We start from the raw sequence: 144,179 nt of genomic DNA on the forward strand, positions 1-144,179 counted from the left end.
AACGAGCCTCTTTCTGGGCACCTTCCAGCTCTGCCTGACCTTCCTCATATTTCTGCTTCCATTCTGCCAGGACCTTTGGTCGAGATATTTCAAGGTCAGGTTTCATATGTAACACGCTGAACAAAGCCCATTCTGGCCACACTTTTAAAAAGAGAAAATGATTGTACCTTGTCAAAGTTTCTCTGCTTCTTGTCAAGGTTAGCAGCCAAACCATTGGCTCTCTCCACATCAATCATGAGGTCCTCCACCTCACCCTGGAGTCTCTGTTTGGTCTTCTCCAGAGATGCACATTTAGAGTTCACTGCCTCAACTTGTTCCTCTGCCTCTTGCAGACGCTGAGCCAGCTTCTTTCTGTTATATATTTTGTAACATTTAGTCAGAAGATGCATGCAATTGCACAAATTATTAACACATATCACTTCTTTTGATGTTCATACTTGGACTCTTCAAGCTCCTCCGTGCGCTGGATGGCATCAGTTTCATATTTGGTTCTCCACTGAGCAACCTCACTGTTGGCCTTTGACATTCCCCGCTGCAGCTCAGCCTTTGCCTCCTGCTCTTCCTCAAACTGCTCACGGAGCAGGTCACAGTCATGACGAGCTGATTGCACAGCATGGGCCAGTGCGTTCTTAGCCTAAAGGACAAAGTCACATCATATTTACATTCATTTAGCAGACACTTTTATCCAAAACGACTTACTAATGAGGAATGCAAAATATGATATTAGCTTTTGTATTACATTAGCTTTGTTGTATAGTGTTGTATTAAGTTGTTTGCATTATATTAGCTTTGTTGTGTAGTAATTGAAAATTATTTGTTTGTTTTCATTATGCTATACCTTAACCTCCTCTTCAATAAGCCTCTTTAGCTCCTCAATTTGCTGAGTGAAAGCTTGTTTGCCTCTGGTGAGCTGAGAAACCAGAGCCTCCTTCTCCTCCAGCTGACGGCCAAACTCTCCTGTATAGATTTAAATTCACTGTGTCAGATTGTGCTGTCTCTATCAGTTACTATTAAAACAAACTCTTTGAAAGCACAATGTAAATAAGTGTTTTCTTCTGATAAGACTGTCAGAAATTCACTGCTATATAATCTTAATACACCACACTCAGTTACTGTCGGAATACTATTAATTTCTTCATGAGTGTCATTCTCTAAATGTGCATTAGTTACCATTTTCAGTTTGAAGTCTTGATCTTTGAGCACTAAGGTCATTTAACTGGCGAATGTTCTCATCATTCTTGGATTTTATTTCACTAAGTTGGTCCTCAAGTGTGCGGCACATCTTCTCAAGATTAGCCTGTAAACACATTTGACTCGTTTAGAAGAATCTTAACCACATTTGATATATTTCCTTAAAAATATTTTAGGAACAGTTCTCAAACCTTTGCTTTGGCAACAGCCTCCATGTTGCTGGAAAGATCATCAATCTCCATTTTGTATTCACTCTTCTCTTTCTCAAGCTTCTGCTTGACACGCTGCAGGTTGTCGATTTGCTCTCCCAGCTCGGCCACACTGTCTGCCTGCTTCTTGCGGAGGGCAGCAGCAGTAGCTTCATGCTGGAGGGTGGACTCTTCAAGATCACGACGCAGCTTCTGGAATTCAGCTTCACGCTTCTTATTCATCTCGATCTGAGCAGAAGTGGCTCCTCCAGCCTCCTCAAGCCTCTCACTGATCTCCTCAAGTTCCCTGGAGAGATCAGCTCTCTGCTTCTCAACCTTGGCACGAGCAGCGCGCTCAGCCTCGATCTCTTCCTCCAGTTCCTCAATGCGAGCCTATGGTGGAAGTAGTCAATTAAAGTTTTAGTGATCTGTATTTGATCATAATACTCTTAATTTTTGAAAACAAAAAACCTGAAGCTCCTTGATCTTCTTTTGGAGTTGAGCACCCAGAGATTGTTCATCGTCTATCTTGCCAAGCAGCTGACTTGTTTCAAAGTCTTTTCTGTGGGTGTTCAACAATAAGTGGTTTGCAAAACAAAAACAAAACTTAACAGTCATGTTTTCAAATATTTTAGGCTTTAATTACTTTTTTATTTTCTCCTCTGATTGCTGTTTGTCATTCTCCAGGTCCATGATGGACTCTTGAGCTAATTTCAGGTCTCCTTCAAGCTTTCTCTTGGCTCTCTCCAGGTCCATGCGGAGCTTCTTCTCTTGTTCAAGGGAACCCTCAAGCTACAGGACAATGATAAATAAAATATGTTCACAGGACAAAACAAAACTAATTTGATGATTTAATAACATCTTTACATAATCAACTCACATCATCAACTTGCTGCTCAAGCTTTGTCTTGGATTTGGTCAGGGTGTTGACTTTGTCCTCCTCGGCCTGAAGATCATCCAGTGTCTGCTGATGTGACTCTTGGAGGGCTTTCTTCTCCTTCGTAAGTTTGGCAATGCTCTCATCCTGAGCTGCCATTTCCTCAGTCAAGTTCTTGACCTGTATGAGTTTTGTTCCAAATAAGATTATATTTACACTTCATTTTCTATATCAACACATAAAACAGAGATTAAATCTAAACTTAAACCAACTCAATCTCCAACCTTATTCTCAGTGGCATGTTTCTCTTTCTCTACTTTAGCCAAGGTGAGCTCCAAGTCATCAATGTCTTTCTTCAGCTCAGAGCACTCGTCCTCCAGTTTCCTCTTCTTAGCTGTCAGTTCAGCATTGATTTCTTCCTCATCCTCCAGTCTCTCAGTTGTCTCCTTGAGTTTGGCTTCAAGCTGGATTTTGCTTTTGATCAGACCCTCACACCTCTCCTCAGCATCTGAGAGATTCTCAGATTCCTGTTAAGAAAATAGGTTGGTATATCATTGGAAACCACATTGCTCATTTAATGTCAGACTGCAACTCATACTGTGTGTGAAGAAAATCTCTCTTGTGTTAAATTTAGGGCAAGTTAACGCGACAGTAACGCTTTAATAGTTTAAAAAAATAGTGACGTTAATGTAGGCTTTATTTGACGCTATGAATCACTTGTAGGTCAGGACCCGGGTTGCCAGGTCTACGTTTTTTCCCTAAATCAAACATTATTTGCAGCTCCTCCCGTCCAATAATCACAAAGAGCTTTGTGCTTTGTTACTTCTGATAAGAAACAAAATATCAGCTTTCAAATTCTGTACATTTTCTCACGAAATTCAAACAAATAAATGTGACATGATAGATCTCTGTAACGCCTCAGTTCAAGCAGCAGCACAGAGCGCAGAGTCTATTCTTCCACTTTAATACATCTCGGAAAAACATGCATGAATCTCAGAAGGTATTCTGATTTCATATATATATATGAAAAATACAGTATACAACTTACTGAAATCCGTATCATGACTCATAATCACTCAATCTGTGTTTCAATTACGGAAAGACGTAAATAAAACAGCTTGTGAGCAATATCACAATATCAATATACATTTACCTCAGGAAAGTTATCAAGTTGTCACAGTTTGTAAGTTAATTATTATAAAAACAGAGAATAGCTTATTTACTTTTAATTATATATGTATGCTTGAATAAATTTGCCATGAAGTGTTTATGAAAACTACCTTATAACTGAGTTGTACAAACATTTCAGCTTTTATTTGAGTGTAAATAGCCTATTATATCTGGATATAAATAGCAGTTGAATATAATAGCTCTGTTGTTAATTTAAAATTTTAATATTATAGTGTACCAAATGAGAAGGTTTCCTGTATAGTTTGCAGCATTATATGGGAGAGATTTTATTTCCTTAAGAAAAATCAAACTATTGGTATCAGTATTGGCATCGGCCTATATCATTCTGAATAATCGGCTATAGGTATCAGCAGAGAAATTTAGTATCGGTGCATCTCAAAAAATACTCACAGATGCTACTTGTAGCTGTAGATCATTTTTCTCTTGCAGCAGTGCTACCATCTTCTCTTCAAGTTCCTTCTTTTTGGCTTCAGCCTTGACAAGATCTTCTTTGCATTTTACAAAGTCCTCTTTCAAGGTTGCCATCTCCTTCTCAGTCTCGGCACTCTTCAGCAGAGGCTTAATCTTGTAATAAACCTTCATCCATGGCCAGTGTTTGACATTCATGAATGAGCGGATGTTGTATTGGATGGTGTAAATGGACTCCCTGTGAATAATTCATCATTAAAGACATAACCAGTGTCATTGTTTACAATGTGTATAGTTATTGTTGATATCATCTTTATTCATGCAATACTCACCTCCTTTCCATCATCTTCACAAACTCCCTCCTCATCAGGTAACCACGGCAGAGAGCCTGAGTCATTGTGACCAGAGTAGCCAGTTTCTCATCACGCATCTCCTCAAGAGTACCCAGAAGACCAGCTTTGAAGAATACCTGAATTTATGTAAAAGAGTAAATCAAAAAATATTGATTTAACCTGTATAAGCTAAATGACCATGATCACTGAATCTTTGAAACTTGTAAAGCTAAATATGAACCTTTGTGGTTCCAAATCTGTATTCGTCATGATTAACGTCGATGGATCCCAGGAGTTTCTCACTGGCCTTCTTGTTATCAATAAACTGTCCTTCTGGGATAACACTGGCATTCAGCACCTTGTATCTGTTGAAAATTTATCAAAATACTTCATGTCTTTTAATTAGGAGCCTCCTACAGGAAATGGTGTGTTTGTGTGGTCCAATTTACCTCTGCTTGAAGTCACCATAAAGGATTCTGCTGGGGAAGCCTTTTCTGCAGATTCTGATACCCTCCAGAACACCGTTACACCTCAGCTGGTGGATTACCAGGAAGTTCTCCATGAGACCTATAACAAAGTTTACCATTAACTTGGTAAATTAACTTCATCATATAAATTGAGTGCCAGAATATCTGTAAAACTTTTAATACTTTACCTGGAGTCTTGGACTCATTGGGAATCAGGCAACGCACAAAGTGAGGGTGAGTGCTCCTCAAGTTGGTCATGAGTTTGCCCAAGTTCTCCTGTGAAGAATGGAAAAGGGTTGCCATGATTTGTATTTCTTTTTTTCTTCAAATACAAAAATATTGCTGTGAGGTCATCTCTATACTTACCCTGAACTGGGAGGAAACAGTCTGCATGGAACCACCCTTCTTCTTGCCTCCTTTTTTACCAGTCTCTGTTGAGATAAAGATACAAAAGAGCATGTATAAATACAAAAACAAGAAATAAAGTGCAAAGTTAAATCAATGTATGGTTAAATAGATTTTTTCTTTACCCTCAACAACAGGTGGGTAGAGAGTAGCCAGCAGTTTGACAGAAGACTTCTGGTAGAGCTGCACAGCAGAATCATTTAGTGGATCCTTGTTCTTGTCCAACCAGCCTGTGACATTGTAGTCCACAGTTCCAGCGTAGTGAACCAGGGAGAAGTGGGCTTCAGCCTTGCCTTTGACAGGCTTTGGTTTCTGGAAAGCATTGTTCTTGCCAAGATGCTGATCATATAGCTTGTTCTTGAAGGAAGTATCTGAAGCCTTGGGGAACATGCACTCCTCTTCAAGGATGGAGAAGATACCCATGGGCTGTTTATAAAAGAATGTTGTTTAATTACTAAAAATTTAAGATTTTGAGAATGGACCATGGAAATGAATAAGTTCAAAAAACGGTAAAAACCTTCTCAATAAGCTCAATGCAAGCGGCCAAGTCCATGCCAAAGTCAATGAACTCCCAAACAATGCCCTCCTTCTTGTACTCCTCTTGCTCCAGCACAAACATGTGGTGGTTGAAAAACTGTTGCAGTTTTTCATTGGTGAAGTTGATACACAGCTGCTCCATGCTGTTGTACTGGAGGAAGAAACAGAACCATTTACTGACTTCTGAATATCACTCAAAGTGCCATTAAAAAGAGAGATAAAATAATCATTCTTACATCAAAGATCTCAAAGCCAGCAATATCCAGCACACCAATGAAGAAGTTTCTTTGTTGTTTTGTGTCCAACATCTGGTTGATACGAATGACCATCCACAAGAACATCCTCTCATAGATAGATTTGGCCAAGGCGCTAACAGAGTTGTACACCTGTAAGAAGAATAGAGTGGATATTTTATTCTGCTTCTGCAATAATTAGCCAGAATTTTAGGTTAAACACATGGCATGCTGGAAATGTTACTATACCTGTGGCACGGTCTGGCCTTTGGTCACAAACTCATTTCCGACCTTTACTCTGGGGTAGCACAAAGCCTTCAGCATATCAGCAGAGTTCAAACCCAGAAGGTAGGCGATTTTGTCAGCCTCTGCAATTAGAAAATGCACCAAAATCCATCCCTTTTCTTTTCTTGCATTTAAAACACCCCCCCCCCCCCCTTCTTTGTGAAAATAGAAATAAGGATCTCTCCACTTCATGTTATGACACACATTAGTACAATGCAGTCTCACCCTCTGTGCCATCAGGCTCAGCCTGCTCCTCACGCTGCTTCTGCTTGAACTTCATGTTGCCATGATGAAGCACAGCTCCAGTGAACTTGTAGATCCCCATTTTCTCCTCATTACTAAAGCCCAGAATGTCAATTGCAGTCTGAAAATTACAGAGCAGAATGTGCTCTAGGATCTTTTCAGCCATATATAAACATTCAGTATTCCAATATTCAAATAGCAATGACTCACATCAGTAGCAACCAGCTCCTCTTTATCATCAATGCTGGCCACTGTGATCTGACCCTGACTGCACATGGGGAAGTCATAGGGGTTGGTGGTGATCAGCGTCATTTCTGTAAAATACACAGATTTTTTAAAACGGTATCTTACAATATTATCTGCCATTTAACACTGAATGACATAACACTGAAATGTGTGCACCTACCAATCAGCTCAGGCTTATGGTTGGTCATCATCTGGTAGAAGATGTGGTAACCTCTCTCATCTGGAAGCTGGAATGTCACTCTAGACTTCTCCAGCAGATCTGTTGAGAGAATGTACTTTAGTCACAATCATCTGAAGAGTGACAGATAAAGACAAATGTTCAGGATGGATCACAGGAATCTTGTCCACCTACATGTCTCAATGTCAGCACTAGCCAGTTTTCCAGTTGTGCCGAAGTGAATTCTAATAAATTTACCCTGTTTGAAACAAAATAGCACAATACATAAATAATCTCTTCATATAAAACTCTGTATAGAAACATCCAACACAACTGACTAACTGTATTGTAAATAAAAAGTGGTTCACTTACGAAACGAGAGGAGTTGTCATTTCTCACAGTCTTGGCATTACCATAAGCCTCAAGCAGAGGGTTGGCAGCAATGATTTGGTCCTCAAGAGAGCCCTGTGTTGTTTGAAGGGTTTTCAATTATTCATTTTTATAGTCATTTCATGACTAAACACTGTTTATTGGCATTTCACAAATTCACATATATAGTTTGTGAGATGAATGTAAATCAACATCTTTCAAATAATATATATATATATATATATATATATATATATATATATATATATGTATATGTATATTTATATATATATGACAGTTTTGTATCTCGTACCTTTATTTTACCTTCCTCTTTCTTCTTGTCACCACCTGCCACTGCAACTGTGGCAAAGTACTGGATGACACGTTTGGTGTTCACAGTCTTTCCAGCACCAGATTCTCCCCTGGTTTATGAGAGATTATAGAAAACAGAAGTTTAAAAGACATGTAGACTTTTCAAAGAATATCCAGAAGTTCATTATTAAATTTTATTTTGTAAATATCATATAGATTTACCATTTACCTATACTTTAATTTTTGTCATGGTCTGAGATTAAATGAAAATACTTACGTAATCAGGACAGACTGGTTTTCTCTATCTGTTGATTGTAATGTGTAAAATATCCGATAAACATTTCTTATATTAACAGCATCAACTAATTCACCTTAATGAATTCTATAGAATTATATTCCATAATGTCTTACCAGTCAGCATAAACTGATAGGCGTTGTCAGAGACAGAGAAGATGTGGGGTGGGGCCTCCATACGCTTTTTGCCTCTGTAGGCAGACACCACTTCTGCATCATACACTGGGAGCCACTTGTAGGGGTTCACAGTTGCGCAGAAGAGTCCAGAGTAGGTCTGAAATGAGCAGAGAAGTGGTCAGATTGCAACAACACAGACACAAATAACTTAAATGATTTTGTTTGTTGTTTTCAGAACTTACGTAGATCATCCATGCAGCATAACGCTCTTTGAGGTTATACAGCACAGAGGCTTCATTGAGATGGGTCATCATGGCCATGTCCTCAATCTTGTCATACTTGGGAGGATTCATTGGGTAGACGTCATCCTCCTTTACTGTTCTCTCCTTTAAATTTGATAAATTAGATATTAGATATTAAAAAAACAATGAAACAAGTAATTAGATGAGCATCTACATTAAGTGGAAATTAAAACTCACCTCCTTAGTTTCAAGCAAAATAACGGTGGCTTTGCCACCTTCTTTGCTCTTGATTGTTCCCTTGAGGTACAACTCTTTGGCATCAGCCACATAGCAGGCAGACTTGGCATCAAATGGTTTGTTCTGAGCCTCAATTCTCTCCTTCTCGGGCTTCCGAAGGTAAATGGCAGCCTTGCCATAAACAGCCATCTCCGCGTCTGTACTCATGATGGCAGCTTACTAAAATTTGGAAAAGAAACATTGACATTCTTTTTGAATAAATAAAATAAGTATTGATAATCAAACATACTGTTCATAGAGGGTCTCATGTAGTTAAAGTCTTTATAGAATATTAAAGTGAAAAAGCCTATTCAAATGTAAAAAGTGTGAACAAAATAGTCCTTATTAATTTATGGTGTATCTAATGAAATCTTCTGTCACAATATGCAGGTTTTTTTTATACATTCTAATACATAAAAAAACTGCATAAAAAAATCAAAGTAAACTTTTTTTTTCTACACTTGTTTTTTTTTTTGGTTCAGTTATCAAATAAGTTATATCATTTATATACCAGTGTCCATATTTATAAAAGTGTCAAGAATCCCATTTAAAATCTGCCAATAGACAATTATAAAATTCTTAACTAATTCTTTAAAAAACAGCACATCTACGATAAGCTAGAGTCTACATGCATCTGAAAACATGCTAATATTCAACCACGTCTTTTTTATGCAGTAATGCAGTGTATTGCTACCACCTACCTTCCAACCTTTGAATACCAGATGAAATGTTAACACCCTGTAGGAATTCAGTTAAACAAACTACATTTAGGCATATATGGTAATAATATATTTTTAAAAACTTTTTCTGTCATATCAATTCATTTCATACAAATAACATCAAATGCAAAGTATTTCAGCTTCTTACCACAAGCAGCAACTCCTCTAGGCTCCTATGAGACTGGCTGTGCTCTCCTCAAAACTTATATTAAGGTCAATTTGCACACTAAGCAGAGGCTATAAATGGATAGGCATTAGAGTCCTAATTTATGGTAAGAAGCTACACCTATTCTCAGCCATCAACAGATATTACATCAGTTATAGTTATCACATACATTTGACAATGCAATAGTTGAATAATGTGTCCATATTTTGAATAAATTACACAATAGTCATAATCATATATATTTTAATATTTTTACATTTATACTACATACATATCTCATTTTTAATAGACAAACTAGAAAAAAATCCTTTTACAAAATCTGCATCTATTGATTTTAATTTCTGGGGAATTATTTTCAGTTGCAGATTAAATCGGAATAATATTAAAACAAACATATAAAAGACACATTTGATATCGAATATTTTTTCACAAAGACAAGTACTTATAACAGACATGCACATATAAGTGATTGACTGCATGGAAGATTGCTATCCAAGCTGTCACATAAAAAAAAAATCCATGATAGTTCACTCCCAGTGTAGGAGTACTAGAGTATCTATTTATACCTACTGCTTTTTATGATTGGGATGGGTAGACTATATTACTCGATGAGGGGAATGATTCAGTGATTTTTCCATCTGGTTTGTCATGACCACTGCATAAACCGAAATAAAAATGGAAACACAGCAATGTTTCCATATTTTAATGTTAGATATATTTAAAATTATTTAGAAATGGTACAACAATTTGGCCTTTGGTCAAAGTGTATACTGTAACTTGAATAAGTTAACAGAGAATAAATGACAAAGTATTGTTGCAATTAGTCATCACAACAGTAAATAATGTCTAACCTCAAATGCCAAAGACATCGTCATGTATGAATTAAAGGCATTTAATGATTTTTTTTTAAATCATTGCTAATTTTAAGGTTTTAGAGATTCACTTGTATTTTATTAAATACACGAATTAATCTATTCAATCTTACATTTCCAGTATCACAGCCAAAGACATTGTTTGTAGGGGAAACTCTGGAAACTCTGGAAATTGACGTGCAATGGTGAACTTAGACTCCACCATTTCGGTGTTCGTTAAATCCAGTAGTAGTTGCAGTTTCCGCTCATTCAAAAAGTTCTCACTTCCAGGGTCCAGTGCATCCAAAGCCTCCATGTAGTTGCTATTATGTTCGCTGAAACGCACGGATATTTCTCCCAAAACGGAGTCAATAATGCTAAAAAACAGCCGCTTGCACTCCTGTTCAATGTTCACTTCACACTGACCAACAGTTTCATCCACAATGTAGTCTTCCCGAGTCTTGCTGGCCTGTCGCTGCCGTTTCGGAGGGGCAAGACCCGCATCATCTGCACCTATACTTTCAGCCCACAGCTTCGCAAACTCTGCATCTGATCGTAGACTTTCAGTGCAAGAAGAAGTGATGCCAATGAGCCGAATTGCTGTCATCAGATCTGTTTGTTCAGCTTGCAGCATCCTATTCGGTGGATCCATCAGGCCCAAAACTTACATCACACAGGCAAGAAATTTGAAAGTCGGTTCTATGATGGCCTTGTGAAGTCCAACAGCTTAAATTTTTAGGTCAGCACCTTTTCTTTTGGTTGCGATTCCATTCAGAAAATCCACAAGCGTGTCGTGTGATTTCAGCACCATGGACACCGTCTCAAGGTGTACAGTTCATCGTTGATCCAGCAGCCTTTTACGCTCCTCTCCCTTTTACTACAGTTAAGCGAGCTACAGTTGGCTTTCTAAGAAATTTGTAAAGTACATTGCAAATGGCAAAAAAATCTCCAACAGGGCTCTCGGATGAAACTGCATGTACTATTGATTAAAACAATGCATTTTTCGCACTTCTCTGTTTAATTTGTTTTAAATATGTTTCTACATACCTCCTCCTCTTCCAGACATAACGCCGACCCCATTATAACATTGACTTAGTATTTTATTTGTATCGAGACCAACATTTGACACATTCTTCAAGCATGATGTTTGTGAGTGACAGGGCATCGCATTTGTCTGTGGTCAATACTGACAACAGCCTCACTTTCACTGTGCAGTTCTGGTCAACATATCGAAGAACAATAGCGATATTCTCGTTGCCCGTCGGGTCCTTGTGTAACCAGGTGATGGTTAGGGGACTTAATGCTTTTAATTTGAATGGTTGCTACCACAGAAACCGAAAATTCTCGGGACATCAGCATTTGTCCAAATTTCAATCTTAACCATTCTATTTCATCAGAAACGATCTTAAAACAGGGCTTTAAGTGTAAAAAACCAAACTTGTCCTTTAAGAGGCATCGGGTGACGAACAAACAAATGAGCGTGAACGCGCGACAAGGAAGTCACACAGTTATGCTGCATGTGTGTGTGACTGCTGTTCGAGCGTAATTTGTCATCATTCAGGCACAGATCTATGTATAACGCTGTTATGAAAGTGTAGATTTGCTTTTTACTGCAAGACTGCCTCGAATGTCGATTTGTATCCATAGAGCGTTGGATGTTTACGCAGGATAGCATGAATGTGTGAATTTGGCTGAGCTGTTCAAGTCCTCCTGGTAAGTTCTCTTACGAGAGGTTCTCTCGTATTGCGTAAGTTTAGCTTACGCTACGGGAAAGATTCATCTTCTCGAGATACTGAAGCCAAAAAATGTTCCTTAATTTTGTATACCTTGTCAACGCAGTGCAGCACCTAGCAGACCTAGAGCAGGCCATCTCGCGTGCTCATTGGCTGCCCTGCGGGCAACTGCTGCAGCCTACCAGTGAGCCCGGCGTGACGTCACGCCCAATGGAGGGCGCCCGCGCCTTTATAGCGTCACAGCCCGCCAGATATGCGTGGCTTAGCGTATAAAATAGGGGCTGTAGGCTGAATACTCTGATTTTTTGACTCTTCAGCGAGCTCTTGGCATCGCTCGATTTGAGAGAAGCCACCGCCGCCGTCTAACAGCGAACAGCCAGCCTAGGACAGGGCTGAGGAAGCCGGCCGTCTTCGCCACCTTCAGCCATCCGTGCGAGCTACGCTATCCGGCGACGAATCCTTTTTGCCTTGCATATTATTCTAAAAGAGCAGTGAGCGTCTTTTTAAAGATGCCTCGCACTTCCTGTGGCTCGTGTAAAGCCCGCTCAGCGCCGGAGACCGCCACCTGATCTGCGCTCTCTGCCTGGGCCTGGAACACGCAGAGCTCGCCCTCGCGTCCGGGGGCTGCGAGCTCTGTGAGGAGCTTCCGCTGTCGACCCTGCGGGCTCGACTCGAAGTTTTCAACACCACAGCAGTCACTCCGCCCCCTGTGGGACCGCGCAGAAAGAAGCGCCGTTCCCTGAGACAGCCGGAACCTGTGGCCACAGCGACGCGCTCGCCGGAGAACCTCCCTCGAGCCTCGCTCTCGCCTTCCCCACCTCTCCTCACTGACGCGCAGCTGCCGCTTGCGGTCACGGTCAGCCCTCCCGTCTAAAGCCTGCAGAGCCACTTCCGCCTTGGTCGGCCGCGCTTATGCCGCCTCCGGCCAGGCCGCGTCTGCTCTACACTCGATGGCTGTGCTTCAGATCCTGCAAGCCGACCTCCTCCGTGAATGGGATGAGAAGGGCCGGGACCCAGCTGCGGTTACGGATTTTAGAAGCGCAACGGATCTCTCTCTCCGCGCCACCAAAGCCGCAGCCCAAGCCATCGGACCAGCCATGGCCGCGTTAACCGTGACGGAGAGGCACCTCTGGTTAACGCTTGCGGATATGAGGGAAACTGAGCGAGCCACCTTTCTGAACGCGCCGCTTTCCCCCACTGGTCTCTTTGGCCCAGCGGTGAACGGGATTGTTGACCGCTTCTCTGTGGTGCAAAAGACCACGCAGGCCATGAACCTCTTCCTGCCGCGACGCTCGAGTTCCGCCACAGGCCGCTCTCGCGAGAGACAAAGCCAGCCTCCTGTGCGAACCAGCACCCAGCGTCCAGCACAGCCTCAGCCTCAGCCTTCGCAGCGACGTCAGGGCGGCCGCCCTTGATCGCGCTCAGACAGCCATCACAGACCGCCGCCCCCCAGAGGGCCTCGGCAAAGAATCACGCTGAAGTCCGAGCACGCGAAGCCCTCCTAACAGCGAGAGAGAAAAGACGCGCGTGTCCCGCTGCGGCCGGACCGCCGTCAAAGTTAATTTCCCTGTCAGTCCCCTTCGAACAGGCTACTGCAGTGGTTCAACTAGCAGCCAACGAGCCGGTTTATTCACCCTCTCGCCTGCACACAAACGCCGTTTTCACGGCGACCCAGAGAAATCTCAAAAAGAGTATAATGTCTGGTCCGGCTCCCGCCGTCAGTGTTTTAAGTGTAGTGAATGTGCCCACGCCCCAGTGTTCACCCCTACACATAAGCACTCCAAATCCCGTGTCACTCACAGAGCACACTCTCATAAAGCGCAGAAAAGCCGGTCGAGTGTTGAATGTAAGAAATGTGTCCACAGGTCTGTGCCCACTATCTGCCCGCTCTGTTACACGATCAAAGAAGCAGGTTATGAACGTAAGTCTCGTGCCCACCAGAGAGCGCTCACGCTTGCTAACACAAACCTCCCCCCGGGCCCCGCCTGCGCGTTTAAGTGTTATCACAAAACAGAGGGCGTTAATAAAGCGCTCCCTATCTATTATGATCGAGGCGTCAGATACAATTGTAAGTCTCGTGCCCGCGTGCGCGCGCTCACGCTTACAGAGAGCTCTTCCGCCCAGAGCGCTGCTCGCGCGTCAAAGTGTGGTAAAAGTATGTTCCCCATCCCTTATGATCGGGACATCTCACATAAGTCAGCCGGTTTCGGCTGTCAGCCAGCGGCCATTGCCCAGAACAGAGAGCGCGCGCACCGCGCTCTCGGCTCCGGTTCAGTTTCGCAAGCCCGCAAATGGCGGCGGTCTGAACCCGGAGGCCATTCGCCCCCTAGCGGCTCACATAGCTGCGTGGGAAACTATCCCAGGGATTTCAGAATGGGTGTTGAGCACAATAAAGCAGGGCTATACACTTCAGTTAATTCACCGTCCCCCGCGCTTTCAAGCCCGGATCGCGCCGATAGTGAATGCGGAAGTTGCACACCTACTTCACGCAGAAATAGCAAAGCTGCTGTGCAAAGGGGCTATAGAAAAGGTACCGCCTTCTCTGAGCGAGTCAGGTTTTTACAGCCGATATTTTCTCGTACCCACGAAGGACGGAGCCTTCAGAGCTATCCTAGATCTGAGATATTTGAACAAAGTGCTTGCAAAAAGACCGTTCAAAATGCTTACGACCAGGAAAATCCTCGCGCACGTTCGCCCGAGGGACTGGTTTATTTCTCTAGATCTGAAGGATGCCTATTTTCAGATTCAGATAGTACCCCGTCACAGGCAATTTTTGAGATTCGCCTTCGACGGTCAGGCATATCAATACACCGTCCTGCCGTTCGGCCTGTCCCTGGCACCCCGTACATTTACAAAGTGCATGGACGCGGCACTCGCCCCCCTGAGAAGTCAGGGGCTGCGCATAATGAACTATCTGGACGATTGGCTGATATGGGCACAGTCAGAGACAGAACTACTATCTCACAGAACAGTGCTTCTCAGTCATCTGGAAAGCTTGGGTCTCACGGTCAACTGGACCAAGAGCTCATTACTGCCCAGCCAGTCAATTTCCTTTTTAGGAATAGAACTGGACTCGGTGACCATGACGGCTCGTTTATCGACACAGCGCGTGCGCCGTGTTCGCCACCTAGCCGCATCTTTCCAGAAGGGCAGCTTTCTCCCTTTGAAAACATTTCAAAGGATGTTGGGCTGTATGGCATCAGCTGCAGCGGTGCTCCAGCTGGGCCTACTGCGCATGCGCCCGCTCCAACGCTGGTTGAACGCTCGCCTGGGTGTCTGGCGGCCAGAAAATCAGAGTGACTCAGACCTGCATAACAGCTCTGCAGCCCTGGTTAGTGGCCGACTGGTACCAGCAGGGAGTAATGATGGGAACCATCTCTTATCGGAAGGTCATCTCCACAGACGCGTCCAACTCGGGTTGGGGCGCGCTGTTCGAGGGCAGACCGGCCTTTGGCCAGTGGTCAGACCAGGAGAAGGGTTTTCACATAAACTGTCTGGAAATGATAGCGGTCGAGAACGCGCTGAAGTGCTTCCTCCCGTTCATACAGGACCAGCATGTTCTTGTCCGCTCGGACAACACATCTGTGGTATCCTATGTAAACCGTCAGGGCGGTGTCAGATCCAGAAATCTCTGCAATCTGACGGAACGCCTCCTTATTTGGACACAGATGAACCTGCGCTCGATGAGGGCAGCGCATGTGCCTGGCCATTTGAACGACGGCCCAGACAAACTGTCCAGGGACAATGTTCCCCCAGGGGAATGGTCCCTGCAGACCCAAACGGTCCAGAAACTGTGGCGCCTATTCGGCAGAGCGGAAGTCGACCTGTTTGCGTCAAAAGACAACGCTCAATGCCCGACGTTCTTCTCGAAGGACGAGGACGCGCTGGCCCAGGTTTGGCCCAGCCTCCCGCTATATGCTTTCCCTCCGGTCTCTCTGTTGCCACAGGTGATCAAGAGAATCAGGGAAACGCGCCACTCGGTGCTCCTCATAGCCCCGCGTTGGGAGAATCAGACTTGGTTCCCGGAACTGGCACGGCTGTCACATACAGCTCCATGGCCGATTCCGGTGAGGGCAGATCTCCTCTCTCAGGCTCGCGGCACGATCTGGCATCCCCATCCAGAGCGCTGGTCTCTGCATGCATGGTTGATCAACGGGTACTCGTTGCCCTGCCAGAAGGAGTGATGAACACGATCACGCAGTCTAGAGCCCCTTCCACGAGAAGGCTCTACGCGTCTAAATGGTCGGTGTTCTCTGGATGGTGCACCGACAGAGGTCTGGACCCGCGGACATGCGGGGTGGCGCAGCTGCTCACCTTCCTACAAGAGCTGTTGGATAAGGGAAGGTCCCCATCCACGCTCAAAGTATACGTGGCGGCCGTGGCAGCGTTCGCGGAATCGACGCACGGCCAGTCACTGGGAAGACATGAGTTGGTCATCCGCTTCCTTAGAGGAGCTAGAAGGATGAATCCGCCGCGCCCCCCCGTCGGTTCCCATGTGGGATCTTTCATTGGTCCTTGAGGCCCTGAAAGCTTTTCCATTTGAACGACTAGACTCCGTGGGGTTGAAATATCTATCACTAAAAACCGTTTTTCTGACTGCACTGTCGTCAGTAAAACGTGTAGGGGATCTGCACGCGCTGTCTGCAAGGTTATAATCGTTAACGAAAACGAACGAAAAAACGAAAACTAGGTGGGAAAAAACATTGTCGTTAACTGAAATAAAAATAAAAACGAGGCATTACAAAAAACGATAACTAACTAAAACTATAATGTGTGTTTGGCAAAACTAACTAAAATAAAATAAAATTATAGAGTAAATGTCCTTAGTTTTCGTCTTTGTAAATGTCTTGGGCCGCCGCACAGGCCGCCACATATTGCGTTTCGTTATTCATTTTTAAAAAACGCAGCGTATTCGTTCAGCTGCATTTCCTTTCCCTGCTCTCTCTCTCACATACACGCGCACGCGCGCACGCACGCACGCACACACACACACACACCCTCCCCTCCGTGCACACCGCGTCTCCATGAAAACGAGTGTTCGTTGAAAGTTCGCGAAAGGTTGGTAGGCTATCTCGTGAACACCTTTACACAATCACACATTAAAAAGTAGTATAACAAATATTTTAAATTCTGAATACAGAATAATTTTGTCAGTGTGTTAGTGTCGACCCGAGAAGCGATTGCGGCTTCTTTAGAAAGTTTGAGGTAAAATGCAGTTGGGTTGTCCATGTCAAAACACGATATAAGCTGTGATTCAAATATTAGCTAAAGTTAAATAATGTTATGTCATTTTTTTACTCTAACACTGAATGTTTGCTGCTTCAATCCAGATGAGTATTGTATAGGGTACATTTAGTAGGGGTGTGAAAATTGTACCGCTGTGGGATTTGTATAGGTTGTGCATTTTGTATAGAAGATGTGTAACGTAGATTTTTTGTACGGCGTGTGGATTTTGTAGAGGTAAAGAGATTGAGCTCCTAGCAATGTCTTGTGTGGCTCATAAATGTGTTGATACATGCCGTTCATGTGTGTCTTCTTTAGTCTGTTGGCTATTTAGGTTTTTTCCTGGCACACGTCACTTACACATTTTGCACTTACTGCGGAGTGTTGTGTAGACTATTTACATATTTGTGCTCATATGTGACCCTGGATCACAAAACCAGTCTTAAGTAGCACGGGTATATTTGTGGGAATAGCCAACAATAAATTGTATGGGTCAAAATTATCAATTTTTCTTTTATGCCAAAAATCATTAGGATATTAAGTAAAGATCATGTTCCATGAAGATATTTGGTAAATTTTTTACCGTAAATGTATAAAACATTTATTTTTGTGAGTGAATGCAGCACAATCGCAAACATAAATGGACAACTTTAAAGAGTAACTAAACTCTAAAACAACTTTTTTTAGTTACTTATCTGCAAGAATGGAGCTTCATAAATGCTGTTCATTGATTGGAGTACATTTTTTGACATTTGGGTATAAAGTGTTTTAATTTTCAAATATATGGTGTAAAAACGTCTGAGTGCTGCCCTCTTCAGGTTAAACGGAAAGCTCCTGCAGTAGGGGTACTTTCTGACGTAGAATACTCTCTGACGTCAATCTGTCACGCCCTTGGTGCGAGCTCACCACGCCCTTGGCAGACCCTGGTATAAAAGCATCTGTTTCTGTCAAAACTACTGTAGCGAGTCAGGAGTTGGAATTAGGAGTATTGAAAACGGATATATATATATATATATATATATATATATTAGCATATAGTTAGCGGCGTCATGATGTGAGTGAGCATATATTTTTAATCACAATTTATGTTCCTTCTTATTAGGCTAAAGTTAATTAATCCTCTGGTGTCGACAAACGCGCCGGCGCGATTTGCTGATTATTTTTTTCACATAGCAGCAAAATATAATGTAGAGGTCTGCACTCCCGCGGGAGTACAAATTTTTAAAGGTCATTGCGGGAGCGGGCGGGATGATGAGGTGCACTTGCGGGTGCGGGCGGGAGGGATATGCTGCACTCCCGCAAATGAAATATGAGTATAAAGTAAAATATATAAATGATTAAAGTAGCGTACATAATTTGTAGTTGTGAGGGAGATTCTGATTGGCAGCAATAAAAACGTTTTAAGCAGCCTAAACTTGTGAATGTTGTCGGGTAGGGCGGGGCCTAATCTCACGCACACTTGTTTAGAGACAATTCCTTTCCCGCTGCTCCGTGTTCGAATTCGAAAGCTAGTTCAAGTTCAAAATAGACAGCATGGACGAGGAACAGAGCGCCTCTAGTGCTTCAGATAAAGTACTGTTGTGAATATTATGCTGTTCGTAATATGGGACCAATAAATATGTTACCAAGTATTGGTAAGGAATTTTGTGTGCACGCATTTTTTTCCCCAAGACCTTTCGTCAGACAGAAAGTGCGGGCGGGAGCGGGACATTATATCACAGATGCGGGCGGGAGCGGTACTAAAAATGACAAATCTTTGCGGGAGCGGGCAGGAGCGGAACTGAACACTGCGGGAGCGGGCGGGAGCGGGTCTGAAAATTGTGTCCCGCGCAGACCTCTAATATAATGAACGTAATAGTAATAATAATCCTGGAAAAAATTACCTCAAAATGACTCAATATAAGAATAATCGGATGCCGATCGCGATGCGGGAGTCAAGACCGCAGTTTGAGCTGGTGTCCACAGACAATTCACCCTCCTCCAGTTCAGGTGAAGGTGGGGGAGAAAAGTTCTCGACTTCAAATGACCGCTCTGTTGCAAAGCTAGTTGCGTCACTCCATTTTAGCTAGTTTGACAGCAGCTGTCACTGCGGGTCTCAGGTGCACGCCCCCCCGCTCAGCTCCGCCCTCGGTTCGTCCCCTCTATCTCCGCTGGGCTCTGCCCACTTTTCCAGCATTTTTCAAATATTGCCAGTGGGTGGAGTCAGGCTTTGACCAGGGGAATAGTTACCCTTTAAAGGCGATTTTCTCAATGTTTCGATTTTTTGCAGCCTCAGATTCCAGATTTTCAAATAGTTGCATCTCAGCCAAATATTGTCCTATCCTAACAAACCATACATCAATGGAAAGCTTATTTATTCAGATTTCATGTGATGTATAAATCTCAATTAAAAAAAAAAAGACCCATATGACTGGTTTTATCATCCAGGGTCACATATGTACATTTTATGTAGCTACTGGTGTTATTGTTGAATACATATTTCTAAAATTGTATGATGTTTTTGTTGAGTTATTATTACACAATACTTTTTTCTTGAATCTTGCCCCTGACAAATAACCAAAATTACAAAAAAAGACTAAAACTAACACTAAAACTAATAAAAACTAAACTAAAACTAAGCATTTTCAAAAAATAAAAACTAAACTAAACTAGCAAACCCACTTTAAAAACTAATTAAAACTAAACTGAATTTGAAAACAAAAAGTCAAAACGAAGTAAAAATAAAAAATAATGAAAAATGCAAAACTATAATAACCTTGGCTGTCTGTCAGCGCGTCGTGTCTTGAATTCGGACCAAATGACTCTAAAGTCATCCTCAGACCTAGACATGGTTATGTCCCTAAAGTGATGGGCACTCCATTTAGAGCGCAAGTTATTTCGCTGTCAGCTCTCCCAGCATCTGACAGCGAAAGTGATGTGAATCTCCTCTGCCCTGTCAGAGCGCTGAGATTTTACATTACGCGCTCCGCCTCCTTCAGGCGTTCGGAACAGCTTTTCGTTTCGTTTGGTGGGCGCGCCAAGGGGCTCGCCTCCTCGAAACAGAGCCTGTCCCGATGGATAGTGGACGCTATAGCGGCAGCTTACGCGTCAAAAGGTCTGCAATGCCCTCTGGGCATCAGGGCTCATTCCACGAGAGGCGTGGCCTCGTCGTGGGCATGGTCCAGTGGAATTTCTATCCATGACATATGTGTAGCGGCGGGCTGGAGCTCCCCGTCTACCTTTGTCAGGTTTTATAACCTAGAAGTTCCTGCCTTGCAGGCTAAACTGTTGTCAGTCTGAAAAAGAGGTGTATTCTGCCCAGATCTCCTGCTCAGATCACTTTCATGACTCAGCTCTCCTGGTTGAGCTGCACTAAGTAGGGTATGTGCCATATGACTATACAGACCGGGGCGCTGCTCTGTATTCCCTATGTGTGCTTATGTACAAGTGATGGCCCGCGTGGCTGGCCACCTTATTTTTTCAACTTATGGGGTTCCCCTCAAGCTCGGGGTCTCATGTGGATGCTTGGCGCGCACGGCGTTGACAAAGTGTTCCCGTAGCGTAAGCTAAACTTACGCAATACGAGAGAACCTCTCGTAAGAGAACGATACTCGGTTACTAACGTAACCTTGGTTCGCTCTAGAGAGGGAACGAGTATTGCGTAACCGGCCGTGCTCGCGCCACCAGCGACTTCGCTTCAGTCGTCGAAAAACCAGAGAATTCAGCCTACAGCCCCTATTTTATACGCTAAGCCACGCATATCTGGCGGGCTGTGACGCTATAAAGGCGCGGGCGCCCTTCATTGGGCGTGACGTCACGCCGGGCTCACTGGTAGGCTGCAGCAGTTGCCCGCAGGGCAGCCAATGAGCACGCGAGATGGCCTGCTCTAGGTCTGCTAGCTGCTGCACTGCGTTGACAAGGTATACAAAATTAAGGATAATTTTTTGGCTTCAGTATCTCGAGAAGATGAATCTTTCCCGTAGCGTAAGCTAAACTTACGCAATACTCGTTCCCTCTCTAGAGAGAACCGAGGTTACGTTAGTAACCGAGTATCGTTCGTACGTACCAGGTGGGAAGTCGTGTTTACAACGTGAGGTGCGTACAAGTCAGTTTAGTCGGCGCAAGATGGCGGTGTACCTTCTTTTAATGAATTGCACGAAAATACAGCAAGGTTTGTTAACTCTGCTTATAGAAAATGAAGAATGCGCATCAGGTGTGTTTTTCTTTTTATGTTTTAATTAACTTATGAAGCCAATGTAAACTGTAAGCATTTTTTGTTGTAATTCATTAACTTGTTGCTTTTAACAAGATTAATGATGATCATGATAAATGACAGTTGCTTGGACGAGTAAACATTGAAATTCAATTAAAATTTACCATATACAGATGTTGCATCCATTGATTCCGGCATGTTTTTCACTGACACGCCCCCAACTCGTACAGATCAGGGCCTAAAGAAAATCCTGAGCGCCCCACTGGTATTTATGAGATTGTGGTGGCATTTCAAGTGCATTCAACTCATAATTACGATCTACTGTATACGAGATGATTTGAACGCACAGCATGTATAGACGAGGCCTGTTCGCGTGGAAGTGATTTAGTGTGTAAAGTAAGAAACACGGGAAAAAGTAATATCCACACTATCATTTCAGGTGTTTTTTTGTGAGTGTTATTTCAGTCCAACTGTTCATACAGTTCTAAGATGTTTTCTTTCCAGAAGTACTACTACCGTATTACTGTTATTTCATTATTTGCATTGTTCTTTATTATTGCACACAATAAGAGGTGACAAATTGAACTTTTATTATTTCTTTATTTCGGGGTGAACAATTTGCTGTGTAATCCAAAGATATACTGGCTGTCAGGGTTGCTGTAGGCTGCTGAAGACGAGGACACGGGATCTGCGATATAGGTACTTTATTTACAAACTTCACTTCTATAAACTTACAGGAACAAAGGAAAGGAAACTCCAGGACTTCAAAACACACCACCATACATCGACGATGACCAACAAACACTGAGGGAAAACACAGGGCTTAAATGAACTGGGACTAATGGGATAATTAACAGAACACAGGTGACACAGATGATAATGACGAGAAACAGGTGGCTAATGAGGAAGTGAGTTCAGGTGAGGAGACAAGCGGGATCCTGGGAAGTGTAGTGATGACAAAGACAGACTGGTACAGACTGACATTGTGACACTGGCACTGTATTTTGATTTATTGTGGGTCTTCTCCCCAATGTACCTACAAGAAAAGAAGCAGAAACACCTAACTAATTATAAGGAATAAAATACAAACCCCACTTTATTTGTTGTTCCTTTCCTGCAGCCACACTTGGTTCCATCCACTTTAATTGTAAACCATGACTCCTCGACATCTTTAACAATGTGCTCTGTCGCGATTGTACTCATCAGTTCAATTAAATAATTTTGAACATTGTGTGATATGTATGTAGCATTTTTAGGAATTGTACTGAAGGCCTGCGCTAGCTCTTTGTTTTTTCTCAGCATGTAATCAAATAGATACAGAGGTCCACTGCCCACATGACCTCTGTCATCAACTGAATCAATGGTACCCCTCAGTGGCAGTCCATTTGAAACCAGGAATTCAATAATGTCTAATATTGCAGACACATAAAGGCGGTTTTAAGAAAGCTGATCTGAATTAACTAGGGTTGAAATCTCAGTGTTTTTTCTCTGGTACACGTATAAGGTGAAGGCGTCGGCGAGTCCTTGCTGAGTGACTGGCAGTGGTGTAAGCTGGCCTGCATCGTCAGTGTCCACACTGCTTATTTGGAGCTCAGATGAGCCAGAGGAAGTAGCAGCAGGTGTTGTGGATTCTTTCTTTTTTAATCTATTTTTGAATGTCTATTGTGAAACGATATGATCCAATATGCAACCTTGAAATTATGGAATGTCCGTATTCCAGCCAGTAGCCTTCGTGTGAACTTTCTGTAGTGCAAGAAATTTAACGCAGGGTTAGGGTGGGAGAGCATGCTAAATCAAACGACCAATCAAAATTTAAACAAGTCGACGTGTTTAGTCTATAGGTATGCTCGTTTGAATATATATGTGTGCAGTCGTGTAGTCTTTCTTTACAAATTGACCAACAGATTACTTGTCTGGCCATAAAAATGTAAAATACAGAATTATTTAGTTAGTAGGTAGGTTAAGCCCAAAAAATAGGCCTTTGACTTCAAGTCATGATGCAAAGGTCTCCTTTGGTATGAAAGTACCTGAGGGTCAACAAATCAATTTATCCTAAGACACAAGTGAGATCACACATTATATCAGAAATAAACATGTTTTTTCAAAAATGGCCGCCAATGCGCCGAAAATACTCTAGAGCCCATATCTTTGCTTCTGTTATCGCTATAATGACAAATTTGGTGTCAAAGTGTACATTTTTGGGGTCAAGGATTCCAATAAAATTGGTTTCAAGTTTAAAAAAAAATAATTTTCCCCATACCATGACAATTGGGGGTAAATATGCACATTGTCATCAGAGTGACTTTACTTATCTTTTCGTTCAAAAACTTTATTTTTGTTTTTAAGCAGTGCAGCTACTTCTGTACATTACATTTGTCCTAAGTAGCGTGAGATTTCGACCAGTCAGGAGTAGCCTATAGCATATCAGTTCCTGCAACAACACATCCCATCTGCACCAGGAGCTGTGACTATGGAAAAAAAACCTAAGAGGGAAACCCTCTTTTCTCCAGAATACTGAAGCCAAAAAGTATCCTTATAATTTGTATTAATTTAAAACACACTTGCTGCAGGTAGCAGACCTAGGCGAAGCAGCTTGCGCGCCTATTGGATGCTATGCGGCAACTGTTGCAACCTATCAAGGCACTGCACGTGACGTAAGCACCAATGAGTGGCGTGTGGGCGAATTGGCGTGGCTTATGCCTATATAAGCCAGAACTCGATAAGATGCTCCTTGGTTTTCATCGACTGAAGCGAAACCTAGCACAAGCACGGCAGTGTTACGCAACACTCATTCCCTCTTCTAGAGAGAACCGAGGTTACGTTAGTAACCGTGACGTTCTCTTACGAGAGTACTCTCATGTTGCGTAAGCTTAGTACACAGGAACCGTTCTCCCTTATACGCTTGATTACCTGTGGTAACAGCATGAATGGAGGGAAAGCATAGAGAGGGCGGCTGGGCCAGTGATGGGCCAGCGCATCCTTGTTCTTTGTGAAGCATATTGGACACTGAGCGTTGTCTTGAGACGCAAAGAGGTCGACTTCTGCTGTGCCAAAGGTGTCCCACAACAGCTGAACTGTCTGAGGGTGGAGGGACCATTAAGATGGCCTGGCACATGCGCCGCTCTCAGCGAGAGTAGGTTGCGCTGAACCCATACAAGGATGCGTTCTGCCAGGGCATGAAGGTTCCGTGATCTCAGACTGCCCTGGCGATTTATGTAGGAAACCGTGCGGACAAGGACATGGTGGCCCTTTAGAAGGGGAAGGAAGACCGCCGTCTCGACCGACTTCATCTCTAGACAGTTTACATTTACATTTATTCATTTAGCTGACGCTTTTATCCAAAGCGACTTACAATTGCTATATTTCAGAGGTTGCACGCCTCTGGAGCAACTAGGGGTTAAGGCTGCGTCTCATTTCTCTGTCTTACCCCTTCCCCTTACCCCTCCCCCTCGGTTTTGCGCGTTCATGTGAGGGGAAGTGGTGTCTCAATTCTCATTTTGATTAAGGGCTAGGGCCAAGGCGTAGGGCTACATAGCCCTTGAAAAGAAGTTTGCGGAGGACCACACTTGAAACAGAGGGGTAACAGTTAACAACGTAGGAATTTCTCAAAAGTGCCGGCATCAAGTTTATTTTATGGCTGAACGTCGAACTGTGAAGGAGTCGCACAAATGTAAGTATTTTCAGCAGTTTAATTGATATTATAATTATGACACTCGTGTTTTATGATCCTTTTAATAAAATGTTCAAGTGGTTTTAATTGTAATGTTTTTGTTTTGAATCGGTAGTAAACCGCTAGCTAGCAGCTATGCGCTATTTGTCGAGCTGAGCTATGACAATTCATATTGTAGTTTTTAGGTGAAATCAGTGTGAAGTGAATTTGCTTGACATTACTATTCCTTGACTGATTTTAATATTGGACTTTAATATTGGTAGAGCTAGCTTACTACGAGATTCACCTAGCAAGGTAACGGTAACGTATATTTTCCTTTTCCCTCAGGGACACCTGAGGAGACTCGGCGGCTCATCCGCTTCAGGGCAGAGAATGAAAAAGACTTCATGAAGTCCAAAACAATGGCCAAACAACAATGGGAGTGAGTAATTAATCGTTCAATCATAGTCTTGCGTTCTGTTTTTCTGAATTTTTATTTCTGTGTTGTGCTTAAAATGCTGAAAGTTTGAGCTGTCGGTTGTGATGCAGGAAATTTGTGAAAGAGATTGGCCTAGAGGGCAAGGTGACTGGACAGCAGGCTTCCAAAAAATGGGAGAATTTAAAACAAAAATACAAGGTATATGATTTCAAGTTTAAAATAATTTCCAATTTCCTAATGAATGTATCAACTAGCCAGTTGTTTATTGTGTGTGTGTGTGTGTGTGTCAGGAATTGAGGACTCCAAAAACCGGCTCAGGGACAGACCAGGGTGAGGTCAGTGTTGCTACATGGCAGTACTATGGAGACATGCACGAGGTTTTGGGTGCCCGGCCTGCGATGGACCCCCCTGTGGTGGTGGCATCATTCCAACCAGCAGAGGATCCCATGACAATCCTCATGGTGAGGCTAATCATTTACCATGTAATTCAGTACTTTCGTGAATTCCACTAACATCAGATTCGTAAACTTTCTCTTTAAATTTCATGAGGAGATATTTGCTGAAAATTTCTTAAAAATAACACGATTTGCCTTGTTTCTTTAGGATATTGTGGAGCCCTCTACCTCAGAGCTCTCCACCACAGCAGAATCCTGGACCCCTGACACAGGAACCAGTAGAATGCTAACCAGTACCCCAGCAGCAACAAGTGCCACCACATCTAGGAGGAGGTCCAATCCTATTATGGAGTTCCTGATCGAGGAGGCCCTTCAGGAGCAAAGGCGCCATGAAGAGAGTGAGGCGAAGTCACAGAGGTTTTTAGACCTCTTTGAAAGAATGATTGAAAAGATGTGAAAATAATTACCTGTTCAATTGCACAACTGTTTACATATTTAAGTATATTTGTTTTAAGAGTTTATATTGTTTACATTTGAATATGTATTATTGTTCTAAAAATTACCTGTTCAATTGCACAACTGTTTACATAGGCCTTATTAATTTAATATAATGTTTTAAGAGTTTATATAATTTATATTTGAATATGTATTATTGTTATATTTACATGTTGTAATATTTACTGCTGTGGAGCAATAAATGGGGTTCTTATAAAAAGGCTTTTCGTGGATAAATTTTACGGAAATCCGAAGCATAGTCACCATAATAGTGTGTTTTAAAAGATTTATTGCAAACAATTGTAGAAATCCCATTACACCTCACTCCACTTCTGGAACAAAAAATAATACCAAGGTAAGAACATGCCTACTCATCATTAAAAACTTCCTTTCTTAGTTCTCAGGCTATTGTTTAAAAAAAAAAAAAAGTGCAATAAGAAAATATGTAACAATAACATTTATACAACAATACAAACACATGAATGCCAACAGATTAGAAATTGGGGCAAAACAGAAGAACAATATTAAAATACTATAAAAATTCTTAAATATATTACATATAATTCTCATGAAGGAAAATCAACAGTGCAACATGTCTCTTCATGTGGCCTGCACATCCCCGGAAACTTGGGCAGCCAGTGCGTCACGTGCAGCATTCCCTGAGGCTTCGTTGAGTGCCATTGGTTCATGGGGAGGATGGGGGTCAAGATCATCCCTGGCAATATCCTCGTCAGGATCCAGTGTGTCTCCATTGTCCAAGCACACATTGTGTAAGAATGCACATGAAGCAATAACCTGGGGTGCAAAGGTAGGTTTGACTTCCAGTGCCCGGAACAGAGTTGACCTCCACCTTGTTTTCATTACCCCAAAGGCACGCTCAATTATGCTGCGTGCCTTTGATTGGCGGTAATTGAAGCGTTGTTGCACTCGTCCACGTACTGGCTCTTTGTATGGTGTGAGCAGGCATATTGGGGTCTGGAGGCAGGGGTACCCACCATCACCCAGAATAATGTATCCTGGCGGGGGGTAACGTCCAGATGTGTAAAAGGAGCTGTTTTTCATCACACGCGTGTCATGGACTGACCCAAGGTAACCCACGAAGATGTCCAGGAACCTTCCATCTGCATCACATATGGCCTGCATATTGATGGAGTAAAAGCCTTTGTAGTTAAGGTAGTCTAGACGATGTAGTCCTGGTGGTTTAATCCGAATGTGTGTGCCATCTATCGCCCCTACAACGTTGTGGAATGCAGGGGTCCCCGATAGAGCCACAAATCCTTGACCCACAGCTTGCAGGTCATGTGGGAAGGAAATAGCTGTGTTTAAATTGTTCCAAATATTCTGTGCCACCTTGTGTATTACTCGAAATACTGTTGGCCTGGGGACATTGAAAACTTTTGCCACCACCCGGTAGGAGAGTCCGTGTGCCAACCAATAGGTATATATGAGGACCTCTAGTTGATTTCCCCAGCCATGATCTTGATTCCTGTCTAGAAGCCTCTGCAGGCTGTTCATGGCTGTCCTGGTCAGGCGTAGGTCCTGCTTTATTTCAGCTTCTTCATCAAACCATAAGCGCAAGATGGGCACAGTTGCATCAACTCTGCAGTACATAGGTGGACGATCAGCCTGGTGGAACAAAAAAAACCATGGGTACATGATATTGAAACCACATCACAAAATTAACACATACATGGATAAAAAATAGGGATGCACCGATATGAACATTTTGGTTGATACCGATAATTCTTTACATTTGAAAGCCGATAACCAATATACATTTTTAAGATCCAAAGTTGTTATGTTAACATTAGTTAATGCACTCTGAACTAACATGAACACACATATTTTATTAACTAACAATAACAAAGTCTATTGCTCTCTGTTAGTTCATTCATTAATAAATGAGACCTTATTGTAAAGTGTTATCAAAAAATCTATTGATTTTGTTATTGATCTAACATAAGAATAGAAAACCTAAATAATGCAAACAAATCATTGGATAGCATTGGGCTGAATATAAAAAAAAAATGCATGTGCCATAGATAAATAAAATGGAATCGCCTCCGCACGGACAAAAAATAAATTATTTTAATCAAACCATATCGTTGATAAATAAAAATGCATGCGTTTTCCTCAGATCATAGCTACAACAACATACGTTAGCTAATGTTAGCCGGTTGCTAATGTTTTGCTGAGCTATGGTGTCGCCGCCGGCGCCTCCGTTAAATACAATGAAAACATACGTACCATGACTTGATCCGTAAGCAGTCGTATTCGTCTGAGAAACAATCGTCTTCTTCTATGTCTTTGACTGATGGCACCCAAGCGTGCAAAGATAAAGAGAGCCCAGGCAATCGATATCACGACCTGAGACGACGGCATCTTCGTTTATGTCAACACTTGTTGCCTCTGTTGACGTAGCAGCCAGCTAGCGGCAAGGGATGATGACGCAACCAGTTATCGAGTGGTGTCTCATTTCTTAGAGGAACGTTCTCACCCCTACCCCCTTTCACTCGGTATCGAGGGGCAAGGGGAAGACGCAGACGAAGGGGTAGGGGAAGGGGAAGGGGTAAGACAGAGAAATGAGACGCAGCCTAAGTGTCTTGCTCAGGGACACATTGGTGTCTCACAGTGGATTCGAACCCCGGTCTCTCACACCAAAGGCATGTGTCTTATCCACTGCGCCATCACCACCCTTATGTTAGTTTATGTGCAAGCTGTTTTCTTGGCTTGACCACAGGCCAAAAGTCGGTCTGCCCTCTTAGAGGGCGCCCCAGCCCGAATTGGAGGCGTCTGTCAAAACCACTATCAGTTTAGAGATTACTCCCAGGTTTACACCTGTCTGATACCAGTCGACGGCCTTCCAGGGCTCCAGAGCTGTGACACAGTTCTGAGTTACCTTGAGACGTAAACGACCGGATGCCCATCCTCGACGCAGGATCCGCGTCTTGAGCCAGTGCTGTAAAGGGTGCATGCGAAGCAGACCTAAACGAAGAAATTATTAAGTTGTGAATGGACTGTGTGTTTGGCAAAATTTACCAAATTTGTCATTATAGCTATAAATGAAGCAAAGATATGGGCCTCTCAAGTATGGTCGGTGGCCATCTTTTAAAAATGTGCGTATATAAGACACAAAATGTGACCTCACTTGTGTCTTAGGATAAATTTATTTCTATGGCCCTAAGGTACTTCCATACCAAAGGGGACCTTTGCATCATGACTTGAAGTCAAAAGTCACTTTACCTCCCTACTAAGTGTCCAGGTGCAGGTTCTTTATCAGATCTGGATATGGCCTGGATCCGGCAGACTGCGGTAAACCTCGGGATTAACAGAGAGACTAACATTAGCTTAGACGCCATTCTTCTTATGATGTAATGAGTGCATCAGTATTTATGGGTCTAGATTGGGTCAGAATCAGGTCTTGTGTAAAGTTCCAAACAGCAGTACAAACAAGACAGACTGGAAGTGCAAATAAAAGGGTTATTAGTCAAATAACTGAAAATGGCCATGCTGTTTGACAGCTTACTTTAATGGACATTCAAAGTCTTGTTACAGCAGTGGGTGATTTTGACCCTGATATAATGGACCCTGTAGAGTTCTTGCCAAGGCATTTTTCTTCACAAGGTGCTGCATGTACTTTTTCATTGCTAAGCTGCAGTGTTAATTTCGTTAACGAAAAATATGACAAAAATGTTGGTTGACGACCTGTTTTTCCATGACTAACCCCTAAAATCCACTGGATCCGTCTACGGCGCGGAACGTCAGCGCCACGTTTTTGATGTGTCCCTAGCTCGGCGTCAAAGTCCACTGGAAGCGTCTCAGACGCGTTTCAGCAGCGGAGTGTTGGTGACTACTTCATTTTTCCTCAGAATCGGAGCGTTATTTATTTGTTGTTCATTTGTCCTCTTTTGGCTCAGGAGCGGACAGTTGTGCTACCTTATTGATTTTTTTTTTCAATTTTCCTCTTTGTGCTTCTACAAGGCAAGGCAAGGCAAGGCAAGGCAAGTTTATTTATATAGCACATTTCATACACAATGGTAATTCAAAGTGCTTTACATAGAAGAAATTAAAATAATCAAAAGAAATCAGAATAATTAAAACAGTTTAGAATAAAAGATAAAATACAGAAATAATCAAATGAAATCAGAATAATTAAAACATAAAATAAAATACAGTACAAACAGTCGGACGAACAGTTGCACAGTGCTCATTCAGTAAATGCACAGTTAAACAGATGTGTTTTGAGTCTGGATTTGAATGTGACTACTGTAGGAGCACATCTGATCTCTTCTGGAAGCTGGTTCCAGCTGCGGCTGGCATAGTAGCTAAAAGCGGACTCGCCATGCTTAGAGTTAACCCTTGGTATTTCTAGCCGATGTGATCCTAATGATCTGAGTGATCTGTTGGGTTTGTATTCAGTGAGCATATCTGCAATGTATTGAGGTCCTAGGCCATTGAATGATTTATATACCAGTAATAATACTTTAAAATCAATCCTAAATGTAACTGGCAGCCAGTGTAAAGACCTGAGGACTGGTGTGATGTGTTCATATTTTCTGGTTCTGCTCAGAATCCTAGCAGCAGCGTTCTGTATGAGCTGCAACTGTCTTATGGTCTTTTTGGGAAGGCCAGTGAGAAGTCCATTACAATAATCCACCCTACTGGTGATGAAAGCATGCACAAGTTTTTCTAAGTCTTGACTGGAAACAAAGCATCTAATTCTTGCAATATTTTTCAGGTGATAGTATGCTGATTTAGTTATTGCTTTGACATGACTACTGAAACTAAGGTCTGACTCCAGAGACACACCCAGATTCCTGACTTGATTTTTAGTTGTTTGACCCCTAGACTGAAGGTATGCGTTTACCTTGAGAACTTCATCTTTGTTTCCAAACGCAATGACTTCAGTTTTGTCTTTGTTTAACTGAAGAAAGTTTTGGCACATCCAATTGTTTACTTCATCAATGCATTGGCAAAGGGAGTCAATGGGGCTCTAATCGTTTGGCGATAGGGATAAGTAGAGCTGTGTGTCGTCTGCATAGCTATGGTAAGCGATTTGGTTCTTTCTCATTATTTGGCTCATTGGGAGCATGTACAGGTTGAATAGGAGTGGCGCAAGAATTGAGCCTTGAGGGACTCCGCATGTCATGGATGTCCACTCAGACTTATGGTCTCCTATACTCACATAATAACCTCTGCCTCCTAAGTATGACCTGAACCATTTTAGGACTATCCCAGAAAGCCCGACCCAGTTTTCCAGCCTGTCAAGAAGTATTTTGTGATCGACAGTGTCAAATGCAGCACTGAGGTCGAGTAGTACCAGCACTGATAATTTGCCTGTATCAGTATTAAAGGAATATCATTTATTATCTTTATGAGCGCGGTCTCTGTACTGTGGTGCGGTCGGAAACCAGATTGAAAATGGTCAAAGTATCCATTCGAGCTTAAGAATTTGTTCAGCTGATTGAAGGCAACTTTTTCAATGATCTTGCCTATGAAAGGAAGATTTGAGATCGGTCTATAGTTGTTTATTATGGTCTTATCCAGATTGCTCTTTTTCAGGAGGGGCTTGACAACAGCAGTTTTCAGGGAGGTTGGAAAACTCCCAGAGAGAAGTGAGGCATTTACCACTTCTAGGAGATCTGCTTCTAAGCTGTGTAACACATTTTTGAAAAAAGATGTGGGAAGTGCGTCAACGGCGCAGGTTGATGTTTTTAGGTGCTGTACGGTTTCTTCCAAAATTTTGCCATCAATTTCTTCGAAATCAGACATAGTGGCTACTTTCCCGTGCTGTTGTCTGATCTGCCTGACCCCAGCGCAACTCAAGGATGAGCTGATCACCTTTCTGATATTATTGATTTTCTCAGAGAAGAAGGAAGCAAACTCACTGCACTTTCTCACTGAGAGCATTTCACTGGGAATCTGGCTTGGGGGGTTTGTCAGTCTCTCTACAGTAGCAAAAAGAGTGCGCGTGTTGTTTATATTGCTGTTTATAATATTCGAGAAGAAAGTCTGTCTAGCTTTGCTTAGTTCCTTATTGAAAGCATGGATGCTGTCTTTGTAGATGTTATAATGGACTACAAGTTTTGTCTTCCGCCACATGCGCTCTGCTTTTCTGCATTGTCTTTTCATATTTTGCACTGCTGTTGAGTTTCTCCAAGGTGCTTTTTGTCTGCCACTCTTCTTCCTGACTTTCACAGGAGCAATATCATCAATTACACTCTTAACTTTTGAGTTAAAAGAATCAAGGAGAAAATCAACAGAGTCAGCAGATATGCTTGGTGTTAAAGATATAGCCTTCATAAATAGTACACTAGTGTTCTCATCTCATAAGTAAAATGCGTGGAGCACCTTTTAACACAATACCCAGATATTCGAAAGACGGGCAATTCCCAAGTGATATTTGCTTACATTGATAAACATCTTTATAAAGAGCAGCTAAACCCCCACCTCTTCTGACAGCTCTGCAGACACTCATAAAAGTAAAGTTAGGAGGGGCTGTTTCATTGAGGACTGTTGCACTGCAACTTTCTTCTAGCCAAGTTTCATTTAGCAACATAAAATCCAGGTTGTATGTGGTTATTAAGTCGTTGACTAAAAGTGATTTATTTTTAAGTGAGCGGATGTTTAAAAGTGCTAACTTAACAGTCTTACTTTTTGTCCCCACAGCAATCTTGGTATGTCGTGTAATAGGCACCAGATTAGATGGGTTTGCTGTATGGCTTTTGAAGGCCCTAGACTTTCTATCATGTAATCGAACAGCAATAGAAAAAGATACAGGCACACTGGGTTCCCGCTTGTTCTGTAAACATTTGAGAAAGTTATTGTTATCATAGCGGGGACCCGACGCATATCACTGAGAGCTGGTATCAGTTGTTTTTGGTTCACCTCGAGCCGCTGGAGGAGGGTGTGGGCCCTTGCGCTGTGGCAGAGGCCGAAGAGCTCTCACAGGGGGAGGGGGAGGGCGAGCTGGGCCCGCAGGCTTTGGTGGTTGTGGGGCCTGGCGTTTTTTGGTTGGTATCTGGGGGCTCGCAGCAAAAGAGTGGGATAGTCTAATTCCAGCATGCACCAGTTGTTCCATTTTCTCTGAGAAGCACAGAAGTGGAGATGCTGGAGAGAGTGATAATGTTTCCGGTGAGAAGGATTGTTGCTCTGGTGTTATTGGAGGCTGTAATATGCTGTCCTGGTTTCCCTGGCTGTTTTCCAGAAAGTCATCCTTGGGTGCTGTATCTTGGAGCAGTGCTGGTATGTCACAGTCTGTCTGTGGTGAGCTCTGTGGGCAGGGCTCAGCTGAGATTGTGTCCGTGAGCAGAGGTTGTTGTGGCTGAGTGGTGTTATCACTGTCCTTGTGTGATGTGTCAACCGCATGTCCATTCAGGTGCTGAAGTGAAGTCCTGTGGTCATTCATACTGTATCCAGGTGTGTGTGTGCCATTCAGGTTGAGTGGATTGGCACACATTGCAGAAGGATGACGGAGGGAGAAGTAGATATTGTCCTTTAGCACTCTTGAACCAAATTTGTTTGGGTGGTGGCCATCCTGTTGAAACAGTTGCCTCTGACTCCAGAAAAGATTGAAGTTGTCAATAAAGTTCACTCCTTTTATATTGCAGGTTTTTTGCAGCCATGTATTAAGCCCAAGCAACCGTGAAAGCCTGTTTGTTCCTCTTGCTAGGAGTGGTCCACTGATGAATGTTTGAACTTTCAGTCTTTTAAGTGTTTCAAAAAGTTCATTGAAATCCTTTTTAAGAAGTTCCGACTGCTCTTTATGAATATCATTCTTCCCCACATGAATGATGAGTCGATTTGCAGTCTTATGTTTCATCAGAATGTTCCGAAGTTCCCTGTTTACATCAGATGTTGTTGCTTGTGGAAGGCAGCACGTTGTTGTATCCCTGCTATTAATGTTTCTGATTATAGAGTCGCCCACTATCAGAGTCCTGGGCCCGGCTGCGCTCTGAGCTGAGTGCCGCTGTCTGCTCGACCTTGAGCCCCAGTTAGCATCAGTGTTAACTACTGGCTGATTCAGTCTGTGTGCGATCACATTCATCAAATTTGGGGATTCCTCATTCATTAATACTTCAAATCTGTTCTCAAGATGTATAGGCGGTGGTAGGAGACCAGTGTTTGCAGTCCTTGTCAGAGCCGTATCTGGGGTAGAGGATGCTACTGCAGTAATATGTGATGCTCGTGACAATCTGATGTCTCGAGTGCCTTTGGGTCTCGCACCCTGTTCGTGCCATCGATTAGTAAAACGATCGGCTTGTTTCTCTACACTCAGTATGGCCTGTCGAGAAGCACTAGATTCATGGGACTCACCGGCTGTATGCTGAGGACGTCCATGACGAAGCTCTGTTGTGTATTCCGTCTGGTTTGTTGGTCCCGCAATTAACTTTGTTTCAAGAATTGCAATCCTTTGTAAAAGTCTGTGGCAGCTGGAGCAGCAAGTAGATTCCAGAGGAGGCATTTTCTTATCCTTATGAATGTAGGCAGTTGTGTTTTCTCTTCCCCGGAATGTAAGCTTTCAGTGGGAGGCTGGTCGAATAAAATAATTCTGCTTTTTTTTTTTTTTGTAGTAATCCAAGCGTTTGAGCACTGTGCTGATTTGCTGAAGTTAAAATTAGGTGATAAAAGGAGATAAAATATAGAAATATAAAAGCGATAGAGCAAAGCGCGGAGCAGTAAGCGAGAGCGTCCGAACAGTAGCTGAGCAGGAAGTCAAGTCAATAAAACTACAAGTCAATAAAACTACAAGGTGTTTTATTTTGAAAATCGACCGGATCCTCTATGCCGTTCTGTGTCTGACTTCCTGCCCGGTACGATGTTTGACACGGCAAGCGGCGAAAATAGACCTGCTACCTATTCTCTGTGGAGCGGAGATAAACTTGTAGTTGAGCCACTGTAGGCACATGGAATATTTAAACATTTTCTTTAATGACTTTCTGGGCCGTCAAGTTTCATTCCCTTAGGCAGCCTATGTAGCAGTGATCCACCTCTCAGATTTAATCAAAAATATCTTCATTGGTGTTCCGAAGATGAACGAAGGTCTTACGGGGTTGGTACAGCATGGGGGTGAGTAATTAATGACTTAATTTTCATTTTTGGGTGAACTACCCCTATAAGAGCATTGACTATAATGGGCGTGATTAGCTCCGGCATCCGCGCCGTAGACGGATCCAGTGGATTTTAGGGGTAAGACAAGACGATGAGAGACAACACGCACGTCATTAAACGATAATTGTAACCCAACACATATATCAACACATATCTAATATCAACACATGCAATATCAGTGACGAAAAAAGACGAGACTGAAATGTGTTAAAAAAAATAAAAACTTGAACAAAATCACTTGTTTTTGTCATATAAAGGAGACGACAAAACATTGACTGTTTTTACGAGCTTCATGCTTAGAGTTGCCAGATTTCAATTATTTAAACCCTCAGTCAGAGCTTTTCTTTTAAAAGAACACGTTTTTTACCCAGTCTTTTCAATAGTATCTGGCAACCATGCGTGCGTGCTCTCTCTACACTGCTCAAGAAGCACGGATGATCTGAAAACACAGACAAGATGGTGTTGAAAATCTTCATTTGAGATTTTCTACTTAAATTAAAGTGTCATTCAGTCAGTCTGCGTTCGCTTGCGCTGTTTGTGGGACTAAATCGGCGATCAAAATGCAGGCTGATATCCAGCTGCGTTTTTAATGTTGATCATATTATAAGAGCAAGAATGCAATGTTTCCTGAATATGTTCGACCAGTCGAACCACGAACGCGTGCTATGTGAGCTGAACTGTGGCTATCGACTAGCACGTAGCACGGCGTTCGTGGTTCGACTGTTCGAGACTGTTTTCCAAAGATGGCTCCTGCCTGTATACGAGAAGTGTACTGTCTTTATAAAGTATCTCCTTATTAAACTGTCTGTACACTTACAAAGTTCTCAATGCTTCGGTTTGCAGGTAGGGACCCTAATTATGCTTCTGTGTTAGTGTGGAGCTATTTTGAGGCTTGTTAGTGGTATTAACTAGCGATTTTTATTTTAACTTATTCTATGCCCTATATACTAACGTTAGCGTTATAAGCTAATCTGTGGTAAAAATGAAATTAAAGATAAAACTGGGTACATTTGATTATCATGAAAACGCATCCCAGAGAACGGTCGACTCGGTACCCATGTGTTATTTACCCCTAGGTTCATTTTTGTCCGGAATTGTCCTTTAAATCATAATATAAGTCATTCCACAATGTATAGGATATATTCCTGTGTGTATGTATGTTCCCCACCTCATATTAGCCTAGTTCCCTTTCGAACGGTCACTTCGTATTGCGTAGCTATACGCAGTGGGGAAACTCCCTTTCCTCGATTTACTGAAGCCTTCATCTAAAGCGCATTTGCAGCTACACAGCTAGAACATGAGCGTCAGGCTCGCTCATAGGCTGCGCTGCGGCAACTGCACATCCAATGGCGCGGGCGCCTCTGACGTGCGACCAATGAGATCACTCTGCATCATACACGTCAGAGCCCGCAAAGGGGGCGTGACCTGAGTCTATAATAGTCCCCGAATTCGCCATTATAGCAGATTTTACTCCTTCAGCGACAAACTTCACGTCTCTGACCATTATTGAGCCTTCGCCGTCAAACAAGCCTTCAGCCTTAGTATATTCAAGCATACGAATGTATCTCTACCATGTATCTTCCAGACATATCTTTCTTGGTACCGAATTAAACCTCTCAGTTTGCCTTAGCTAAATATATATAGTAGATTACGATAAAATGTATTATACTATGTTTACCATTCTTTGGAGTAGAAATGACGAATTCTGACTCCATCATAAACCATGCAAATTAGGCTGTCAGAAGGAGACAAAGAAAGTCTCTCCTGCTAAAAGTTTGCTGAGTGTTATTGTTCAGTTCTCCCTGAATAGGTGTGGGTTGAACTTTCCTTAAAGGACGATGACGGTGGCTTATCCTGGTTCTTCTTGTTCGGCTTCTCTCTAATCTCTTTTTCTTAGTTTTTGCCTTAGGCTTCTTGCTTTGTTTTAGTCTTTTGCGCATTCATTTTCTATCTCCGAGTGAATTGGACTTAGCCTGAATTTCCACCAACTTCGCTTTCAAGTAAACTTTTAAACTTCCCGCGAACTTCTCTCTTATCTCTCTCTCTCTCTCTCTCTCTCTCTCTCTCTCTCTGTCTCTCTCTCTCTCTCTCTCTCTCTCTCTCTCTCTCTCTCTACTTTCGTTATTTTGATTATATGTATTCTTTGTTTAAATGTAGTTTAAAACCCATTATACGCTTGATTGTCTCTGTCTCCTGCTCACCTAACAAAGTCTCTTAAATGTGTGATCTTAAGCTACAAGCTTTATATTGTTGAGTACTTTAGTTATGGAACAGAAAAGTTTTTCTTCCTGATCAGAAGAATAACCTTTCTTGAGAGTTTATAAGAAGAATAATCCTTCTTGAGAATTGATAAGAAGATCGTACGGTCGATCTGGTGGACGAACAGATTATTCGATGTGAAATTAATTCTGTTAAGGGTTATTCTGAAAATTTATCTATAGCCTATCTGTATATTTCATAATTAATTTTAATTCGTTGTAATTAATTATCTATATATAGAGCTACAAATACATGGGCTATGTATTTCCTTTTTGGGCAATTTAAAATATGTATGCAATACTCGGTCCTAACCATGATTAATTATTAAATATATATTCCCTTCTTTGAGCTAATTCTCTACATTTTTTAACAAAGGTGCGCAGAGAGACGAATCCTTTCGTTCTTATGCTCTGTATCAGATGTTCTCTGCTTTCTGCAGGAACTATTAGATAAAGGTAGAGCCTTTTCAACAGTAAAAGTTCATCACAGCTTGTCATGTAGGGCTGGATTCAGAAACAATAAGCCAGCACCCCTTAATACAGTATGACGATTTATGAGGGGGCGGGACGGTTACTTCCGGTCACTAAGTTTCTGATCTCATCCTGGGATTTATCTGTGGTTCTGGACGCGCTATTCCGGCCCCCTATTGAACCATTAAAGAGTATTGATTTACAGCGTATTTCTTTAAAGACAGATTTATTGCTTGCTCTCACTAGTCAAGTCAAGTCACCTTCATTTATATAACGCTTTTAACAATATAGATTGTTTCAAAGCAGCTTTACAGTTGTAGCAAGGTGGAATAACTCCACCTATTAGGAGATCGTGCGCATGCGTGTGGCTTATTGGCTGCCCATGTATGGAGTATAAAAGAAGTTGGCTTTGGCGACCGGATATGCGTCTTGGTACTGCGTGATGTCACGTCATCTGTTGCCACCGACGGTTCAAACTGTTCGTGTCTGCGGTGCGCTCGCTGCCTACTTGTCACAGGTATGTTCAGCCATGTCATAAATGAGTGTTGACCCTGTTTAGCTGCTATCCGTTTTATTCACAGTGAAATATTTATAGCATGTCATTTACAGCGATTATGTTTATAATGGAGTGGCTGTATTCCTGCATGGTGTGCGACCATGAATGGTTTGGTTACATTGACCATCCCGCGGTATGTATAATTATAGCTTTGTTGATTTTAGTAATGTTATTCTCTTTAACATATTGCTATGCTCTGCAAGTTTATCTGCAGATCTGAGGGTTCTCCCTGCCTACTTAATGGGATTGAGCGTCAATATTAACTAGTGAAGCGGCTAAGTGTGACTATTTTGCTGTTTTGCCTCTGTCTAGTTTTTATAGTAATGTTGAACTGTGTGCACGTTGGTGCTGTATCGTCATGCGCCTCGGTCGAGGCTGGTGCGGCATTGGTTGGCTGGTCTGTCTTCACCAGCTGCCGCCTGCATGATCTTCTGATTGTGCATTAGTACATGGAGTTTCTTTATGAATTTTTGTTATGGTGCATTATTCACTCTGGGCATTGTAATGTAGGCTATAACGGCTGAGTGAAATGTGTTTTTTTTTTTTTACTGTTCTCCCTTACGAGAATAGTTATTTGTATGTTTCTTTTTGTGGTTTCTTGTTACTGTTGTACATTTACATTGTGTTATTTTCTTTGCAGGAGCTGGAGGTTTCCGGAGAGGGAGGGCTAGCTGGTATCGTGTGTGGTGATTTACACCTAGGCTGTGTTTTCTTGCATCCAATCTTCACGTGTGTGTGTGGGGGGCGCGTGTATGGGGCTCCTGTTAATTTGGCAGCTAGCCTGTACCTCCAGGAACCTCCACTGCTGGTCCATTAGTTAAATTTAGATATAGGTTTGTTGTAATGTGTTTCTGATGCAAACTGTGTGAACGTTACTGTAAAATTGATTCTGAGAATCTTGTGATTTTTTACTATTTATTATGAAGTGCTGATGAGAGAAATAAAAAGTCTATTTTTCTACATGTTGCCCCACGTCTCTTTACCCACGTCCTAGATGACGAACCTGTGCGCCCTTAGGGCGGTTAGTCCCCAGTATTCTGGGGGGCGTAGACGACCGTTGTTGCCATTATAGGAGCTTTTATTTTGCTCTTAGAGGAAACAGTGGCTCCCTCCACTCCCGCTTTGCCACATTTTTGGCGTATAGTCGGCAGGGTGTCTATGTTTGGGCGGAGACGTGGGTGTATTTAAAAGAAAAAAATGTATATAATTATAGGTGTTTCTCATCTGTCCTTTTCTATTTTTTTTTATTCTGAGGCAAAACAGCAGCGTAGGTGGTTTGAACTGGATTTCCTCTGTCGGCTGGCTTCCCTCTACGGTTGGTAAGTTGAGTGTTATGGAGTAAGAATTACAACATTTTAGAGGGAGAGGCACGGGAGGAGATTCGGTATCATTCTACTGTCGTGTAGCCGTCATGGCTGGAGGACTTGTAACAAGTGTCTCCATGTCTTTTTATTGTAGCCGTCATGGCAGGGGTACCTGTAATCAGTATCTCTTTTTTTTTTTTCCGTGTAGCCGTCATGGCTGGAGGACTTGTAACAAGTGACTCCATGGTTCTAGTCGTGTAGCCGTCATGGCTGGAGGACTTGTAACGAGTGACTCCATGGTTCTCGTCGTGTAGCCGTCATGGCTGGAGGACTTGTAACGAGTGACTCCATGGTTCTCGTTATGTAGCCGTCATGGCAGGTGTACCTGTAATCATTATCTCCATGTCTTTTTCGTGTAGCCGTCATGGCTGGAGGACTTGTAACGAGTGACTCCATGTTTCTCGTCGTGTAGCCGTCATGGCTGAAGGACTTGTAACGAGTGACTCCATGGTTCTCGTTGTGTAGCCGTCATGGCAGGGGTACCTGTAATTAGTATCTCCATGCCTTTTTCGTGTAGCCGTCATGGCTGGAGGACTTGTAACAAGTGACTCCATGTTTCTCGTCATGTAGCCGTCATGGCTGGAGGCTTTGCAACAAGTGTCTCTATGTTTCTCGTTGTGTAGCCGTCATGGCAGGGGTACCTGTAATCAGTATCTCCATTTTATGTTTTGTCATGTAGCCATTATGGCTGGAGGCCTTGTAGCAACTGCCTCCCTCATGTTTGTTATGTGTAGCCGTCATGGCTGGGGACTGGCAATGAGTGTCATCTGCTGGTGTATTTTCCAGGATGACTCGGTTTCCTTTTTTTTTTTTAAGTGTGGGATGATTGCTGAGATTTGTCCATCGTCGGGGCGACGATGTGTAATGGGGGGGGTAGATGTAGCAAGGTGGAATAACTCCACCTATTGGGAGATCGTGCGCATGCGTGTGGCTTATTGGCTGCCCTTGTATGGAGTATAAAAGAAGTGGGCTTTGGCGACCGGATATGCGTCTTGTTATTGCCGTGATGTCACGTCATCTGTTGCCAGCGACGGTTCAAACTGTTCGTGTCTGCGGTGCGCTCGCTGCCTACTTGTCACAGGTATGTTCAGCCATGTCATAAATGAGTGTTGACCCTGTTTAGCTGCTATCCGTTTTATTCACAGTGAAATATTTATAGGATGTCATTTACAGTGATTATGTTTATAATGGAGTGGCTGTATTCCTGCATGGTGTGCGACCATGAATGGTTTGGTTACATTGACCATCCCGCGGTATGTATAATTATAGCTTTGTTGATTTTAGTAATGTTATTCTCTTTAACATATTGCTATGCTCTGCAGGTTTATCTGCAGTTCTGAGGGTTCTCCCTGCCTACTTAATGGGATTGAGCGTCAATATTAACTAGTGAAGCGGCTAACTGTGACTATGTTGCTGTTTTGCCTCTGTCTAGTTTTTATAGTAACGTTGAACTGTGTGCACGTTGGTGCTGTATCGTCATGCGCCTCGGTCGAGGCTGGTGCGGCTTTGGTTGGCTGGTCTGTCTTCACCAGCTGCCGCCTGCTTGATATTCTGATTGTGCATTAGTACATGGAGTTTCTTTATGAATGTTTGTTATGGTGCATTATTCACTCTGGGCATTGTAATGTAGGCTATAACGGCTGAGTGAAATGTGTTTTTTTTTAAACTGTTCTCCCTTACGAGAACAGTTATTTGTATGTTTCTTTTTGTGGTTTCTTGTTACTGTTGTACATTTACATTGTGTTATTTTCTTTGCAGGAGCTGGAGGTTTCCGGAGAGGGAGGGCTAGCTGGTATCGTGTGTGGTGATTTACACCTAGGCTGTGTTTTCTTGCATCCAATCTTCACATGTGTGTGTGGGGGGCCGCGTGTATGGGGCTCCTGTTAATTTGGCAGCTAGCCTGTACCTCCTGGAACCTCCACTGCTGGTCCATTAGTTAAATTTAGATATAGGTTTGTTGTAATGTGTTTCTGATGCAAACTGCGTGAACGTTACTGTAAAATTGATTCTGAGAATCTTGTGATTTTTTTTTTTATTATGAAGTACTGATGAGAGAAATAAAAAGTCTATTTTTCTACATGTTGCCCCACGTCTCTTTACCCACGTCCTAGATGACGAACCTGTGCGCCCTTAGGGCGGTTAGTCCCCAGTATTCTGGGGTGGCGTAGTCGACCGTTGTTGCCATTATAGGAGCTTTTATTTTGCTCTTAGAGGAGACAGTTGCTCCCTCCACTCCCGCTTTGCCACACAGTGATAATAGGACATTAAAGTAACAGATATTGTTTTGGCTTTACAGCAGCTCTAGAATAAAGTTATTGTCCAGCTAAAGTTAGTTTTGATTGATTCACTTCCGTTGCAATGATCATAAGTTATTAACTTAGGGGCTGCGAACACAACACCGTTCTAACAGAAAACCCTTAATGCGCTCCGGCCGCTCATTTGCACAATTGCCTTGAAAAATGTATAATGCAGATTTTTTTTTTTTTTTTTTATAGCTTCCACGTAGTCACGTGAACCGGAATTATCCCGACAATGGTTTATCTGTACAGAGGTAAAGGGAAGGAGAAGGAGGCCTTCACAGGGGAGAGACTAGTTGACACTTCAGGACTGCATTGTCATCATTTCCAGGCGCAGGTCCTTCATCATACCTGGATACGGCCTGGATCTGGCGGACTGCGGTAAATCTTGGGATAAACGGAGAGACTAATATTACTGTAGACACCATCCTTCTTATGATGTAACAAGTACATCAGGATTCATGGGAAGTGTTCCCGATTCCGGCTGACCTAATCTATGCAGCCTAACATTGAATTATAGAAGTCTATAAGGTGTTATGTGTATGCTAGGTCAAAGAGATGTGTTTTTAGTCTAAACCATTTAGTGCTTTGTAAGTAATCAACAATATTATAGAATGTATACGATGTTTAATAGGGAGCCAATGCAGTGTTGACAGAACCGGGCTAATGTGGTCATACTTCCTGGTTCTGGTAAGAACTCTAGCTGCTGCGTTTTGGACCAGCTGTTGTTTGTTTATTAGGCATGAAGGGCAACCACCCATAGTAGCATTAGAATAATCTGGCCTTTATGTCATGAACGCCTGAACTAACTGTTCCACATTTGTCATTGAGAGCACATGACGTAATTTAGATATATTTTTAAAATGGAAAAATGTGGTTTTACACATACTAGACACGTGACTTTCAAACAAAAGATTGGTATCAAAGAGCACACCCAGGTTCCTAACCAACGATGAAGACTTGACAGACCAGCCATCAAGTGTTAGACAGTATTCTAGGTTAGTATGTGAGGAAGTTTTTTGTCCAATAATTAGAATCTCTGTTTTTTCAGAATTAAGTAGTAGGAAATTACTAGTCATCCAGTTTTTTATATTAGCTATGCGTTCTGCTAATTTTGTGAATTGGTAAGTTGTGTCAGGGCATGAAGAAATATAGAGCTGAGTATTATCAGCATAACTGTGAAAACTAATGCCATGCTTCCTCCAGATATCTCCTTAGGGTAGCATGTACAGAGTGAACAGCAATGGTCATAGTACTGAGCCTTGTGGTACTCCATACTGAACTTTTGATCGATAAGACATCTCTTCGTTTACTGCTACAAACTGATAATGGTCAGATAAGTATGATTTAAACCATGCTAATGGAATTCCACTAATGCTAACATAGATTTCAAGTTTATTTAAAAGAATTTTATGGTCAATGGTATAGTTTTCAAGTTTATTTGAAAGAATGTTATGGTCAATGGTATCAAATGAAGCACTAAGATCGAGTAACACTAATAGAGAGATACAACCACAATCGGATGATAATAGCAAATAATTTGTGACTCTGATGAGAGCTGTCTCAGTACTATGATACGGTCTAAATCCTAACTGAAAATCCTTGCAGATACCATTTCTTTCTAAAAAGGAACATAGTTGTGAGGATACTGCCTTTTCTAGTATCTTTGACAGAAAAGGTAGATTCAAGATCAGTCTGCAATTCACTAATTCTGTAGGATCGAGTTGCGTTTTTTTAACAAGTGGTTTAATCATAGCCACTTTAAAAGTTTTTGGTACGTATCCTAATGACAAAGATGAAGAGGATCTATGTCCTCTGGAAGCATCTCTTTCAATATCTTAGTAGGTATAGGGTCTAACATACATGTTGTCGATTTAGATGATTTAATGATTAATTTTATTATAATTTTCTCCTTGATATTATCAATCTTGTAAGTAAATTAGTTCATAAAGTCATTACTGCTGTGCTGCTTAGAAACATCTGGGGCTGAAGCTTTATTTTTCTTTAATTTAGCCACTGTTTCAAATAAATACCTAGAGTTTTGCTTATTTTCTTCTAATAGGGTTGAAAAATTAGCACTTCTAGCTGCTTTTAAGCCCTCTCTTTCGATGAAATGCGAAAAAACTCTAGTTCTTATAAGCTGTCTGGGATGCTGAGGAGATGAAACTGATCAGGAATACTATTAATAAAGCGATCTTTAGTGGCAGAAGAGATAGGTCTAACGTATTTGTGACACAGAGTCGACTTTGCAGCCTTGGCTGAATAAAGTATACACAAGACTAGATAATGATCTGAGACGTCATCACTCTGCCGTAGAATTTCAACGGCATCAACATTGATTCCATGCGATAATATTAGATCCACAGTATGATTACGAAAATGAGTAGGTCCTGACACGTGTTGTTTAACTCCAATAGAGTTCAGAATGCCTTTAAATGCCAATCCCAATGCCCTTTTTCATTATTTACATGTATATTAAAATCACCAACAATTAGGAATTTATCTGCAGCCAGTACTAACTCTGATGGAAAATCAGAAAATTCTTTGATAAAGTCTTTATGGTGCCCTGGTGGCCTGTATACAGTAGCCAGCACAAATCTCAAATGTGATTTATCATTTACACTAGATAGTGTTATATTACGCACCAACACTTCAAAAGAATTATATTTAAAACTAGACTTCTCAGTAATTCTGAAGATATTACTATAAATTAAAGCAACACCTCCCCCTTTGCCTTTCAGACAGGGCTCATGTTTATAACATTAATCTTGTGGGGTGGACTCGTTTAAAGTAATTTAATCGTCTGGTTTTAGCCAGGTTTCTGTCAAACACAGCACATCTAGGTTATAATCTGTAATCAAATCATTAACAATAAGTGCTTTTGAAGTAAGGGATCGAATATTCAGCAACCCAAGCTTTATCATTTGTTCGTCCATATTATATCTACTTTTTATTTAAAAAAGCTACACTACATCAAAGAGAGGTGAGTGAATTACACGCTTTGTCTGTACATTCTCACTGTATGCGGTTTTCAATGGGAGGATCGAAAGTTACACTGAAAACTAATCCAGAGTTCTTTCCTAAAGTCAATGAGACATCAGAAGCACACCTTTTTCTACATCAGAAGAAGAGTGGTTAAGCTATCTGTGCCCGCACTTACGTGCAAAGGATGAGTTTGTTATGAAAGAGCAGTCAGCTCTTCGTCTCTTGTGCTGACAATTATAGGGGGAGATCCATTTTGTTGTATCACTCTCTCACTGTGTGGTTGTCACAGTTGTGTTTTGTTTAGTTTGTTTTCTTTGAACTTGTCTGCTTGTCATCACGTCATGTGTCATCTTCACTGTCATGATCACTTCATCTGTTTCACCTGTGTTTAGTTAATCATCATCATCAACATCATCTGTATCACCTGTCTTCTGTTAATCAGTGTCATCTGTGTTTGTATTTAAGTTCCGTCTGTTCAGTCAGTCTTGGTCCAATCGCTGCCTGTTCTGCTGTCATGTGTTATATTACTGTAACGCTGTTCAGATGTTATGGGAAGGAAGAGGTGGGAACCGGCGAACATTCAAAAATTTAATGACACCGAAGAAAACAAATACAAAATGAAGTAAAAGACAGCAGCACCTCACGGATGACTGCTGTCACATATAACAAAACAAACACAACACAAGTTCAGGCCTGTCCTCTCTCCATCTCCACTGTCGTCACTCCTCCTTTTATGCTTCCGCTCCTCCGTGAGAGATACGAGACCAGTGCATCACGCAGGTGGTGCTCATCAGTAATCACGCCACCGGCGTGTGCCGCTCTCTCATGGCCCTCTGCCTTGTCCTGCTCGCCACAGTTACCAATAAACCTTCATTTTGGAATTATATCCTCGCCTCCGTCTGCCTTCCTGCAACCATCCGTGACAGAAGATTGGAACAGCCCAAATGTACAACAGGGCTGTATTTGTCGCCATTTCTCAAGAGTACGGAATTTTTTTCTTTTGCAGAGACCTTTGTTCGATGAGCTGTCACTAGCCCCCTTGACAACAAAACCCTCAAGCTGCTTTTCTGGATCGGGGCCAATTGACGCCTCGCAGGGAGTCTGATTGACATGCGATCTGACCAATCATCATCCGCCATCCGCCATTTTGTCCGACAAAGCAGTCAGGAGAGTTTGTAGGTTAACGTTGGAGGATTTTAACTTGAAAAACAAAGTGTACTGACATCTTTCCACGGTTAAAATAATATGCCTTCTGTTCATTCATGTTTATTTGATGCTATAATTTAACTAGAAGGAAGAGATGATCAGTTCACGAGCACAAGAGGCTCTACAGCGATCTGTCAGACACATTAAAAAGCCACAAAATAGAATTTATTGTTATTAAACTTCATTGTTTAAAATTACCAAATTTGAAAGTTGAGACTTTGGTTCATATCAAAAGTAACCTGTTCTGTCCTGTCTGTCAGCGCGTTGTCAGTGTCCTCTCTGCTCCACATTGTATTTTTCATTGTGTGAGAACATGGTGTGTGGCGTGAGAGCAGCGTGGCTTGTTGGACATAGCAACAGTAACTAAAGGGGGCGGGTCTTTGCGAACGATCAATTTCCACCAGGCTACCGACCTCCCAAACACTGATGGACTGAACTAGAGGGAAGCCATCAGCATGTGTTTGGTGAGTGTCGCGTCCTGATCCAGAGAACAACCACCATCACCAGCTGCCGTCGAGATCACCCTCCCAGTGTCTCGTCCCACCGAGACCATCCTTCCAGAGTCTCGTCCTGCCAAGACCACCCTTCCAGAATCTCGTCCCGTCGAGACTACCCTTCCAGAGTCTCGTTCCGTCGAGACCACCATTCCATAGTCTCGTCCCGCCGAGACCACCCTTCCAGAATCTCGTTCCGTCGAGACTACCCTTCCAGAGTCTCGTCCCGTCGAGACCACAATTCCATAGTCTCGTCGAGACCACAATTCCATAGTCTCGTCGAGACCACCCTTCCAGAGCTTTTTCACGTCATACCTGAGACGCCTGAGCCTTCGTCTCTGGCCAAGATGGTCGCCGCCTCACTTGAGGCTTCGTCTCCGGCCAAGATGGCCACCGCCACGCCTGAGCCCTCGTCACTGGTCAAGATGGCCGTCGCCACGCCTGAGTCTGTTCCTGAGTTCCTACCCAACCTCCCTCTTCTGCCGCATCTCATCATCCAGCCGTCATCCTCATCTCCTCTGCCTCCTGTCAGCCCCATCACTCATCCTCTACACGCCAGTGGAATGATGTGCTCGCTGAGGGCCTTCCAGTCCTCAGCACCATCTTGGACGGTGGATCTCTGGGATCCACCTCCAGCCACTGCGTCCAGGATTCCACATCGGCCCATCAGTCCACTGGCTCACTCTTGGCTCTTGCCTCCTTCATCTCCGCCGTGGCCCATCAGTTATCCAGTTCCACTGGCTTCCTCGTCCCCCCGGATCCGCCTTGGTTGCTCATCGACCTACCCTCACCTTTGGACTGCACACCTCTGGCTATGCCCCGTTCCTTCGTCCCCCCGGCTCCATAAGGACTCCTCACTCCCTTCTGCACCTCCTTGGTCCTCAGTCTACACCTCAGTTGCCTGAGCCAGCGGCTTCCCCGTGTCCCTCTGGAACTTCTGCTTCACCATGGCCCGGGAAAATTTCGTCTCCTCTCTGTCATCCTGCCCCATCAGTTCCGCCTCTGTCCGTCATTGCCCTAAAACCTCCTGCCCTTCAGCCTCCATGGCTCCTCCCTCCATCGGCTCCACCATGGATCTTCATCCTTCCCTCTGGACCTATCTCCCCTCAACCAAGCCCTTGTTCTCCTGATATTCTGCCTGCCTTCTCCAGCCCTTCCCCCACTCCTGTTGCCAGCCCCCAGCCTGCTCCTCTTCCTCCTCCCAAACTCCCACATCCCCACCTTCATCTCTCTCGTTACGGCGCGAGGACGCACCTTGCCGGGAGGGGCGTTATGTCACAGTTGTGTTTTGTTTAGTTTGTTTTCTTTGGACTTGTCTGCCTGTCATCACGTCAAATGTCGTCTTCACTGTTATGATCAGTTACTCTGTTTCACCTGTGTTTAGTTAATCATCATCATCATCATCTGTATCATCTGTGTTTGTATTTAAGTTCCGTCTGTTCAGTCAGTCTTGGTCAGATCTCTGTTATATTTAGTGTGTGTTGCTGCATGTTCTGCTGTCCTGTTATATTGCCATTAAAACTTTGTTTTGGATATCCTCATCTCCGTCTGCCTTCCTGCAACCACCCGTGACAGTGTTAAACGCAATTGTAATGCGTTACAAAGACGCAAAAATTTACAATCTTCATCAGGGCTTCAAGCTCACTCCAGGAATGGTTACATCTTGTTCAGGGATGTTTCTATTTAGGACATTTGTGCTGTGGCGAGCTGGGCATCACCGCAAACATTTGCGAGATATTATTGACTGGATTTGACTGAGCCATCTCTGGTTCATTCTGTTCTTGGTGTGGGAGCGGTGTGTGATACATCATAGTACTCCACACGTGTGGAGCACATATTTTTGTATTTCAGAAAAACACCTTGTTGCTTGCTCATTATAGGGTATTATATTATAAATGCATGCATTATATTATAAATTAACTATATTATATTAAATATACATAATATAATTTAATGATAATGATAAATGTTATAGGTAACAGATAGCTTTTTCCAGATATATTTACTTTTTAGATCTCTGGATCATCTGTAGAGGCTTAATTGTGCTGACTAAAAGGCTAATTCACAGAATATTGCAATAGTCAATAACATCCATCCAGGGTGGAAACTTTATAGCAAAAATGTTTGAGTGAATGCATTCAGTATGAGAATTCAATTTTATGAAACCTTTGAGAATTCATGAGAATGAGAATTCAATTTTATGAGAATTCAATTTTATGAAACCTTTAATAGTTCAAATTTATGAACTTTTTTTATCACTCTTGATACTCAGAACTCTAATGATGTAAATAATATTTAATGTAATCATATAGATCAGATATTAGTATTGTAATAGTGTATCTTGTTGAAAAATCACAAAGGCTAATTATTGGCTGAAATAAACAAGTTTATTAAGAAAGGTACTTATACAATAAACATTCATATTATATGACTTCAGTAAATGCTCCTTTCAAGTGTTAAAGATTAATTCTTCTTTAGCCTGGGAAAGAAAGAAGAGGCAAACAGTTTATTAACAAAAATATACTTCACTTTACATAATGAAGAGATTACAGATGTGCAAATGTCATACAGGATATGTAACATCAGCAGAATGCAATTATTATAGTTCCATTACATCTACTGAAAGGTAGTTCATGCATTTGGATAAACAAGTTGAATAAATAATGGGGGGGGGGGGGGGGGGGGGATCATCTACTTAGTCTAACCTTCCCAGAATCACGGCTCTTAACTCTGAGCTTGTTGACTTGAGACTCGGAAATGTCAGAACGCTCCTCAGCCTCCTCAAGCTCATGTTGCACCTTCCTCAACTTGGACAGGTGACCATTGGCTTGCTTCTCCTAAACTTTTTTTTTTTTAAATGGTTCATGTATCACCTTTCATCAAATTAGCATTCCAATATAAATAATTACATTGTCAAAATGTTCAATTCGATTTTACATACCGCCTCTTCAGACTGCATCTTGTAGACTTTGACCTTCAGCTGCAGTTTGTCCACCAGATCCTGGAGTCTGTTGATGTTCTTCTTGTCCTCGTCAGTCTTCAAAAAATAGACATTTAAGCGATTTAGCATTGATCCTTCACTAAAAATAGGCATTTTCAGGGTCTTTTGTCCGAACAAACTTCTGAGGAATATTGTCATACCTGATAAGTGAGCTCTTTCACTCTCCTCTCATATTTGCCGACACCTTTAACAGCATCAGCTCCATGTCTCTGCTCAGCTTCAACTTCAGCCTCAAGCTCACGGACCTAAAGAAAGTATTATTTTTATTCAAACATATCATAATATAACATACTTCACTTTGCCCATATCATAACAATAAAGAGACTTACTCTGGACTCCAACTTCTGGAGTTGTTTCTTTCTTCCTTTCATGGCCAGATTCTCAGCCTCATCCAGACGGTGCTGCAAGTACGTAAGCATCTTTTGAAACATTTGGCAGCTAATATTGCTCATATCAGTGATGGCCTTCTTGGCTTTCTCCTCTGCATTTCTGGCTTCCTGTACAGAGTCATCAACTTCAACCTGGACATGAACAAGGTGCTTGTTCAAGCTTCTTCTTGGTGTTTAGGAGACTTGTGTTTTACAAAATGGAAAGTAACAGTTTGAGCATTTTGAATGAAGCTATCAATTCCCTTAATTTCAAGGAAATAATGTGCGCTTACCTGAGAGTGCAGCAGCCCAACACGCTCAATGATATCCACCAGCTCTTGTTCAGCCACTTTGCGGCCTCTCTCTGTCTGCTCCAGAGCAGCTCTCAGCTCGTCAATCTCAGACTGCATTAGAGTGTTTCTGCGCTCCACCATGGCCACCTGCTCCTTCGTGTCTTCCTGTCCTCTCTGGGCATCATCAAGGTGCAGTTGGGCATCCTGAACATAACAATAGCTTTAGAATGAGCTTTTGATGTGGTTTCTGCTAGGCTGTACTTACCATATGTTAGATTATTAAAATAAATATATGAATACATCCCAAAGTCAAAAAGAAGAATTCCTATGCATACCTTGAGTTGTCCCTGAACGTTCCTGAGCTTTTTCTGGGCCTCAACAGCCTGGCGATTGGAGTGGCTCAGCTGAATCTCCATCTCATTAAGGTCTCCCTCCATCTTCTTCTTGATTCTCAGGGCATCATTCCTGCTCCTGACTTCAGAGTCCAGGGTGCCCTGCATGGATTAAATGACTCTCTGGCTGTTCCTCTTGATCTGCTCCCATCTCCTCATCTTTCTCTGCAAGTTTCCTGTCAACCTCTCCCTTGATCTGGTTTAGCTCAAGCTGGACACAAAGAATCTTGGACTCCTCATGCTCCAGTGTACCCTATGAAAAATAAAACCACATTTAAATATAAGAATGAAAATACACTTATTGATGAATACAACAACACAGTATGATGCTTCTAGCAAGATTTCCATATTGATCTTCGGATACTCACTTCAGCCTCCTCCAGGGCAATCTGAATCTCAGACTTTTCAGTCTCCACTGTCTTCTTGGCCTTTTCCAGCTCATGGATGCTCTTACCAGTCTCACCTAACTGCCCTGTCAGATCTGAAATTTCCTCTATAGAGAGAAAAACATGTAGTATTTATCATAATGCACATTCATTAATCATATGTGCTTATTTTTTACTGCTCACTGAGCATTAGAACATTTAAAGGGAAAGTTCACCCCAAAATGAAAATGTTATCATTAAATAATTACTCACCCTCATGTCATTACAAACCCATCAGACTTTCGTGCATCTTTGGAACACAAATGAAGATATTTTTTTATTGTTTATTGACACAACAATCAACCCACATATTCACACAACAACACAGCCAACAACACGACAGCACAACATGTATACAGACATACATTGTGCTTTTACATTGTATAAAGAAAAGAAAAAGAATAAATATATATATATGATAAAAAGAAAGAATAACATCAGTAGATCATAGGCAAAACCTGACGACAGCAATAATTCGTCCAGTTACAGTTATAATTGTTTTTGGAGATATGTTATAAAAGGACGCCACATGACAGCGAACTTAGGCCCGGAGCCCCTTAAGTTAAGTCTTATTTTTTCCAAACTCAGGAATTGTAACACATCTCTGGCCCACTGTTTAAAAGAAGGGGGGAGGGTTGCTTTCAATTTATCAAAATTAAACACCTTGCCAGCAAAGTAAATGCTATATGGTCCAATTCACTTTTTGAAAAAGTGTTTTTTTTCACACACAATACCAAAGATGGCAGTTATAGTATTTGCACAAACATCTTTACTGAATATTCTAGAATAAGATACAAAAATCTGCGACCAGAAAACAAACAGTCTAGGACATAACCAGAACATATGAGCTAAGGTAACAGGGGACTGCTTACATCTTGCACAGATAGGGTCAACAGAGGAATACATCCTTGCCAGCTTGGCCTTGAATAAATGAAGTCTATGGACCACTTTGAATTGAATAAGGCTATGTCTAGCACAGATAGAAGAGCCGTGGATTCTATATATAGCCTCATTCCATTCCTCATCTGTCAGACAAATATTGAGGTCCAGTTGCCAGGAATGTCTTTGTGCATTAACAGAAGTGGATAATGATGATATAAGTTTTATATAGAAGCTAGAAATAGCACCTTTTTGCTCTGGGTCATCAGGAAAGAGTGTGTCAATAGGGTTTGGATCGGGAAGGGAAGAAAAATATATAAAATTCTTGTGTGTGAAGTCGCGTGCCTGTAGATATCTAAAAAAATGGGTTTTGGGGGATTCTAATTGCACAAAAGATGAGAAGGAACCCTCAGTGAAAAGATCTTTGAATGTTAAGATTCCTTTTTCTTGCCATAGCAAGAATGCCTGGTCATTTAGAGGTTGAGTGAACCGATGGTTTCTGGCAACTGGGGCACAAATTGAACCTCTCTGCTATCCAAAAAATTTATGAATTTGGGCCCAAATCTGGACGGAGTTCCAAACCATAGGGTGCAACAAGCGAGAATCTAGACCAAGTGGTGAGGGTGAAAAGAGGAGGGCTGGAAGTGAGGAAGGAAGGCAGGCTGAGGATTCTATCCGGGCCCAGTCTGGTAAGTGGTTTACGGGATGTGACCCTTGCCAGTAAGTCAGAGCTCTTAGGTTACAAGCCAAATAATATAGTTGAAAATGTGGGAGAGCCATCCCCCCCTGCTCCTTAGGGTTTTGCAGAAAACACAAACGTATTATATGAGGTTTCTTGTTCCAAAGAAAAGAAGAGATTATCTTATTTAAATGAGTAAAAAAGATTTCTTAATATAAACAGGAATAGTTTGGAACAAATATAGGAATTTAGGGAGTGTGTTCATTTTAATTGCGTTGATCCTACCAATCAGAGAGATGGGAAGCTTAGACCATTTCTCAAGGGATATCCTAGTTAGTTCCAGGAGGGGAGTAAAGTTGAGCTTAAACAGCTCAGAAATATTCCTCGAAACAACCACACCTAAATATGTAAATTTATCAGGAGCTACTGTAAATGGATAAGCAGAAAAATTAAAAAAAAATTCGCTGCACAATTTATAGGGAATTTTTAGTTTGGTGCTTTCAAAAGTGAACCGTAAGTCTGCCGGATGATGGATGCCGTAGGAAATCCCAACCTGTTTAAGCTTGAGTTTCACAGAGTTAAATGCCGCTCTTCTACGACTCAGCTCGGCACTCATATCTGGGAAGATATGGATACGCACGCCGCGAAATGTAAGCTCACCGTGCTTCCTGGAGGCCTCGATTGGCCTTGTCGGAGAAATAGTGCAGACGAACGATCATTGCTCTGGGTCTGCCGCCGGAGCTGGGCTTCGGAGCGAGGGCACGATGAGCGCGATCCAACACCACTGAGTCTGACTGAAGACCGGATAGATCCTCACCCAGCACTTCTGAGAAAAAGCCAAACATGAAATCAGTAGGCCGGCCATTCTCCACTTCTTCAGGTATGCCAATTATACGCAGGTTTTGGTGACGACTCCTATTCTCGAGATCTTGTTGTTGCTCTTGTAGCTTCTGTATTTGATCTTTCAAAATTGAAACTGTGGTTTCCATAGTGTCTAGCGAGTAGTGGTGGGAATTGAGCGCCGTTTCTATATTCTCAATGGAATCAGACATAATGGTTTGCTTAGTCTGAATGAAATGAACTTGTCCCGTTACCTCCAGTTGTAGAGCATCCATTTTGTTTTAGACCTCCGATCAAAAGGATTCGACAATCAGTCCAATCTCTGAACGAAAGCTCGCCAACTCTGTTTTGATGGTTTCTGCCATCTGATTGCGGGAGGATATCAGTTCAGTTTTAACCAACTGAAGAAGTGTATTGTCCTCTGGTGTCAAAGATTGCGCCGCACGGCTGAGACTTATGGTGCTGCTAGCGGCGGCCTCCATGTTAGCTTGCTTTAAGTTGGGACTGTCGAGGCGTGTCTGTCTTGTCGTCGTTTTTTTCACGTTTTTGCTTGTCATTTTGGAATACATCGGTTGACCGTAGATGCAGGTTGTTATTAGAAAGAAATGTATCCCTTTCCAGAGTATATTTAAACTTATCTTAGTGCAAATAAAATGAAATTATGTGAGAGCGCAAGCGGAAAGCGACTACCACCTCATCTTGCCGCCGGAAGTCCCTCAAATGAAGATATTTTTGATGAAATTTTAAAGCTTTCTGTCCCTCCATAGACAGCTACACAATTGATTATTTGACGCTTCAAAAAGGTTATAAAGAGATCATAAAACTAATCCATATGAATTGAGCTCTCAGATTTCATCAAAAAGATCTTAATTTGTGTTTCGAAGATGGACAAAAGTCTCACGAGTTTGGAACGGCATGAGGGTCAGTAATTAGTAAAATAATTTTAATTTTGGGTGAACAATCCCTTTAAGTTTTTTCTAATTTAACGTTTCATTCTTACGCCACAGATTCTTGTTCTCTCTCTTGAGGGTCTCCAGCAGATCCAGACTCTCCTCATAGGAGTTCTTCATCTTGAACAGTTCAGTGCTGAGTGAATGAGCCTCTTTTTGGGCACCTTCCAGCTCTGCCTGACCTTCCTCATATTTCTGCTTCCATTCTGCCAGGACCTTTGGTGGAGCTATTTTAGGATTGGTTTGTTTAAAACATGTTTAATAAAGCCCATTCCAGCAATATTTTACAAAGAGGAACTTTGACAAGGCAAACTATCTGAGTCATTATATGATATTCTCTGTTTCTTGTCAAGGTTAGCAGCCAAACCATTGGCTCTCTCCACATCAATAATGAGGTCCTCCACCTCACCCTGGAGTCTCTGTTTGGTCTTCTCCAGAGATGCACATTTGGAGTTCACTGCCTCAACTTCTGCCTGTTGCAGACGCTGACCCAGCTTCTTCCTGTTAAGTAATACACACTATTTTGAATTCTAATCTATAAAATAGCTGTAAGAATTGGGAATATTATACAATAATATACATATTGGACTCTTCAAGTTCCTCAGTGCGCTGGATGGCATCAGTTTCATATCTGGTTCTCCACTGAGCAACCTCACTGTTGGCCTTTGACATTCCCCGCTGCAGCTCAGCCTTTGCCTCCTGCTCTTCCTCAAACTGCTCACGGAGCAGGTCACAGTCATGACGGGCTGATTGCACCGCATGGGCCAGTGCGCTTTTAGCCTAGTAGACAAAGTCACATAATATTAGCTTTTCTCTAATTGTAATTGACAAGTATGTGCATGAACTGATTATGCTGTGTTACCTTAACCCCCTCTTCAATAAACCTCTTTAGCTCCTCAATTTGCTGAGTGTAAGCTTGTTTGCCTCTAGTGAGCTGAGAAACCAGAGCCTCCTTCTCCTCCAGCTGACGGCCAAACTCACCTGTATAGATTTAGATTAACTGTTTCAGACTTTTCTTTCTCATTCAGTTTATTTAAAAACAATTGGATTAATTATTGTTGATGATTATTGACATTAATTACATTTGATATAATATTAATTTGTTCATGAGTTACCATTTTCAGCTTGAAATCTTGCAACTCTCAGAATGTTTTCTTCATTCTTGGACTTAATTTCACTAAGTTGGTCCTCAAGATATTCTCAAGATTGCCCTGCAAATACAAAAGTCATTCGATATTTGAAACTTCAAGACTATGTGATCTGTGCAGGCAAAATGATTCACAATGAGCACATTTTCAAAAATGAGTTATTTTTATTTACTTTTATTGTTATTAAAAAAAACTTCAAGTATGATGATATATGATTTGTTGGAATCAGACAAAAAAGGACTGTGCTACACCTATTTAAAAACAATAGAGTCAGCAACATAAATTGAGAAATCTAGTTTTCTGAAGGATCCTAAACAAATTCACCTAGAAACCATACCTTAAAATCCCTGGTAATACCACAAATTTGGCACACACCAAATCAAAACCAAATATCTATGGATTTTTTTTTCCCATGATACCACAATTGTTTGATTAACATTAATGAGACAGCAGCCTGTATATTGAGACCTACTGTAATGCACGCATCTAATATAATGTTACAAAGATGTTCTTCCCCAACAGTTAACCAAACATTCACTTAAGGCATAACAGATAATGTTTGCATGAATATTTGCCAAGAAAGATATTTTGAAATACTGCAATTCTGTGTACATGTGTATATGGGGATTGCGTGCTATCTGAGAGGCGTCTTTGTGCACACTTTGTGGTTTGTGTTGATCTGTCAGTCAGAGTGCGAGTAAGATCGTTTTGTTTACATCAGCATGAGTTTAAAAATCATATTTCATTGGTTTAGACTTATGCCATCGAGAATTTGCTGAGAATATTAAAGCTGAGGGGAAACACCAGTGGTTGAGAAGTAAGCAAAGAAAAATGGCAATTTTTCATAGATTATTAAAACAAAGGAAAGATTTAGGAAGGGACACCTTTCAGAAAATGTAAAAATAAAGATCATTTTAGATGTTTAAACACTATTTGGAGCATTGGGATCACTAGAAGAGGCCTTAATGAAAAAAAATTTGTGAATGAAAATGAAATTCGACCAAAATTGTCATTTGCCTATAGCTCGTAATTAGCCCATGCGTATTCCAACTCATTTAGCTAGTTATGGGTCACATATATTCTTTAGAATATTTCCCAACCTTTGCTTTGGCAACAGCTTCCATGTTGCTGGAAAGATCATCAATCTCCATTTTGAATTCGCTCTTCTTTTTCTCAAGCTTCTGCTTGACACGCTGCAGCTTGTCGATTTGCTGTCCCAGCTCGGCCACACTGTCTGCCTGCTTCTTGCGGAGGGCAGCAGCATTAGCTTCATGCTGGAGGGTGGACTCTTCAAGATCACGACGCAGCTTCTGGAATTCAGCTTCACGCTTCTTATTCATCTCGATTTGAGCAGAAGTGGATCCTCCAGCCTCCTCAAGCCTCTTACCGATCTCCTCAAGTTCCCTGGAGAGATCAGCTCTCTTGTAGGAATTGAGGGTGAACCAAACATATGAATCTTCCAGGTGATTCGTTCCATAATTCCACACAAAATTCAACATTCTAGAACCTTAAATATCCCGGCTCCATCTAGTCTACAAAACGACTTTATGGCCCTACAAGCTTCAAAGAGATAAGCCTAAATAGAGGAAGAACTGGTCAAAGCTAGATAGTTTGGTTCAGTGATGGCACGGCTCAGAACCCAGCAAGATAACAGCAGAGGTTGTTTGATCCCAAGACAAAGGATTTAAAACAGACCACCTCCTTTTTAAGGACCTTTTGACGACCCCAGGGTGGGAATCTCTTAAAACCAGAGACTAAGATTTTACATAAAAAAATACATAAAATCATCCCAAAACAATTATTGATGGACTTCTAATCAAACATTGTTCAACTACATAATCGTATATTGTATCTACCACCTCTGTATGTGTCTATTATGCTTAGATCACATACAAGTCATGTAATTGTTATAACTATTAGATGTTTGAATGAAAGTGTGTCTTGTTTCCTATCAGTACGATCATATGTTCTTAATTCATAAGATGGCTTGATTGAAATCTGTGTAAAATGTTTTGTGTTCTTAAAATGGGAATCATGTCTAAACTGTACACTTTTGTACTCTGCTAGAGCCAGAGAGTAAAGAGATCACAGATAACGCATGATTTACGATGAGAGGTGAAGAGAACGCCACCTCCCAAATAAAGACAGTGCCTAATTGGTCATCTTAGAGGCTGGACAACAGCGGAGTTTAAAATCTTAGTACCCAGAAAAATAGGGTTTTTTTTTAGTAGAGATTTTAAGTTGGGTTGAGGTTTGGTTTGTGAATTTGTTCGCTAGAGCAGATTTACAGAAGTCATGGAGAAGCAATGACTGGTAACCGGACAAACGAGTAACCATGTAGACCAGCAAACAAAAGAACCCAAACAAGATCAGAAGGACATCCATGGTAGTGGTCGACCGATATGGGTTTTTTGATGGCCGATGCCGATGCCGATATCTTAGAGAGCAGGGTGGCCGATGGCCGATATATATATATATATATATACATATACATACACATATACACACACACACTTTATATTTATATAAATCAATATTTAATAAATTTGATAAATTTAATACATATTTAAAAATCTTTAAAATAAACATGCCCTATACTTTAGATGGCAACTTCTTGAATCTGCAATCCTATTACAGAATTTTTCACAAATAAAGTAATGGTTTAAAAATATATGAATATGTGAATAAAAAGGAAGTAAACACTGTAACAGGGCACTCAGTAATCTGGTAATTAATCAGTAATCACTGATAATCGTATTTTTTCAAATAAAGACTTTTTTTAACTTTGACTTTTGACAAGGTAACGCTAATTTTACATACAGCACACAGTGAAAACGACATGAATATGACTCAGTGGGCCACTGGATATAGCACAGCATATTTTAAAATGAAGGATTTAAAGTGTTTCGATCGTCTCCTGTGAAGCTGATCTTCTGTTCGCATTCACTCACTTCGCACGGACCGTCACTCGCAGTAACCCGTTTATGCAGGCTACAAATGCACACTTCACAAGATATCACAGCTGGATTCAATTAAATCTGCAAGGTTTGTGAAATTAAATGTTTATTAGATATTCAGAGATTTGTTTAAATTATGTAGATGCGCATTTGCTGAATGTTGACGGTAAATGAGAAAGTATTTTAGGCTGATTGTTTGCCTTTTCGGTAACAAATAATATAAAAGCAAACGTATTACTTTTTCGCATACCATTTACTTTCTTTGACCAGTTCTGTAGCCACCGGTTCTGTCTAACAAAGTATTAGATCTGACTGACAGAGATCGTAAACTAATGAAGACGGAGAATGTAGCCGTTTCTCAATGTCAAGGATACTTCCTTGGCAGGATGATCCTTCCAAGTCATTTCCTTCAGAGGCTAGACGAGGCTCCTCTTTAGCATTCGGAGAACACGTAAATGGAACAGGCTAGCAAGTGCACGTCATTGCGTCATTACGTCAGTGAAAAGGTCCGCTTTTGGCGCTGCAAAAATTCAAAAAGATCAAAAAGTTGTGATGTACACTACCGTTCAAAAGTTTGGGGCCAGTACGATTTTAAATGTTTTTAAAATAATTTTCTTCTGCTAATCATGTTAAATTACTTTGTACAACTTAACTAGTTATTTATAAAATAAATGCCTGTGATGGCAACCAAGCTAAATGACAGGTCCGGTTCAGTTAGCCATCAATAACGTAATTTGTATATATATGTATAATTTGTAATATCAATACGGTAGTAATTTGTACTGGCATTTAAACGTTAAACTTTACTTATATGTACAACGGTTATAACAAATGTATGGTAACTTACATGTACAAGCATATTGCCCAGTTATTGCTCCTACTCCGCTAACGTCTGACATTTTTTATTTTTTGAACAAGATAGCAAAGCTGGCGGATAGGATTGTGGGTGATTTGAGAGCGCGTAGGCTACACATATGCATCCTTACCTGTGTATGGGATATTTTTCGAATGAAGGACTCAGTCCTTGGTTGAAATTCTGAGGATCCTCGACATTGGAACAGTCCTTCGACGAATGTCGATGACGTAGCATCCTCGAAATAACGGCTTCCGAGGATCCTTCCTTGACATTGAGAAACACCTTGTGAGTGAGCACTGTTACCCCTTTTCCACCAAAAAAGAACTGGTTCGGAACTGGTGCTGGTTCAAAGTTAGTTCGGAGTTGGTTCAACTTGCGAACCTTCTCAGAACCGGTTTGTTTTCCCACTGACTAGAGCGCCCAGCGAACGACGTCGTTACGTCACTGTGTACGTCGCCATACAGAAACGCTAGCAAGTACATTATTTTGGGATTATCTCTAACTTGTGTACCATGAAGGCTTTAAAAACAAATGAAATAAGTAAGTCTTTTAATCTTTTCCTTTGATATGTAATCATTTCGGATTAGTTATGTACCTCTGTCTTGTGTCTTTTTTTCTTTCCGTTTATTTGTTCTATAATTTGACTGTTTTCTTCTTTGCTTACATAATGTTTTCAATAAAAAAATAAAATTTAAAAAAAGCTAGAAACGCTTGCGCCAACTTCAAGCATAATAATTACAATGGTGGACTACATCGTGTTTCTGCAAATGTTTCTCCTGGCTTTGCGGTCATAAAATATGTTTAGGACACATCTAAACCCGCCTCCAGCCCCGCCGTAAGCATGACACGGTGGTAAAAGAACGGTTCTCTGGTTCTAGTCCAGCAAAGAGTTGGTGCCGCTTTGGAACCAGTTTTCCTGGCCGAGAACCGGTTCTTTGGCTGTCGAAACACAAAGAACCGGTTCGCGAGTAGGCACCGGCTCCGAACCGGCTCTCAAAATGCTTTGGTGGAAAAGGGGTATGTGTGATCAAGCGCTGCCGTTCTCTTCTGGTGCTGGTGTTCTCAGCGCCGCCCGTCAAAATAAAGGTCTGCAGCGCCGTCAAAATAAAAGTCCCGCTTCCAATACATCGGCCAATCAGAAAAACTTATCCGCCGTTGCCGATAGTTTAAAAAAGCCAAATATCGGCCGATATATCAGCCGTGGCGATATATCGGTCGACGACTAATCCATGGGTTTAACAGCTTCATTCAAGCCATCTAACAACTATCGTCTCACTTTCCTTTCTTTTAATTAGCTTACTTTCTTTTCCGTTGAGAGTCTTGATTCTAAGTTAAGTTTTGCAGCAAAGTTTCATTTAAATGATTCGACTGCAAAGCCCGCTTTCCAGCTTCAAAGACTCGCCATCCATTCGTCAACACACCACGTGATTGGCAGCCCAAACATCTATTCAGGCACAAGGACGAGACCACCAGCCAGTCAACGAACCCGGGAAACACCCTTTTACGCCGACAAAAGGAATCCCCAAAAGGAACGCAAGGACAAGCAAGTAGCCTCCAGACTCTTAACTGAACTGGTGCTTTGATATAACATTTAATAACCCCGCCTAAGAAACAATAGAAGGGTTGAATTAATGATTGATGGTTCATTCAGGTCATGTCTTATAAGTGCATATAGAAACTTGGGATTTCACTATGTCACTCTTGAAGTCATTTTCTTTCCTCACTCTCTTTCTGCAACTCGTATGAATTTGTGTGTGCGTGGGTTTGTGTTAGATATTAGTCTTATGTTTTAGAATAAACAAAGTCTTGTTTATATTTTAAAGATAATTGTCCTGTGTTATGTGCTTACAGATTTAATGTCTTCAACTGCTGATCTAAGTTACCTTGCTAATAAATAGTGTTTCACTATAGTTTGGATATTTATATCCGTTTTAGAGCTGATAGTTACGGCCCGTTCAAATGAACGCTGGACGAGTCATTTGCGAGCCGTTTAAGTTATTTGTTTAAGTGATTCCCTATAAATTAATTAATAATTCCTTTTGAGCTAAATTGAACTGTCTAACCCAGACACGTTACTTACTTATTTCCTTACACTCTGCTTCTCAACCTTGGCACGAGCAGCGCGCTCAGCCTCGATCTCTTCCTCCAGTTCCTCGATGCGAGCCTATGGTGGAAAGTACTGTAGTTAATTCGATTTTTGGTGATCTGCATTTGATCATAATGATGTAATGCTTGAAAAAATATCAAAATACCTGAAGCTCCTTGATTTTCTTCTGAAGTTGAGCACCTAGAGATTGTTCATCTTCAATCTTGCTGAGCAGCTGACTTGTTTCAAAGTCTTTCCTGTTCAACAATAAGTAGTTGTAAAAAAAAATACATAACACAACAATAAAAGTTTTCAATGTTTTCAAAGATTTCCTGCTTTAAATACTTTTTTATTTTCTCATCAATTTGCTGCTTGTCATTCTCCAGGTCCATGATAGATTCTTGGGCTAATTTCAGGTCTCCTTCAAGCTTTCCTTTTGCTCTCTCCAAGTCCATGCGGAGCTTCTTATCTTGTTCAAGGGAACCCTCAAGCTACAGGACAATGAAATACAAAATATGTTCACAGCAGAAAACAGTTGATGAATTAATATAATTCATTTACATAATCAACTCACATCATCAACTTGCTGCTCGAGCTTTGTCTTGGATTTGGTCAGGGTGTTGACTTTGTCCTCCTCGGCCTGAAGATCATCCAGTGTCTGCTGATGTGACTCTTGGAGGGCTTTCTTCTCTTTCGTAAGCTTAGCAATGCTCTCATCCTGAGCTGACATTTCTTCAGTCAAGTTCTTGACCTGTAAGATTTTTTGTACCAAATAAGCTTAAAAATTGCAATTCATATTCTATATCAATATATAAAACAGAGATTAAATCTAATCTTAAACAAACTCAATCTCTAACCTTATTCTCAGTGGCATTTTTCTCCTTCTCCACTTTAGCCAAGGTGAGCTCCAGGTCATCAATGTCTTTCTTCAGGGGTCTTTTCGGTGAGAAGAGCACCAGCTGACGAAGAGGTTCCACTTCAACGCATAGACGTGTCTCGTGGACAACGCTCTAGCGGAAGTGATGGTAGCCACCACCACTGGTGGTAGGGTACTCAAACCTGCCTCAAGCTGTCCAGGAGCCACACGTGGAGGCTCCAGAGATCGGGACGAGGGTGCCACAGGGTGCCCCGTCCCTGAGAAAGGAGGCCCTTCCTCAGAGGAATGGGCCAAGGAGGTGCTGTCGCGAGAAGTACAAGTTCGGGGAACCAGGTCCGGGTGGGCCAGTACGGTGCGACCAGAATGACCTGCTCCTCGTCCTCCCTGACCTTGCGCAAAGTCTGCGCAAGAAGGCTCACTAGGGGAAACGTATATTTGCGGCCAGCTGTGCGCCAGTGCATCCGTGCCGAGCGTGCCCTCGGTCAGGGAATAAAACAGGGCGCAATGGGTCGAGTCGTGAGAGGCAAACAGATCTATCTGTGCGTCCCCGAACTCGTCCCAAATCAGCTGAACCGACTGGGGATGGAGTCGCCATTCTCCAGGGAGGGGCTGAAGCCGTGAAAGCTCGTGAAAGCTCGACAGTCTCGATTGCACCCTTCGGCAGCAGGGTGGCAATCTCTGCTCTCATGATGGGGGCATTGCCACCGACCAAAGTGGAGCGGACTCCCCTGAAGCGGGGAGGAGACTGTGCGAACTGAATCGCATAGCCGAGTCTGACAGTCTGCGCGACCCAGCGGGACAGACGGGGAAGCTCTAACCAGGCTCCCAGGAACTGAACCAGCGGGGTCATGCGAACCACAAACGTCCCCCCGGGGGGGCAGTGAAGTGGAGTAACTGGCCCAGACGTGGACGGCATAGCGGCCCGGTTTCGGGGCACAGTTAGCAACCGCGTCCTGGCAGAGGGGGCCAGGGAAGGACCAGGCTGGTCGTCCCGTGGGGGCCTGCTCTACATGGGGGCTGGCGACAGAGGGGGACAGGGGCGAAGCGGTCCGTGCACGGCACGCCGTGTCAACCGCCTCTGGGACAGAGGGAGGCGAGGAGAGCATGGCTTGTGGGCGGCGCTCTGTGTCGCCCATAAACTCTGTGAGCTCAGGGAAGAGGGGGTCGTTTCTGTTTTTAACCACTTTAGGGTGCTGCCCACCCATGGGTGAGCAGCGGGCAGCAGAGAACAAAAGATTCTCCACCGGGGGAAGGAGTGGTCCTGCTACCATCTCCTGAAAAACGACCATCAACCTTGAGCAGCCCGTCTCAGGAGCGCCGCTTGGCCCGGCGTTTAGCGGGGCAGGAGAGGGCTGTGGCGCCTTCTTGCGGCTTCCTCCACGACCGGGCCTGGGTGGAGGCTGCTGCGTGGTCCGGGCGGGAGCCGCAGGAGGGCGCCCTCGTCGGGAAACAGGCTGAGGCATCTGCCCGGCCTAGCGGGTGGAGGCAGCAGCGGGCCGGCGGGGCAGAATGTGTTTGATTGCCTCAGTCTATTTCTGGGCAGTCTAGAACTGTTGGACGAAGTCCTCAACTGCACCGCCGAAGAGGCCGGCCTCGGACAGGGGGGCGTTGAGCAGACTGGTCCGCTCAGTGTCCCGCATGCCAGGTTCAGCCAGAGATGTCGCTCCTGGAACCCGGCTGTGGAAAGCACCAAACCCAGGGAGCGCGCGGTAACCTTCGTCGCCCGGAGAGCAAGGTCAGTTGCGGCACGCAGCTCATTGAAGAGCACTGGGTTTGTCCTACCCTCGTGCATGTCTCTGAGCATCTGGGCCTTGTAGACCTGCAGATGGGCATAGCATGCAGTGAGGCAGCCGCCTGTCCCTCCGCTCTGTAAGACTTTGCCACAAGGGTGGACGAAAATCTACAGGCCTTGGATGGGAGCTTAGGCTCACCCCGAGAAGATGGGTGCTTAGGCTCACCCCGAGACGAAGCACTCTGAGGACACAGTTGCATCGCAACAGAGCGTTCAACCGGGGGAAGCCCAGTGTACCCACGGGCAGCTGCCCCATTGAGCGGAGGAAAAGCGAATGAGACCAGCGAGCGGTCCCGAGAAGACAGGGGGGTCTTCCAGGACTTCGAGATCTCATCATGCACATCCGGGAAGAAAGGTATTGGGGTTTGCCATGAACGAGGGCCGGCGGCCTTACCCAAAAACCAATCGTCCAGCTGCGAGCGCTCAGGACAAGGTGGAGGCATCCACTCGAGTCCGATGCTCGTGGCTGCCCGGGAAAGCATGGCCGTCATCTCCGGATCGGACTCGGGCACAGCCGTATGCGCACCGGAAGGTGGCAGCTGTGACGAGTCGTTACTTCCAGGAGAATCAAACCCACCTAGTGATGCTGCTACAGACTGTAGCTTCAGTTGAAACACACGGGCCACCAGAAGGTAGACCTGTGGGAATCAGCTGTTCACTAGCGGGCACCGTCATTGAAGAGGGGGGCTGGGGTCACGGACACATAGTCAGCGCCTTGTTCCAGACCGTCACCCTCAGGTCACCTTGGCCACCAGCCGAAGGACGGGGGGTGGATGAGGTGACTGACTCCTGCGAGTTCACTGAGTCTTGACCTTAATGACGCGATGATCATGTTCCCATAGAGAGAACATGAGTCATCCACGAGCGCTGCTCTAGCATGATCAATGCCCAAACATACTAGACAACGCTCGTGCCCATCAGAGTCCGATACCAATCTGCCGCAACCAGAAGTACACGGGCGAGGCATCTTTAAAAAGACGTGCCGCGTGTAAGCTCTTTTTGTGAGAGAAAACTCAAGTGTTGAAGCACCCGGGGAGACACGCACTGTCTGACAGACCACTGCAGAGATAAGCAGGAAGCACGCGCTCGCCGGAGATCGCCGTCACACCAACACTCGAGGTACTCGTTTGTAAAGCTGACAATTCAGAGATGGCTTGTGGAGAGAAGAATAAACTTGGCTCCGAAGCGAAAACATATCTGCATGTTGCCGGCGTCCTCCTTTTATACCCACGAGGTGGGGCGGAGTTACGTCATGCGAATTCCGCAGACCCATGTCATTTCCTTGCCATTGGCTCGTTTTGTAATACTCGAAGCTGATAAGCTTTCTAAGCGAAACCCCATACGTCGTCATCCGACGGAACTCGGAGTGACAACGAAAGGGAACCAAAGTATCTGTACTTTTTTTTTTTATACTTTACCTGGAGTCTTGGACTTATTAGGTATCAGGCAACACACAAAGTGAGGGTGAGTGGCCCTTAAGTTGGTCATGAGTTTGCCCAAGTTCCCCTGCGGAGAATAGAAAAGGGTTGATATTCTTTGTATTTCTTTTTTTTTTTTCTCAAATAAAGCAATATTGCTGTGATGTCATCTCTATACACATACCCTGAACTGGGAAGACACAGTCTGCATGGAGCCACCCTTCTTCTTGCCTCCTTTTTGGTATTATCTATTTAGATAAAAATACAAATGAACATGTATAAATGCAAAAACAAGAAAGAAAGTTCAAAACTGCATCAAAGTTTTGTTAAATAGATTTTTTTATTTACCCTTAACAACAGGTGGGTGGAGAGTAGGCAGCAGTTTGACAGAAGACTTCTGGTACAGCAGCAGAACAGAATCATTCAGTGGATCCTTGTTCTTATCCAACCAGCCAGTGACATTGTAGTCCACAGTTCCAGCGTAGTGAACCAGGGAGAAGTGGGCTTCAGCCTTGCCTTTGGCAAGCTTTGGTTTCTCGAAAGCTTTGTTCTTGCCAAGATGCTGATCATATAGCTTGTTCTTGAAGGAAACATCTGAAGCCTTGGGGAACATGCACTCCTCTTCAAGGATGGAGAAGATACCCATGGGCTGTTTATAAAAGAATGTTGTTTCAAAAATAGGAGATTTTGAGAATAGGATCAATGGAAATTAATAAATTCATAAACCATTGATAACCTTCTCGATAAGCTCAATGAAAGAAGCCAAGTCCATGCCGAAGTAAATGAACTCCCAAACAATGCTCCCTCTGCAAACATGGTGTGGTTGAAAAACTGTTGCAGTTTCTCATTGGTGAAGTTGTTGCACAGCTGCTCCATGCTGTTGTACGTGAGGAAAAAAAAAATGACAGAAACATTTACTAACTTCTGAATATCATTCATTTAGTCATAAAAAAAAAAGATTCACATCTTACATCAAAGGTCTCAAAGCCAGCAATATCAGGCACACCAATGTAGAAATTTGAAATGTGTCGAACATCTGGTTGATACGAATGACCATCCACAAGAACATCATCTCATAGATAGATTTGGCCATGGCGCTAACAGAGTTGTACACATGTAAGTAGAATAGAGTGGATATTTTATTCTGATTCTGCTATATTTAACCAGAATTGCAGGGTTTAACACATGGCATGCTGGAAATGTTACTATACCTGTGGCACGGTCTGGCCTTTGGTCACAAACTCATTTCCGACCTTTACTCTGGGGTAGCACAAACCCTTCAGCAGAGTTCAAACCCAGAAGGTAGGTGATTTTGTCAGCCTCTGTTAAATACATTTTAAAATGAATTATCTTTGCTCTATCTTTGAGTCTTTTGTGTAAAATTATAAGAAATCCGGCACTAGGTACTTTCCCTTTTATGTTTAGGTTTATTGATATGCAAGCAACTTCTAGTTTATATTTACACTAAACATTTTATACACATTTTCGGTGGTGTATCAGCAAAGTCGATGCAACGGTTACCATTTTAAAGCCCAGGATAACACATGTCTCACCCTCTGTGCCATCAGGCTCAGCCTGTTCCTCACGCTGCTTCTGCTTGAACTTCATGTTGCCATGATGAAGCACAGCTCCAGTGAACTTGTAGACGCCCACTTCATCATCACTTGTGAAACACAGAATGTCAATTGCATCCTGTAAATTACAGAGAATAATAAAATATATTATTTGCCATATTTAAATAGAATATGTCAATATTCAAATAGCAATGACTAAAGTTGAGCATCCAGCTCAACTTTATCATCAATGCTGGCCACTGTGATCTGACTCTGATCACATCACATCTGACCTCATTTCTGTAAAATACACAGCATTTATGAAAGAGCATCTTACAATATTATTTGAAACATTGAATGAATGAAATATGTGCACCTACCAACAATCTCAGGCTTATGGCTGGTCATCATCTGAAAGAAGATGTGGTAGCCTCTCTCATCTGTAAGCTGGAATGACACTCTAGACTTCTCCAGCAGATCTGTTGAGAGAAATGTACTTGAGTCACAATCATCTGAAGAGTGACAGATAAAGACAGATGTTCAGGATGGATCAATGAAATCTTGTCCACCTACATGTCTCAATGTCAACACTAGCCAGTTTTCCAGTTGTGCCGAAATTAATTCTGATGAATTTACCCTGTTTAAATCATAATACATAAATAATAATTATGATAATCTCTTTATTGAAAACTCTGTGCAATAAAATTGAACACAACTGACCATCTGTACTGTAAATAAACAGTGGTTAACTTACAAAACGAGACTTACAAGACTTGTCATTTCTTACAGGCTTGGCATTACCATAAGACTCAAGCAGAGGGTTGGCAGCAATGATCTGGTCCTCAAGAGAGCCCTGTGATTTTTTAAGGGTTTTCGTTTATTATTATTGTTTTTCTATTTCATGACTAAACACAATTTATAGGCATTTCACAAATACATATATGGTATAGTTTGTGAGATGAGTGTATGAGATGAGTGTAAATCATGATCTTTTAAAATAATATACATGACCATTTGTATCTCGTACCTTTATTTTACTGGCCTCTTTCTTGACACCTGACACTGCAACTGTGGCAAAGTACTGGATGACACGTTTGGTGTTCACAGTCTTTACAGCACCAGATTCTCCACTGGTTCAAAGTACAGTATATTCAATCTTTGTTCAATCTTAAATTCTATTTTGTAAATATCTCCATACATTTTCCATCTATTTTATACTTTTTATTTTTGTTATGGTCTGAAATTAAATGAAAATACTTACGTGATTAGGACAGACTGGTTTTCTCTATCTGTTGATTGAATTTGTAAAATATCCAGTAAATATTTATTATAATCACACGAACATCTAATTCATCTTAATGAATTCTATAGAATTCAATTCCATAATGTCTTACCAGTCTGCATAAACTGATAGGCGTTGTCAGAGACAGAGAAGATGTGGGGTGGGGCCTCCATACGCTTTTTGCCTCTGACTTCTGCGTCATACACTGGGAGCCACTTGTAGGGGTTCACAGTTGCGCAGAAGAGTCCAGAGTAGGTCTGAAATGAGCAGAGAAGTGGTCAGATTCCAACAACACAGAAAAAAAAATACTTAATTGCTTTTTATGTGTTTTCAGAACTTACGTAGATCATCCATGCAGCATAACGCTCTTTGAGGTTATACAGCCCAGACGCTTCATTGAGATGGGTCATCATGGCCATGTCCTCAATCTTGTCATACTTGGGAGGATTCATTGGGTAGACATCTTCTTCCTTAGCAACCCTCTCCTATAAATTTGATAAATTAGATATTACATTGTTTTCTTTTATATCTACTAAGTAATTTAATGAGCATCTACATGAAATGGAAATTCAAATTTACCTCCTTAGTATCAAGCAAAACAACTGTGACTTTGCCACCGTCTTTGCTCTTGATTGTTCCCTTTGAGGTACAACTCTTTGGCATCAGCCACATAGCAGGCAGCCTTGGCATCAAATGGTTTGGCCTGAGCCTCCATTCTCTCCCTCTCAGGCTTACGAAGGTAAATGGCAGCCTTGCCATAAATGGCCATCTCCGCGTCCGTACTCATGGTGGCGGCTTACTAAAGAGAGGAAATATCAACTTATCCATTACAAATTTCATAAATATTCAACAAAGGCAATACACATAAAATATAAAACATGAATTTTGTTAGGAAAGAGACATATTCCTAAGTTTAGGCTTACACATGAATACAGACACATAAAACAATACTATAGATAAACATTTAGATAGCAAGCAAGAAGGAGGTAAGGGGCCCATTAATGGCAAAAATGTCGATTGAATATGTCTTTCTGGTGATGAAATTGAAATGTTGTTGTCAGGGGAAGGCACATACAGTACAATATGAATTGTGGCATATATATGAAGTTTTATTTTCACTGCTGACTATTAGTCTTACTTGTGGACTCTCAGCCCGAGTGCATCCTCCTGCTACGAGTATGAATGAAACGGACATTACATTGCATGTGTGTACACACTAAAGCTCACAAAGAGAGCTAAAGAGAGTTTTTTCCCTTAGTAGATATGTCACAGTTGTCTGCTGTCTTCCTGTCTTAATCATTAGTTTATCTGTTTCAACTGTCTTGTTAATCATTATCTGTATCACCTGTCTTCACTCTATCAATGTTAATTAGTGTCTGTATTTAGTTTCCTTCAGTTCATTCAGTCTTTGTCCATTCTATAATATCTAGTGTGTGGGAACCTTCTGACTGTCTGTATCCGTACGAGTTATATTGTATTTTAAGTAAAAGTTTTTGAAAGTGGAACTATTTCTTCATCTTCTTCCTGCACCACACCCGTGACAGGATAAGTGTACTTGAGTCTTTTTCTTTCAATGGATGTGTAAGATTTCCTGACAAATATTAAGAAATTTCTGTGACAGATTTTTTAAATTATATTAATTCAATATTTGATGATAAAACTTAAGACATTTCTAATGATTTATATTTATTCAAGTTTCATCATGGATTATAATAACACTCCATGCCAATTTTGAATTTAATCAGACCAGCAGTTCTGTAGTTAGAGCCAATTTCATGTTTCACTCTATTATAGCATCATCAATTGGCCCTTTCCCGCTTTTTCTGTTTCCACAAACTGAGTCTGCACAGAAATGTGTCGAATGTCCTCTATATTTGGTCCAAATCTTTATTAATTTTCTCACAAGGGGTTTTATGGGCTCTCATAGACTCAAAAGTGGAAGGAAAAACAGAATTCAATACAACACAATAAAAAACAAATACAATAGGTGCCTGTGTTTGGCACCTAAATAAAGGGTCAATGGGACCCCTTCCTTAAATTCTTCTTACCAATACATTTTAAACACGTTTCTTTGTAAAAAAAATTGCATATGTTTTTAATAAACGCATGCTTCTCCAATTTTTGTCTATAATACAGACTATAACAACTGTTTTCATCTACCCTAATCCACACACTGAATCTTAAACTCACTTGCCTTTTGTCCTTGAGACCAGATGAAATGATCACTACCCTTGGATTTAAAAAAAATCAATTCATTAAAGTGTATTAATATAAATAAAAACACAATTTGAGTACAGACACATAAGTGATGTTAAATTCCTTTCAGTCACAGACAGCATGGCTCTTAACACTTGATGCAACTTCTGAGGTCTCCTCTGCATCTCTTCTGGTCTACCCTCTTGGCTTTTATAGAAGTTGATCATGCACACTAAGCAGAAACTATACATGGGCAACCTCATATTTTGATATATGATGAGCTTTCTTGACCCATTTTTTTTTTTATCCAAGAGCGTTCATAAGAAATTTATGGACAGATTCTCAGACATCCTATCTAATAAAATCATAAGTCAAACCTTTATTGCTTCAAAATATATAGGTCACAGCTTCCATCTCAAAGTGCATGTGTATTATAATTATTTATTTTTAGTCTATTAATATCTTACTTTGACATATGATGACTAAAATGATTCAAAACCACAATATGTTCACCCTTGAGTGGTCAAAGCCAGCAAACAATTCTAATGACCATGCTGTAAACTGAATATCTCGTCTGCCGTCTCTCATATCTCTCGTTGTACGTCACTAGATGTTCAGTTTTTGTCATTTTTGTAAATGCAGTTGTCACTACCTTAAATTACTGAACTGTGTGTGTGTGTGTACAGAACCGGATTAAGCATTAAAAGGTGAACTGACAACTGCATTTAGCTGCAGTATGTACGTGGCCTTAGAGCTTCCTTCTAGAAGGTTTAAAGATGCATCCACCAAACTCAGCTCAGACCTTCAGACTGTTCTGACTCGGGTTGCTATATCATTTCTAACTGATTGGACTTTCGTTCCTAAAATGATGATCAATACTTGGAAAAAAATCCCATATACTTACATTGATGGAATGTTCAAGTTAACCATGGCTGGCACCCAGAAACCCATTTGATGCAATTAAAAGTACCAAGGGTCAGAGGGTGACGACAACCATCCTGATCCTCTCACTGGCAACACTCTTTTTGCCTTCCTCTGTGACTACTAATTATGTAGTTCTGGCATGAAAGTCTGAATGGTGCAGGCTGATAGGTCTTTAACTAATTGGTAGCAATCATGTCGTTATTTACATAGCACAGCTGATTGGTTGCTGTTGCATCAGCGGGCAATAAGCTTGCTATGAGGGGCCGTACAAGCCAAAATTCATTCTTCTAGTCTCACACACATACATTCTCCTTTCACATACATATATTCCTACTCTTACACACATACATTCCCCTTTCACACACATACATTAATACTCTCACACACACATTAGGGGTGTCGAAATTAATCGTTTCTACGATGCATCGCGATGCAGACATGGACGATTCGGTATCGGTTCAGTAATAGACCATAACCGGTTATACTGACGCTTTTCTGACGTCATTTGTCGCGTGTGTGCTTTGTCGCGGTAGCATACAATAGGCTTGTTGCATAAACAGAACGTTCGATATTTCCGGGGTTGTAACGGTAGGGCGCACGACTTCCGGTTACTCCTGTCAGAGTGAGTCTGACAGCGAGCAGCTGCTTGTCAGAGCGAGAACGCTAACGTTAACTTTAGTTAGTCAACGAGGAAGATGGCATGTTACACACGATGCTTGCAGGACCTGCCAAGGACTACCGTTAACGATGTACATAGGATTATACAATCCTCAACATCAGCCCCAAAGAGCAAGCGGGAGAAGGGGTTTAAAATGTATATTTCCAGCTACATTGACAATTACGAAGGTAAGTTAATTTACTATGCTTTGTTTTAGTCTAGTAGCCTAGCCTATGAGCTATCTTGCTAACTGGTAACGTTAAACATTGAATGAGCCTGATGAATATTATCTTGTTTTAATTGTTTTTATCATAACATGATATTATTCTTAACTCAGTGTCAAACAAAGAGCCAGAGACAGGGAGAGTGAGCGTCCGTGCTACCTGTCATAGGTCACTGAGGAAGAATGAGAAACCTCACGACCTCAGAGTAGGATCTAAGATAGTTCAGTTGTTCCAGCCAGTTCTGCTCCAAACATGTCCTGGGGATTTTGTGTCGCTAGGATAGGTTCTGTATCAGTAGCATAGGCAGAAAATAGCACTTGGATATCTTACCTAGCCCCCATGAAAACTCCAGGAACTGCTTGTGACGGCTGTTGTTTATTATAAGTTAAGTTTAAGTTAAGTTTGTATGGTAAGTTAAGTTGTAAGTTTGTTGGAGTTTCAGTTATCTGTATGTTCAGTATTCATGTAACGTTTTTGACTTGTAATAGACTACTAACATCTCACATATGTAATACTAACATATTTTAATGTTTATAAAAACAGAACTAAAAACGACCATTTTTGGTCATTTGTTAACTAATATGATATGGTTAAGCCTAGCATGACTAACAATCTGAAATGTTGATTTTTTTTTTTTTTAAGATTACACTTGAGCACTCATTCCCGGTGCAACTGTATGAGGCTGTGTGTTCATGTGTGGCTGGTAAGGCACCGTGCAATCACAATGTTGCACTGCTCTATCAGACAGCACACTACTCGCAGCTTCAGATCAGTGCTGTACCCCCTGTCCTTAGTTGCACTGAAACAGAACAACGCTGGCACAAGCCAAGGTCTATGGTAAGTCTGAGAGAATTATATACCACACTGTTTCATAGTGTAGTCAGTCAGCTGAATTGGTATGTTTGCAAAGCTTGCTTTCATTAAAGACCATTACTATCAACAGGGTGTGAAGCCAGGCCGAGTCAGAGACATGGTCGTGTTGGCAGCCAAACCCAAGCAAAAGACGGTTGGAAATGGTGTATGGTAATAATGTTTTATCTTATTTCTATAATTTAGATAAAACATGATTTAAATATGAAAATAAACACATCTGAAACACAGCATGTTACCATGTACACAGGAGCACACTTTACAAAGCACTGAGGGGAGAACTGCCAGATGTGGACATGCTCAAATTGGCTGAGGTGTATAGTGATTTCCCTGCGACCTTGGCACCACTCATCACCACCATGGCCATTAGTTCTGATGTTCCGTTAGTCCAGTCAGCACTAGGGGAAGTGCAGGAGGGAAGTGCCATCGCTTCTCAGCACCCAGTAGCACCCACCAGGACCATCCAGTTGCACTCAGATGCACCTCCACCTCCACTTCTGCCGTTGGCTGATTACAGGTTGGAGCCTACAACCTGTCAATTTGTTTGCAGTGAACAACAACAACTTCATCTGGTCTCCCTCCAGACAAGTATTGAAATGGCCAGACAGATGGAGGCTTCCACACGGGACCAGAGCTTGTCTGCAGAGTGGCATCAGGTTCGTCGACCACGAATAACGTCCTCACACTTTAGAGAGTTGTGCCATGTTCGAGGTGAGAGTACAGCACAGCAGCTCGCTCAGAGAATTTGGAAGGGCACTGTTCAAACTGCTGCCATGAAGAGGGGCCTGGTACTTGAACCTGTTGCCATTGAGGAGTACTGCAGGGTCAAGAACACAAACTATTGGCCTTGTGGGTTTATCATCCACCCTGATGCCCCCTGGTTAGGGTCTACTCCTGACGGGGTTGTATTTGACCCAACCGAAAACCCTCCCTATGGTTTGGTTGAGATTAAATGTCCAAATTGCAAGAGCTATGTTGATTGCAAGTACTTGAAGTTGCATGCCAACACAATGCAATTAAAACGGCAGCACAGCTATTACTGGCAGGTCCAAGGCCAGCTTCTAATAAGTGGAATGGAGTGGTGTGACTTTGTGGTGTTTGCAGAGGATGACATGGTCATCCAAAGAATCTATAAAGATGCAGAGATTGCACAAATCATTAGGGAGAAGGGGGATCACTTCTTTTTTTATTTTTACATGGCTGTGTGTTTGAAATAGATACTGTTACTATTTACTGTTACTCTTAGAATAATTTACAGTAAATCAGTTCTATTTTTGTATGTATTTATTAAATTGAATCAGTTCAGGTTTTATAGATTTGTAAAAATAAACAATAACATCTCTGCATTTGTGAATGTTTGTAAACAAACAACATATCAGTTTAACCCTCGTTTATGTTGTCACTTGTGATCTTTGGGGTCTTCAGATACCCCAGACAATAACATTTAATTTTGTAACAGGATAATAAAAATGTTTTTACAAATGCAATTTTACTCTGTTTGTTAATGTTTTTCCTCAACATTTGTGTAGTTTTGGGAGGATTTATAATATCTTGTAAATTTCTATGAATAGATTAAAAAATATTTATTTAAATATGCTTTTAACAACAACAAAAAAAAAACAGTATTTTATGCAAAATTCACTTTATAAAAGACCCAGATATCTAACTTTCATTCATGGGGATAACATGGATAATTTTAAATGGTTTAATGTAACATTTATGCCCATTTTTGGGAAAATGTAGTTAAAAAAAATCAATTTAACCACTAGATGGCTATTGTCACATTCACCGTCTGTCTTCATCTGTACTACACTTCCCAGTATCCTCCGTCATCATCAACATCACCTGTTCATCATCATCATCGTTGTCATCCCCGCCTTCACCTGTGTTTCACTCATCATCGTCACCTATTGTCTTTGTCATTATCTCTGAGTATTTAAGCTCCCCCTGTTTCTCTGTTCACTGGCCGGTTATTTTCATACTTTCAGTTTGTGTTCATACACACTTGTTTCGATTGTTGGATTGTTTGCCTGTTTGAATATTAAACTTTGAGTTCGCTGCCTGAAACATTACAGCTATATGGCTCCATTATACTATTTGACTACCTGAAAGATATATTTTCACAAGTTGGATTCATATCTAAATGTTATAAAATGTTTAAAATAATTGTCAAAATTTAGCATTTTTTGTACAGAAAAAAACTACAAAAAAAAACGTTTTACATTATGCTTAGAATCAAATCTGAACAAAGTGGTACAAAGAGAAATGTTGGACTCTTAAGATGTTATTTATTTCAATCATCTATTACTAACTGTAACAGAACAAAAATGAACAGAAATGAACAATTATATTACATGTTGGGTAAAAATACATGACCATCAAAATGGAATGAACTGAACAGCAATAACAAATGAGCAAGTATGTGTGTGAGAGAGAGAGCGTGTGTGAGTGCATTTACAAAGATATATATAGATTTGTAAAAATGAACAATAACATCTCTACATTTGTGGATGTTTGTAAACATACAACATACAGTATCAGTTCAAGTTTTGTATAGATTCGTAAAAATGAACAATAAAACTTGAACAAAGAAATTGGAACTGATTGTAAACTGATTCATAAAAATTCTAGTCCATTCATTTCTGTGTTGCCCATGCCTTAACCAGTGGTCCATTCTGGTAATTCACCAAGAGACAAGCGACGGTGAACAACTGGTCAATGCTCCCACACACTGACAGAGGAATGACTTTATCAAACAGTTTGTTCTCTTTTACTCGCCTGATGCACCTCTCAACATGCACTCTCACACGGGCAATAGACTGTGTCTGCTGGACATCCTCTTTGGTCATCTGTTTGTTTCTTGCAAGGAAAGCAGGTCGGTAAACCTTTCCAGAAAAGAGATTGTCCACAAGAAAGCCTTTGTCAACCATAATGGCCATCTCTGGTGTGAGGAGTTTGGCTATTCCTGACTGCTTAAAAATTTCCCGGTCACTCATGGAACCTGCATACAGAGGTGACACAAAGGTGATGGGACCATGAGGTGCAATGCCAATCATGGCCTTGAAAGTGGTGTGTGACTTGTATGGGGAGTAGACTTCGCTGTGCAAAAGAAGAGAAGAGGGAGTTTGGCAAAAGATTTCTGTGCAGTCAAGCACCACTTGTGTGTCTGGGAACAAAGCAAACTCAGGTGGTAGATGAGCCTTTAATTCCTCTGGTGGTATCCACAGGCGGATGGAACCCAGTAGATAATAGAGGAAATGTGTCCACGATGTAATTATTCTGCTTGCTGTGGTGGTATGGATGTTGAAGCGTTTGGCTAGGTCCCTCAAATGCAGGCCCACAGAAAGGTGCATCAAGAAAAGCAGTAACTCATCTATCGGTGCTAGTCTCTGTTAAAAAACAAAAACACACAACACACTAGAAATCACTTGTACTGTAGTATTAATGTGTGTTTCCCTAACAAATCATCTGAAAACACCCTTGATTAATACTGGAGCCTTTGACAGTCAAGATATGTCAAGTAAACTGTAACAAATGTTGAGACTAACAACATAACTTACTGATGGTCTCAGAAGGCTAGGTTCTTTGGAGGCAGCATGGACACTGGTGATCCGTACCATTTTAGTTGTTGCAGCAGGCTCCACCAATTGCCAAAAGGCCTGGAAATGCTTGTATGATGCAAATCTGCAATGAAATTATAATCACTTTAGAACTTTATGTTCATAATAATACAAAATGATGACTGACATATTATTGATGGAACAACATACTTTTTTAAATTTTACTTCAGTTTCTCAAAAAGGAAATTTTACTTTTACTCGAGTACATTTTTTAGGGAGTAATTGTACTTTAACTTTAGTATAGATTTTCAGTGCTATAACCCCCACTGCAATCCAGACACACACACATAGAGTTAGCTACTACATACAATTGCATAATAGCATGGACCAACCTTGTGTAAAAACGAATATCCTCATCAGATCCTTGGAGGTGTTGGAGTCCAAACCGAGACAGCAGTTGCAGTGATTGGACTTGTTGTTGGAGCTTCTCTACCTTTCTCCTCAGGGCTTCGTTTTCATCTGCCAGCTGATGTGTGACAAGTGCAGTAGTGGTGGTGACACAGTAGGCGTGATCACGATGTACAACTTCCTTCTCTGTGACCACCTCGTTGTCAGACGCCATCGGTAGGTCAGGGGAAGGAGGCCTTGGCCGACGTTGCCAGACATTAAAGCCCAATTTATACTTCTGCGTCGAACTTACGCCGTAGCTACGCCGTAGGCTGTGCGTAGCGCGCGTACCCTCCGGCGTACCCTGACGTGCACCTCTCCAAAAATGTAACAACGCGTCTATTCTACGCGGATGCAAGCGCTGTGATTGGTCTGCTCAAACCGCTTTAGTCGTTTCTCCCCTCCAGTCGTCGTTACAAAATCCTCAAAAAGGAAATGACAACTGCAGACACGAGTGCATTCAGTTGGAGTGAAGCTATCCCTGCGGATCTTGACTAGCCACTTTGATCTCACCTCAAGATCCACAGGGAAGCGATGAAAACTAATCGTTCCATTGTATTTCGACGAATTTCCACACATCGGCACACAACACTGTAAAGACGTTCGTCTGGATTGACGCTGTAATTTAATTCGTTTCTCGTTTACTCTTGAGAAACTCATAATTGCCGTCTAACTAAACTATCACTCTCTCGCTCTCTCTGACAGGAGATAATGTCAACGTAACCGGAAGTTGTGCGGCCTACCGTGACAACCCGGAAATATCGAACGTTCTGTTTATGCAACAAGGCCATGGCAGAGGAGGCGAGACGCGAGTGCGAGTAATTAAAAATTCTCCGAAAACTTTAAAAGCCTACATCTATTCTGGGGACATTTCGGCTCTAATGAACAACCTGGTAAGCACGACCTGGAGAAGACCAGATCTATTAAATCATAGAGCTGATTTAAGTATCCGAACCCGATGGTCAAATTACATTTATTCTGTGTTGTTACGCGTGATTATAAATCGATGATCGTTACCTTCAACAGCGGGCTCGGCGACGGTTGATGCGCGCATCTCTATGGTGACATTATACACTGATGAATTAGCGCTGCTTTTAAATGAACATTTCTTTACAACAAAATTGATTTGACACAATTTCATTCACTTAATGGAATAAACAGGCTTTACTCCCTTGAAACTTAAACTGGAATGTCACTGTCTGTTTCTTTCAGTGCGACTTCCCGAACAGGCGAACACGCGCGCTCGCACGCACACATCACTTTTGGAGTAAAAATTTAAATTGCAGATGCAGTGCACCGCGATGCACTGAACTGAGTCGATGACATGATAATCGTAATCGAACCGAACCGTGAGACCAGTGTAGGTTCACACCCCTAACACACATACATTCTCCTTTCACATAGCCTATATATTTCTACTCTTACACACATACATTCTCCTTTCACATACATATTTCTACTCTTACACACATACATTCTCCTTTCACATACATATATTTCTACTCTTACACACATACATTCTCCTTTCACACACATACATTAATACTCTCTCACACACACACATTCTCCTTTCACATACATACATGTATACTCTCATACACACATACATTCACCTTTCACACACACATACATTTCTACTCTCACACACATACATTCTCCTTTCACATATATACATTTTACTCTTATGCAAATGTATTCAAAGTATACATTTAATATTATAAATAATAAATGTATGTAAGAAGAAAATGTATGTATGTCTGAAAAAAATATCTGTAGGCTATGTAAGAGAATGATGTATGTATGTACCGGTATGTATGTATGTGTGAAAGAGAGAGTATAGTGGAAACGGAAGTCAGGTCTGGCGCGATCGGGGTCACCGGGACAGGTCCTGATCAGCATGGCTGAGGTAAATGAGGCAGCCGCAGGTGCACTTCAGCAAGCTATTGGAGTATTAAGAAATATTTTATCATCTCCTGAAACGGTTACATCTTTGGCCTCATCCCTTGAGCAACCAAGGACAGGCTCATCCGCACGTAATACTAACGTTACAAACAGCACGGTGGAAAGTGAGATGAGGGCACTTTTCAGGCCTGGCAGCTCACGAGTAGATGCTTCAGGAGGGCAAGCTGCACCTCAAGGACAAACTGGAGGATTGCGTCATTCTTTGAGATATCAGACTCACCAACACTTTGGCAACTGGAACTCCAAGTCAAGGAAAACGTAAGAACAACGCACATTTACAACTTAACAATACCTATGAAGTTAAACATAAGGTCTCAAGCCAAATGATTTACCATATAACGTTACAGTTCGCGAAGGATTAACACGGTATGCACACAAACTCGTGAAATGTACGATTGATAATCTTGCAACACACTTTGGCATCGCAGTAAACACTGTTGGATAGTGTTTTCAAAAACCGTGTCCGTAATAAAAACAGCAAAGGCCGTTAAAAATTATTCGAATGACAGAAAATAGCACAGGGCTTTTTTTTTTCAATGGGTGGTCTGGTTTTGATTAACATTACTGCAACGTGAGGATAATAAACACAGGATTGTGACGATACATGATTTATGTGTTTTTCAAGCTCTCTCGGGGTATTTTCACAATGAAAAAGTAGAGTAATGCATTTCTAATTGACTGCCATACCAGCGTTTAGTGCTGTATCATGAATAAGTCACAGCTGAAGCGCGTCGTTAGTTAGGCACGACACAATGTGGAGTAGCCTAGCCCCTTCAGCCGTGACTTATTTATTCACGATACAGCACTAGCCTCAAGTACCTTATGGCTTTTATAAAACGGTTACCACACAACACAAATATTAAAGCCACAAACTATCAATGTAACTTTCATGAAGTAAAATCGCTTAAAGCCTTAATTCGCCTTTGGCTAAGCCACGCCCTAGAATGTAGATTGACCAATCACAGCGCAGCCAAGAACGAGCTCCGACAGAGGTCCGGCACTTTTTCACAGCGCTCCATTGACTTTAACGCGAGCATCTCATAATTTTGGTCTCGGCAGGCCATTATCGTCGTAGGATTATCAAAAACATGGTTAAACGTTGTGCCTGGGGCATTTTCCCAGAGAGGTTGGAGGGGGGTGTCCGTTTTTTTCCCTTCCCAAAACCGAAGTCAAATCCTGACAACTGTCGTCTTTGGACTAAATTGTGTGGACGTCCTCACATTCAGCTAAACCCCTCGAGGATCGACAAGCACACCTTTGTGTGCTCTAAGGTAAATTTTGCTTTTAACCTTACTGTGAAGTTATACTAGTTAGACAGTTTTATTAAAACCCTGTGGAGCTAACCAAAACATCACCAACTCAGCTAGTTGAGTGAAGCTGGCGATAAATTCGAAATTCCCGGGTCAATAACTCGTGAGCTAAACGTTGTTACTACACAAATAACCCCTCTTTTTAATTGTAGTAACGTAGACAAGTAGCTACAACCTCATTTTCCTCGAAACGAGCTTTCCTTCGCAATGGATAAAATACATTGATCTCTATGTGCAGGCGGCTGAGAGACAGATCCGAAGGGACCGTATGCAAAGTGCAAACCCCGAAAAGCGTTACTACGAAAACAGTCAATAACTTCACTGTCACACACTATAGTGTCACCAAATTCAGTTTACACACCACTGTTGTCCTGTTGGTTATACTACAACACTTATTTTAGTATAAAAGTCTTTTTGCATACTTTTTATGATTTTTATCTATGGAAAATATTCAATAACTTCACTGTAATTCACTGTATTGTTGCCAAATTCAGTTCACACATCACTGCTGTCCTGTCGGTTATACTACAACACTTATTTTGGGGAAAAAATATTTTTAATTGTATACAATAGTAAATGTATCATTTTTATGATTTTTATTACGAAAAATATTCAATAACTTCACTGTAATTCACTGTATTGTTGCCAAATTCAGTTCACACATCACTGCTGTCCTGATAGTTATACTACAACACTTATTTTGGGGAAAAATTATTTTTAATTGTATACAATTGTAAATTTATAATTTTAATGATTTTTATTACGAAAAATATTCAATAACTTCACTGTAATTTACTGTATTGTTGCCAAATTCAGTTCACACATCACTGCTGTCCTGATGGTTATACTACAACACTTATTTTGGGGGAAAAAATATTTTTAATTGCATACAATTGTAAATGTATCATTTTTATGATTTTTATTATGAAAAATATTCAATAACTTCACTGTAATTCACTGTATTGTTGCCAAATTCAGTTCACACATCACTGCTGTCCTGATAGTTATACTACAACACTTATTTTGAGGAAAAAATATTTGTAATTGTATATACAATTGTAAATGTATCATTTTAATGATTGTTATGAAAAATATTCAATAACTTCACTTAGGGCTGGGCGATATATCGATATATAAAAAAATATCGATATATTTTTAAATGTGATATGGAATTAGACCATATCGCATATATCGATATAGTTCAAATTTGCGCTATGATCCTTGCTCCAAGCAAGCTGCTGACTGCTTTTGTAGAAATATATAGTATATTGTGCATTCTATCAGTAGCAGTTCTGGCGCCTCCGTCTCAACAGCATTAGTGTACAACGCGACAAATACTCACATCAAATATTAACACAGAGGAACAGGGACACATCAGCTCAGTGAGTTCACAAAAGTTCATTATTTGCATTTGCTTTAAAGCCTTGCCGGTTAAACATGTCATTCACTGCTGATGCGCTGTTCTAACATGCGCTTTACTGAGCGCGAACACCCACATGCACCCGCACATGCACTTTTAAAAGTCTGTCTAACAAACAGCGCCTGGTTACTGGACTAAGTTATCTTTCGAGTCTTATTTTGCTAATACTCTCAAAAACACACAAGTTTACATAAGGAAAGTTGGTTATGTCTAACCTGAAAGCAAACCGAGAAAATTGAGAGAAATCTGCTTGCCAAATGCGTGTATAGACGCGTCGCGTACAGGTCTTAAAGAGACAGTAGCCCTAGTAGTAAACATGCAGCTGCTTGTCCTTAAAGGGACACTGTGTGAGAAATACCCCCATCTAGTGGTGAAATATTATTTTGCATTCAAACGAATTTTGCTCTCCAGCGCCTCGCTTTTTCAAGTGCGTATTGCATCTACGGTTGCCGTTATGTACCAAAAATGCTATGACAGGATGTCTTGTAGTAACACTTCATCGAGTTTTTCTCCAGATGAACAGGTTTGTAACTTAAAAAAAACAGCAACTTGACACAACGAACAAACGAATGTTACAGTATGAGTTGCTGACACTGAAAAACATGAACTGTTCTAATTAGTAGTAATGCCGCCTTTATTCGTTATATTTTCTAAATTACGTGATTGTTAGATATCATCATCGGATGATTCAGCAGTAGGGAGAGGAAGAGGGAGAGGGAGATGTAGAGGTAGAGGGAGAGGACAGAGAAGCAGTGGATCAGTGGGATCTAGGCGAGGAGATGGACGACGAGGAGCGCGAGAGTCAACACAACGACGGCAAAGATGCCCGGCCGCTACAAGAGACGATCTAAATAGAATTGAAAGTTTCCAAAGGCAGCGAAGAGAAACGACCGAGGTTTGTACAATTTATGTGTCTAGCAGTAGTATAAATTAATTTTAATTCTCTGTACAATCTTATGCACATAGCAAATTCACAACTTGAGCTAATTGATCTCCAATGATCACAACTAAAAATATAGGCATAGGCTACATACCAAATTACTGTATGCGTCTGTATTATTCAATGCGAGGTCAAAGTATACATGATAAATAACATAAAATGTCAGATAACTAAAAACTTGAAGTAGCCTTAGGTGTGCAAACAATGCAAAAACAATCACTATATCTCTATATTCTTACTGAATTTATAGGTTATAAAGAGTAAACTTACAAACCTTGTTTTTAGCACCTTCTAAATAGCAGCTATTGAGTAAAGTAACGTTACTCAATAGCTGCTATTCATCAAAGAGCCTGTTTAACTTTAACTATAAATGTTATACTGTCTATATAATAAAGTACACAACCAAGCAATGACAAAAAAATGTATTAAGACTGTAACATTGACTTACCTGTCGAGGAGAAAGCAGGCAACTTCAGCGTCTCTTCTGAAATCTTTCTGCTGCATTAGCTCTTTCCACCTTGAAAACGCTATCCCGATATTTACTCTTGTTTTATGCAATCTCCGGTCACGTTTCCTTTTTCGTTCAAGTCTGGCCTTTTTTTGGGACGAGGATGTCTTCTCCTGTGGCTCGGCATATGTATGATCCGCCATTACAAATAATAAAGCAATCAGCAATCATAGGAGTGCAATACAGCAGTTTAAACTTGCCGCCGGGAACGCGCCTCTCACTGCTCTCCTCCTCCGTTTCTGCTGCTTTCAGTCACGTGACGCTTGCTCTGAGTCTGAACGAAAACGCGTTGTGGAAACGCGTTTGGTTGGTACTTTTTGACCCTCTCTGCTATTATAGTTTTTCAAGATGGCGGAACGACATGGAAGCCTCCGTGAACCTACCCGTCCCATGTACATAAAGATAATAAATTCTTCATTTACGAGGATAAGTCAGATAATTTGCAGAGGTATTTGTACACCATTGAGGACATATTTATGAATAAAAATATTGATTTCAGATAATAAAATACGTAAAAACCTACACAGTGTCCCTTTAAAGGTATAGTTCGCCCAAAAATAAAAATTCTGTCATTATTTATTCACTATAATGTTGTTCCAAACCTGTATTAATTTATTTCTTGTGCTGAACACAAAATAAGATATTTTGAAGAATGTGGGTCCCCATTGACTTCCATAGGGAAAATATACTATGGAAATCACTGGGGTACATCAACTGTTTGGTTACCCACATTCTTCCAATTAACTCCAACAGAACAAAGAAACTTATTCAGGTTTAAAACAACTTGAGAGAGTAAATGATGACAATTAAAATTTTTGGGAGAACTATCTATTTAATGTTAATAAAACAACAAAAACACAGAGGAAATCACTCACTGCTCTTGACTGAGAACTTTAATAGTAGCTTTAATACGAATCAATGTATAATTTATACAGTGAAGACTATATTTGGTTTTGACTTTGACTGAACATTTGCTCTCACTTTGCGAAAAAAATATCGGGATATATATCGTATATCGATATTCAGCCAAAATATATCGGGATATGACTTTTGGTCCATATCGCCCAGCCCTAACTTCACTGTAATTCACTGTATTGTTGCCAAATTCAGTTCACACATCACTGCTGTCCTGATGGTTATACTACAACACTTATTTTGGGGAAAAAACTATTTTTAATTGTACATACAATAGTAAATGTATCATTTTTATGATTTTTATTATGAAAAATATTCAATAACTTCACTGTAATTCAATGTATTGTTGCCAAATTCAGTTCACACATCACTGCTGTCCTGATAGTTATACTACAACACTTATTTTGGGAAAAATATATTTTTAATTGTATATACAATTGTAAATGTATCATTTTATTGATTTTTATTATGAAAAATATTCAATAACTTCACTGTAATTCACTGTATTATTGCCAAATTCAGTTCACACATCACTGCTGTCCTGATAGTTATACTACAAAACTTATTTTGAGGAATTTTTTTTTTAATTGTATACAATTGTAAATTTATCATTTTAATGATTTTTATTATGAAAAATATTCAATAACTTCACTGTAATAAACTGTATTGTTGTCAAATTCAGTTCACACATCACTGCTGTCTTGTTGGTTATACTACAACACTTATTTTGGGGAAAAAATGTTTTTAATTGTAAACAATTGTAAATTTATCATTTTAATGATTTTTATGAAAAATATTCAATAACTTCACTGTAATTCACTGTATTGTTGCCAAATTCAGTTCACACATCACTGCTGTCCTGATGGTTATACTACAACACTTATTTTGGGGGAAAATATATTTTTAATTGTACATACAATAGTAAATGTATCATTTTAATGATTTTTATTATGAAAAATATTCAATAACTTCACTATAATTCACTGTATTTTTTCCAAATTCAGTTCACACATCACTGCTGTCCTGATAGTACTACTACAACACTTATTTTGGGGAAAAAATATTTTTTATTGTTTATACAATTGTAAATGTATCATTTTAATGATTGTTAGGAAAAATATTCAATAACTTCACTGTAATTCAATGTATTGTTGCCAAATTCAGTTCACACATCACTGTACCTGATGGTTATACTACAACACTTATTTTGGGGAAAAAACTTTTTTTAATTGTACATACAATAGTAAATGTATCATTTTAATGATTTTTATTATGAAAAATATTCAATAACTTCACTGTAATTTACTTTATTGTTGCCAAATTCAGTTCACACATCACTGTACCTGATGGTACACTTTTTTGGCGAAAAATGTATTTTTGTATAACCTTATGATTTTTTATTATTACAAATATTCAATAACTTCAGTGTTACGCACTGCATTAATGCCTTATTCAAATACATCACTGATGGACAGTAACTTGATCTTTGTTGGAGACAAAGTTCTAGTTATTGCTTTTACAAGAAACAAATTCTTTTTCTTTTTTTTCTTTTTTTAGAAATGAATGATACAAGAGCTTAAGTAATGTTTATTCATTGTTTATAGAAACATGAAAATCTATGAAGACAAAACCTTACATTTTCTGTATTTTTCTATATTTTCCAAAATTGTAAAAACTATTTTTTTTTTTTAAGTGTGCATGCTTGTCTCATGGCTACTGCCTATAAGCCTGATTGGCTAGTGAAGTCTGGTAGAGATGGACACATTTTTTTGCCTGTAAAAACTACGTTCGGGAAAGAATCTTTTCATACATTTTGAATCGTCTGACATTTTTTTCTTCTGTCAAGTTCCATCGGTACATGTAAGTAATCTTTTGTTTTTGTAGCCTATGTATTAATGTAGTTAGTTGAATTACTCTTATATACCTGTTCTGACTTAGACACAAGTTTTGTCTAACCTCTCATATCTTTAGTCATTAATCATATTATATACTTGAATTGGGGCTGCCCAGCTAATGTTAATTTAGTTAGAAAATAAAACAATTAACAAAATAACTCGCTAAAAAATGAATGCGTTTTTCAATTCAGAGGGAGTGGGAATATTATATTTAAAGGGAAATTATCTATTGTCATTTGCAGGCTCTAAACGAGTTAATGACGAGTGCTTGACATTTTCATTGACATTAGCACTTCGTGAACAGGAGTACCATTAAGTGATTGACGTTTCAGCACTTCGTGAAAAGGGACAGCGACCCTAGCGTAACACAAATTCCTGCCGCGCATTTGTCTTGTTGAAAAACAAACGTAAAAAACTTAGTTAGAAAGCAGTTTTTTTTATTCAGTTGAATTAATAGCAACAATTTGCAAGGCAGTGTCTAGTAAATAGGCATTTCATAAATAACTAATTTTACAATAAAAATGGGAATTTAAAAGCTGATTACTAGTAAATGTATTAATCATTAATGTACTAAGTGACAAAGTAATTTATGTTTGGATATTTTAATCGATAATAAAAAGAGTGAATTTAAAATGAGTTAATAAATGAGATATTAAACCATCAAAACCAGTTCAAATAAAAAAGAATACAAAAAACAAACAAAACAGGTACACCATAAAAATGCATGAATGCATTCATAATTAAGTGTAATTTAATGTTGAAAATGCATTTTCAAAATATTAATAAATAACTGGATTCTCAAAAATGAATCACAATTTTTTTTGCTCTGCATATTGATAAATACACGTGCATTTATATGTAGGCTATATAAAAAGGGACATATGATCACCCTATGTATGAACAGGTCCTTGCACAGTTATGATTTATTATTATAACATTTGGTATTAAATTATTAAAAGGCTTTTTTTGTGGTATCTAAATGATTCTGTCTGCAACAATAAGGCAATGTAATGTATTTTGGGATGTTCTGTCAGCAAATATCAATATGTAATTGCATGTCATCATGTAATGTAATCATGTTGACTACTGAGTAATCAACATGAATTAATAAAAAAGATATGTACTTAATCTGATGAATGATTTAAATCAATGGACAGCCCTAAATCATTTAAAGAATTTTTTTTTTTAAAGTGCCTACTGTATCTTTACATACATAGGGCCTACTTGTCTTATTGGCAAAATATTTTACTGCACAAACTGACTGTATCTTGACGAAAGGTTGAAGGTCTGTTCCCTTTGTCCTAGCTTCGAAAGGCAATTTGAAACAAAATGGGTCGAGTTAAAAAAGGACAGAGTTCAGAGGAAAAACTTTTGTGCAATGGCTGGTGGAATGGATGCTTTGGTCAGAACAATGAAGAGTATTAACATTTCAAAGAGAAATACAAGTTATTCCTCAGAAATCTGGTCTGAACTCTCTCAGACTCTGTGTGGTCAAGATCATAATACAAACCGTCATTGGCTATGGGTCATGTGGACCACAAATCGAAATGGAGTAAGAAATTTGGTTAGTAAAACCCAGATGAATCATGCTCAGGTAATGGATCAAAAAGCAACTGATTGTAAAACTGAGGAGCCATCAGTATGCAATACAGACAAAACTAATGAAGAGAGACATGTTACAGAAGCATGTAGTCCAGACAGTGGGACAGAAGACGGAAGAAAGGAAGCAGTCACAGATGTTGAGGAAGTATAAGACAAAACTGATACAGAAGATGAACAACAGAATGTGTCATTGGAGAGTATAGTTCAAGTGGAGGAAGTGATCGCAGATATTGAGGAAATATCAGACAAAACTGATACAGAAGATGAACAACAGAATGTGTCATTGGAGAGTATAGTTCAAGTGGAGGAAGTGATCGCAGATATTGAGGAAATATCAGACAAAACTGATACAGAAGATGAACAACAGAATGTGTCATTGGAGAGTATAGTTCAAGTGGAGGAAGTGATCGCAGATATTGAGGAAATATCAGACAAAACTGATACAGAAGATGAACAACAGAATGTGTCATTGGAGAGTATAGTTCAAGTGGAGGAAGTGATCGCAGATATTGAGGAAATATCAGACAAAACTGATACAGAAGATGAACAACAGAATGTGTCATTGGAGAGTATAGTTCAAGTGGAGGAAGTGATCGCAGATATTGAGGAAATATCAGACAAAACTGATACAGAAGATGAACAACAGAATGTGTCATTGGAGAGTATAGTTCAAGTGGAGGAAGTGATCGCAGATATTGAGGAAGTATCAGACAAAACTGATACAGAAGATGAACAACAGAATGTGTCATTGGAGAGTATAGTTCAAGTGGAGGAAGTGATCGCAGATATTGAGGAAGTATCAGACAAAACTGATACAGAAGATGAACAACAGAATGTGTCATTGGAGAGCAGAGTCCTATCTGAATGTGGAAAAACAGGCAACAAAAAACAATGGAGAAAGATGACAATGGTTTCAAAAAGGTTCATAATTACAGTGAACAAAAAGAAATGGCAAAAAATTGTTCCACTGCACGGTTCAACAAAACTGAGACAACCGTGGACCCATATATTGTACAACAGTTTCAGACAGAAAAATCCCTCTTGTACCCTTGCCTTCAAGAGCCAGCATATTAAAACTCCTCACAGCCGGAAAATTAATAGTCCATATTTAAATATTACAGCAGTTTGTACATTTCCTTCCTGCCGTGCAAAATACTTCTTTAAAAAGAAAAAGGAGCCAGTGGGAGACAACCCAGTGAAGATATCTGTGCTACAAAGAGGAAAAATTGCACACAAAAAAAGTGAAAGAAAATTCAGGCCAGCATCAAACACAAGAAGAGGAAGAATTGCAAGAGCCCTACACAAAGGAGTTAGCCAATTCTTCTACAGAAAACTTAAAAAAACACCCGTTCCTGAACTAATTTCAGGAAACATAACCCGAAGTCTGAACAAAAATGTTCTAAAAGTGATAAGCTCAGAGTTTAGAAAGAGTAAAAGAATTCATGACGACATGTTCATTGAGATGTACCTCACTCAAAATATCATGAAGGAATGTGACATCAAATTTCACAAAATGCCTGGGTACATACAGAACTTTCAAGTAGACCCCTTCGGTGTGCACATGTAGACTGAAACAGGAGTAAGCATAGTTGTGCGACACCTAAGAAGGAAGACTCCACTGGCCTTATACCTAGATGCTACAGGAAATGTTGCATCAAAAGTTCCTGGTCAGACCAAAAGAGTCCTTTACTACTCTCTCACTCTGCCTGGATGTGGTCAAAATGCACCTCCCCTCCCCGGCTGTGAAATGCTGACAAATGAACACTCTATACCACCAATCACATTCTGGATGATGCAGTTCCTCCGAAAACTGTCACAGTACACAAAACTGAGAGTTCATCAGATAGAAACAGACTATAGCTGGGCACTACTCCAAAGTGTTCTTCTGGCATTCAACCGGGAGAGCATTGTCAGCTACTTGGACAGGGCTTTTGACATTTGTTCAAAACTGAAGACATGGAAGGATTTCAGAGCATTTACAGTGCTACACATATGTTCTGCACATGTGCTGAAAGCTGTCTCTCAGTCATTTGGGAGAAAAAAGGCAGACAAAGGTTTGAAGGATTTTGCAACATTTGCATTTGCCAGGTTGCAAAACACTACCTCAATGACCACAGCCCTCAAAATCTTCCGGTCACTGTGCACTGTATTAATTGGGAAATACAACACCAGTACTGTCAGGATCAATCTGAAGGCCATGCAGGACTTAATAAAAGAAAGCAAGATTCCCGACATGGAAGAGACTGACAATTTACAGAACAGCCCCTTAAGTCAGGAAGAAAATGATGTGGACAGAACAAATGCCCGCACAATTGTTGGCAGATCTCCCTTCACCTACGAATTCAAGAAGGTCTTGAAGGAGGTACAGGAAGAGCTTGAAAAAGAGGATTCCAAAACTACAAATGATGAAGAAAATTCGTACTTCTGCCCAGGCATTGTTGATGTCCTTTTTGACAACTATCTTGGCATTTTCCCACTTTGGAGTGGTCTGCTGTTAGGGGATTTGAAAAGGTATGCAGATGGCAAAGAGGATGACAGCTCCATGCCAAGTAAAACAAGGGACACAAATTGCCATGTTGAGCGATGGTTTGGAATCGTGAAACACTCAATTCTGAAAAAACAAAGGCGATTGAGACCAGGAGCATTTGTCAGAAAAATGTATGTCAACTTACAGGGGAGGTACAGAGAACACATAATGGCTCATAACTTCTCTGAACAGTTGCTAGTTAGACCCATCTCAAGAAAAGACATAACTCAATCTCAGGAAGGTTGGGCAAAGAGAGATGGTTCAAAGCCTCAAACTGCCAACTCCAAATTTTACACTCCTCCACTCACTGTTCCAATTCCAAAGAAAACAAAGGCAACCAAGAAAAAAAGCAAAGATGTCAATAACAGTAGTATTGACTTCAAATGTAAAATGTTGGAGACTACCACAGAGGTATGATCATTTAAATTACTAAAATCAAATCATTGTAATTTGTAGAGCCTGAAGCCACCTATAGCACTCTGAGGAGCTATAAAAATATTGTTATTCATATTATTTTTTATCTTATCTTCTTAAAAAAATACACAAAGTAAAAAATGTGAAAAATATTAATTCATATTCACACACCAAATGAAATGGGTTAGTTTAATGACAGCTATCTGTATAAGGACAGTAGAATGTGCTGTCAGAGTAGCTTATTAAAACATTTAAAATGGAATTAATTAATATGGAATTTCCAAATACGGTGTGAAGTAATTACAGTTCTCTTCTTCATAACCTTGTAGGTTGATGCCCTTTGGAAATGCAAACCAACTAAAATTGTAGTTGCTGTTGTAAAGCATGAACAGAGCCTGCATTTTACACTGCGGCACAAAGAGTTCCAGACTTTGAGGCCTGATGAACTCATTGTAGGCGAGGCAAGTTTCTCATTAAAACTGTTGTACGACTTTATGATTAATCTATTTGTTGATGGATTCCTTTTTTTTTTAAAGAAAACATCATGGGTTCAGCTACATAAAATTACATCCAAGTAGTCAGGCTACTTAGCTGTAGCCTCTTTTGGCTCGTTTCCACTGAGCGGTACGGTACGGTACAGTTCGGTACGGTACGCAATTATTTGCGTTTCCACTGTCAAAAGTTGTGAATGGTACCAAAAAGCCGAACCGTACCGTACCACTTTTTGGGTACCCTTTCGTTGGGGTACCTAGCACAGTGGTACGGTACTAAAAGGTGGAGCTAGACTCACTGCAGAACGGTGATTGGTTGACAGAGAATCGTCACTTGCGCGTGCTACAAGGGGAACGTCGACAACACAAGAGGCGCCATTTTTAAAACACCGTTGCAAAATAATGTCGCCGCGCAGCTTAACATTACCGTGGTCGACCCAGGAGGTGCAGACCTTCCTGGGTATCATCGGTGAAGAAAGGGTGCAAAGGGAACTCGATGGCATGGTGAGAAACGAAAAGGTTTTTCAGCATGTTTCTGAGAGGATGGCTGCCGAGGGTTTCCAGCGGACGTCCGAGCAGTGCCGAATTAAAAGCAAGAAACTGCGGAGTGACTACCGTAAGGTGAAAGACCACAACAGCCGGAGTGGTGTTCACAGAAAAAATTGGAAGTGGTTAGATATGATGGACGCAATATACGGACACAGACCGGCGAGTTTGGGGAGAGAAGGAGGCATCGATACGGCCAACGCGTTGCTGGAGTCGATGGTGGAGCCTGCCGGTAAGTTCTTATAACTTTTACTTGTGAAAAAGTATACAACGATAGCGGGAAAGCTTACTTGCAATGCACAACATTTGAGCAAACCTGTTGTTTGTTTGTCAGTCAGCCAGTGTGGTACCAACAAATAATTTGCAAGCTAGCAAAACGCTAGTTTATTAGCCAGTGGTGAACAGAGTAACTTTACGTACGTGTCCAGTAAACGTTAACTTGTACAGATAACTTACCCTAATCATAAAACTATTTAACTACTATTTACTATACTACTAAAGATATTCAACTAAATAGTCAAGTCACCTTTATTTATATAGCGCATTTTACAATACAGATTGTATCAAAGCAGCTTAACAGTGATAACATGAAAATAATACAACACAGATCAATTATATAGATAAAATATATATTAAAGAAAGATGGGTCTAATGATAGAGCTTAGGTAAGAAAATTGTGAAATATCAGAGTGAGATGGGGGGAAAATGTCTACATTCAATGGGCTTAAAGTTTAAAATTATTGTACTTTTTACCCCGCAACATTGCTGTACTTAACAGTACAGCAATGTCCTGGGGTAAAAAGTAAAAATATTATGCTTTGGAATGTAGTGCAGTAAAAGTTACTCTGATAAAATTATAGATACTTGAAAAAAATACTTATGTATATTGACGAAGTAAAAATGCTTTGTTACTGTCTACTGCTGTAAATTGACTTCAGTCCTACTACGTTGTATGTTCTGTATTTATCTCAAACAGTATTGTTGCAGTTTGTGTAATTAGCGTGCCTTGTGTAACTTTTCAGTTGAGGATCCTAGCTGTCAGGAGGAAATAGAGGGACTTGACGAGATGTCCACTCTTGAAAGCTCAAGTTCGCCTGCCAGGACATCAACACCGACACCACCACCAGAATCTGCTCCATCAACTTCGAGTGAACCTCGGCGTATAACCATCGGTAAGACATGAACACCAGAGTGAAAAGTTACACACTGATTATTACAGTATTGTAGAGATCATATACAGTATAATCTGGACATTGTATTGTAGTACTTTAGATGTGTCCCCCTTATATTGGTTGGCTCAAATTACAAGGATGAAAATGACTCGCTAAACAACCAACATTCCTGTCTTTTTTGCATTCCAGGCAAGAGGAAAAGGGGGCAACAGGATGTTGTTGCGGCCCTGGTTGAGATGCAGGCAGCAGGAGTGGCTGGAGAGGATGGAGGACCGTCGTGACCGGCGCTTTGAATTGATGCTGGAGGACGCCCGCGAGGCAAGGCGGCATGAGGCTGAAATAACTCGGCAACACATGGAGCAGTCTGCAAGCTTCAATCAGGCCTTCCTCGGCACACTCAGTCAGCTGGTGCAGGCGTTGAGTAGTCGCCGCGACCCTGTGCCATGATCCAGCCACTAGTGCTTTTCACACAGCACTTTACACTCGTTTACTTTTTGTTTGCACTCGTTTACTTTTTGTTTGCACTCGTTTACTTTTTGTTTGCACTCGTTTACTTTTTGTTTGCACTTGTTTACACATGTTTTGTTGTATTATTGTTGCACAGCACATTGTACTGAAGCATTTGTTTGATTTTTCAAATTAAAGTACTTTTTCATAACCTTATGTGTCTTGGGGGTCTTTCAGGAGCAAAACACTGCTATAAATGTATGTCATTTTATTAACGTTCCTGTCATCTGGTGTCAACGACACCTTTTGTTAATGATAATGTTGATTTTGGAGAATATGCTTGCCTTAAATACAAAATAGTTGGTAATGTGTTACTTTACAATAGCTAATCTTCAAAAATTTCACTCTGTACTCAAATATGATTTTAAAATTAACCCATTGCAAACAAAATATGAATTAATTCTTCTACATGGGTATTGCAGAGAGTAATAAGTTCTCTCTTTTACAAAATATGAAGAGGCAGGGTAAATGTAAAATCGATTTATTTGGGTCCATAAAATCAATCAAAACATGTAAACAAAACAACCTAGCATTTACACAGGTGCGCCTTTGATAACTGTACAACAGATTTAACTGTTCAAAAACCGCATCAGACCCTCGCGTACATCTCTGCCCTCCTCCTCTACACCCTGTGCCAGTGGCACCACAGGCTCTGCAGCAACAGCTGTATCCCATTCGTGCTGATAATCCTCTCCATGTCTTTCACAAAGATTGTGCAGAGCACAACAAGTCAACACCATGGATTTTACCAGTTCAATGTCGCTGTCATTCCTCTTCAAAAGGCACCGCCACCTCCCTTTGAGTCTCCCAAAAGCATTTTCTACCACCACCCGAGCCCTGCACACTTTCTTGTTGTAGGTCAGTTGTTCTGCTGTCAGCCGGCCATTGTCAGGGAATGGTTTTAGGAGCCAATTCTGCAAAGGGTAGGCAGAGTCTCCTAGCACATAATAGCCAGCATTCACCCCACTGATGTTCCTGGTGCAAGCTGGGCAAAGGCTTCCACGCTCGACTAACTCCCACAATGTGGACAGTCTCAGAACCCGAGCATCATGCATACTTCCAGCCATTCCTGCATATACATTCCAAAATAGTCCTTTTCCGTCAACTACTCCTTGCAGGATGATGGAATGCCAGCCTTTTCTGTTGAAGTAATCGCAGTGGTACTCCTTTGGGGCTATTATGGGTATGTGTGACCCATCAATGGCACCCACACACTGCGGAAGCCCAAATCGGTTCTCAAAGTAGGCTGCCATCTCTTTAAGCTTCTGCCGGTCAGGAAAACATATCTGTTCTGGAACTAACAATGTGCAAGTGGCCATGCAGAACTCCTGGACGCACCGACACACAGTTGTTTTGCTGACTCCAAAAAGATGGCCAATACTTCTGTAGTCGCTGTTGGTTGCCAGCTTCCATAGTGCTATGGCAACTCTTTTCTTAAGGGGAACACACACTCTGAAGTTCGTGTCCTGCTTATCCATTGCTGGATGCACCATGGCACAAAGGGACAGAAATGTTTCTTCAGACATCCTGAAGTTGTGCACCCACTGTGTGTGTGTGAATCCTGGAACGATCACATCCCACCAGTCATTTGAGCGGCTGAAAGTCCAAATGGTTGGTCTGCAGCGCCGATTTTGCATCAGATTGATTATCTAGAAAAACACATAAAGCAAACAAAATGTTAATACGATGTAGCAGTGATGGTGGGTGTGTTCAGGTCCTTTAATTATTAGTGCAACTATCATAGGCCAGATGAAACAATGCAAAGTATTTGGGAAATTACAACATTGAAAGTGTTACCTTGGACAAAATAAAATATATACATTTTATGCAATATCCAATATACTGCACCAGAGAATAGCACTGTGGTGTCATTGAAGCACAAAGAAAAAATAGCTTGCAGATATAACTATTTTCGCAAAATTTACATATAATCAGTCATTAACCACAACTAGTATTGCACTTGTAATAATATAGATTTCATACAGATTCATGAGAAAGATTTATGATTTTATGATTTTAAGATGTAACCTTCACAGTGCTTATTAATATAATACAGTTAATATAATGTAGTTTACAGTTTAAAGGCCAATAGGCCTGGTTTCGCAGGCAGGGCTTATTGTACTTATTTATTCGTACTGGAGGGTTACTTGATTTATAAGAATATTCCTTAGCTAACGGATTACAGTACATGAAACAAAATACATTGTAATATACGACATAAAAACATTTAGCTTAGCTCAAGCTTACCCTCCTGCGCCGTCGTTTTTGTCTTGCCTTGTCTTGACTTGCGCGGTTGTCTGTCTCGTCCCAGCTCCTTAACATTTCCCGAATTCCCCTGTATTTTTCGGCTGTGTTTTTCCTTGCAGCCTGCAGCCTTTGTTCAAACAAAGCTTGTCTCCTCCTTGTGACAAACAGCCACATGCCGAGAAGCAAGAACAAGATCTGCTGTATGTCCTCCATTGTTGTTTGCGGTTTCAGCTTTCTTCTTCGCGCGTGAATGACATCAAGCGACTTTCCGTCATCCACCACGCCTATCAAGTGACGTTATCACTACTTTCCGGCATACACCACGCCTATCAAGTCGGGTACTGTTGGCAGTGGAAACGCGAGCCCCCATCATGGTTTAGCGACCCGACCCGAACCGTACCGTACTGAACCGTACCGTACCACTCAGTGGAAACGAGCCATTTGTTTCATGCGATTTTGAATCATTAATTTTATGTACAATATTTTAGGCGATTGAATGTTACATTGGAGCCATCCTCAATTCTACAAATGCTGCTGGCCGGCTATTCCACCTGAATCACTACACCATAGATGTCATTTTACACAAATCAAGAGAAGAAATGGCCAGGCAAGGGTTAAGAAATGTAATAACCTCTGTAATAATTTTATATGTATTTTTTGCGCTGTCAAAAGATGAATCGTGATAAATCGCATTTGATAGTAAATATATATAACAAACAATTGACAGGAATTCCCATCTCACTGCAAGCATGTCTCTATGGTTTCTGTATACAAAATACATTTGTTCTTTTTTTCTTTTTCACACATTGTATCAGGTCACATTTGATGACTATGATGGAGCCATTGGATTTGTCAACATAGCAAAAGTACACTGGAAGTTTGTGGTGAGTATATAGCTCATCATGTAATAATGTGCGGCTAACGCCTCATCCGTCTTTCAAAATTATTATTATTAACAGCATTTCTGCACGGTTCATGGTTTGTGTATTTAAAGCTTATCAGCATTACAACGCTATAAATATTTATACAAATATAGTCAAGTAAATACAACTACAAATACATAATATTATCCCATTATTATTATTATTATTTTTGTGATATTTATTTATCATATTTGTATGATATTGCTGTCAGTGTGTCTTATTAATTTATGTGAAAACAGTTATGTTTATGGAGGCCAAAACTAGCAAAAATGTACAGTATGTGAGCCCTTTACTATGTTAAAAGGACCAAATGATAATAAGTCATGGGATAACTTAAACATTTTAATAAATTAATTTTCAAGGTACCTTTATGCATAAAGTAATAATTAAAATGCTATATGTATCATAAATTCAATATTTGTTACTTAGTAGAGAAGTGAAGATAAGTATCCTCAGCTGAACAGAGCTGATCACACATGTTCTGTTAAACAAAAATTGGTAGGATTACAGTGAAAATTGTTACAATTATACATTTAAATTGTACAGACATTTTAAGAAAGAAATTATTTACCTGTTGAGAGTGTGTTGACAGTTTGTCTTGAGCTGTAGAAAATCAGTAATGAGGTGGCTTTGACACCTTTGGATTAATGGTCCCTATTCATTAAAGATTTGAGTGTTAATGGAATGGTATAATGATATGTAATTTTTTTCAACAGTATCTTCATGCCCTTTCAAACCACATTTTTGTGGTTGACCCCATGCATGGGTCAAACGAAGTGAAGGACTCCAAAAAGGCCTGCTACAAATTTGGGTAATATAAGATGGATTATGGAAACTATTGGAAAGTTATTAAAAATGGAAATGCAAATAAAAATTCACTATAATTTTTCTTTTTAGAGAATATTTCAAGATGCGACGGAATAGACTTGGAAAGGAGGACTGGGTTATCATCAAGTGGCAGCCTGGAAAGATAACCCACACTTTCCAAAAAGATGCTACCAGTTGTGGGATCTTTGTGATGCAGGTAATTCTATGAAACATATTAACATTAGGATAGATGTGATAACACGTACTGTATTTTTACTGTATAAGACAGAATACATGTTCTTATGCCATCCGTACAGATGGGCAAGATGACAGTGATGGAATTTCCAAACGTTCCACAGATGTTTGAGATTGACTCATCAAGGCAATCTCTTCAAAATCTAAGAAGAGAAATGGCTGAAGAAATTCTAAAAGGATCAGGTATCATTGTATATATTACATTTATGTATACTTCTTTCAAACTTACAGTTCATATGTATGTATGTATGTAACATTTATTTTATTTATTTTGTCAGTTCCAAACATCGACTTCTGTTCCTTCTGTGGAAATAAAGACCTGCCAAAAACTGTGGATGCTGTTTGGGTGAGATTTATACTTTAATTGTTTTAAACTGTACAGTAGATAATGTAGTGGATAAAACATCTGGAGTGAAATTCCATGGATTATTGTATAGTAATTAATTATTGTAACACTTTTATGCATTATAGGATTCCTAAAGCGAACATTTTCTTCATATAATTGACATATTTATCCCCTTATAGATTCAGTGTGGAACTTGTGCAAGATGGTTTCACATACGATGTCTTGGAATGAAAGCAGCACAAATACCAAGCAAAGATATCCCTTGGTATTGTGCTATGTGCAAAAGCAAGTAAAGAGGCCATAGGAGAGTTTGACAATATCTCTTGTCATTGACTATATTTGGCTCTATAGAAAATGTTCCAGGATTATGCAAAGGTTGTACTATAACCAGCAAGATTACATATGTGGGGGAAAAAGTCGATGGTATTGCAAAGTGAGTTTTAAAGAGTAGTGAAGTTTATATCACAGTGAAATCTTTGTTCATGTATTATTTTTCATATTTGTTATTTTTCATAATAAAACAATTTTCCAAACTAAGTGTTGTAGTATAACCATCAGGACAGCAGTGATGTGTGAACTGAATTTGGCAACAATACAGTGAATTACAGTGAAGTTATTGAATATTTTTCATAATAAAAATCATACATTTACTTTTGTATTTAGAATTAAAAATATATTTTCCCCCAAAATAAGTGTTGTAGTATAGCCATCAGGACAGCAGTGATGTGTGAACTGAATTTGGCAACAATACAGTGAATTACAGTGAAGTTATTGAATATTTTTCATAATAAAAATCATTCAAATAATAAATTTACAATTGTATACAATTACAAATATTTTTCCCCCAAAATAAGTGTTGTAGTATAATCAACAGGACAGCAGTGATGTGTGAACTGAATTTGGCAACAATACAGTGAATTACAGTGAAGTTATTGAATATTTTTCAAAATAAAAATCATCAAAATTATAAATTTACAATTGTATATACAAATAAAAAAAGTTTTTTCCCTAAAATAAGTTTTGTAGTATAACCATCAGGACAGCAGTGATGTGTGAACTGAATTTGGCAACAATACAGTGAATTACAGTGAAGTTATTGAATATTTTTCATAATAAAAATCATAAAAATGATACATTTACTATTGTATGTACAATTAAAAATTGTTTTTTCCCCAAAATAAGTGTTGTAGTATAACCAACAGGACAGCAGTGATGTGTGAACTGAATTTGGCAACAATACAGTGTATTACAGTGAAGTTATTGAAATTTTTTCATAACAATCATTAAAATGATACATTTACAATTGTATATACAATTAAAAATATTTTTTCCCCAAAATAAGTGTTGTAGTATATCTATCAGGACAGCAGTGATGTGTGAACTGAATTTGGCAACAATACAGTGAATTACAGTGAAGTTATTGAATATTTTTCATAATAAAAATCATAAAAATGATACATTTACTATTGTATGTACATTTAAAAATTGTTTTTTCCCCAAAATAAGTGTTGTAGTATAACCATCAGGACAGCAGTGATGTGTGTACTGACTTTGGCAAAAATACAGTAAATTACAGTTGGTATTGAATATTTTTCATAATAACAATCATTAAAATTATAAATTTACAATTGTATACAATTAAAAATGTTTTTCCCCAAAATAAGTGTTGTAGTATAACCATCAGGTACAGTGATGTGTGAACTGAATTTGGCAACAATACAGTGAATTACAGTGAAGTTATTGAATATTTTTCATAACAATCATTAAAATGATACATTTACAATTGTATATACAATTAAAATTTGTTTTTTCCCCAAAATAAGTGTTGTAGTATAACTATCAGGACAACAGTGATGTGAGAACTGAATTTGACAACAATACAGTGAATTACAGTGAAGTTATTGAATATTTTTCATAACAATCATTAAAAATGATACATTTACAATTTTATATACAATTAAAATATTTTTCCCCAAAATAAGTGTTGTAGTATAACCATCAGGTACAGTGATGTGTGAACTGAATTTGGCAACAATACAGTGAATTACAGTGAAGTTATTGAATATTTTTCATAACAATCATTAAAATGATACATTTACAATCGTATATACAATTAAAAATTGTTTTTTCCCCCAAAATAAGTGTTGTAGTATAACCATCAGGACAACAGTGATGTGTGAACTGAATTTGGCAACAATACAGTGAATTACAGTGAAGTTTTTGAATATTTTTCATAACAATCATTAAAATGATACATTTACAATTGTATATACAATTAAAAATTGTTTTTTCCCCCAAAATAAGTGTTGTAGTATAACCATCAGGACAACAGTGATGTGTGAACTGAATTTGACAACAATACAGTGAATTACAGTGAAGTTATTGAATATTTTTCATAACAATCATTAAAATGATACATTTACAATTGTATATACAATTAAAAATATTTTTTCCCCAAAATAAGTGTTGTAGTATAACCATCAGGTACAGTGATGTGTGAACTGAATTTGGCAACAATACAGTGAATTACAGTGAAGTTATTGAATATTTTTCATAACAATCATTAAAATGAGACATTTACAATTGTATATACAATTAAAAAAAAAAATTTCCCCAAAATAAGTGTTGTAGTATAACCATCAGGACAGCAGTGATGTGTGAACTGAATTTGGCAACAATACAGTGAATTACAGTGAAGTTATTGAATATTTTTCATAATAAAAATCATAAAAATGATACATTTACTATTGTGCGTACAATTAAATTTTGTTTTTTCCCCAAAATAAGTGTTGTAGTATAACTATCAGGACAGCAGTGATGTGTGAACTGAATTTGGCAACAATACAGTGAATTACAGTGAAGTTATTGAATATTTTTCATAATAAAAATCATAAAAATGATACATTTACTATTGTATGTACAATTAAAAATTGTTTTTCCCCCAAAATAAGTGTTGTAGTATAACCATCAGGACAGCAGTGATGTGTGAACTGAATTTGGCAACAATACAGTGAATTACAGTGAAGTTATTGAATATTTTCCATGGATAAAAATCATAAAAATGATACATTTACTATTGTATGTACAATTAAAAATAGTTTTTTCCCCAAAATAAGTGTTGTAGTATAACCATCAGGACAGCAGTGATATGTGTACTGAATTTTGCAAAAAAAAAAACAGTACATTACAGTGGTTATTGAATATTTTTCATAATACAAAATCATTAAAATTATAAATTTACAATTGTATACAATTAAAAATATTTTTCCCCAAAATAAGTGTTGTAGTATAACCATCAGGACAGCAGTGATGTGTGAACTGAATTTGGCAACAATACAGTGAATTACAGTGAAGTTATTGAATATTTTTCATAATAAAAATCATTAAAATTATAAATTTACAATTGTATACAATTAAAAATATTTTTTCCCCAAAATAAGTGTTGTAGTATAACCATCAGGACAGCAGTGATGTGTGAACTGAATTTGGCAACAATACAGTGAATTACAGTGAAGTTATTGAATATTTTTCATAATAAAAATCATAAAAATGATTCATTTACTATTGTATGTACAATTGAAAATAGTTTTTTCCCCAAAATAAGTGTTGTAGTATAACCATCAGGACAACAGTGATGTGTGAACTGAATTTGGCGACAATACATTGAATTACAGTGAAGTTATTGAATATTTTTCCTAACAATCATTAAAATGATACATTTACAATTGTATAAACAATAAAAAATATTTTTTCCCCAAAATAAGTGTTGTAGTATAACTATCAGGACAGCAGTGATGTGTGAACTGAATTTGGCAACAATACAGTGGAATTACAGTGAAGTTGTTGAATATTTTCCATAGATAAAAATCATAAAAATGATACATTTACTATTGTATGTACAATTAAAAATAGTTTTTTCCCCAAAATAAGTGTTGTAGTATAACCATCAGGACAGCAGTGATGTGTGAACTGAATTTGGCAAAAATACAGTAAATTACAGTGGTTATTGAATATTTTTCATAATAAAATTCATTAAAATTATAAATTTACAATTGTATACAATTAAAAATGTTTTTCCCCAAAATAAGTGTTGTAGTATAACCATCAGGACAGCAGTGATGTGTGAACTGAATTTGGCCAAAATACAGTAAATTACAGTGAAGTTATTGAATATTTTTCATAATAAAAATCATTAAAATTATAAATTTACAATTGAATACAATTAAAAATGTTTTTCCCCAAAATAAGTGTTGTAGTATAACCATCAGGTACAGTGATGTGTGAACTGAATTTGGCAACAATACAGTGAATTACAGTGAAGTTATTGAATATTTTCCGTAATAACAATCATAAAAATGATACATTTACTATTGTATGTACAATTAAAAATATTTTTTCCCCAAAATAAGTGTTGTAGTATAACTATCAGGACAACAGTGATGTGTGAACTGAATTTGGCAACAATACAGTGAATTACAGTGAAGTTATTGAATATTTTTCATAATAAAAATCATTTAAATTATAAATTTACTATTGTATACAATTAAAAATATTTTTTCTCCAAAATAAGTGTTGTAGTATAACTATCAGGACAGCAGTGATGTGTGAACTGAATTTGGCAACAATACAGTGAATTACAGTGAAGTTAAAGAATATTTTCCATAGATAAAAATCATAAAAAGTATGCAAAAAGACTTTTATACTAAAATAAGTGTTGTAGTATAACCAACAGGACAACAGTGGTGTGTAAACTGAATTTGGTGACACTATAGTGTGTGACAGTGAATTTATTGACTGTTTTCGTAGTAACGCTTTTCGGGGTTTGCACTTTGCATACGGTCCCTTCGGATCTGTCTCTCAGCCGCCTGCACATAGAAATCAATGTATTTTATCCATTGCGAAGGAAAGCTCGTTTCGAGGAAAATGAGGTTTTAGCTGCTTGTCTACGTTACTACAATTAAAAAGAGGGGTTATTTGTGTAGTAACAACGTTTAGCTCACGAGTTATTGACCCGGGAATTTCGAATCTGTGAATTTATCGCCAATTAACTTTACTCAACTCTGTCAGTTAACTTTAACGTTATCTACTGTAGCATACCGATTGTTGATACGCTAGTTTTTGTGTTCTGAATTCAAATACTGCAAATATTCAATTTAAAAAAAATACGGATTCAAGTTTTCAAGATGAAGAAATTCGGAACTTCAAATTCAGTTTTCTAAAATTCTATGTCAAAAATTCAATGTCAAAAATTCAGGTCTTACAGAAAGTAGGTCACAGGGAAGATTAGATGATCTCGGAAAAGTCGAACAGAGCATTTTGGCCAATTAGGGACTGCAGAAGTTTTACAGCGCGAACGTGGTGGTTCAGGAGGTTGCCGCTCTCTGACTCTGATCATGAATCGCCCGGAGGTAAGTTAAACATGAATGATTTTGTGTTTATATGTTAGGTTAGCGTTCTCAGCACGTGATACATTTGTCTAAGCGGTCTCTGGTGTTTGTTTTAAAGTTTATTTTGTGTAAAATTGATTAGAACGCCACCGTGTCTACTAACTTACACAGACAGGACGCGAGCACGCGACGTAACACAGTGCTTGAAAAGCACTTGAACTGTTGTAAAGAGCTGGGACTAACGTTAGGTCAGAAATAGGATGGGGAATCGTGTGCTGTTGGGAATTTCACTGGTCGCGTCGCACCGCTCGCGTCCGGTCTAGATTGCGTCGTACATGTAAGCATAAGGTACGAGAGGGTGTGCTATGGTGCTGTATCGTGAATACGACGCGAACCAGAGTGCTTGCAAGTGCAACCCCTTCAGACGTGACTTATTCACAAGACAGCACTAGACTTGAGTACCGTGTATTGCTTTTCTAAAGCGATTGCCACTCGATAATCATATTAAAGCAAAACAAAAATGTATTAGTGCAACTTTCATTAAGTAAAATCACCAAAAGCCTTCAACCTTCCGCTGGAAAAAAAATAGTCCCTGGCCGTGAGCAGCAGCATAAGTTAAAATATTTCGCCTGTAATGTTAGATGGCGGCAAAGACAGTCTTTATTACTGAGTCAGTCATCAGTCAGTAGAGAAGACTTTAATATTGAAAGGACAATTGCATTATGTAGGCTTATTGTAAGACATTTAATGGCTAATTCACACGCCGAACTGCAACAAACATTCAACTACTGTCGTGTTCAAACAATGCGCATCTGTTGTCCTGAATGATACGGTTACTGCCCTTATAAAAATGAGTAATAAATTATGTACAACAGGGTTAGATACCAAGTCTTCCAAATGAAGTCCCTCATGAGCACTAACCATTTTGAAAATGTAATTTATGCACTCCTTTCCCCAAGTGCTGGCACTGTAACTAACTTAAGCCTTTATTGTTACAGGAACAGATACTTCTAGATCATATATGGGAAAGACTTCGCTCACGTTTGGAGCATGCACTTGCCAGGATGCCTGTGGATTTGGACTTCTTAGAATTTATCTGTGTTCAGGAGTTGGTGTTCCTCAGTGCCGTATCCCCCCAGGTCATCATTCCTGTTGATATATGGGAAGGTTTGGACTTCTTAGAATTTATCTGTGTTCAGGAGTTGGTGTTCCTCAGTGCCGTATCCCCCCAGGTCATCATTCCTGTTGATATATGGGAAGGTTTGACTGGTCTGCATCATGCAATTACTTCAGAGAGACAAAGAAATGAGACGCATGTTGTGACAGCGCACTTTGAACAAGGTAGTTGTGGACGACCAAAAACAGTCATTGGTTGTGAATATCTCACCCGTTTGCTTGAGATGAACTTACCAGTCAGGTGCATTGCCTCTCTTCTGGGGGTATCCTATCAGTTAGATCACTGTATAGTTCACTAACAGACAGTGAACTAGACACATTAGTGTCTTCTATTAAGTCCAGAATGCCAAACTCTTGGTAAAGGATGGTGAAGGGAGCTTTGAAAGCTGAAGGGCACAAGGTACAATATGAGCGGGTGAGGGCATCACTTCATCGAGTGGACACACTGGGAGTTTTATCCAGGATGACAGAGCTGGGTTGTGTTGTACGGAGGAGATATTCAGTCCCAGGTCCCAAATCATTGATGCACATTGACACTAATCACAAATTAATAAGGTAAATATTCTGTGTAAGGTTTTATTCTTTTTAACTCTTATTGTCTTAAGATGGAAACTTTTGTTTAAAGTCCCCCTGTAATCAATCATTTATTGAAAGTCATCCCTTAAAACTCATACATTGTATTTTTCCTGTGAAAAAAAAAAACTTAAAGAATCAGTTTACTTTTAAAAATTTTTTGCTGATAATTTACTCACCCTGATGTCATCCAAGATGTCCATGTCTTTTCTTTTTTTTTAGGAAAACATTCCAGAATTTTTTTCAATATAATGGACTTCAATGGAAACCAATGGTTTGACGGTCCAAATGTCGGTCTCAATCAAAGGCTTTACACAATCCCAGTCGAGAAATAAGCATCTTCTCTAGCGAAACGATTGGTCTTTTTCTAAAAATAAATAAAAATAATTATATACTTTTTAACCACAAATGCCTGTCTTGTACCATCTCAGATGCGCCACGTATTACGTCATCACATTGGACTGGCCATGCAAGACTTGTTTACAAAACGAATGGGCAAAGACTAATACACGTACCAATAATGATATGCACACGTAAGGACCATTTTAAACAAACTGACACAAATACATATTAATGTGTCATTCAACATACATATATCATATTTGTAAACACTGGGTTGGTACATCTGACTACGTGTTGCGTGACCTTTCTAATGTGATGATGTAATGCGTGGCGCATCTCAGAGATAGTACAAGATGGGCATTTGTGGTTAAAAAGTGTGTATATATATATATATGACTAAAGAAAGACATGGACATCTTGGGTGGTCTTGGTCGTGGGGGTGAGTAAATTATCAGCACAATTTTTTTTTGAAAGTGAACTAACCCTTTAATGCCTTAAAATAGCTTGTATGTAACTTGACGCCCTTGCCTAATTTAGTATGCGTGGTTCTATGAATATGGAAATGAGCCCCGCCTCCACTCACTCAGCTCAGAGATCCAATCGTTGACGATCACACGTTGATCTGATTCGTTACAAGGTAGTTTGTGACGTCGGAAACCGGTTTCTGAGACTGCGATTTCAAACCGTTTTTTTTTAAGACTGTCTTTGGTTCACTGCAGTTTTAAGGAGAAAATACTCGGCAATGGTGTCGACTTATGAATGGCTTGTCTTAAAGCATATTAAAAACACCACACAAACATTAATAAAAAAAATATAGATTTTCACCACAGGGGGACTTTAATGTAGCGGTTTTCAAATTCTGGCCCTTGAAGTCTATTTTCCTGCAGAGTTTAGCTCCAACCCTAATCAAAAACACTTACACAAGCTAATCAATGTCTTCAGGATTACTATAAAGTTATAGGCAAGTGAGTTTAATCAAGGCAGGAGCTAAACTCTACAGGATAGTGGAACTCAAGAGCCAGAGTTGAGAATCCTGGTCTAATGCCTGTGCTTGCCTTTTAGGTATAACATTGTCTTGTTTGGAGGGGTGGACGGCTTTTCGCGAAAGGTGATTTAGTTTTTCTTCTTTTGTACAGTGTAAAGTAACATTGGAATTATTTACAGGGTACCAGATCAACAGAACTAACAACACTTTCAAATTTTACAGATAATGTACCTTGGTGCTGCCACAAACAATACAGCATTAACTGCACTGACCTTCTTCCAAGAGTCTGTGGAAAGATATGGCTTCCCTCTCAGGTAAGTTTTGGTACAGAGTAATACTTTTTTTTTTATATATACATATGTTCACTACATTAATCGTGGGGTATTGTGGTTGAAATGTCCTCACTAGTATGCACATGACCTGTATAAATTCCTTTGTTCTGCTAAACACAAAATAAGATATTTCGAAGAACATTGGTAACCAAACAGTCGTCTGGCACCATTCACTTCTATATTATTTTTGTACTACTATGTACAAAAATAATTTAATTTAATTTAATAAATAACACTGTTTGTCCTCAAGTGCACGACTAATTGACACTGCAGAGTAAGATGTCTCGCACCTTATGAACACTATTTCCTGGGATTAAGGTCTTTAGTGTCCCACTAAACCAGATAACTCCGAGAGGCTTCAGGCAATACCTTTGAATATGCTTTATTGCACGGCTGAGAGGATCTCATAACAATTAGTAGTGGGAAATTCGGATCATTTTACCGACTCAGACCTTTAAATTCATCAAAAAAAACAAATCTGTTGTCCACTCAGGATGTCTCGGTAAAATGTGATTTACCATCCAGTAAAATGTGAAGTTGAAGCATGTGATGTTCACATTGGTTGTGATTTAAGTTTTTTTTTTAGGACCACTAAATATGATTGACAATTAGTATACAGTTTGGATTGGCGGTATGGTTACGTTCTTGGCGAGAGCAGCAATAATCCCCCTTATGGTAAACAGAACAGAACCAACATGAATGTATGCAAATGTATTTGATTCAAGATTTTGAAGTACAACATAATTCGAGAATTTATTCTGATTCAAGGGGAATCAGACTGCCAAAACCTGACTGAGACAGGAGGAGCTGGGAGGGAGGAGGTTAATTAGCTCCTGCGAAACATGATAGCTGCTGATAATACTGAAGGAGCTTATATATGTATACAATAATAGTGTTGTATTCCTATAGATAGAGGATCAGCTGAGAGTCACTGACTGATGAGAGGAGGAGCTGGGGAGGGATGAGGGTAACTCCTGAGAAACACGATAGCTGCTGATAAAACTGAAGGAGCTTGTATATTTATAGTCCTATAGAGGATCAGCTGAGAGTCACTGATGTGAGCTTGACATACGTGACCTGCCAGAACTAATTCTACGCTTGATTTTTGTTGCAATTGACATTATAGTGAAACCTGAACATCATTTGGGGTCCCCCACAATCCAAATAGCACATAAATAAGTTAATAAAGTTTATACTACGTTGAATGCTTGAATCTGATTGTTTGACGAACGGTCATTTATTTTCAGGAAAACGCACGGCTAAAGTAGTTCCAGGCAGGTCTTGACTGCATTACAGTTCCATATCACTTTGCGTAGTTAACAGTTAACTGTGGAGAGATGTGTGGACTGCAGTGACCAGTGTGTACTATGATGTGCTACAAAATCTTGAGGAGGACAACTACCTTAATATTGCAGACCAAACACATCTCTTCTGTTGCCACTATACATTCCTACCAATGCTACAAGATGATCTAAACTTTTTCCGAGATGGGTGGGATAATCACCCTTTGAGAACAGAACATAACATGTCTCCAAACCAGCTCTGGGAATTGGGTCAAATTCACTATCCAGTTTATGAGCCCCCAAACGAAGAGGTATTCAATTTTTTTTAATTTTTTTTATAGAAAAATTACAGGGGTCATGAGAATTCAAATATTAATTGTGGCATTTAAACACCTAATTAGCATTCCAGTAATCATACAAATGTAATATTTGGAACTATTATAGGAACTGAGAATGTATACCATTTATAGATGCATTTAAAAAATATATATATATACAGGTCCTTCTCAAAAAATTAGCATATTGTGATAAAGTTCATTATTTTCCATAATGTAATGATAAAAATTAAACTTTCATATATTTTAGATTCATTGCACACCAACTGAAATATTTCAGGTCTTTTATTGTTTTAATACTGATGATTTTGGCATACAGCTCATGAAAACCCCAAATTCCTATCTCAAAAAATTAGCATATTTCATCCGACCAATAAAAAAAGTGTTTTTAATACAAAAAAAATGTCAACCTTCAAATAATTATGTTCAGTTATGCACTCAATACTTGGTTGGGAATCCTTTTGCAGAAATGACTGCTTAAATGCGGCGTGGCATGGAGGCAATCAGCCTGTGGCACTGCTGAGGTGTTATGGAGGCCCAGGATGCTTCGATAGCGGCCTTAAGCTCATCCAGAGTGTTGGGTCTTGCGTCTCTCAACTTTCTCTTCACAATATCCAGCAGATTCTCTATGGGGTTCAGGTCAGGAGAGTTGGCAGGCCAATTGAGCACAGTAATACCATGGTCAGTAAACCATTTACCAGTGGTTTTGGCCCTGTGAGCAGGTGCCAGGTCGTGCTGAAAAATGAAATCTTCATCTCCATAAAGCTTTTCAGCAGATGGAAGCATGAAGTGCTCCAAAATCTCCTGATAGCTAGCTGCATTGACCCTGCCCTTGATAAAACACAGTGGACCAACACCAGCAGCTGACATGGCACCTCAGACCATCACTGACTGTGGGTACTTGACACTGGACTTCAGGCATTTTGGCATTTCCTTCTCCCCAGTCTTCCTCCAGACTCTGGCACCTTGATTTCCGAATGACGTGCAAAATTTGCTTTCATCCGAAAAAAGTACTTTGGACCACTGAGCAACAGTCCAGTGCTGCTTCTCTGTAGCCCAGGTCAGGCGCTTCTGCTGCTGTTTCTGGTTCAAAAGTGGCTTGACCTGGGGAATGCGGCACCTGTAGCCCATTTCCTGCACACGCCTGTGCACGGTGTCTCTGGATGTTTCTACAATAGACTCAGTCCACTGCTTCCGCAGGTCCCCCAAGGTCTGGAATCGGTCCTTCTCCACAATCTTCCTCAGGGTCCGGTCACCTCTTCTCGTTGTGCAGCGTTTTTTGCCACACTTTTTCCTTCCCACAGACTTCCCACTGAGGTGCCTTGATACAGCACTCTGGGAACAGCCTATTTGTTCAGAAATTTCTTTCTGTGTCTTACCCTCTTGCTTGAGGGTGTCAATGATGGCCTTCTGGACAGCAGTCAGGTCGCCAGTCTTACCCATGATTGCGGTTTTGAGTAATGAAACAGGCTGGGAGTTTTTAAAAGCCTCAGGAATCTTTTGCAGGTGTTTAGAGTTAATTAGTTGATTCAGATGATTAGGTTAATAGCTCGTTTAGAGACCCTTTTCATGATATGCTAATTTTTTGAGATAGGAATTTTGGGTTTTCATGAGCTGTATGCCAAAATCATCAGTATTAAAAGACCTGAAATATGTGCAATGTGTGCAATGAATCTAAAATATATGAAAGTTTAATTTTTATCATTACATTATGGAAAATAATGAACTATCACAATATGCTAATTTTTTGAGAAGGACCTGTATATATTTATAATGTCTTTTGTATACCCAGGAAATGAACATTGCTGAGATTGATTGGGAAAGCAGTGGGCTGCCTCCTGGTGAAAGTGTTGGTGTTAACGTTCCTACTGTACAATGTCCACTTACACCAGTGCAATTTACTGCACTGAAGGACACAGTGGATCCTAGGTCACCATCACAATCCTATGGGATAGACATTTACATGGCTGCAGTGCAGTTTTGCCAAGCACTTGAAAAATGACACATTAACTGCTGAAACAATTTGAATTTATTTGGTGGATAATTAAACCTATGTATTCAAAAATACACATGTAATCTTATGAAGTATGGATTGCAGGTATGTTGTAAACTATTGCATGTTTTTTTTTTGCCCTTTTCCAAAATAAAACCGCAATAATACTTGAACGTATTAATTTAACTTAATGTCCAAAAAACAGGACAAACTTTGGTAATCTAATTTATAGATATGGTGTTACTATTAGAGTTTTGTATTTCACAGATCTAAACAAGGCCAAAACCATATTCCGAGGTGCCAATGCACATAAGGAGATCATCCTTAAAATTGCTGAAATTCATGTAGTGGGCTGGGAGGCGTAGCACATTAAAACAAGCGGAGGACTTCGGCATCTCAGAATTAAGAACTTCCACTACCATCTTTCCTTCTGGCACTTCCCACCCAAGCCAAAACTTCACCAAGTTTTTAAGGTCTGAGCTGGATGCTAAATAAAACAAAATCAACAAATTAATTACCAACATGTCATTCTAAACCCAACAAAAAAAGTTTAAAGTAGTTTACCACAGGCTTTATTGTACTCAAATTGTAAAACCCCATAGGAAAATTTATTTAAAAAATAAATGTATACCTGTCTCTATGAAGTGACGCAAATACGACGAGATTCGACATCTGTCTTCTAGCGAACAATCTTCGTCGTCATCATCATCATTCACACCGATATCCGAGGGCCAGCAGATACATTGAAGCAGCATCTGGAAACAATTACATATTTCTGTTGCAACAGGTGTATATATATATATATATATATATATATATATATATATATATATATATATATATATATACACCATCTCAAAAAACGATGTTTATGTGTATATACACAGGTGAAACTCGAGAAATTTGAATATTGTGCAAAATGTCATTTATTTCAGTAATTCAACTTAAAAGGTGAATAATATATAGACTCATTATATGCAAAGTGAGATATTGCAAGCCTTTATTTGTTATAATTTTGATGATGACAGCAAGGTTTTCATAAGCTGTAAGCCTTAATCAAAATTATAACAAAGGCTTGACATATCTCACTTTGCATGTAATGAGTCTATAAATAGTTTCACCCTTTAAATGGAATTACTGAAATTAACTTTTGCACGATATTCAAATTCAAAAACGAGTTTCGGCTGTATAATATATACACACACGCACCACCTTATAACAATTACATTTACCGATGGGGTGAGTGAATTTTCATTTTCCCTCAGAAAGATTTCCACATCTTTCCTTTCATTCAACAGTGGCCACACTCTGGTTTCTTTAAGTCCTTTACGTATGTTTCAACTGCCGTAATCTCCTTCCAATGACCTATAGTATTGCATATTTTAGATTATTAGGTTACATGAAAATAATAATGCTACAGTAATGCTAAGACAATGATCAGACAATAAAAGAACACTACCACCAGAGGTGTCAAGTAACGAAGTACAAATACTTTGTTACATTACTTAAGTAGAAATTTTGGGTATCTATACTTTACTTGAGTAATTATTTTTCAGCCGAGTTTTTACTTCTACTCCTTACATTTTCACGTAATTATCTGTACTTTCTACTCCTTACATTTTAAAAATAGCCTCGTTACTCCTATTTCATTTCGGCTTGTTTTCATTTCGGCTTGTCATCGTTCAAAAAAAAGGCCAATCACACAAACGTTTAATAGATCTGAGTCCCGCCTCCTGAACATCGCTAAACTGATTGGCTTTGTTTTCTTTCTAACTTGTGAGAGGCTGTTACATTTTGCATGCGTGTGAAGCGGCAAAACTTATCCAAAGGAATTAGGAAACCTAGATGCGGTAAGTGAGGGAGAAATCAACAGTTTTCTGCTCAAGAATACGGGGCACATCGCGTCAAATATTGATTTGGGGACAGCCGTTTTTACAATATAGTACTGTAAGACAATCGCGGGATAAGTGGCAAACATGATCGAGAATATGTGTGTGTGAGAGAGAGAGAGAGAGAGAGAGAGTGTGTGTGAGAGAGAGAGAGATAGAGAGAGAGAGAGTGTGTGTGTGTGTGTGTGTGTGTGTGTGTGTGTGTGTGTGTGTGTAACCCTATGTTATAGGATCAATATATCCCCATAAAGATGGCAATATCCGGAATTTTTTTTTAAACGACTTATAAATCAGACGTGATGTTTTTTGAAAATGCAGAGAGTTATCTGGGATAGGGTTAGTGTAGGGGGGTAGAATACAAAGTTTGTACGGTATAAAAATCATTATGTCTATGGAAAGTCCCCTTAAAACATGGAAAATAACATTGCTTGGTCTGTTGAAATGAGAGGCCTGTTTGATCAAGTTGAAACCTTGTCATCCCAGTCTCATCAGCCGGACTGAAAGAAGTTTCAGTGCACTTAGGACGCTGAAAACATGTCTCTGAGCAATGGTCACAAGTGACACTTGACTGTGTTGTGGTGTCCAACAGGACAAACTTGACAGTATTGATGCAAAACATATGCCAACAGTTAATTTCTGTTAAAGGGATAGTTCACTTATTTAAAAATGAAAATTCTGTCATAATTTACTCACTCTCAAGTTGTTTCAAACCAGATTCTTTCTTCTGCTGAACACAAAAGAAGATATTTTGAAGAATGTCGATAACCAAACAGTTGATGGTAGCCATTGACTTCCATAGTATTTGTTTTTCCTACAATGGAAGTCAATGGCTACAATCAACTGTTTGGTTATCAACATTTTTCAAAATACCTTCTTTTGTGTTCAGCAGAAGAAAGAAACTGTGAAACAACTTGAGAGTGAGTAGCCTAAATGATTTTCGTTTTTGGGTATCTAAATCTTTTTAATGAAAGATGCAGACGTCTTTGGCTTCTTCAAAAAGCAAGGAACAAGACAGTATTGCACTATTGCATTGCACTATGAACGGAGTAAAGTTAAGTCTCTGTTAAACTGCCTCCCTGTCTTTATTAGTTGCCTGTTACATTACAGAATTAATGAATTAACGTATTGTTAAGGTCAGTATAGTCTAAAAACCTTAATACATTATCCTATTAATTTCCTGATTCCTCCGCTTCTGTGGATGTCCCTAGTCCCCACCAATCTCAAAATCAAACCTACGCCCTTAAAGAGAAGTATAAACATATACCATTTCGGTTATAACATGCCTCTGAAGTTTGACTTTTTGCACCATTACAATACTTATAGGCAACTAGTCATCATATCTTCCTCTCCATGAAACACATGTTAATGCTCAGTAGTACACACATATGGTTCTTTAATGTATTTGCATTATACTAAAATGGAAATTGGACGAAATTCATTTTCTATGGGCATATATGTGGCTGAAACAGGTAGTGCATCCCAAATTTTTCAACATTAACATTTTCATATATATTATCATCATATATTAACATTTTAATATAACGTTATAGTCATGGCCTTTAGAAAAACTACCCCTGTGGAGCGGCCTAAGCTTTTGTCCTTAACGGTATTTTTTTCCTTGCATTACTTTTACTTTTATACTTTAAGTAGTTTTGAAACCAGTTACTTTTAAACTTTTACTTGAGTAAAAAGCTTGAGTTGATACTTCAACTTCTACAGAAGTCTTTTTAAACCCTAGTATCTATACTTCTACTTGAGTAACGAATGTGAAAACTTTTGACACCTCTGACTACCGCATGTGATAATAGGCGCTCAAAAAGCCACTTCCGGTTCTCTTTGGTTGGGCCAGGAAGATCCCAAGCAAGACTCAGGTCAAGGACAGCTTGATATTCTTCACTACTGAGTTCTGCCTCTCCATCAAGCTCCATGTAGAATAGTATAAATGAAGAAAAATAAATAAATAATGCAACAATTATGAATTGTTTAAGTTACTGATTATACTACCAATGTACTTACCAGTTTTATGGTTTCACGAATATCATGGTCAGGAAAGTCTTCGATTTTCACTGTAGCAGTCTCAGCTGAACCACCAAGAAGTACATGGACTATTGCTTGGCTGACTCCAGCCAGCCGAGGTCCACCATGTAGGAATGCATGTCCAATCATGCGTCCCGCAACTAAGAACAGAGCACTCTCTATGAGAAATTGTGAAGATGATGGAACAAGATGGCCTGGTTCACCTTCAAAGAGACAGGTCCTTGCAGTATTTCCTGTTTTAAAATAATGGGGTTAAATTAACATTGACTGGCATTTTGTTTCATCTTTGAATCCATAATGTTCCATAAAAAGTGTTAACATACCCATGTTAAAATTGAAACCATGCTGAAGCCTCTGTATAACAGTCGAAAAGAAGTGTCTAGTCACACCTTCACCAATGGCAGCATCCCCTGATTGTAACAGATTAAAATCAACAGTCCAAAAAGAAAAGAAAATGGCCATTAAAAACCAGCTAAGAATGCCACTGAATAAATGTATTTATACTTGTTTAATACCACCTTGGAGTTTGCACTTCACAGGGCATGCCCATTCTATGCCGTTTTGTTTGTAGAATGCAACAAGATATCTGTCTTGATCTTCCTTGTCCATTCTCACATCCATGGTCATCAAGAGGGATTGTCCAGTCTCATGTTGGCGAATTATTTCCTTCGTGTATAAGGATGCTGCTTTATTTTTATCTGGTTCAATTTTCCAATCTGCAAAACGCATAGAAGCAACATGTCGACACTTTCAGTTGAAGCTAATTGTGTACTCCACTACATCTCAGAAATGTGTTACGTTTATCAGTTCTATTTCAAAACTTAAAAAACAAAAACACATACCATGACACATGCTTGTGGCTTTAGCTGCATTTGAATGTTCAGCGGTATACGTCATCGGCACGTAAACTCCAGATGTAGATGGTTCTTCCATAGACGCATTTAATTCCAGAGGTTGTATACTTATAATAAAATACACATACTTCATTACCATGCTTGTGCAACAAAAGAACAAAAATACCTTTAGAATGAATTACCTAAAAAGTTTTAAATAAATTAAACATTCATAATTTTAACAAACACAATATTCAATTGATATTTGTTGTGAAGAAGACATAGGAAGAAGGGCTGAGGCAATCATAACAGCACACACAATAAAATTATACATTATGTGACCAGTAGGGGCGATTTTAGGATTTTCATTTTAGGGGGGCTCAGCCCCCAGTGAGTGTATGATTTAAAAAAGTAACACTTTAGGGTCCAATTCTCACTATTAAGTAGTTGCATGTTAACATGCATATTACTAGGATATTAGCGGTTTATTAGTAGATATAAATGGCAGGGTTTTATAATCACTGAGGTACCAAATGCGTGGTAGTTTAAGGGGGTTCTGGGCTATAACATTTTAAAATGTTTTGTTGGCCAAAATAAGTATAACAATAGCTTTAAAACCATTTCAGTGGCACAATAGATTATTTTTCTCTCCTCATCTCCATCACTCTCTTTTTCTATTTGTTCTTATCTTGCCCTGTCTTTCCCCCTCCTAAAGCTGAGCTTTGAGATGTTTACCCATTTGGGCACAAGCTAGTATTACATCTTTGAAACCTCTGCAATCACTTTACAAACGAACTGTTAAAATTCTGGACAATAAACCATGTATTTCTCATCATTGTCCAATACTACAAAAATATAGATTACTCAGTTGGGATAATATGGTTAAATATTCAAATTTATGTCTCATTTATAAAATTATTCATGGTATATCTTCCCCTCCTCTTCATCAGTTTGTCAATACCCGAACAGTTGATTACTGCAGGACCAGAGGTGCAGCTAGGGGAGATTGTATCATTCCCCTTAGAAAAAGTGTATTTGGTCATACTGCTTTTTCTGTTCAAGCTGCTGCTGAGTGGAACCTCACCCCAATAACCATCAGAAATATAAACGCGTATAGTTCCTTTAAGATTCAGTTGAGGAAATGGCTTATTGATCATCAGAGCTGTCAACATTAACCTATTACTAAACCTGTTCTTGCTGCACACTGTTGGCTTTTCTCCTTATGTGTGTGTCATGTTTTTACGTGATGTTTGTCCGATTGATGTCTTGATGTGTTTAGATTATACATTCTAATGTAATAGATAATTTTACTAAATGTATTTTAATTTTTTTAGTGCTATGTAATATGTAATCTCTTTTAGGGTGACTTTTACCATCTGTCTAGGGACTGCAGATGAAAAATAGCCTTTAGGCTAATTCTGGCATATTGACAGTAATGTTTATGAATATGCACTGTCCCTGTAATAAATAAACTAAGTAAAGTGAAAGTAAAGAGTGATATAGGCTTTTCATTTTTGTCAGTGAAGAAAGTAGACATAGGGTCAACTGATTTTATGAATAATTTTCTCAATGTTAAATTACTGAAGTCTACCAGGAAAGCTAGGTAACCAAGTTTATTTAATGAATATGTACATTGTGAATGAATTTTTGATCTTATGCCTAATACAGGGCTGAAGTATTTTGTGCACTATCAAAAAATAAACTGTCAAATAAAATAATTTCTCACCTGTCACCCATGCAAAAACTTGCGTGAATCTCCATTACATCGAGAGACATTTCTTTTTGACATATGGGGCAAGTTGCCTAAAGTAAAAAAAAAATATATTAAAGTATATATTATTTTAAGTATAGAAATATTATATTATATTAAGTAAAATAAAGCATCTCTAGAAAACACACACACATATAGATTTATTTTATACCCTACTAAACTTGCTAATTATTTATTAAATTAAAATAATTATTTTAAATAAACATTACTTGTTTGGTCTGTTCAGCTTCATCACTGGTCTGGTCAGCATCATCATTTGTCTGTTCAGCTTCATCACCAGTCTGTTCAGCATCATCATTGGTCACACAGGTATTTATTTGTGTAGTCAGAATCAGTAGTGGATAACTGACTCCACATCTCTGGCATTTCTCTTTTGGCATTTCATTAAAAGATTCCGATTCAGGTGGCAGAGCAGTGGTGTCAAGTTCTATTTGTAGTGGAGCAATGTAAAGAACTCCTTTAAATCCATTTATTGCCGTCTTCAAATGCTTGGCATTGTACCCACTTTCATCCGGTGGAATAAGAGTGAGCTTCCGGGAGCCCCATCCTCCTTAAAATAAAAGTAAATAAAAAAGACAATTTTGCAAAAATACAGAAAAATACAAAATGCTATCTGTATTTTTGAGATCAGGGTCAGTTTTTACTAAAAGTTTTGTCCCTGGTGATTACCTGAAGATTTATAGAAAAGCCAACCCCCTTTATTTCTTCAAATTTGGGGTACATCTCCTTCAGTCGGGCACATATCTAAAAATACAAAAAGCCAAACAGGGTAGCCTTATCATTAAGCCTTTATTGTCAGTATAGCACACTGAAATAGGTGTGCAAATACATACATAAATCCACTATATCCACATAAATGGGCAAGGAGATAAATCATTTAATAAATAAAACATGTTGGGGGAAATTAGAAAAAATGTTAAAGGAAATGCTAAACTGAAAGTTGTCTCTTCCTTTTAACCGTTTATTAATTTTTTAATGTAGCTCCGTATTTTTATTTTTCCTTGGCACATGCAAATGAGAGGATGTCAATCAAACATAAGCCGGTCTCTGTGTAACCATTGGCTGACAGTTATATTAACAGTTTACTGTACAAGCGAGATAGTGGCATAAGCTCATATACAGCAAGTCAGCCTGCCCACAAGGGATTTACTAATTTTGCAAATATCACTCATTTGAACGAATGATTGAACGTTTACATTTTTGGACTGTGATTGGAATTTGCAGATGGTCCCTTTAGCAGCCTAAGCGAATATGCAGTGAATATCAAAACTGAAATAATTTTACTGCCCTTTTTTAGCAGACAAATGGATCTACACCCACATCAAATGTAGCTGCTAACTAACCTACAGCGTGTATAGATGCATCCACTCTGAAGAGAATATAATCAGCAGATAGCATAAATACTACTATTTTCAACATTGTCAGCCAATGGTGGAATATAGAATGCCTTCTGATGTTTGATTGACACCATTCATTTGCGTGTTGCACCAAGGAAAAATAAATACAGAGATACATTCAAAAATGAATAATGAATAAATGTCTTGAAGGAAAAAATTTAATCTTTCAGTTTAGAATTTCCTTTAACTTGTTTTCTTTCATTTCCAACATTTTTATTTATCTATCTCCAGGCAAATTTAATTGTTTATAAATTTATTTTTGCAGGAATATGTGGATTTATGTATTATATATTTATCCATTTATATAATTATTTGTTGTTTTTGCAGGTTTCGTTTACAGTGTAGATCAAGCCGTACTGTTATCAGTTCTTTCTCAGTTCCACACAACAGAAAAGTAGTAGTCATCTGCTACAGTTGTACGGATTATCACAACTACATTTAATCTCTTTCTCATCAAACAACCAGACTAATGAATGGCTCGACACAAACCGTACGGGGGGATATAGCATATACAGAGCTTTCTTCTGCATACACTCACATTTGTGTGCCCTGATTGAAATTAGTTTATCGTATCAAATATTAATTTACATTGCATCTGCTGTCACAACTACCCATAGCCTACTTTTTTAGACAGAACCAACTGTGTTTATGTAATTTGTGTATTTGACAGTTTAAGCCCAACAAGACACATAAGATAACAGTACTCACGCGCTGCAAGCTTCTGTAGATTGCACACGCTTAGCGTGTACGCGCTCAGAACAGCAAACAAATGAAATGTTAATGCAATGTTATGCATTTATTTACACGCAAATTATAAAAGTTCATGACTGCGAAAAACTGCAGTGTCACATGAGCGTAACTCTACCGCTGCGTTAACGTGTGATGTGAATGTACATCTCGTTGTACAGTGTTGAGACGGAGGAGCCAGAACTGCAATTGTTCACCGGAAAATGTCATCTGAACATCCACTTTTGTTCTTACCAACCAAGGGGAGAAAAGCATATGGCAGTAAAGTGTTACAGCATTTACTGACCTCTCAAATCAGCATTAAATTGTGTAAATACATCTAAAAGCAACTTGAGAATGATGCTGCTTCTATGCCACCGATGCAGCGCAAGATGCCTTTGGTTAAAACTAACTAATTTTATTGACTAACTTAATTCTTACATTTATAAAATTGTTTTTTAAATCTTTTAGATGGCAATAAACAAAGATACTCTTTATCTCTGGCTTTATTGTTCAAAGTGTCTACCCTTGAATCGATTCTGCTTTGTGCTTCACTACAATATAGCTTATGCAATTCTCTCCGCGCTGTCCAGTGCATCACATATAGCTTTAGCACACAGATTTCAAGAGTTGGTCAGCTAAATAAAACAGCGGTGTGCAAATTACGTAGGCTAGGGGTAGTTGAGAGAGCAAATGCTATATGAATATTCAATAAGATAACACAGCACGCAAATGTATATTATGTACACAGAAGAAAGCTCTGTTCAGGTACGATTTGTGTCGACACATTTATTAGTCTTGCTGTTAGATGAGAAAGAGATTAAGGCCCTGTCCCATTTCTCCCCCCTTAAAACTTTCACTTGGTTTTGAGTGCCCTCGAAATTAAAGTCCCCTCAACAAGGGAAGTGGAGTTGAAGATCTTTCCCTATGAAATGGGACACCACTATATGCAAATTAGCGCGGTAAACCTCACTACGTCACGCGCAGCGTCAACGTGTCTAATACTATTTTCATTCAGAAAATGCCGGTTCCAGCTGTTGTGTGGCCTGTGTTCGTTTATCTACGTCTGATCAGAATCAGAATCAGAAAGAGCTTTATTGCCAAGTGTGCTTGCACACACAAGGAATTTGTTTTGGTACTGAGGCTTCCAGTGGACATATACAAATACAACATGAAACATAATACTACAAATTATAAGAATAAAAAATAAAAATATAAATATATGAGAATAAAAACTATCACAGTTGGGTTTAGTCAGAATAGACATTTCCAGATTTACAGATTATGAACCTATTTACAGTGTTTTGAATATTATAAATAAATAAATCTACATATAAGTATCACCTGAGTTGTGGGATATTGCACTAAACAGTGGGAGTATTGCACTTGCAGGCAGATGCCTTGGGAGGAGTGTTAACTGTTCAGGAGGGAAATGGCCTGTGGGAAGAAACTGTTCCTGTGCCGAGATGTTCTTGTGGCCAGTGATCTGAGTCTCCGTCTTGACGGTAACAGTTCAAACAGGTGGTGTCCAGGGTGAGTGGAGTCTGTGATGATTTTACCTGCTCTCTTCCTCACTCTGGAAGAGTACAGGTCCTGGAGGTTTGGCAGGGGGGCACCAATAATCCTCTCCGCAGTCCGGACTGTCCGTTGTAGTCTCCTGATGTCTGATTTGGTAGCTGAACCAAACCAGACTGTGATGGAAGCGCACAAGACAGACTCAATGACGGCTGAGTAGAACTGAATCAGCAGATCCTGTGGCAGGTTGAACTTCTTTAGCTGGCGAAGGAAGTACAGTCTCTGCTGGGCCTTTTTAACAGTGGAGTCAATGTGATTGTCCCACTTCAGGTCCTGAGAGATGATAGTGCCCAGGAACCTGAATGACTCCACTGCTTCCACAGTGCTGTTCATGATGGTGAGTGGGAGGAGTGCTGAGCTGTTCCTCCTGAAGTCCACGATCATCTCCACTGTTTTGAGCGTGTTCAGCTCAAGGTTGTTATAACTGCACCAGGCAGCCAGCTGTTCAACCTCCAGTCTGTAAGCAGACTCGTCACCGTTTCGGATGAGACCGATGACAGTGGTGTCGTCTGCAAATTTCAGGAGCTTGACAGTGGGGTCTTTAGAAGTGCAGTCATTAGTGTACAGGGAGAAGAGCAGTGGGGAGAGAACGCACCCTTGGGGAGCACCAGTGCTGATTGTGAGTGTCTTGGATGTGTGTTTCCCCAGTCTCACTCGCTGCTGCCGGTCCGTCAGGAAGCTGGTGATCCACTGACAGATCGAGGATGGTATGGAGAGCTGGGTCAGTTTGGCTGTGAGAAGACCAGGCATGATGGTATTGAAGGCCGAACTGAAGTCCACAAAGAGGATCCTTGCATAAGTCCCTGGTCTGTCGAGATGTTGCAGGATATAATGCAGTCCCATGTTGACTGCATCATCCACAGACCTGTTTGCTCTGTAAGCAAACTGAAAGGGATCCAGCAGGGGTCCAGTGATGTCCTTCAGGTGGGCCAGCACCAGTCTTTCAAACGACTTCATGACCACAGACGTGAGAGCGACAGGTCTGTAGTCATTAAGTCCAGGGATTTTGGGTTTTTTGGGGACAGGAATGATAGTGGAGCGTTTGAAGCAGCAGGGAACTTCACACTGCTCCAATGATCTGTTGAAGATCTGCGTGAAGACCGGGGCCAGTTGGTCAGCGCAGGCTTTTAAACAAGCAGATGAGATGCCGTCTGGGCCTGAGGCTTTCCTAGTCTTCTGTTTTTTGAAGACTCGGCTCACGTCCTCCACACAGACCTTAAGCTCAGGTTGGATGGCAGGAGGGGGGAGTGATAATTGGAGAACAGGAGGTGATGCTGAATGTGTGAAGTGCAGATCAGACCGGGTGTGTGGTGTGAATGAGGGCTTTTCAAACCGGCAGTAAAATGAATTTAAATCGTCAGCCAGGTGTTGATTGTCCACAGATCGAGGGGATGGTGACTTGTAGTTGGTAATGTTCCTCAGGCCATTCCAGACTGATGATGGGTCGTTGGATGAAAACTGGTTTTTCAGTTTATCAGAGTAGTTCCTTTTAGCAACTCTGATCTCCTTTGTCAATCTGTTTCTGGCCTGGTTATACAAGATTTTATCCCCACTTCTGTAAGCATCCTCTTTGGCATGACGAAGGTGTTTGAGTTTCCCAGTAAACCATGGTTTATCATTAGTGAATGATAAGAATGTCCTGGTAGGAATGCATGTATCCTCACAGAAACTTATATATGATGTTACAGTATCTGTGAGCTCATCCAGATCATTGGTAGCAGCTTCAAAAACAGTCCAATCAGTGCAATCAAAGCAGGCCTGTAGATTCTGCTCTGCTTCATTAGTCCATCTTTTCACAGTCCTTATTCCAGGTTTAGCTGATTTCAGTTTCTGCCTGTAGGTCGGTATGAGATGAACCAAACAGTGATCAGAGAGCCCCAAAGCTGCCCGTGGGACGGAGTGATATGCATTTCTTATTGTGGTGTAACAGTGGTCCAGTATATTACTGTCTCTGGTGGGACATGTAACGTGCTGTCTGTATTTTGGTAGTTCACGGGAAAGATTTGCTTTGTTAAAATCCCCAAGAATGATTAAAAGAGAGTCTGGGTACCTTTGTTCCGTTTCAGATATTTGTTCAGCCAGCTGTTGTAGCGCCGCGCTCGCGCACGCGTCTGGAGGGATGTAAACATCACGAGAATGAAAGAGGAAAATTCCCGAGGCGAGTAGAAGGGTTTACAGTTTATGAAATGTGCCTCTAAATTAGGAGAGCACATCTTCTTCAGTGTTGTTACATCTGAACACCAACTTTCGTTAATGTAGAAACACAATCCACCACCTCTCGTTTTCCCCGTTAGCTCCGCGATGCGATCCGCTCGGAACAGCTGGAAGCCCGGCAGATGTATTGCGTTGTCCGGTATGGCTTCACTCAGCCAGGTTTCAGTGAAGCACAAATCAGCAGAGTTTAAAAAATCCTTGTTAGTGTGGGTGAGGAGAAGAAGTTCATCCGTTTTGTTAGGAAGGGATCGGAGATTCGCGAGATGAATGCTGGGGAGTGCAGTGCGCAGGCCGCGCTCGCGGAGTTTAACCAGCGCGCCGGCTCGCTTCCCGCGTTTGCGTCTGAACGCGCGTTTGAACAACAACGCTGCCCCTCCGACGAGAATGTCCAGCAAAACGTCCGAATAATCAAAAACTGTAGAAAAGGTTTCTGGTGTGTGTTTCCTAATGTCCAGTAGTTCGTCTTTGGTGAAACTGATAGGAAAAGAATGACTAAACGCAGAACAAACGAACAAAAACAACACAATAGCTGGAGAGCTCCACACCGAGGCAGCCATCCGCGGCGCCATCTTGGATCCGTCTGATGAATCAACAGAGACATGTGGAACATATAAGACGCATTCGCCATATTTTTGTCTGTATTTAATCGTTTAGACGGGCACATGAAACCCAAAATATAGTTCGCTTGTCTAGTTGCAGTCCGTTTCCGAGCGCTCGCCGCCATGGGAACAGGGTCAACGTTCGCAGATCATTGTGCTTATAATAGCACTTTTTACAGTCAAACACCTCCCGCAATTTAGAATTAGCAATTTTACAACAATCACTGATTGTGCTCATTGCAGTTTGGGTTTAACGTTAGGGAGAGCTTCATCTTTTTCTTCACAGCGCGCTGTCATTTCTCAGCGTGCTGTGAAGAAAAAGATGAAGCACTAACGTTAGACGAACGCGGCTAGTTTTTAATAGTTTTACCTCACATCTTCTTTTTATAATCCTTGGAATCCAAAAACGAAAATAAAATTAGATGAACCAGATCAGATGTATATTTGATGTGCAGACTCTCTCGAAGCACTCGGCAGATATCATGAACATCGTCGTATAGATAGCTTTGTGAAATATTTTCTAACATTAGTGTTGAAAACTTAACAGTCCATTGGATGTGCATCAAACTAACATATTCCAACATATTTAGAAATTTTAACATGCTTATTTTTGAAAATATACTTCAATTCTTCCTTTCCAGCGGTTTCCGCCATCTTGTTTAAAAGATTTGAACAATTGCTGAGTCCGCAAGGTATCCTTGCTTGCTGAGTCCGCAAGGTATCCTGGGTAATTTCATCTTCCACTTCGTTTTAAGCCTGCATCGGACCGCACTATGTTTTGAGGGTTGATTTTAAGGGGAGAATAGCACTCCCCCTTGCTCTTTAGAGTATTGGGACACCCTACCCCTACACGAGAACGCGCAAAAACAAGGGTTAGGGCAGAAATCTAGGGTAAGGGGAGGTATTGGGACAGGCCCTAAAAGTAGTTGCAACTTGCAATAAACTGTAATAATCCGTACAACTGTATCAAATTACTATTATTCTTTCAGTTGCGTAAAGCTGAGTAAGAACCGATGACAACACGGCTTGATTTTGGTGGACCAATCATCAACAAGTAGCGTTTTATTCCCAACCATGTAGAGATCTAATATTCAAGCTGTTTATCCATTTTGGTTTTAATATTTTTACATTTGGCAGATTAGAACAAAGTGTGATGAAAATAAAAATATGAAAAAAGACACAAGATGTGTTTAAATGTTCAGGAGAACGGTTGAATGTGTGATAAATGAACGGTTTCTTAGTTTTTCCGTTTAGAAGACAAAAACGAGAAAACTAATTATCCGAAGGTATAAGGACTACAGATGCTAATTAATTAATCTTAATCTCTGTTGCACTTAGTAAAAGACCATTTTAAAAGATGCAAGAGAGACATCCTTTATACTTCTTCATAGGTGGCATTTTCCTCTAAATGCATCATTTTTCGGCCCAACCCAGCTTGCATGTGAATGAGTTGCTCACTCTCTTTAGGCGATCGGTCAAAGAGGTGAGGCAGCAAATAAATGTTCACAGGTAATATTTTAGCGGGTTTGCTAGTGGTTGTTGAAGTAATCCGCCTTTTACCCCGTCCTTTATTTAAAAAACCAGGAAATGATCTGTTGGCAAAAAAGCACAATAAAAAAATAAAATAACTACCATCAAATAATGGCATGTTTCTTTATGTCAGTTTTAAATAAAAAAAATATTAATTAATTGCAAAACCGGGTCATCTCAGTTTGGATGGTGGCCCTCTGCTGAACAGGGTGCTGCCTATGGAGGTGGAATCATGAAATGAATGCATACATATACAACTTTTTAAGTAATTTCACAAACAATGCATGCACAAATTCATTTATATAACAGGGTTTTATTTTCTCACTATCCTTAACACAATAAAAAAACACACAAAAAACCTGGCATTTTCCTGACTGGGACCAGCTGTACTGCCAGACGTCAGCAATGACAACAAGTGCCTGGCTGACCTTACAACTTCACTGTCCTGTAAACACAGTTTAAGCAGAATAATATTTATCTCGTTCATTATTGGTTTAACGGTCCGCTTCTAGCTAGATATCAGATGTTCAGGGCGCAGGGTAGCCTAATAAAGGTAATCTTTGAACACGACGGTAGTTGAGTGTTTGTTGCAGTTCGGCGAGTGAATTAGCCATTAAATGTCTTACAATAAGCCTACATAATGCAATTGTCCTTTCAATATTAAAGTCTTCTCTACTGACTGATGACTGACTCAGTAATAAAGACTGTCTTTGCCGCCATCTAACATTACAGGCGAAATATTTTAACTTATGCTGCTGCTCACGGCCAGGGACTATTTTTTTCCAGCGGAAGGTTGAAGGCTTTTGGTGATTTTACTTAATGAAAGTTGCACTAATACATTTTTGTTTTGCTTTAATATGATTATTGAGTGGCAATCGCTTTAGAAAAGCAATACACGGTACTCAAGGCTAGTGCTGTCTTGTGAATAAGTCACGTCTGAAGGGGTTGCACTTGCAAGCACTCTGGTTCGCGTCGTATTCACGATACAGCACCATAGCACACCCTCTCGTACCTTATGCTTACATGTACGACGCAATCTAGACCGGACGCGAGCGGTGCGACGCGACCAGTGAAATTCCCATAGACAGTAAAAGAAATTGACAGAGCGACCCCGTTGATTTCAACAGAGAGAGTTGAAGCCAAACATGGGTACTCACTTCCTGATAGCCAAGCGTTCTGCGCAGGCTCAAACTGAGCTTGATGACGTAGATGTCACGTGAGCAACCTGACTGGGAGTTGTAAATCTTCTAGTAGCTGGCAAAGGCCTGGCCTGGCAAAAGAAGTGGCTAAAATCGACTTTAAAATAGCCTACTTTTGGATTGTAATCGTTTGAGTAGCCTGCAGTTCTAGTAATTTTAGTTAGTTAGTTTATTTAGCTTATTTTGAACATGTTTATATATATATATATATATATATATATATATACACACACACACACACACACACACACACACACACACATATATATAATACAATCAAAAATAACAGATAAATAAGTACATGTACATCTCAGCACAATCTTCCAAAATTATTAAAAGTGATTCAAATAGGCACATACATACATAAACGCACACATTTACAATTGTTCTTTTTCGTTTCCTTCTACATCAAACAGAATAATAACCCATCCAAAAAAGACTTATTAGTATATAAGCCCAGGAACCATACTATAAAATACTATCCCCTCGCGTCATTTTCGTATATTCAATGTGACCATATAATATTCCAAAATATAAATCATGTAGTTTTGGCTAATAAATCATGATCAAAAACACTTGAACAAAAACGTTTTTCTTTATTTCACGTTATGTAGGCTAGGACATTTGTACATGGCTTCCGAACGGGATCGCATTCATCTTCAAGCGTAGATCTATAAATAAATAAAGGAACAACGTTAACCGCGATAGACATTGAGATGGGTTTTTTCTTCTTCCATTGCATGTATAATTTCCTGATAATTTCCTGATAATTTCCCCATCCCCCGTTAATATATATAGGTGAAGTAGATAAATAATTTAAAGTTCGTGGATAAATGTTACTTCATATGTATTCACTTGCCACATATCAAATTATTTCAAATTATTTCAAATTCATCAAAAAAGTTGTTGAAATATTTTGTCGCGTTGCTTTTATGGACTCTATCTATGCCATGGGCTGACTTTAGACAGTAAAAGACTGCCTGCGAGACTGTGCGAGCTTCTCCTCCTGTCTATACGGTAATGTCTCTATTGTGCGACATAAAGTCGCGTGGTTATGACGCAATTTTTAGCCTATTTTTACAAGAATGGCTTCTACGGGGCCATAACGTAAGATACAAAGTAATGGAGCCTTTTATACATTGTCGTGTTTCTTTAGAAATAAATAATGGACAAATGGAGTCTTTGGACGCCTCAGATGTAAAGTTATTCGCTGTCAAAGTGACGCCAAAATGAATGGGAGTCAATAGGATGCTAACAGCAGGTGATAGCCAGCTACAATGGCGGCCCCCGGAGGCAGCTTCAACTTCCGGCTGATGGATTACCCCCTTGGAAATTCCCAACAGCACACGATTCCCCATCCTATTTCTGACCTAGTCCCAGCTCTTTACAACAGTTCAAGTGCTTTTCAAGCACTGTGTTGCGTCGCGCGCTCGCGTCCTGTCTGTGTAAGTTAGTAGACACGGTGGCGTTCTAATCAATTTTACACAAAATATACTTTAAAACAAACACCAGAGACCGCTTAGACAAATGTATCACGTGCTGAGAACGCTAACCTAACATATAAACAAAAAATCATTCATGTTTAACTTACCTCCGGGCGATTCATGATCAGAGTCAGAGAGCGGCAACCTCTTGAACCACCACGTTCGCGCTGGAAAACTTCTGCAGTCCCTAATTGGCCAAAATGCTCTGTTCGACTTTTCCGAGATCATCTACTCTTCCCTGTGACCTACTTTCTGTAAAACCTGAATTTTTGACATTGAATTTTTGACATTGAATTTTTGACATTGAATTTTTGACATTGAATTTTAGAAAACTGAATTTGAAGTTCCGAATTTCTTCATCTTGAAAACTTGAATCCGTATTTTTTTAAACTGAATATTTGCAGTATTTGAATTCAGAACACAAAAACTAGCTGTTTGAAAATACATGTCTATAAAATTCAGCCATAAAAACCTTTCAGTTTGTTAAATTTCAGATGTTCAATATTTGTTCCAAAAAAATTCAAATTCAGAACTATTTAAAATTCAGTTTTGTTAGATTACACTTGCAAATAATTCAAATTTACACAATTCAAATTCAAACCATTTTGTCATATTATTAGCTCCATAGTCAGTCAGTAGAGAAGACTTTTATATTGAAAGGACTGAACTTGTTGTGATTGTGAACACGATAGACATCTTATAGTCTCTATATGATGTCTATGGTGAACACTGCGAAGCAGGTTGCAACGTGCCAGGGCACGGGAAAACCCCAATAAGATATGGCAGCAGACATTGAAATGGATTTTTATTACGAATAGTACTGACCTAAAGGAAAATGCTACTGTAAATTAGTGGTCGACATATTGAGTAAAATATGATAAAATGAATGAACGCCAACTTTTTTTAAATAGCTGTGGTATGAAACACATCACCCTAAATTTTGTCATGTTTTATGGTTTTATTAGTACAGATTTCAATTGTGGATGAATGAATATAAAATATAATATCTGCATTGTTTTCTAGGGCCAAAATACATTTTCATGATACTTTCCACAAAGATGTCATCCTTCTTCCAAAGCCATCAAGCAGTGTCGTTGTCAAGCATCGCACAAAGCAACAGTTGCATGAACAAGGACATATATTGAATGGATTTGAATTCCAGAAATCCTGGGACAAGACGACTGTCGCTGAACAAATCAGGGATGCCTTTGGAGAAAAGCTCTCTGCTGATGTGAGGTAACCATGTGTACAATGTACTTTGTTATATTAAGTCCAACCTGTAATATAATTTTATTATAATAAAGAATTTAAAGGTTATGTCAATTCTAGCTGTGAAATTTGCTTTGAATATTTTTCAGCATAGAGTTTCTGATGGCATGTGGCTCAAATTGATTTCACCCAAATTGCGTACTGGACAGGAGCTGGATGCGAGTCTCATACATAAAATATATAAATCAAAAGCCCTGTACATTAGACCGTCAAAGCCAATTTTGGTAAGTTACATCACATTTGAATTGACCTACAGAGCATTGTAATAACAAATATAGCTGCAAGCGGCAATGATGGGCCCAAGCCCAGTGCCGGTGGCACCGTCACTCAGGTGGCTTTAGGGCAACTATGCACAATGTGGAATGTTAATTTAAACCCGGTAAATGTAAAATAACTATTTCAAAGTCATCTGAATACGCACTTTTCCTGCAGCAGTTGCCAGTTGGTGGCACTATAACTTTGACTCACAATAGTTAAATCCATGTGATCAGCCTCGTACAATGAACATACAGCTGAAGTTTCATCAAACTCAGTAAATGTATGCAGAAATTATAACACACCTCCTGTTTCCCTTTTCTCGCCATGAATTTGTTTGAACAGCACAGCCAAACCGTTCGAGATATCAAAAAGCCTTCTTCAATTTAGCATCCTCAATGTCTTGACTTCATGTTTGACCAAGTTTAGTGGCGATCGGATTAATTCCCTAATAACCCTTAATTTGAGCAGATTACATTTTTTCAGTCATCTCTGTGATATTTCATTTCTGCTTTGTAGCTATGAACATTTTAAGTCAATTGGTTTTGCTCATATAAACTAGTGCAGCGTTAGTATGCCTGCTTCAAATTAAGGAAATTGAAATAATTGAGATCTTATACTTGAAGGGGACAGCAAAAGTAATTGTTAGAAATATAATCAGAATCCTTGTGGTTCCAGGTACTGTTTAGTTTACTGTTGAACATTTTTATATCTGAAAAACGTTTTTTATGTTTTTCCAAGGATGATATTACAGGCTTTAGCAGTGACGACAGCAACTGTGAGGAAAACAATGGTTCAGCAAGGAAGTTGCGCTCATCTTTGACACAAAATAGAACTGGAAATCTCACTGGAAATCTACCCTTCCACCACCATTCAGCCTTCTACCTCATCATTTAGAGGAAGTGTTTCAGTTAATCCGCCTCTTATGGATCTTACTGCCCAAAATTTCTCACCTATCCAGAGCAGCAGTTCCACATTACCCTCTACCTCAACACATCAATCAGGGAATTATGATAACTATCTTATAGTTTTGTCTGCACTGTCTGACATGTCTTCTGATGATGAGGAATTGAATCAGGCCATATTTGCAAGCCTACAGAGTGAAAGGTTAGTCCAAATTCAAATGTTTTATGGTAGCCAATATCAAAGATGCAGTTTTGTTGTTATAAGTGATTTTTCTTTGATTTAGTTTTAATAGTTTTCTTATTTTGATTGTTTTACAGGTCTGTATTAAATGTAGTGAAAGGGTGCGTTACCTGCTCATTTATATGCATATGATGTGTTTATTGCCCATTAAAGTCAACAGATGTTGTCCAGATTGTTCAAAGTTCAAAATGGTCAATGGTTTTGAACAAAACACATACCACTCTCTTAAAAGCATATGAACTTACATGTATCTTGTTTGTTTTAGAAAGATCACTGAATGTCCAGTGCCACCGAAAGATATTTTGCAAGATCTTGCAACAAAAATAAACCATCAGAAGAAATGCAAGTTTAACATCAATCGATCCTCAGTCCTGGATGGAGCCATTAGAGGTTTTAAACTAGGAACATACGATCCATGTCACACGATTTCTGTCAGGTTTTCTGATGATATGGGTGTACCTGAGGAGGCTGTGGACTTAGGTGGACCAAGAAGAGAATTTCTAAGACTTCTAATGGAGGCTTTGCTACAGTCTCCAATGTTTGAGGGAGAAGAAGATAAAATGAAATTGGCCTTTGACAGTACTGGTATGCATTGATTGTAATCTCATTAGATTAAAATGACATTTTTTACATTTTTACTCATTACATTAATCTCATTACATTTATTTATTGCATTAAAAATCACTGGTATATGTCAAGTCTTTGTATGCATGCAATGTCACATATGCATAATATTTTAATTTTCTATAGCCATGAGAGAGAACCGGTACTTCATTGCAGGTAGGGCCATAGCAGTAAGCCTTGTACACTGCGGTCCTCCTACAGGCTTTCTGTCCCCAACCCTCTTCTCTTCCCTTGTTGATAGACCAGAATTGGCTAAGCCAGTTTTGGAAGATATTGCGGATAGTGACCTGCACGAAAAAATTAAAAGGGTAACTTTTCTCAGTTTTACAATAATTTGTGTTTTGTGTCTGTTTCTACACTAGACATTTAATTACGCTACTTTAAACTTTTGTTTATTACATCTACTGGTAGATCGATGAGGGTAAATCATTTGAAGAGCTCCTAGCATCAACTGAGCCACACGAGGACTATTTGGCCACTACTGGCTGCCTGAGGCCACTGCGAAGGTTGGAAGACAAGAATCAGCTTGTAGATGACATCCTGATGTTCCAAGTGATACACACAGTGCGTGGTCCTTTTGAGAGGTACCCTCAGGTTTTTTTCTTCCTATTCCAACAAGGAACTGAAATCCATGCAGACTGTGTTCAGGGTTTTCTATGGACCATTTATGTTGGTGTTTATTGTGCTAGACTATGCCTACCCTCCACACGAATTAGCAAAGTGTACTTGGGTGTGACTGAAAATTTTGAATTTGACATACATACTTTACTGTTTTAACTAAGCTGAAGAATAAATGTGCATTTACTAGGCTTTAAATTCCTATAGTTGTAATTAAAGGGGTCATTTGACGGTTCTAAAAAGAACATTATTCTGTGTATTTGGTTTGATGCAATGTTTACATGGTTTTAGGTATAAAAAAAAAAGTCATTATCTTACACACATTATTATTGTTCCTCTATGCCCCGCCTTTCTGAAATGGGTTGATTTTTACAAAGCTCATCGTTCTGAAAAGCAACGTGTGCTCTGATTGGCCAGCGATCCAGTGTATTGTGATTGGCCCAAATACCTTAAGCGTGTGACTGGACCAGAACGTATCAGATTGTTAAGGTTTTATTTCATTGGGGACATAATTACTGATTATAATGACTTATATTGTCTTTTTTCCGCGTCCCGCCGCGCTACGAGAGGAGAAGAACAATATATAAACAAAACCATGTCTGCATTTATGGATGTAGAAACGACAAACAAGCGCTACTCTCTACTGTTCAAAACTTTCATAAAATATGAAAACATACTTGCAGGCTGTGAATCAGAAGCGCCAGAATGTACTTGCAAAGATGGAATTGCCCCGCTTTTTATTATCAACCTTTGTACACAGCCGGCCTAGTGCTCTCGCAGGTTCTGGAAAGAGTCCTCCGAAAAATGTGCAGCACAAAGTCAAATATTTTAGTTGTACTGTTCTGGAACAGTGTTGTAAATAAAGCTTAAGCACTGTTTTCTAATTATGTCCTCTTTTGGAAGGCCAAAAAAAGTAGTTTGGCTTTCGCAACAACATGGTGGCGCTGGCGACAACAATAATACAGCGAGAATAAAAGTTACTCCTTCTTTCTTTGCGTGTACATCTGGGTGGTGTTATGAAACCCTGCTCCCACATTTAGTTGTTATTTTGTGGCCATTTTAGTACAGTGAACTCATTGTCATGTTCAAGAAACCAATTTGAAATGATTCGAGCTTTGTGACATGGTGCATTATCCTGCTGGAAGTAGCCATCAGAGGATGGGTACATGGTGGCCATAAAGGGATGGGCATGGTCAGAAACAATGCTCAGGTAGGCCGTGGCATTTAAACAATGCACAATTGGCAATAAGGGGCCTAAAGTGTGCCAATAAAACATCCCCCACACCATTACACCACCACCACCAGCCTGCACAGTGGTAACAAGGCATGATGGATCCATGTTCTCATTCTGTTTACGCCAAATTCTGACTCTACCATCTGAATGTCTCAACAGAAATCGAGACTCGTCAGACCAGGCAACATTTTTCCAGTCTTCAACTGTCCAATTTTGGTGAGCTCTTGCAAATTGTAGCCTCTTATTCCTATTTGTAGTGGAGATGAGTGGTACCCGGTGGGGTCTTCTGCTGTTGTAGCCCATCCGCATCAAGGTTGTGCGTGTTGTGGCTTCACAAATGCTTTGCTGCATACCTCGGTTGTAACGAGTGGTTATTTCAGTAAAAGTTGCTCTTCTATCAGCTTGAATCAGTCAGCCCATTCTCCTCTGACCTCTAGCATCAACAAGGCATTTTCGCCCACAGGACTGCCGCATACTGGATGTTTTTCCCATTTCACACCATTCTTTGTAAACCCTAGAAATGGTTGTGCGTGAAAATCTCAGTAACTGAGCAGATTGTGAAATACTCAGACCGGCCCGTCTGGCACCAACAACCATGCCACGCTCAAAATTGCTTAAATCACCTTTCTTTCCCATTCTGACATTCAGTTTGGAGTTCAGGAGATTGTCTTGACCAGGACCACACCCCTAAATGCATTGAAGCACCTGCCATGTGATTGGTTGATTAGCTAATTGCATTAATGAGAAATTGAACAGGTGTTCCTAATAATCCTTTAGGTGAGTGTATTTGTAGTTGTATATTGACACTTTATATGCCACATGAAGACATAAAAAAACTTTTTTTTTTTTGTCAACTTAAGTCACCAATTAAAACAACTGTCAACTTAAACTGATTTTTACCAAGATTCCGTGATGGACTGAGAACACTTGGTGTACTGGACAAAATACAAGCTCACCCGGAGAGTTTTCGCCCCCTTCTATGCTGGTCTCCTACAACCCTCACAGCTGATCTGGTTGATAGCCTTTTTACCATTCGCCTATCTCCAGTTGGCAGCAATAGAAGGCGTACTGAAGAAGTTGTTATTCCTTTCTGGAGAGAGTAACTTACAGATGCAGAGGGTAAAAGTTAAAAGCATTTGTATAAACTGAAATGTCTTCTCATTCGTAATTGATAATGCACTGTATCTTGTCATTTGTATATCAGTTAAGATTAGTGATGCATGCAGTTTTTCAAAATCTGATTTCTAATGTTGCTTTTTCTCTAGATCAAGAAGGAACACAGAAGCTGGAAACAATTCTTGCCTTTGCCACTGGAGCCAGTACTGTTCCACCAATTGGCTTCTCTCCACAACCTTCAATTGAATTTGTTCACCAAGAGCGTGATGCAGAAATTAACTCTAAACTGCCCATTGCAAACATCTGCATCAATTGTTTAAAGTTACCACTGCATACCACCTACAGAGACTTTCAGGAAAACATGGACTTTGCATTCGGCAATACCCATGGTTTTGGCATGAAATAATGTATGGACAGGCCTCCATCTCAGTATTATATTTTAAGGTCAAGTTCACACACAGATAAATAAAAAAGATTCAGCAGTTAGATTATTTCAATACAGTTCTTGACTCATGTTTTGGGGGAGGAGTGTTCAATTTGTTGCAAAATCCACTTTCATTGTATCTTTAACACGTTCCTTAACAAGAACAGTTCGGATTTTCAGAAAGTTAAGTGAAGGCAAAAAAACCCTTAAAGGGATTGTTCACCCAAAAATGAAAATTCTGTTAGTAATTACTCACCCTCATGTTGTTCCAACCCCGTAAGACTTTCGTTCATTATCGGAAGATAAATTAAGATATTTTTGATGAGATCTGAGAGCTGTCTCACTCCTTCATAGGCTGCTAGGTAATCGCTATCTGCCAGCCCAGAAAAGTCAGTAAAGACATCGTTAAAATAGTCCAAGTGACTACAGTGGCTCAATCTTAAGTTTATCAAGCGACGAGAATACGTTTTTGTGCGCTAAAAAACCTAAAATAACGTCTTCATTCAACAATCTCTTCTCTTCCATGTCATTTGCATAAGCTGTTGACGTAGTGTAACAACGCAGCACTTCTGGGTTGTACGACAGAACGTAGGCTCACTATTGGCCAGCATCACACACATGACCAGCGACGGCCAATAGTGAGCCTACGTTCTGATGTAGCGCTGCTCTGTTACACTACGTCAACAGCTTAGGAGAATGACATGGAAGAGAAGAGATGGTTGAATAAAGACGTTATTTTAGGGGGGTTTTTTCTCGTCGCTTGATAGACTTAAGATTGAGCCACTGTAGTCACTTGGACTATTTAAACGATGTCTTTACTAACTTTTCTGGGCCGGCAAGTTTCAATTACAGTAGTCTATGGAGGAGTGAGACAGCTCTCAGATGATCTCATCAAAAATATCTTAATTTGTGTTCTGAAGATGAATGAAAGTCTTACGGGGTTGGAACAACATGAGGGAGAGTAATTACTGACCGAGTTTTCATTTTTGGGTGAACTAACGCTTTAACCTATTGCAGACTTAAATTAATTTGGCACTGTATTTGTAGCCATTATGTTGCTAGTAATCTTGACAACGAACAGAATTTACGGAAGCTTATTTTCAATAAGTTCACTGATGAATTGTTGCACTGTGTTGTTCACCATGTCTTTTTTAGGTTTTTGCTTTTTATTTCATTAATCTTCTCTTCTTTTGGAACTTGATATTGTTGCTTGCTTAAGCTGTGACCTGGAGGTGCAATTTTGCAATTCATGGACCAACAATCACACTTTTGAGTTATATTTTTGGTACGAAAGTCTGGCTTCGTAAGCATGCTAAATTAACACACAACTGTAATGACATTAACTATTAGTAAGATGCACTGGGCATTGCTTTCTAAAACCTATCTGCACACTGTCATTATGTTGACACTAATGCAGTATTTTACTCCTTTTTATAATAAATTATTATTATTATTTATTTATATTTATTTACTTATTTCTATTTTAAAGCCGTAAACTTTTATAATTTTTTAGAGCCTTTATCAATTTAATAATTCTCAAAATTCTCCAACAATATTTAATAAAAATGTATATGTCATAACAGACAAATAACATTGTCTTGTTAGGTTGTATGGTCCCGCTCGGTGTTCTGATTTGCCCCAGCTGTGTCTTGTTCCCTCATCCCGTCTGTGTATTTAAATCCTGTCTGCTCTTTTGTTCGTGGTCAGTTATTGAATGTATGTTTTAATGTGCGTACCACGAGTGTCTTGTCTGTTCTGAGTCTGCAATTAAAGTCTACTGCTGCATTTAGATCCGCCTACTGCCTTTGCTTCCACGCAAATTCGTAACAGAATAACTGACCCCCTAGGATCTAGCAGCCATGCCTACCTGGAGTCCTGATGTCCAGATCCTCCGTCTTCGCCAGGAGAATCGCGCCATCGAGGATTATGTCGCAGAATTCCTCGAGCTGGCATATCTCGCGCAAATGAACACCCACGGCTTGAAGATCTTCTTCCGCGGAGGATTATCGGAACCACTCCGGTCTCTGATGCCCGAACCTGGTCCTCACGGATCTTTAGAATGGTACGTTGACCTGGCCCTGTTGTGGAGCGGTTCCCCGTTTACTGTGGGCGTGGAGGAGAAGCTGCGAGAGCCTGCGCTTAACGTCAGCCCGGTCGCGCCCGCGCTTCACTTCAGCTGCTCAGCCGAGACCACGCTCCACGAGCCTACGCTTCACGTGAACCGAGTCGAGCCCGCTTTCCACGACATGCCTGAGCTTCTTCCTGCCGAGATCGACATGCCTGAGGCTGAGCTTCTGTCTTCCGAACCCGCACGTCGCTTCAGCCTCGACGAACCCGAGTCAAGTGAGTCAAGTGCCGCCGAGTCAAGTGAGACCACGCTCCACGAGCCTGCGCTTCACGTGAACCGAGTCGAGCCCGCTTTCCACGACATGCCTGAGCTTCTTCCTGCCGAGACCGACATGCCTGAGCTTCTTCCTGCCGAGATCGACATGCCTGAGGCTGAGCTTCTGTCTTCCGAACCCGCACGTCGCTTCAGCCTCGACGAACCCGAGTCAAGTGAGTCAAGTGCCGCCGAGTCAAGTGAGACCGCGCTTCCCGAGTCAAGCGAGTCAATTGCCGTCGAGTCAAGTGCCGCCGAGTCAAGTGAGTCAAGCGCCGCCGAGTCAAGTGAGTCAAGCGCCGCCGAGTCAAGTGAGTCAAGCGCCGCCGGGTCAAGTGAATCAAGTTCTGAGTCAAGTTCCGAGTCAAGTGAGTCAAGTTCCGAGTCAAGTGAGTCAAGTTCCGAGTCAAGTGAATCAAGTTCCGAGTCAAGTTCCGAGTCAAGTGAGTCAAGTTCCGAGTCAAGTGAGTCAAGTTCCGAGTCAAGTGAGTCAAGTTCCGAGTCAAGTGAGTCAAGTTCCGAGTCAAGTGAGTCAAGTTCCGAGTCAAGTGCCAAGTCAAGTGAATCAAGTGCCAAGTCAAGTGAATCAAGTGCCAAGTCAAGTGAATCAAGTGCCAAGTCAAGTGAATCTAGTGCCAAGTCAAGTGAATCAAGTGCCAAGTCAAGTGAATCAAGTGCCAAGTCAGCCGAGTCAAGCGAGTCTGCCGAGTCAAGCGAGTCAAGTACGTCCAGTAGTGAATCAAGCCCAGTGAAGCGTCGTCGCAGAAGGAGGAGGAGGACTCGTTTGCTTCGCCAGGCTACGGAGGGCGTTCCCAGACTCCTCGCCCTGCCGGCCCCGCCTCTGCGCCTCGCCCTGCCGGCCCCGCCTCTGCGCCTCGCCCTGCCGGCCCCGCCTCTGCGCCTCGCCCTGCCGGCCCCGCCTCTGCGCCTCGCCCTGCCGGCCCCGCCTCTGCGCCTCGCCCTGCCGGCCCCGCCTCTGCGCCTCGTCCTGCCTGCGCCCTTCAAGCTCCGGGAGGCCTGCCCGGAACCCATCTACCACCTGGAGGTTCCTCCCGAGGATTTCCCCAAGTATTTTTTGGGGGGGGGCAGAAGGTACTCCGTGAGGGCCATGGAGACGACGTCGACATGGTCCTCATCCTCGTCTGAGTCTGCTCCGACCTGGCCACCATCTCATCGTGCTCCGCCCTGGCCTTTGCCACGCCATGCTCCACCCTGGCCTTTGCCACGCCATGCTCCACCCTGGCCTTTGCCACGCCATGCTCCACCCTGGCCTTTGCCACGCCATGCTCCACCCTGGCCTTTGCCACGCCATGCTCCACCCTGGCCTTTGCCACGCCATGCTCCACCCTGGCCTTTGCCACGCCATGCTCCGCCCTGGCCTTCGCCTCGTCCTGCTCCGCCCTGGCCTTCGCCTCATCCTGCTCCGCCCTGGCCGCCGTCACGTCCTGCTCCGCCCTGGAGGCTTCCTGTTCCGGGCAAGCCACGCCCTCGTCAGCCTCCAGGGCGCCCACCCTCCCGCCCCTATTTGATGTTCATTCGGCGCGGGGTCGCGCCTTATGGAAGGGGGGGATAATGTTACGGTGTTTATTCATTTTGTCATGTTTCTGGTTTGTGGTTTCTCTGTCTTTGGTCTTTTATTCAGTTTGTGCCTTGTTAATTGTAGTCTGTTATCCTAGTCATGTCATTATTAGGTCCCTTGTTTCAGGTGTGTTGTCTTGTTAGGTTGTATGGTCCCGCTCGGTGTTCTGATTTGCCCCAGCTGTGTCTTGTTCCCTCATCCCGTCTGTGTATTTAAATCCTGTCTGCTCTTTTGTTCGTGGTCAGTTATTGAATGTATGTTTTAATGTGCGTACCACGAGTGTCTTGTCTGTTCTGAGTCTGCAATTAAAGTCTACTGCTGCATTTAGATCCGCCTACTGCCTTTGCTTCCACGCAAATTCGTAACAAGACCCCTCTGAATTGCCAGATATAGTAAACAAGCCTTGAGTTTCTTTTAAAACTTGTCATACACTGCTTAATATTTTTTTTTTATGTGGGTCAATGTATGTGCAATACATGTCTCCTGAGTCCTGCTGATTGTACTGATGTTGTATTAATGTTGACGTTGTTAATTGTCCTATTCGACAAAGGACATCAAATGTTAAAATAAATAATAGTTCGGTCAATTTGATTTCATAGTTTTGCATGTTTAGTCATTTGTTTTGTTTTTTAAAGAACATTTAAAGACACAAGGATGTAAAATGTAAACAGAGCTTTCAGCTCACAGAACCACATTGATAAAGGTCTTATCCCTTACACAGCAACGATCAATTAAATGGAAGAAAACTAAAACTATCAACATAAAAGCTATGACAATAGTTGTATTAAAGCTATCACAAAGAATGTCAATGTGCTCATTTTTCTGTGGAGTACACATCTACAGTAAATAATTATTTTGTTGAACTTTTCGGTTGAATGTGCTGTTAGTCTATTTGTCGAATCACTTGTCTGTTGAGGGGGGAGGGGTTGGTTCCTTTTTTATGCATGCATATGATTTTAGGAATGCCTTTATATTAGAAATTGCACAAGGTTGCAAAACAAATCTATACCATGATTTCCATCATCTTCAAATGGATCAAAAGTCTGCTCAAGTGTATGCATTGTTGCGTCACTGATGGTAATGTTAATTGATGGAACAACAACATTATTATTTGTCTGTAAGTCTGAGAGTGTTATGTTGTCATCAACACCAAATCCACTGTTTGTGTCATAAATACCATTCATACTTGGGTTATGCATTCCTGCATTGTTGACTATGCCCCTTTCCCAGAGCTGAAGAGGAGTTTGCCCCCCTTGAGTTGAAAGACCTGGTTATTCCACTGGTTCTGAAATTCAGCAGCACTTCTTTGAATTCGTGGCAAATAAATATAGTGAAGACAAAATAAATGAAGCTCATTAAGTGCATCTAACACACCATGCCCCTCCATAAAGTTGAAAAGATTAACAAAATGAAATGACACTACTCGATTTAGCTCTGCCCATAACCTCTCAATTCTTTGATTATGCACTGACCTGCCAGTGATAACACTATGACTGTTTAATCCTAACCTGTAAAGCATAAAACGGGCAACACCATCGTTTTCAAGGCCATGATCACACCTCACCCTAGATGGCATTCCGAAGTTCTGAACACCAGCAATGAATTCTGACAAAACACTAGAGGCTCTGTTGTTGTCTAGACAAGCAAGGTAGATAATGGTACGACTGAAACCATCAACACAGCCATGGAACACCATCCTCCATCTCACAAGTTTGTGGTTTCCATCTATGTGCCTAAGAGAAATTAAAACCAGAGTTATTATGAGCTATTTGGCCTTAGATGTTTTGCAAGTCACATTTATTTATATAGCACTTTTTACAATACAGATTGTTTCAAAGCAGCTTTACAGAGATAACAGGAAAATAATGCAAAAAAAGTTTTCTTTCCTGTAGACTTCAAATTTGGAAGGTAGCATATATTTCTCCCAATTTGAGAACAACTGATTTAAAGGTGCAGTATGTGATTTCTTAGAAACGATGTTGCTATTTCAAATCAGCAACGCACACACGCCCCCCACCCAAAATGATCACACCCATATCTTGATAGCTCCACCCCCAAATTAAAAAACATGCTATGCAACACAGAAACCTCCCCCATCATGAGTATGTCCCCTACTGCTGACTGGCTAAAAGTGTGTTTTTGGTGCTACTACATTTACACTTTTAAGGAATTAACTCACCATAATTGATTTGGAGTTGCAACACTGTAAATTCGCTGTCGGATTGTACGCCGTCTTCTGAACAACCGTCCAATTGGATCGATTTCTTGTAGACTCTGCCTGACATGCCACCTTTGAATGTGTAACCCACGTGACCTCAAGCTCCCATGCACATATCGTTCTCCTGTGTTTGTTGTCGACTGAAGAATTTCACCAACAACTCTGTTCAGGTTGTCACTTGATAGTGTGGCATACATCAGTGGCTGTACACCCAGCTGCTGTTTATGCCTGTACAGAGTCCGAGAGCTTACGCTTAAGCACATAGAAATGCTTTGCCAATTCATTCCCAGGGATACCAAATGAGAAATGTGCTCTCCTGAAATGCTGTATCGAGGTCTGCCCTGATGTCCAGTAATGACAGGTGGAGGCAACAGGACATAACTGTTCTCAGACCTGATTCTTTGCCTGGATTCAGAAGCAGTCCGCACTACATTTAGATATCCATATAAGGACTCCAATGTTTTTACTGCTGCTCTATTCCTTGAATCCTCAACAAATCTTGAGACTGACAGAAATCCACATAGGGTTTGAATGTGATCACAAAGTTCTCTATGCAGCCTATCATGCACAAAATAATCTGTTTCTGTTTGCATTTGCTCAATACATTCCAGCACATTATTAAAAAATTGTCTGATTTCATGTTCATTGCTACTTACTCCCAAAAGTAAAAACTGTACTTGAAAGGAAAACAGGATTACTTTGAATAGCATCATTGTAAAGTTGTGATGAAGAGCTGAGCAAGTCTTGCAAATGTATTTCCTGGTCTGAGTGTGACTTCATGCTTATAGAGGAAGTAATGGATACCAAAAAAACATAAAAAAAAAAATATATATATATATATATGAAAGGAGAATATATGTGTTTGTGTGTGAGAGCAGAATGTATGTATGTATGGGAAAGGGAATGTATGTGTGTGTGAAAGGAGAATTTATATGTGTGTGAAAGGAGAATGTATGTGTGTGAGAGTATAAATGTATGTATGTGAAAGGAGAATGTATATGTGTGTGAAAGGAGAATGTTTGTGTGTGAGAGTATAAATGCATGTATGTGAAAGGAGAATGTATGTGTGTGAGAGTATAAATGTATGTGTGTGAAAGGAGAATGTATCTGTGTGAGGGTATTAATGTATGTGTGTGAAAGGAGAATGTATGTGTGTGAGAGTATTAATGTACTGTTGGCTTTGTTTCCTGTTACAGTCTGCAGCGCACTTTCAGAATCCTCCCCCCTCTCCAGCTTCGCCTGTACAAATCTGCTACAGGTTTAATTAATGTATTTTACATGTGCAGCAGCAGAAGCATGTCTTACATGCTCACATAAACATCTGTGAAGGTGTTTGCAGTAGCAAGTCTCGGCACTTGCTCTGCAGCAGCAGCGTAGCAGATCTATTCCGCCAAAACCAAATATATTAACATTGCCATATCCATTACCATGCCGATCTCTATTACCATACCAATCTCCTGAGGCTGCTTTTACACTTGGCATTGACATGCGATCACCGTGATCCGGATCATTAGCCAATCAGGACATGGCACATTTACATTTGTTCACATTAAGTAGCCTCTGTATCTGGATAACCGATCGGATTTCAGTTTCCTGCATAATATTTAAATTAGGTCTGTGGCTCGACACCAGATTAAGAGTAAAGATGATACCAATTAAACAATGTACCAATTGCTTTCACTCACTCTGTTTACTTTCCTGTGCAATCTCCAGTCTTAGATCAAATTAAGTTTTTTGAACGAAGGAATCCAGAGTTGATCATACAAAAATAACTGGGTTGATCATGTTAAACAAGTCAGATCATCGATCGTCTGGGTTTAAGATTATAGCGTGCAATGACTATATTGACAGAAATGGGAGATTGATGAACATGCTGAAACAATAAAAACATTCAATTTAAAACATTAAAAAATTTCGATTCCGATTATTCCTCTGGCAAATCAGCAGATCTCATAACTAACTGTGATTGTATACAGGCGATCGCCTCGTTCAGATAATGTTGCAGAATTAAAATGAAAAATGACACACATAGTATCATGTAGCCTCTAAATAAACAGTTTTAAAGATTGCGTTTATTTTAAGGTTCAAATAAGTTTCATTTCTTGTCTAAACTGCGCCTGGCCATTATTTTCTGACAGCCACGCGGGGAGACCGGGCGGGGATTTATATGACGTCCACCTGTGAATGCAGGCACGATGGCTGGATTGCGTTTACATTACACTGAGATCCGATCACAATGCGTCCTCGACCTCCGAACCTGGACACGCTGATCGGATAACATTTCGATCAGAAGTGCGTTTACACTTGTCTTTTCAATGTGTATGTGGACAACATCTGGATACAGGTCGCATGTTAATGCCAAGTGTAAACGCAGCCTGAGAGTTGTCATGACAGAACTATGAGTGATGTCATTTCCGGCGACAGCTAAAAGCCTACTGGAGGTGGATTTTCGGTTACATTTTATTTTAAGGTGTCTTTGTTACAGTATAATTATACATTTAAGTAAAGAGTAATACTAATTAACTACATATACTTAGGGTTAGGAATAGGGTTTGGTGTAGGGTTAGTTGCATGTAATTATGCATAATTTATAGTTCCCTTTCAGTCGATAACGTCAGACGTAGTCGACGGTCGACTGAAATGGGATCATGCCAGGGATTACGCCATTATTGAACGAGCCACTACACATTGGCGTGCGAGATCTGCATCTCACACTCCGCCCCGCAGCGCGGGTATAAATACGGAAGTAGATGGACGCACCATTTGCCTTTCGCTTCGGAGCCGAGCTTCATGTCTGGATCTGAAGAGTGTTGTTGTACAACGAGCGAGTGTGTCGGCGCTTCTTTGGGAAGTCTCTCCTGGTGTCGGTGTTTGCAGCGCGAGTGCAGCGGTGATCGCGAGCTTCAAGCTCTCAACTGCTGTTCTCACAGCAACCAAGTTTCTGTTTGTGTTTGTTCGTCTGACGGTCGGTTGAGGGCGAGAAAGTGAGTGCTTCACTGACACAGGGTGCACCATTCCTGTGTTAGTGTTGCCGCGGTCATTCCCCTGTGTGCTTCGGCACTGGTGAGAGTTTTTCACTTCCTAAAAGAGCAACACGGGTGCGTTTGCGTCTTTTTCAAGATGTCATTCCGCCCGTGCGTTTCTGGGTGCGGTCGTTCCCTGTCTCTCTCTGATGGTCACAATTGTTGTATCACGTGTTTGGGCTTACAGCACGCTGAGA

At 40.2% G+C, this 144,179-nt stretch overlaps 5 protein-coding genes, 1 long non-coding RNA gene and 1 pseudogene across 7 annotated transcripts in view; 3 read left to right on the plus strand and 4 right to left on the minus strand.

Moving 5' to 3' along the window:
• LOC143748607 (myosin heavy chain, fast skeletal muscle-like) overlaps nucleotides 1-9,287 on the minus strand; it is a 16,061-nt gene extending 6,774 nt beyond the window's left edge. The window contains exons 1-32 of the mRNA XM_077240651.1: nucleotides 9,238-9,287; nucleotides 9,072-9,108; nucleotides 8,332-8,550; nucleotides 8,095-8,238; nucleotides 7,853-8,009; nucleotides 7,719-7,746; nucleotides 7,443-7,551; nucleotides 7,133-7,225; nucleotides 6,956-7,019; nucleotides 6,764-6,862; nucleotides 6,568-6,671; nucleotides 6,340-6,478; nucleotides 6,079-6,197; nucleotides 5,833-5,982; nucleotides 5,577-5,747; nucleotides 5,185-5,485; nucleotides 5,021-5,085; nucleotides 4,843-4,930; nucleotides 4,637-4,754; nucleotides 4,429-4,552; nucleotides 4,188-4,324; nucleotides 3,838-4,093; nucleotides 2,541-2,783; nucleotides 2,260-2,436; nucleotides 2,026-2,171; nucleotides 1,851-1,941; nucleotides 1,383-1,772; nucleotides 1,171-1,297; nucleotides 839-957; nucleotides 438-634; nucleotides 168-351; nucleotides 1-73 (exon numbers count right to left, since the gene is read on the minus strand). The exon at nucleotides 1-73 is cut by the window's left edge and continues 93 nt beyond it. Coding sequence (XP_077096766.1) covers nucleotides 1-73; nucleotides 168-351; nucleotides 438-634; nucleotides 839-957; nucleotides 1,171-1,297; nucleotides 1,383-1,772; nucleotides 1,851-1,941; nucleotides 2,026-2,171; nucleotides 2,260-2,436; nucleotides 2,541-2,783; nucleotides 3,838-4,093; nucleotides 4,188-4,324; nucleotides 4,429-4,552; nucleotides 4,637-4,754; nucleotides 4,843-4,930; nucleotides 5,021-5,085; nucleotides 5,185-5,485; nucleotides 5,577-5,747; nucleotides 5,833-5,982; nucleotides 6,079-6,197; nucleotides 6,340-6,478; nucleotides 6,568-6,671; nucleotides 6,764-6,862; nucleotides 6,956-7,019; nucleotides 7,133-7,225; nucleotides 7,443-7,551; nucleotides 7,719-7,746; nucleotides 7,853-8,009; nucleotides 8,095-8,238; nucleotides 8,332-8,538 — 4,420 coding nt within the window. The 5' untranslated portion in view covers nucleotides 8,539-8,550; nucleotides 9,072-9,108; nucleotides 9,238-9,287. The remainder of the gene's footprint in view (nucleotides 74-167; nucleotides 352-437; nucleotides 635-838; nucleotides 958-1,170; nucleotides 1,298-1,382; nucleotides 1,773-1,850; nucleotides 1,942-2,025; nucleotides 2,172-2,259; nucleotides 2,437-2,540; nucleotides 2,784-3,837; nucleotides 4,094-4,187; nucleotides 4,325-4,428; nucleotides 4,553-4,636; nucleotides 4,755-4,842; nucleotides 4,931-5,020; nucleotides 5,086-5,184; nucleotides 5,486-5,576; nucleotides 5,748-5,832; nucleotides 5,983-6,078; nucleotides 6,198-6,339; nucleotides 6,479-6,567; nucleotides 6,672-6,763; nucleotides 6,863-6,955; nucleotides 7,020-7,132; nucleotides 7,226-7,442; nucleotides 7,552-7,718; nucleotides 7,747-7,852; nucleotides 8,010-8,094; nucleotides 8,239-8,331; nucleotides 8,551-9,071; nucleotides 9,109-9,237) is intronic.
• A 15,916-nt stretch (nucleotides 9,288-25,203) lies between these two features.
• On the plus strand, nucleotides 25,204-25,709 carry LOC143748511 (uncharacterized). The gene is made up of 3 exons (XR_013206806.1): nucleotides 25,204-25,345; nucleotides 25,453-25,540; nucleotides 25,641-25,709. It is a non-coding gene; the product is annotated as an uncharacterized LOC143748511 (long non-coding RNA).
• Nucleotides 25,710-49,339: 23,630 nt separating this feature from the next.
• Nucleotides 49,340-71,002, minus strand: LOC143749294 (myosin heavy chain, fast skeletal muscle-like; annotated as a pseudogene). Its single transcript, XR_013206909.1, has 28 exons — nucleotides 70,965-71,002; nucleotides 69,350-69,569; nucleotides 69,112-69,255; nucleotides 68,883-69,027; nucleotides 68,750-68,777; nucleotides 68,516-68,618; nucleotides 68,243-68,341; nucleotides 66,284-66,584; nucleotides 66,120-66,169; nucleotides 62,706-62,807; nucleotides 62,423-62,599; nucleotides 62,194-62,339; nucleotides 62,015-62,105; nucleotides 61,855-61,926; nucleotides 57,050-57,370; nucleotides 55,917-56,012; nucleotides 55,664-55,782; nucleotides 55,382-55,581; nucleotides 55,130-55,302; nucleotides 54,852-55,022; nucleotides 51,397-51,521; nucleotides 50,972-51,281; nucleotides 50,639-50,840; nucleotides 50,305-50,556; nucleotides 50,116-50,220; nucleotides 49,916-50,011; nucleotides 49,680-49,811; nucleotides 49,340-49,453 (listed from the first exon to the last, which is right to left on the minus strand). The product of XR_013206909.1 is annotated as a myosin heavy chain, fast skeletal muscle-like (transcript).
• A 1,388-nt stretch (nucleotides 71,003-72,390) lies between these two features.
• LOC143748608 (uncharacterized) lies at nucleotides 72,391-75,129 on the plus strand. Its single transcript, XM_077240652.1, has 4 exons — nucleotides 72,391-72,736; nucleotides 73,415-73,609; nucleotides 73,716-73,795; nucleotides 73,893-75,129. The coding sequence occupies exons 1-4, from the start codon at nucleotides 72,638-72,640 to the stop codon at nucleotides 74,857-74,859; spliced, it is 1,341 nt and encodes a 446-aa protein (XP_077096767.1). The 5' UTR covers nucleotides 72,391-72,637; the 3' UTR covers nucleotides 74,860-75,129.
• Nucleotides 75,130-75,917: 788 nt separating this feature from the next.
• LOC143749295 (uncharacterized) lies at nucleotides 75,918-77,824 on the minus strand. Its single transcript, XM_077241839.1, has 3 exons — nucleotides 77,595-77,824; nucleotides 77,203-77,326; nucleotides 75,918-77,031 (listed from the first exon to the last, which is right to left on the minus strand). Exons 1-3 carry the CDS (start codon nucleotides 77,822-77,824, stop codon nucleotides 76,279-76,281), a joined length of 1,107 nt encoding a protein of 368 aa, XP_077097954.1. The 3' UTR covers nucleotides 75,918-76,278.
• A 13,962-nt stretch (nucleotides 77,825-91,786) lies between these two features.
• Nucleotides 91,787-93,876, plus strand: LOC143748595 (zinc finger and SCAN domain-containing protein 29-like). Its single transcript, XM_077240632.1, has 3 exons — nucleotides 91,787-92,411; nucleotides 93,202-93,351; nucleotides 93,541-93,876. The coding sequence occupies exons 1-3, from the start codon at nucleotides 92,036-92,038 to the stop codon at nucleotides 93,630-93,632; spliced, it is 618 nt and encodes a 205-aa protein (XP_077096747.1). The 5' UTR covers nucleotides 91,787-92,035; the 3' UTR covers nucleotides 93,633-93,876.
• Nucleotides 93,877-94,325: 449 nt separating this feature from the next.
• Nucleotides 94,326-96,456, minus strand: LOC143748593 (uncharacterized). Its single transcript, XM_077240631.1, has 2 exons — nucleotides 96,106-96,456; nucleotides 94,326-95,507 (listed from the first exon to the last, which is right to left on the minus strand). Exons 1-2 carry the CDS (start codon nucleotides 96,316-96,318, stop codon nucleotides 94,428-94,430), a joined length of 1,293 nt encoding a protein of 430 aa, XP_077096746.1. The 5' UTR covers nucleotides 96,319-96,456; the 3' UTR covers nucleotides 94,326-94,427.
• Nucleotides 96,457-144,179: the final 47,723 nt, after the last annotated feature.

This window comes from Siphateles boraxobius, unplaced genomic scaffold (genome assembly GCF_051911475.1).
Source record: "Siphateles boraxobius isolate OS27281-9 unplaced genomic scaffold, OSU_SipBor_1 24, whole genome shotgun sequence".
NCBI lineage: Eukaryota > Metazoa > Chordata > Actinopteri > Cypriniformes > Leuciscidae > Siphateles > Siphateles boraxobius.

What these genes read in the sequence shown, in the direction of transcription:
- LOC143748608 (XM_077240652.1), top strand. Translation starts at nt 72,638, where the DNA reads ATGTACATAGGATTATACAATCCTCAACATCAGCCCCAAAGAGCAAGC. An exon ending in CTACATTGACAATTACGAAG is followed by an intron (nt 72,737 to 73,414) that starts GTAAGTTAATTT and finishes TTTTTTTTTAAG; the next exon opens with ATTACACTTGAGCACTCATT. An exon ending in ACGGTTGGAAATGGTGTATG is followed by an intron (nt 73,796 to 73,892) that starts GTAATAATGTTT and finishes CCATGTACACAG; the next exon opens with GAGCACACTTTACAAAGCAC.
- LOC143749295 (XM_077241839.1), bottom strand. Translation starts at nt 77,824, where the DNA reads ATGGCGTCTGACAACGAGGTGGTCACAGAGAAGGAAGTTGTACATCGT. An exon ending in GATATTCGTTTTTACACAAG is followed by an intron (nt 77,327 to 77,594) that starts GTTGGTCCATGC and finishes ATTTCATTGCAG; the next exon opens with ATTTGCATCATACAAGCATT. An exon ending in CTAGCCTTCTGAGACCATCA is followed by an intron (nt 77,032 to 77,202) that starts GTAAGTTATGTT and finishes GTTTTTTAACAG; the next exon opens with AGACTAGCACCGATAGATGA.
- LOC143748595 (XM_077240632.1), top strand. Translation starts at nt 92,036, where the DNA reads ATGTCGCCGCGCAGCTTAACATTACCGTGGTCGACCCAGGAGGTGCAG. An exon ending in GTCGATGGTGGAGCCTGCCG is followed by an intron (nt 92,412 to 93,201) that starts GTAAGTTCTTAT and finishes GTAACTTTTCAG; the next exon opens with TTGAGGATCCTAGCTGTCAG. An exon ending in ACCTCGGCGTATAACCATCG is followed by an intron (nt 93,352 to 93,540) that starts GTAAGACATGAA and finishes TTTGCATTCCAG; the next exon opens with GCAAGAGGAAAAGGGGGCAA.
- LOC143748593 (XM_077240631.1), bottom strand. Translation starts at nt 96,318, where the DNA reads ATGGAGGACATACAGCAGATCTTGTTCTTGCTTCTCGGCATGTGGCTG. An exon ending in AAAAACGACGGCGCAGGAGG is followed by an intron (nt 95,508 to 96,105) that starts GTAAGCTTGAGC and finishes GTGTTTTTCTAG; the next exon opens with ATAATCAATCTGATGCAAAA.